Raw genomic sequence first — 144179 nt, 5'->3', positions numbered from 1 at the left:
GGATGCCACACAGTGGTAAAAATGGCCTTGTCCCAACTTTTTTGGGATTTGTTGACGCCATGAAATTTTGAAACAACATATTTTTCCCTTAAAATGTTACATTTACTCAGATTAAACTTTTGATCTGTCATCTATGTTCTATTACGAATAAAATATTGACATTTGCCATCTCCACATCACTGCATTCAGTTTTTATTCACAATTTGTTTAGTGTCCCAACTTTTTTGGAATCCGGTTTGTACTTTGCATGGATGTTTATTAATTAGCCCATGTCAGGATTATATTTCCATCATCTGGATTATAACAGCCTTCACTACAGGGTACTTTTAACATTTTTCCTGACCTCCACTTATTTAATATTCGAAATATAGTCAAAATGTATTTTCCCATGATTGTTTCCCCACCTCTCATTAGGAATAAACAGGTTGTTTCTGTCACTGCATTTTCAAAAGCTGTATATGATAAATGAGCTTTGTTCTGATTGGCTGATTATTTTCTACATGCATTACTTTTTTAACATGCAGTGGAGAAAGGCAGTGACTGAATATAAAGTTTGTTAGTGTAAATGTAAGGGGTGGCTCTAGGGCAAGGCCTCCTCCTGCCACCAGGGGGAGGCCCCGAGTCACCCCAGCCAGTAATCGAGCCCAATTCCCTACACCTGGGCAGTAGGCTATATAGGCACACAGATCCAGTTGCCCCACTGCTGGATCTTTTGACTCTGGTAGTCTGTGTGCCTGTATTTTCTCGAGTGGAAGGCTGAGTGTGTGTCACTCTCCTTCGTGTGTGTCCCTCCCGAGTCTGTCTCCCGGTGTCTGTGTGTGTGTGCGTGTAGCACACATACACTCGTGTACCAGAGGAAGGCAGGAGTGTCTGTCTTCCCTGGTGTGTGTGTCTCTGTGTGTGTGTGTGTGTGTGTGTTTGCACACATACACTCGTGTTACAGAGGAAGGCAGGTGTCTGTCTTCCCTGTAACTTTTCAGTTTTCTTGTTTCTTTTGGGAGATCCTTTTTGCCCTTAAGTTGTTTTTCCCTCTAGAGTTAAAGAGGTAGCCAGTTCTCCCCTGGCGTCCTTTGTTATTAAACCCATCCTTTTTAAAGTTTCTTTTGTTAGCCGCTTCGATAACTGCCGCTTTGGTGAAGCGGCAGAGCGTCAGTCTTGTGACGCGGCGGCCTGGGTTCGAGTCCCGAGAGGCTTTGTTTTTCATTTCCATTTTACCTGCTCTAAGATTGAAAGACTCTGCACTTGGGCCCGTTGGTCACGTGATAGTGGTAGCTCACTCAGTAGCGCGCCGGCCCGCCAACACGGCGGCCTGGGTTCAAACCCCGCTGTAAGTGAGCACCCCATTACAGAAAGATCCAGCCAAGACATGGACCCAGCAGAGACATTCGATCTAGAGCAGGTAAAAGTCGCTCTAGCAAGTCAGGGGGGGACTGTGGGGAGACATGAGCAGGCCCTGCAGCAGATTCTTTCTCAGCTGCAGGGTCTGACAAATCTAGTGACTCAACACACTAGCCAGCACACTCCTGTCTTTCCCCAGGAGGAGGCTACCGCTGCCCAAGCAGCTGTGGTTTCTAGTGCTGAGCCCCCTCTTCCAGCCCCAGAGCGCTATGCTGGTGGACCAGGAGGATGTAGAGGGTTCCTCCTTCAATGTTCACTGGCTTTTGAGCTGCAACCATCCCACTTTCCATCCGAGCGTGCTAAGGTGGCATACATCATCTCTCTCCTCACCGGTAGGGCATTAGCCTGGGCCACCCCGGTGTGGGAGTATCAACCCCATGTATGTGCCTCTGTGGCCCGCTTTGCGGCTGCGCTGTCGCAAACTTTCGACCTTCCGCTCCGTGCAGAAGAGGCAGGGTCCCGCCTCCTGCACCTACGTCAGGGAGAAAGGTCGGTGGCTGATTATGCCATTGAATTCCGCACGCTATCGGCGGAAAGTGGATGGAATGCCAGTGAGCTCGTTTCAGCCTTCCTACATGGTCTCAGTGAGGAGCTCAAGGATGAGCTGGCCTACCGTGACCCCCCCACCTCCCTTGATCGGCTCATTGAGCTGGCCCAAAAAATAGATAACCGCCTCAAGGAGAGGCGTAGGGCGCGGGGTGCCAGAGCCCCCCGAGCTCCTTAGGGCCCACCTGCTGTCTTAGGCTCTCTTCGGGGGCCCCCCAGCAGTAGGGCCCTATCCATGCGGCTGGGACACACTCGTCTGCCACGGCAGGAGCGTGAGGCGCGCATGCGCGAAGGCAGGTGCCTCTACTGCGGGATCTCTGGGCACCTCCGTGCTGCTTGCCCAGAACTCTTGGGGAAATGCCAACGTCCGTCAGGTGAGGGGAGACCACTGACGGACTTGCCGATTCTCCCTCGGGCCCAGGGGGTGTTCCTCAATGCCACGCTAGTGTCAGGGTTGGTTGAGGTCCGCCTACCTGCCTTTTTGGATTCGGGAGCGGCAGGGAACTTTCTAGATGCCGGCCTCGCCAGAAAGTTGGCCCTGCCACTGGTCCCCTTGAGGGAGCCCATGCCCATAGCGGCCATAGACGGTCGGTCACTGGAGCCTGGGGTGGTGTCCCACCAAACCCACCCTCTCACGCTGCGAGTTGGTCCTCATACCGAGCAGATAGTGTTCTTCATTATCAGCGCTCCTGACTTGCAGTTGGTGCTGGGTTTCCCTTGGCTCCAGCGTCATAACCCCCACGTGGACTGGCTGTCCCGGTCTGTCTTGGCATGGGGGCCAGTTTGTCGGTCCTCATGCCTCAAGACCCCTAGGGTTACTGTGGGTACTGACACCAATCCCGAAGGTTTCGACCCCTCACGAGTCCCAAAGGAGTACTGGGACCTTCGGGAGGTGTTTAGTAAACGGCAGGCCCAGCTGCTGCCCCCCCACAGACCCTTTGACATCGCCATCGACCTCCTACCCGGCACTGCCCCCCCTAGGGGTAGGCTGTTTTCTTTGTCAGCACCAGAGCGACAGGCAATGGAGGACTACGTCCAGGAGGCCTTGGCCTTAGGGTTTATCCGGCCATCCACTTCCCCGGCTGGGGCCGGCTTCTTCTTCGTGGGGAAGAAGGATGGGGGCTTGAGGCCCTGTATAGACTACAGAGGCCTCAATAAAATAACAATAAAAGACCGGTACCCATTACCCCTCATGACCTCAGCCTTTGAGGCACTGCAGCAGGCCTCCATCTTCACCAAGCTGGACCTGCGCAGTGCCTACAACCTGGTCAGGGTCAAAGAGGGTGATGAGTGGAAGACGGCGTTCATCACCCCGTCTGGGCATTACGAGAACCTCGTCATGCCATTCGGTTTGATGAATGCGCCCGCCGTCTTCCAACGGTATATTAACGAGGTCCTCCGGGAGGCTTTGGACAGGTACGTGTTCGTCTATTTGGATGACATTCTCATCTATAGTAAGACCGTAGACGAACACGTCGCCCACGTCCGGCGGGTTCTCCAGTTGCTCCTGGAGAACCACCTGTTCATCAAACTGGAGAAATCACAGTTCCATGCGCAGTCGATCTCCTTTTTGGGCTTTGTGGTGTCCCACAACACCCTGCGCATGGACCCGGCCAAAATCAAGGCCGTGGAAAACTGGCCCAGGCCAACCTCTTTGCGCCTTGTCCAGCGCTTTCTGGGTTTTGCCAACTTCTTCCGAAGGTTTGTGAGGAATTTTGGCTCCGTGGCAACCCCTCTGACCGCTTTGACGAGGAAGACGTCAGGGAGGTTTGTTTGGACCACGGAGGCCCAGGAAGCGTTTGACACTCTAAGGCGCCTGTTGACCACGGCCCCTGTTCTCCAGTTGCCCGACCCGGAACTTCCGTTCATCGTGGAGGTGGACGCCTCTGAGGTAGGCGTGGGTGCAGTACTCTCCCAGCGGTCTGGTCCAGGCCAAAAGCTGCACCCCTGCGCCTACTTCTCCCACCGCCTTTCCCCGGCTGAACGGAATTATGATGTGGGTGACCGCGAATTATTGGCGGTCAAGCTTGCATTAGAGGAGTGGAGACACTGGCTTGAGGGAGCAAAACATCCCTTTCTGGTCTGGACGGATCACAAGAATTTGGCCTACATCCAACAGGCCAAACGTCTTAATCCGCGCCAGGCCAGGTGGGGATTGTTCTTCACTCGGTTCGATTTTGTGTTATCGTTCCGACCGGGCTCGAAGAACACCAAGCCCGATGCTCTCTCTCGCCAGTGGGAGCCCCCTCCTCTATCAAGCACACCCACGACTATAGTCCCCGAAGACCGGATTGTGGCGCCCATCCGATGGGGACTAGAGGACGCGGTCAAACAGGCCCACCTCACTGAACCTGATCCGGGTGGTGGCCCCCCGGATCGACTTTATGTACCCAGGCCTGTAAGGGAACGGGTGCTTCAGTGGGGCCATGCGTCCTCCCAGGCAGCACACCCAGGGACTACACGCACGCTCGAGCTTCTGCGCCGGCGATTCTGGTGGCCCGGCATGGAAGGAGACGTGCGTGCTCATGTAGCTTCCTGTTTGGTGTGCTCTCAGTGCAAAGATCCCAGAACCAGGCCAACTGGTCTGCTGCTCCCTCTGGCTGTCCCCACGCGTCCTTGGTCCCACCTGGCCCTTGACTTTATCACAGGGTTGCCCCGATCACGAGGCAACACTGTGATTCTAGTCATTGTGGACAGATTCTCCAAGGCTGGCTGCTTTGTGGCGCTTCCAAAGCTGCCATCAGCTAAGGAGACAGCGGATCTAGTACTCAACCAGGTGGTTCGGGTTCACGGACTCCCCTCTGACATTGTGTCAGACCGTGGGCCCCAATTCACCAGCCGGTTCTGGGGTGCATTTTGCCGACTGTTGGGGGCGGAGGCCAGCCTCACATCTGGCTTCCACCCCCAGTCTAACGGCCAGACAGAGAGGGTCAATCAAGACCTAGAGCGCACCCTCCGCTGTCTGGCCTCCTCCTCACCTTCTACCTGGTCTGACCAACTGATTTGGGCGGAGTACGCACACAACACCCTCTGGCACTCGTCTCTGGGAATGTCACCCTTTGAGTGCCAATACGGGTACGCTCCGCCCATGTTCCCAGGACAGGAGGCAGGAACTGGGGTCCAGTCGGCGGAACAGATGGTCAGGCGCTGTCGGAGAACCTGGCAGAAAGCCCGCAGGTCCCTCCTGTCTGCAGTAGCTGCTCAGAAGCGCTATGCGGACAGGAGGCGAAGACCAGCTCCGACCTATCGTCCTGGGCAACGGGTTTGGCTTTCGGCTAAGGATCTGCCCTTGCGTGGTGCTCCCCGCAAGTTGACGCCTCGGTACGTCGGACCGTTCAAGATCCTTCGCCGGGTCAACCCCGTTGCCTACCGCCTTGCCCTTCCCCCTTCGATGCGTGTGAACCCCACCTTCCACGTGTCCCGCCTCAAGCCAGTCTTGTGTTCCGTGGGGCCCGCCGATCCGCCGGGCCCGCGTACGGTTGGCGGTGCGCCGGCCTACACTGTCAGGCGTCTTCTGGATGTCCGTCGGATCCGCGGCGGCCTCCAGTATCTAGTGGACTGGGAGGGTTATGGCCCGGAGGAGCGGTCCTGGGTGCCCTCCCGCCACATTCTGGACCCCGAGCTCATCCGGGCGTTTCGTCGGGACCGTGCTGCTGGGTTGGGGACGTCGGGTGCCGCCCCTCGGGGGGGGGTCCTGTAAGGGGTGGCTCTAGGGCAAGGCCTCCTCCTGCCACCAGGGGGAGGCCCCGAGTCACCCCAGCCAGTAATCGAGCCCAATTCCCTACACCTGGGCAGTAGGCTATATAGGCACACAGATCCAGTTGCCCCACTGCTGGATCTTTTGACTCTGGTAGTCTGTGTGCCTGTATTTTCTCGAGTGGAAGGCTGAGTGTGTGTCACTCTCCTTCGTGTGTGTCCCTCCCGAGTCTGTCTCCCGGTGTCTGTGTGTGTGTGCGTGTAGCACACATACACTCGTGTACCAGAGGAAGGCAGGAGTGTCTGTCTTCCCTGGTGTGTGTGTCTCTGTGTGTGTGTGTGTGTGTGTGTTTGCACACATACACTCGTGTTACAGAGGAAGGCAGGTGTCTGTCTTCCCTGTAACTTTTCAGTTTTCTTGTTTCTTTTGGGAGATCCTTTTTGCCCTTAAGTTGTTTTTCCCTCTAGAGTTAAAGAGGTAGCCAGTTCTCCCCTGGCGTCCTTTGTTATTAAACCCATCCTTTTTAAAGTTTCTTTTGTTAGCCGCTTCGATAACTGCCGCTTTGGTGAAGCGGCAGAGCGTCAGTCTTGTGACGCGGCGGCCTGGGTTCGAGTCCCGAGAGGCTTTGTTTTTCATTTCCATTTTACCTGCTCTAAGATTGAAAGACTCTGCACTTGGGCCCGTTGGTCACGTGATAGTGGTAGCTCACTCAGTAGCGCGCCGGCCCGCCAACACGGCGGCCTGGGTTCAAACCCCGCTGTAAGTGAGCACCCCATTACAGTAAACCTGTGTTTTAGCTTGGGTTTGTGGCATAGATTCCAGTCTCTTGTTCTGAGGGGTGGAAAACAGCCACAATAGTGAGCTCTCTCTCTATCTCTCACTCTCTTTAATGTTCCTGTCACGTCTGTGTCGCCACGCCCGCCCCGGGGCAGGAATGGTCTTGTGCCATGGCACACAGGAGTTCATGAGACTTCAAGTCTATCAGTCACGGTCATGTCATGTTTTACTACGGACTTTTAGGTTAAAATGACTCTTATGTTGAAGTCTACGTTCATGTTATGTTCACGATTCACGGTTGGGTTGGTGTGTTTATGTTCACACTTTGTTAATACGTTCCACCTGTGGCTGATGTATTTAAGGAGGGCTAGCGCCAGCAGCCAGTGCCGAGACTTAACTCTATTTAACTCAGGTTGACTCAGTGTTGGATCTTGTGTGCCATAGTTCAAACTGGATCCGTTGGGCTCATCAACGGCCTTTGGGAATAGAGGCCAACCTCCTTAGCCTAGGGAATCCTGTGTATCTGCCGAACCGTTCGGACTCTCTTATCTAAGGACGGAGTGTACTGTAAAGGATCTGTAGGGGCTTGTTCATGTGCGTGAGCTTAACTCACTTAGCTTCGTGCTCGAAGCTTTAGTTACGGTTGTTAGCACAAGTACGGGCTCAAGGTATCGCCTGTATTTAGGGAAGATAGCCCTATTGTAGTATTGGTTCTAGTGTTTTGGTGCTTTATCTTGTGTTCTGCCCTGTTTTTTGTTTAATAAACTGATCCATCCCCTGCGAGTGTTCACCCTCATTGACGTCAGTCCCAGCAGATCATGACAGTTCCCTTAACTAGTTCCCCCTGGTAATTCAACACCTATGAATTAAAATATTAGGGGTGCATTGCTAAACTACTTAGGGATAGCTTAATAAATTCTCTAAGAGTGTAAACCCTCTCACCCACATTATACTGAATGAACAAATCACCAACAATAAATACATTTTTGTTAGTCAAATTCAATCTTTTACACTCTTCACATAGGTTTAGAACAGCACAAAACAAAGAAAAAGTTTTGTTTTGAATAGAAATAATTTGATCTCCTTACACAGTCACACACACTCAATCTGACTTTCACACAATTCTTTCCAATACTGAATATTTTTTCTTTTCAGCTTATGATATTGTTTTCAATGGCATTTTCAGGGCAGACAAGCTAATGTTCTGTAAAATGAACCCAACTGAGTTGTTTTAAAACAGCACTACACTCAATGGTGAGAATTATTAAGTGCTTTGGTCCGATTTCAGATGAGTGCTAGATGATTTTATATGGTTACCCCTCCACAACACTTTCTAACGTTGTTCCAGGTCAGGGTGATGTTTTCTTTTAAAAACAAAGAGTTCAAAAAAATATAAACCAATTAAATTTCACACATAAATATCATATATATATATATATATTTAGCAAACAAAATGTCTGCATTGGTCTCATTTGAAACACACTGCATATCAGTATTCTTTCTATTATGTTCACCACTCTTTTTATGTTAATTAATAAATATAGTTGTTATAGTTGTTAAGATTTTTTTTTTGTAATTTATATTTTAACGTAGAAATTGTGCCTGTTGTAAAACAGGATACAAAACCAAAAATAGTTCCAAAATACAAACAGTTTAATCCGATTTTCTTAATTTAAAATTGTGATATCCTTAAAGGCAACATAATATATTTATTTAGCTTGGCATTTATTATACCCATAATGAGTCAGTGCACTTACCAGAGTCAATGAAACCACAGGTTTTCAGCTGCTTGATCTTTTATAGTAATATATACAGTACCTTTTTAAAAGGCAATCTTTAAAAGAGGTACAGAAGCATTATGACCAGAACATGCCGATTCCAAGACAGCTTCTTCACCCAGGCCATCAGATTGCTGAACAGACAGTATGTGTATCAGTCCAAAGCCCATCTCACACATATCTCACCTCAATCGGCACCACTTTGGATGTTATTTTGAACAAACTACACACACGTTCACCCACAAAAACACACTCACCTTTGTCAAACCAAAATGTCTAAACATAGAAAAAAAACATGTGAAAATGTGAAAGTGAAAAATAAACAGTACTCTAAACATTACAACTAAACAAGACACGATTCATTAAAATAATGAAAGCCTTCATTTAAAAAGAAAAGTAGAAAGAAAGTACCAATGTATGCAACAGTAAACTGTGTCATCTCTGATTACAAATAAAAGTTCAACTTAATCCATATCTTCATATCTCATGTACAGTGGAGTTTTTAACATCAGTTCATCATCATCTTGCTAGGTCACATTAGACAATAGACTTACACATTAGACTGCAGTTGTTCTACATATGTGATATCATTGTTGAGCAACAGAAGCAGAGAATTGTAGGTCAGTCCTGATATCAGAGGTCAATCCAAGTTGTTGTCAACAAGCCAATACAAGCTACCACCTGATAAAACACAAAGTACACAAAGTCAGACACAATAATGCTTTGTGCACTATATTTTCCTAAATCATTGTAAAGGAGAATCTCCTGTTTGAAGCAATTCATATTTTTTTATTAGTTTCCTATAAGCAAGTGTTTCTGTAACTTCCATTCAATAAAGTTTTGATTATATAGCAATTTTCACAGTGGGTGTTGTCACAAAGAAACTTTGCAAAGATTTGAGTCTGAGCTTCTTTTGAGCGAGCCAAAAGTGGAAGAAAAAAAAAACCTTGGTGGGAAGCAAGACTCAAAAGGGGACGCCATCCTCTTCTGGTCGACACTTGGTGGCAATAAAGGAAATAAGTGAAAGTAAGTCTAGTTACATTAAATAAATTACATGTAAGATAAAATAATAGTCAGAGAAAGTAAAATAAAGGAGAATCATGAATAATGTGAGAACAAGGTATGAGTTATGGGATTGGAGTTAGTGCAGGCCACATGCACCCCAGGTTTCAGTATTATTGTAGAAGAAGAAGGGATGAAAGTGGCGTAGCATTCATGCAGTCACACACACTATGACTGCTCACTTACAGTAACAGCTCTTTAAATGGCTTTATCGGCCAGGATTTACTTTTCATTGTGATCTAAAGTTGTGGTGGGACATTTACAAACATTCAACAGGAACGAATGAAGTTGAATAAAAAAGTGTTGCACCAATTAAAATTTTCAAAATCATGCATACATCAGATCTAAAATGTGGATAACATCTCTTAACAAGTTGTACCTTGACCAGATGCTTTTGATAAATATCAACAAGGTTCTCGTAGAATTCTGGTTGGAAATTTGACTCTCAGAGGTTGCAAGTAGAGGTGAGACTTAAGACTTTTTACTTCTACTCCCTACATTTCACAAGAAAAAACTGTACTTTTGGGCAGCTAATATGATGAACCACACCGGCTGATAACCTCTACCTAACACACTTTAAGCATCCTCAGCCCCCAGCCCTTAAATTAATTCTTTTGGCACCATATGTTTAAGTCTTATGAGAGTAAGTCTTATGAGAAAGCACCTAACACATTTGGCTGTATGATGACGTGTTTTCTTATTCTTCTACCGTTATGTAGCCCAGATTATTGGCCAAATATGTATATATATATATATATATATATATATATATATATATATATATATATATATATATATATATAGCTCTGGATAAGAGCATCTGCTGAATGCCTTAAAATGTAAATGTAAATATCCATTGAATATGTAAGGACTAAAAAAAGAGGTAATGCTCTACCTTTTCCTGTCCACTATAACCACTCACATGCATGCAAGTTTTGCATATTTTCATTATGAAAGGTTTAAAAAAGTGTGCAAAGGAAAAAAAAACGGTATTACACATAAGCTGAGAAATATTTTTTATATACACTATGTGGACAAAAGTGTTGGGACACCTGCTCATTCACTGTTTCTTCTGAAATCAAGTTTATTAAAAATCCTGATCCTGCTTCTGTTGGAGTTACTGTCTCTACTGTCCAGAGAAGAAGACTTTCTACTAGATTTTGAAGGAGCACTGCTGTGAGGATTTAATTGATTGAATTCAGACAAGTGAGGTCAGTATGTTGGATGATCACCACCCCACCTTATCTCCAATTTCTCAACCCATCCCAAAAGTATCGTCTGGAGCTTCCTCCATCATTCCAGAAAACACAGTTCTTTCACTGCTCCACAGCCCAAATGCTGGGGGGCTTTATACCCTTGTAGCTCACGCGTGGCAGTGCGTCTCTACTGGAACTAGACAAGCCGTGTGTGTTTGCTTTTCTACAAACATTTGGATATATAGTTTTTTTTCCAGCACTTAAATGACCATTTGCTATTAGCTATGTCTGATTTTTATTGTTGTATTTTGTGTTATTATGTGGTGTTGAGGAGGCGACCAAATGTGCATGTGCCCTGGGGCCTCATTTACAGGCGACACCTGGCTTTCCATTTGTAATCTTATGCTCAAATATGTTTGTAAGTGCCAAAAAACAGAGGTGTTGAGCAAATGGCGGGAAATATATTCAACTGTAAGGACACGTTATACTGATGTCAGTATCCTTGGAGCTGATTCAGATTTTTCAGGGCTTTACAACCTTATCAGTTCTCTTTTTCATACTCTTTGTATTTTTGTCTTAGCCCAGAGGGCATCGGGATAACAAATATCAGTAGAAGCAGGGTTTCTCATAATAGACAGGCTACACTACATTTTACATTTACAGTATTTATATTAGTGCTGTCAGCATTATTAATCTGATAACTTTATTGTTTATTAAATTACATTAATTATTTTAAATGCAAATTAATCATTTTATTTTTCTGTTGTACTCTTTACCCACCAATTTTTCATGAGCAGCGTAATCACCACAACTCCAGTTATTCCAACCATACACCAGTCTGCAAAGCAAGGTTATGTTATTGTTTGACTGTATAGATAAAATATAATGTTACAACTAGTTCACATGTACTGACACTTACACGAAATGTTCTGATCCACAGAGTTTAGCAGTTTGCTTTGTCTCAGGGTTGGTTTAGGGTTTTGTCTGGACTCTTTCTCTGTAAGACACACACGTGCACACACACACACTGAACCTTCATTTTAAACTCACAACTAGAAAAGGCTAAATAATGCTGCTTTATCCAATTTAATGATTATTCAAAAAATAATTTTATGAAGTATAATGTAAGAACATATGCTCACTGTAGGAATAAAACCTCACATTACCAAAATTATAAAAATTGACAAACATTTAATTTTGGACAGTGAGGATATGTGAAGTAGGGATGAAATATGAAAATAGGCTGTCTGACCTTTCACTGACAGACACACTACTTGATGTGGCTTCCAGGTTTTGCCATTGGTGGTTTCTAGTCGATAACACTTTTCATCATCTTTATTGATGTCGTGCAGGGTCAGGGAGCAGGACTCTTTTGGAACAAACACTCGACCCTTGTATGGTGACATCACCTCCTCGTTCCCATTTTCATTTCGCTCAAATATTACCCCTTTGCGCTCACTCCACTTAAAGTGTGTCAGATCATGTCTGGAATACTGCAAGGTGCAAGGAAGTTCTGCATCGTCTCCCACAAACGCAACAATGGTCTGAGATTCGCCCGAAAAAAAAACCTGCAGAGAAGTTAGAATTAAAAAGGCCAACATCTACATCGTCTCATCACACACTTTAGCCTGCAACACTGACACTGAGTACAGTTACAAACATGTACATACCAATGTGTACAAAAGACAACAGCACAAGAAGACAGGATATCCTGTTCAGACATTACAGAGGAAAAGAGAAAAATAGTCATTAAATGATTAACAATAATGCTAATCAACTAAATATTAAAGCATAAAAGGGTACCCACACCATCTAACGTGTGTTACATAAAGGTTTCGTCTTAATACCAGAAATGTGATGAAAATAATAACATATTGTACAATATTAATATCATCCTGCTGAAAAACAATACAAAGGTTCATTAAGTAAAACTACAATGTAAAACTACACTAAGTAATAGACCGTAATGAGATTTGGCTTAATTGTTTGCATTTGATATTTCCCTTCAGATTCCAGGAGTATTCCAGTAGTTTAAATTATGTTTCTTCTAATGGTTTCCATTTTTTTATCAGCTTTTAGTGCTTCCTACTGGTTTATAATGGTGTCTGTTTACAACAGTTCCCATTAGACAGATTTTCATTTTGAATTTACTTAAAATAAAAATGTCTATGTCGATTTGTAATGGTTCACCAATGATGGAATGTTGTTAATAAATATTAATCATTCTTAAATCAAAGATTGGTGTGGTGCAACAATAAGAGTCCTTTGGCAAGACTCCTAACACTACACTGGCCCACCTCTGGATAAGAGCGTCAACTAAATGTAATTTAGGAAACTATGGCATAGCACATATATTTAACTGTTGATTACAAATAAAACATATTTTGATTAACAATGTCTTTAAAATACATTAATCTACAACAAATGCTACATTTATTTAACTTTAATTGAATAATAATTAAACAAGCTGCAATTTATTATATGACAAAAGCTAAATTACTGCATTAAAATATATTTGTTCTATTCATTAAGACTTGTTTGGCAATCAATTGTGGAAGTTATTCTTCATTTGAATTGAAATGTATACTTTCATTTTATACATTCTATCATTGTTTACTCTTATAGGCTATTTTAAAGTAATACTACACAGACTAGTTTCTTTGAAAAAGCAACACAAGTAAAGGTTAAAGTAAACATATTAACTCATTGGCATCTTTTAACAGAGTAAGGAATCATTTATATAAACTCCTTTAAATCCAGTATCCCTGATAGTAAGAGGATGTCAACTAATGACCAACTAATGGCAAAGCTGGCGGTCCACTGCATTTCACTCTGAGTGCACTCAAGTGCGCACCGCCTGAGCAGGTGAGGTGGGTCTCGGTTCGTTCTAAACGGTATCTGGTTCTGGTTTGAAGTATGAACACAATACAAACCAAAGCATCTAAATAAACCAAGTATCAACCGCAGATACATCAACGCCATGCTGTCCACATATGCCCGCTTCACTGCGAGGGACTCTCCGCGGAGACCTGCCCACGCTCCTTCTGCCTGGCGCTTTCGTTTAGCGGGGCTGTGTCTCAAACCACACACTACCACACTACCACACTACCACACAGTGTTTCACCACTAGCCCCCATCAGAACGGTATTCATCAGTAAAGTGAAGGCGTGTGTGAGTTGGGGCGCATCGCAAGTTTTCCAGCTTTAGCAAACGGCCATGAGCAACTTTAGTAACGAGCAACGAGTTTAATACTAAAACCAATATCATCTGATTTTATAAGATCCAGCAGTTAATTTGAGAGAAGCCGCCCGTTCACTTCCATTCATTGCAGGTGTATCCAAACCAATAATAAAGGCATCCGAGCCACTTCATGGGTTTTGGGGATCAGTTATTGCCTGGATTACGCCGGACCCGCGACCCGATTGCAAAAGCTGTCAGTATGAACGCAAAGTAAACCAGGACTAAAATGTAATAATGTGTCATTTCCTGCTTGGAGCGGACCAAGAGAACCAAACTACAAGTACAAACACACCCTAGGAACAGTCTAAAGTACAATCCTAATACCTAACACACAATAGTCTAAAGTTCTAACACATAAAGTTAGAAATGTGTGGTCATACAATGCTCACATTTTAGATTTAAGCCTTTTAATCTCGACGAGCTCCATCCACAGATCTCAATATCCAATACATTTACTTTCAGTTTACTTTCAGGGCCTGATTCTAAATCACTGTAGCTCCCTTCCTCCCTACTTCGTTCACCTTCTCCACCTGACTGCATGTAACTGTACTGAGAGAACAATATATTTACTGGTGATTTTTTTGTTACACTGGAACTTTCTATTTAATAACATAAGAATAATAAAAGAAACCATTCTAATATAAATTATGAATTATTGTCCTCCAATGGCATTCTCCTTATACTATATGACAGCAGCAAATGTCAGCCACACAATCCATTTTATTTATGACTTGCTTCATCAACAGCTCTTTTAAATCAATACACACTAAAAGGAAAAACAACACAACAATAAACAAATGACCTTTTGAGCTTTGGCTTTGTAGGACAACATCAATGTGTTTAATCTGATGTTCTGCTACAGAAAGCCAGTGAAAAAAGCGCAGTGGAGGAGTTACATGGCTAAACTTAGGAACATTGAAGTTCTGGGACAGCGGAAGGTCTGATCTACAGAGCCCCCAAAATGAAGTGGCATTTTGTTTTGTTTTTTTTTTTTTTTTTTTTTTTTTTTGTAATGGCTAAAAAACTCCTGCTTGTGAAATGACTTTTTAATAAGTATATTTAGATCATTAATTTAAGAATGAAAGAATCAGATAACCTGGAGTTTGAAACACTGTCCTTCTAAAAGGTCATACTCTCTAAATGGTCAATCTTGTACAAATATGTTGTGAAGGGTAGAATTCTGATAAGCCCATATCCAGAACCGGGTCACTGCACTGCACTACAGCACTAGTAATGACGGGGGAAACAGACAGGTGAACAAAAATAATATTGTTGGCACATTGTGGAATGAAGCCTTAGATAGGAAGGCAGTATGTTATTATTACCTGTACATTCAAATGTGTTTCCTATTGTAATCCCTGTTTTTTGAATGAGCAACAAATGAATATAGGATATACACCAATCAGCCTTTAAACTATCTGCCAAATATTGTGCAGGTCCCCTCGTGCCAAAGTGTCAGAGTGTCTCAGATTCTTACGCTTGTCCATTTTTCCTGCTTCAACCCCTTCAAAAACTGATTGTTTACTTGCTGCCTAATATATCCACCCCATGACGTGATGATTTAATACACATACAAATAACAACAAATACGAGAACTGGGTTGGCCCACCTATTCACATGTTTCTCTGGTATCCACATGTTTCATAAATGGTAATGTTATGATAATGGTTATTCAGTGTATGATCTTTGTCTGGGTTCATTTAGCGTTTGCCACAGTTCATGTTGTGTTGTGCAAAACAATTAAGTTCAGGGGTTTAGATCTCTAAAGTCTCTAAAATCCTCTGGCAGGACATAATCTTCTCACAGCAGCTCTTTTCTATGAGTGGTAGAGCATTTAGTGCTGTGGCTTCTCTTAATGTAGTCATTTTTTAAAATAATTGTTTGTAAAGCTGCCTCTTGTATGAGAAAGCAGCTATATAAGAGGAATGGATGAATAGATGTTTTTTATGCAGATGTTAAGATTGCTGTTCTCTGAATCATTGTACTTGATGGACATCAAAGCACCCTGAGAATGTTTATAAAGGTTGCAGATAAAGTGCATCCTGTGTCTTTCTGCTTTCTGGTTCTGCACCTAGACTCAAACCACATCCTGCTCAGTCTGAGACAGACAACAGCTATGTGTGACGTACATATGTGACGTACGTATGACTTTCATATAAAATGGCCTTGTTTTTTTAAATGAATAAAGGAAATCTAATCTTAGTGTTATCATAAACAATAACATTTCATTTAAATAAATAATTAAATCTGGGTCTAGTACTCAATTCTGAAATTCAGGCTGTAGATAATAGAAGATTATAAGAACAAGATAAAAGAAACATCAACAAAAACATCCCCAAAGTTCTCCTCATGGATCAGATGTCAGATGAGCTGTTGCTGCTGCTGTTGAGGATGGAGTTGAACACATCCTCCACGCTGTGCTGGCTGGACTGGGGGGCGTCCAGGAGAAACCTGGAGGAACCAAGCTCTGTTTTTCAGATTAGCTCACCGACAAGATCTCACTACTTTCTTCAGAAGGAAAAACTCTTGTTCCTTTTTACTGGATTCATGTTTATTTGCATCTGTTCTGATGAGATCTGGAGTTTCAACAGTATAAAGTCCTATTGCTGAGAGACGTGGTTTATTGGATTTATAGGAGTAATAGGATTAGAGGCCTAAAATGTTTTTGTACATAACTGTATGTATACACACTAGTATTATATTATGAAATCATGAAGAAAATAATCTTTTAACACAATATTCTAATTTTGTCACTGCATTAGTATATGTGAAATACTCAAATGAAAAATATTTCATTGCCCATTTCAGTGTTATAGCCTTCCACCTGCCAGGTGGCAGCATTGTCTGCCTCTCCGAGGTGCAGGTATTTAGCAGCTCAGCATAGAGTAGAGGCTGGAAGTCTTACAAGGAAGACTCGAAAATGTGAGTATTTTATCATCAGCTTATTTAGCGTGTAAAGACACTGTACACTTTTTGGTGCTTTTTTAGTTTTTTGATGCAATTAGTCGACATAGAAACATGCAGTGCAGACTGCAGTCATGTAAACTGTCCCTGAACCCTAGCAAATTCCAAACAAATCATCTCACACAAACAGCAGTGTTTTGCCAGAGCCTTATATCTTATTGTCAGGAGGACACTAATTATTTAGGAAGAAACACACAAGTACACACACAATAAAACCACAACTTTGTTACAGTGTAAGCACTAAAAGTCTTACCGGACAGAAACAAAACTGAAAGTGGATACAGGAACACAGAAACACACACAGGACAAATGTGTCTATAATAATATACACACGTGGACAGAATTGTTGGTACCCCTCGGTTAATGAAAGAAAAACCCACAATGGTCACAGAAATAACTTGAATCTGAAAAAAGTAATAATAAATAGAAATTCTATGAAAATGAACAAATGAAAATCTAATATTGATTTTGAACCATGCTTCAACAGAATTATTTTTTAAAAAATAAACTCATCAAATAGGCCTGGACAAAAAAATATGGTGCCCTTAACTTAATATTTTTTTGCACAACCTTTTAAGGCAGTTGCTGCAATCAAACAATTCCTGTAACTGTCAGTGAGATTTCTGCACCTCTCAGCAGGTATTTTGACTTGCTTTCTGACACTGGGCAACACATTTCTCTCTAGAATTATTTGATAGTCTTGAGATTTCATTGTAACCTGCACAGATTCAAGACACCCTGTGCCAAAAGCAGCAAAGCAGCCCCAGAACATAACAGAGCCTCCTCCAAGTTTGACAGTAAGGACATTGTTCTTTTCTTGATATGCTTCATTTTTCTGTCTGTGAACATAGAGCTGATGTGCCTTGGCAAATAAGTTCCATCTGTCCATAAGACATTCTCCCAGAAGCTTTGGGGCTTGTTAACATGTGTTTGGCAAATTTCAGTCTGGCTTTTTTATGATTTGTTTTCAACAATGGTGTCCTCCTTGGTCGTCTCCCATGAAGTCCACTTTGGCTCAAATTATTTTCAGGGGTTTTAATGAGTTTATTTTATAAATAGTTCTGTTGAAGCATGGTTCAAAATCAAAATGTAAGATTTTCATTTGATTTTCATAGAATTTTTATTTACTATTACTTTTGTCAGATTTAATTTATTTCTGTGACCATTGTGGGTTTTTCTTTCATTAACCGAGGGGTACCAACAATTTTGTCCACGTGTGTATTCATTGTAAAACCTGGACATTTTGACCAAGTAAAAAAACTTAAAACATTTGCATAACATGGTATGTTGTTAACAGAGCCGTTTAGCATAAAACATAACAACAATACTACTACTATTACTACTACTACTACTACTAATAATAATAATAATAATATACATTATTACAAAATATTATTCTTTTACATTATTTACTAGTATAGCTGGTAGTTACAGTTGGGAGCAGGCAGCATTTCAGCCACCTGATCCAAACCACAACATCCACCATTGACATCTACCATAAACCAGTGACCGCATGTGACCCACTTTTGAGCCATCAGTCTATGCAGGCCCAGGTTCAGGTCATATTATTGTTGCTACCAGTTTTTAATTGATGTTACAGTGTTAAGTAACATTTGCATTTAATGATGGTAACATTATCATAATTGCTTCTAATGCTTCACAGCATTCTCTGCCACCCCCCCCCCTTAAAAAGTGAATTAAATGAGAAGCACAAACCCCATCAAGACAGCTAATCAGTTTTATAGTTTTGACAGGCTTTATGATAAGTAGTGTTAGTATTATTATTAGTGGCATTATTATTTTTATTATTGTTTTATCTGTAGTGTAGATTGTGGAGGTCCAAATAACACAGTACTGTCCTTAACACAGTACTGTCCTTAACACAGTACTGTACACAGTACCAATAACTTGTACTGTCTTTCCCTCTAAGTGAGAGTCACAGAAGACAAATGTACATGCAAATGGATTGTAAGGAAGTCCAGCAGAATTTTCTCTCAATGCACAATGAACACACTTCCTGGTTCCTTTAACTTCCTGTGTGGCAGCAACACAACCTGTATGCTAACTAGACTAAAGGTAAATACCAAAATATAGACTGAATAGAAATATAGACTGAGACCGTATACATGCATGTATGTTCTTATTTATTTATAGCCAATTATTAAAATACATATTACTCCACAAAATCCCACATCTGAACACAGCTTAAAATGAAAGTTTTAAGTTATGTCAAAGAAACATTTTTACAAAGTGGTTGGTATTTGAGGAAAAACTTCAGAGCACGCTTTTCAAGGATTTAATCATCTGTATAGTTCCCTTTTCACATGTCAGTTTGGTGTTAGATTAACCTTTACTTTTCTTACCCCTAAGGCCTTCAAGGACAAGTGCTTTGCTGCTCATTGTCTTGTTTGCTCATACTGGTGAGGTTGTTTTTTACCCAATAGAATAAAACAATAAAACAAAAATAAAATACATTATCAGACCCCTTTACTTGTTGCACACTTTATTGTGTTGTGAATTTAATTCTGAACATATAGGGTTGGTTTTAGAGGCAGGGATACCATTCAAAATGTTGTGTTGTCCATCACTGACCCACATAGATTCTGGTGTTATCCATTAGTCTGCACTAATACCCATAACACTCATAACAAGAAAAGTTTTACATAGTTTTGAAATGTATCTTTTATTCACAAGTAATAGAATGCATTGCTGTGGCACACCAAACTGTGAAACATGCTTACAAAGTTGAGTTCCACCTGGTTTTAGTTAATTAGACAAAATTTGGAAAGTGTCCTCTAGGGCCACAGTGCCCTCAATCATTTTGAAGTAGAATATGCTTGGCTTAACGTTCCTAGAATTACCCATCTGGCTAAACTGGGCAAGGGGGCAAGAAATGTGATTTGAAATGGGCTGTGCTGCAAGCTACCCCTCAACATCACAGAGCTGAAAGATTTCTGCATAGAGGAGTGGGGAAAAATGTTCTCCCTGTTGATGTGAGAAAGGGTAGACAGTTGTAGCAAATGTGTAATTGAGAATTTCTTTTTTTTGTTAAAAAATGTTTGCAAAGGAGATGCAATTACACCATCAATACCTATACCATACAGACTATCTAATATAGATATAGTTGAAAGCAGAAGTTTGCATACATTGTATAAAAAGATTTTTTTCTATGAGGTCACAAATTTACATACATTTCCTTAGGATTTGGTAGCATTAGCGTTAAACTGTATGACTTTGGTCAAGTGTTTCCATAAACATCTCACGATATTTTGCTGGAATGCTGGCCCATTCCTCTTTTGACAAAATTGGTGTGACTGAGTCAGGTTTGTAGGCCACCTTGCGCACACACGCCTTTTCTTTTAATTTAAAATTTTCTATGGGATTGAGATCAGGGCTTTGTGATAGCCATTCTAAAACATTGACTTAGTTGTATTTAAGCTACTTTTGACTTGTGGCAGCATGCTTAGGGTATTGAGATGTTGCTTCAATATTTCAATATAAACTATTTTGTGAATAGCCCCAGTACCTAATATATCCCCACAATATGATGCTGCCACCCCCATGTCCTTCACAGTTGGGGTGGTGTTCCTAGGCTTGCAAGCAATGCAATAACAATAGTCATTATAGCCAAACAGTTCAATTTTAGTTTAATCAGACCACAGGACATGTATACAAAAATTAATGTATTTGCTACCATATGCATTTGCAAACTTTAATCTGTCTTTTTTATGTTGCTTTTGAAGTAATGTATCTTTCCTTGCTGGCCTTTCAGTCCATATATAATTGTTTTAACTGTTTGAATTGTTTTGGAAATTGTACCTGAGGATTCACCAGACTTATGGAGGTCTACAATTGTGTTTTGAGTTGTGCCTTAAAAATCCAAAAACATCCACAGGTGTTCCTCCAAATAACTCTAACTATAACTCTTAACCTATCAGAAGTTTTCAAAGCCATGACACCATTATTTGTTCTTATCTCTAAAAAATCTCATGATTCTGGCATCTAGCAAATGTAAATACCTTTGGTAATCCTAACTGATTAAAACCTGAAAGGTTTAGTCTGATTTAAAATCAGAAAGTGAGAAAATGAAAGGTTATGTGTCTTTACATAAAGTGTATGTAAACTTCTGGTTTGTCCTGTACACATTTTACCTAATACAAAGTCAGGAATGTAATTGGGATGTCTTTGACTGTATATGTAAGAAAGAAACATCGTTTAGACTAAATAATCTTGTAAAATTTGATTTGATTAATATCTTTTCAAAGTGATGAACACTCACAGAGATGGCAAGTTTATTGAACCCAACAGACTATTAAACAAGGTGCTATGAAAAAGAAAAGTGCAGCAACTATGGGCCAGAATGAGGAACAAAACAGAACGTGACAAACAAGATGGCAAAAACAACAAACCTGGGACTGGGAGGAGCAGAGAGCAACAGGTGATGAGCGGGATATAAGTAGAAGGTAAACTAAGGAGGGGGACAACGGAACTCCACAAGCCTAGCTTGGGATACAGGGGAACTAGAAACTAGATCCAGGGCCACACTCTGTGAACACACAGGGGTAGCTGGAGACCAGCTGCCTGACTAGATAACGAGGCAAGACAAACCTGAGTGTGTTGTGACTGCCTTGAGCTGGGGTCACCTAGGAGCATGAGCAGGAAGCAAATGTAACACACTTGCCTCGAATCAAAAAATTATATATCTCGACTAAGAACAGATCACTTGCCAACCTGAACACATGTACACATGTATTGTTAATATTCAGTAATGGTGGTAGAAAATAATAATTGGCCACAGGCAAGAAGACCATGCACTCATCTGATCTCAAAATCATTGCCCAGAGACTGATAAAAGCTTGACTGACGATAATGCTGATAATAAGACAGGGTCTGGGGAGCTAAGGGCCAGAGTCCTGCACTGTGTTATGATTTCCCTGCTCTAACAGGGAAGCAGGTCTGCTTGATCAGGAAAACCACAAAACTGCAGAGTTCCCCACCCGAGTAATGAGACAAATCTCACACCCTTAATTTGCAGCCTCATAACTGGAGCGAAATACAACCATGCTACTGTTTACTTTATATTCCTGGATTTTAGGTTCTGTGAAGAAATGTGTGGAACTAATGTAAGGAAGAGGAATCAATGCCAAACCGGATTATAAAATAAGATTTCCTTTACAGAATAAAAAAAGCTTAAATAACTTTTTAATTATTATCCTTTTACTACACCCACTAATTAACAGAAAACATCCAATAAAAGCACAGTGTCAATCTATGTCACGCAGCAAGAAAAACGTCTCAAAGAAAAATGTCTCAAGAGAATGACACAAGTTAACTGAGTTAAGCAAACTGGAGTTGTTATGAAGCAGATTTACAGGAATCAGTAAGATGAGAAGACATCAATAAAACATAAAAACCTAAACCCCCCTCATGGGCAGCGGCCTCCAGTTCACTAATATTCTTGTGTTTGCTGCTGCAACCACCTTCTTCAAGGATTTTCTGTGGGGTTTAAGTCAGGCAACTGTAACAACCACTTCAGAATCTTTCAGGACTTATTCTGACCTTAGTGGACCTTGAGATATGCTTGGGATCACTGTCTTTTAGAAGGTCCAATAATGCCCAAGCTTCAGCTTCCTCACAGAAGGCACGTTTTTTTCCTGATACTTAATTGAGCTCCACCATCCACAAACGTGAGTGATCGCGCGCAAGCAGCGAGACGACAGCTCCAGCTTCTCAGTGTGCTACAATTCCCTGTGTCCGCGAACCCCTGGACCTGCAACCTTTTTCTAAGGGGAAACATTCATTACCAAAAGCTAAACTAAACAAATGAGTTTCAGCCTAGATTTAAAAATTAAGACTGTACCTGAGTCCTTAACATTGTCTAGAAGGTTTTTCCATAGTACATCCAGGTAGTGTAGCCAGTGTTCCTCCAACTCTGAACTTGTGACTCTGTTCAGATAGTTGAATAATTCTGAAACTGCAGTCGTCATTAAGAGTGGCATTTTGTGTTAGTTGTCTTGAGATATTTAAATTATTATGGTTTGATTGGTTTATTGCAAACACTTTGGGTATTGAATCATTTTGATTGCAACTACACATGCATCACAGTGTGCTAGTTCTCATGAAGAGTTTTCAGTATTCAGTTCAGTGGAAGGGAGGAACCTTTTCAAGGCTGCAGTGGTCAGGGTCTGCAACTACAGTAATGTTTCAGTTTCCACTGATCACACAGACTGGACATGTTCATACTTCTCCTTCTGATGTTTTATGAACACGCAGCAACATATTTTGCGAAAACTTAAACTTTGTTTCTTTACCGTGGTGCAAATTCTTTCAAGGCTAATCCACTATTTGCAACACATTTACAATAATTCTAGGTAATATTTTACTTAAATTATTACATTTTTGACCCCTTTCTTTTAGACACACCTGCACCAACTTTAGATTTGTCATCCTCCCAGACACTGGGTATTCAACTGAATGACAGTATCACTATGAGCTGCAACATCACTGGAAAGTACAAGGTGGCCTGGTATCGTCTGAACTCTAGACTAGAGGAACTAACCCTGCTGATATTAGCTGAGAAAACTCGAACCCGAAAAAGCCTTCCTTATTCCTACAATAAAGATGAACGTCGTTTGGTCCTGACGGCAGACAGTAAGATTACCATGGTCAGGCTGACAGTCAAGGAGGTAGGAATGGATGACCTGGGACTTTATTTCTGTGGGACTAAAGCTGAATGGTCTCAGCTGCACTTTGCAAGACCGATCAGACTGCAGCTGCGAGGTTTGTGGTATTTCTTTATTTGTAGTTTGCCATTATTTAACTGTGGCCTTACAAACAAAGACAACACTTTGTTTGTAAGGCCACAGTTAAATAATGGCAGTTGGCCAGGGAAAATAACTGTAATATATTTTAAAGATAATCAATAAACCAATAAACAGTTCATTTACTACTTTATATCTCAACAACTGAAAAGTATTACAAAGCTTATTGATCAACAGCAGCAAGTATTTAGAAACGCATTGCTAGTTAGTCCAAGTCTCACTACCAGGAAGTTAAATGTCTTCACTGGTCAAACACGTCATTTTCACCACATTAATAAATTGTTGTGTATGGTATTGGTGTATTTCATTAAGTTAAAGATTCAACAATAAATAAAGCCATCCACATTTAGGGATTCTTTATCAGATGATGAACTTAATAAAGATTATTCATGAATAGTTTAAAGAAAAATGGAAAGTTTTCAAGTCATTTCAGTAATGAGGTTGAGGTTGAGGTCTAGACAGAACTTCCTGTTGAAATGTTTTCATTTCCCTCATAGAGAATGAAAAATGCTGTTATATTTTTGTACAGCCCCTGATGTTTGAGCCAGTAGTTAACCACAAGTTTGATCGGGGCTTATTAACTTATTGATTATTAATTTCATATGCAGATGCACAAGACCAAAAGTCACCAAAAGAAAAAGTGGAGAATGCAGGTAAGACATGTCAAAAGCAAGGCTGTTCACTTTGACTGAGCTTTACTCCTATGTAACAGATGAGAATAAAGGGATTTTTTATTATTTTTATTTCACACCAAATCCTTACCTAATTTTAACTGTTATTTTATTGAGCATTATTTGATGTATTAGAGCCTTTAATCTTGGAAATGAATTTGACAGATGTACATGAATTAGACAGATGTACATGAATGGATATATTCTTATTGTATGCAGTTGCAAATTCACCAAAGAAGTGAAAAATTCCGATAAGGCATGTCAAAAGCAGGGCTGTTCACGTCAACTGATGTTTAGTCCTATGTAACAGATGAGAATAAAGAGACTAATTGATTATTATTTTCATTTCACTTAAAATACTTCATAAATTTTCATTGTTATTTTAGCAAGTATTATTTGATGTATTTATTTTATGTATATGAAGAGGATCTTGGGATGCAAGAGGTGTCAAGTCAACTAACATTGAAACACCTCCTGCTAATGCACACATTGTCTTGAGTCCTGAACACAATGTCTTGTGTTATTGTTCAGTGAATAAATGGGAAAAACAACATGCTTATTTATGGCTTCAGTCACTTCATCACACCAACCTGTTCAACAGTTTCTCTCACTCTGTGTTTCTAGATGGTGTAAGTATGGTTGAAAGAGTGCTGATGTTGATTGGGGTTGGTGCCGTTGCTCTGGTCTTTCTCCTGGCTTCAATCACTGCTGGCAAGGTGATCCACCAACGAGCCTGGCAGTCTGGCTTGACAGCTGGAATAAAATCAGCCCAATGTCACTCTCTTAAAAAGTGAAGAACTGCTTCATGTGAGACACATCTCCTGCAGTATATTAAATGTTTTGGATTTCTTTGACAAAAGTACAAATTATAACTGGAGAGAAAAATCTTAAAGTTTAAGCTTTGTTTATATAATCAGTGATACATACTCAATAATAGATTGCTAATGATGATAACGATAATATAAAAGAAATTACACACCAAAATAAAAATGATATTTTTAAAGATTGTCTTTAAATGTTTGGTAAAAGCTAGATTACAAGAGTTTATTTTTGTTTGCAGTCAACAGGTTTTTCCTTTTCAGTGCTGATTTGAGATGTTGCAGATTAGCTACAGTGCTAATAAAGTCAACATATAATTGTACTGCTTTTATCTTCTGCCTGTAAGTTTTTTTGTCACCTTAATAAAACAGCACTGAAAGCTTGCTTAGATTTGTGTAATGTCTATTATAATAAGATTATGTTTATAATAATGCCATAACAGCCTAAAGTCACCATTGTTTTGCCTTGCCTTGCTTTGGAGTAGACATCTTTTAAAAATTTCCTGTATGCTAAAACAAACTAAACAATTGAATCTTAATGCTCACTTGTGAATCATGTTACACAGGTAAGAGAATGTGGATGTTGGGAGTCTTACCCAATAACTCTTATTCGTGTGGAGTGGTGTACTTACCTGGCAGGGGAATCGAACCCTAGTCTGTTATTGCCTACTATACAACACCAACCAAATCATCACAAGTTTTGTATTTTGAGCACACAGATACAGTAGTCAAATCATTTGTAACAAAATATCTGAGCTAGAAGTTTTTTTTATGGCCTGTACATGTAAGATGTTCCCCCGAAATTGTAGGAGTAGACCCAATTACAGTGTTCTACTGAATATTCATTCATTTTGAACATAAGCGCATAAAATGTTACATTAACAACTAAATAACTAAATAACTTCCAATCCTAAGATGGGCCTGGAGCACAACATGCTGGCTGGCCAGGGCCTCAAAAGATTAAGACTCAACATGACCCACTTTGCAGACATGGTGAGCACACACACACACACATTAGATACATATTACTTGTGGTTTCTATAGTGTAGTGGGTAAACGTACAACATCCCCTAACACAAACTAGGGTTCAGTTACCACATCACATCACACCATGCTAAACCAATAAGACTCTTAATTCTACATTATCCTGCCTATGTAACATGAACATCAGTTAAAGGCTGTGAATGTAAATGATTGAAAGGGCAGTTTATTGCCTGGGTAAATGCTTTTTCTCTATGATTATGATGATGAACCTCTTTTAGATTGTTCTTTAAAGAACCTTTATACTCTTAAACTTATTTGAACCACCCATGCTTCCTGCCCCCCCCCCCCCCCCCCACACACACACACACACACACACACACACACACCCCACTGTTATGACTTAGAAACAACTCAGACAGTTTGCACTGGCTTGCATGTAGGTAATGATGAGTGATACTTAGCGTGTAATAAAAGTAGTAAATGGCCTCACAAGCCTCCAACATTTCCCCTTCATCTGAGCCTCATAACCAAGCCATTTCTTTGGTTAAGTATTTTGTGGAAAGAGCTAAAAAATTATTAGACATTTACATTTAAGGCATTTGGCCGACAGAGTGACTTACAAAAGTGATAAACTTAGGAGGATTAAAGAAAAACTGTGCTGGTGTATTCTGGTTCAATTACAGGGGCCTGATGGTGGGTAAAGGAAGACCAGCCAGAAGGAAGTTGCAGTAGTCAGGTCTTTAAGTGACAAGAGACTTAACAAGCACCTGTGTTTTAGAAAGGAAGGGTAGAATTCTCCAGATGTTGAAAAGGAGAAATCTGCATGACTGAGCCAGATTTGCAACATGAGTTAATGATAACTGACCATCCATGACTACACAAAGGCTTCATATTTCTGAAGATGGAGTGACCAGTAAGTTTTCAAAGTGTGGGAAAGTCTGGGAAAACAAGTCAGACGCTTAAATACTTTAATAAAAGGAGCTAGAGAGAGTCTGAGGACCGATATGACACTCCAAGGTACAACCATCAAAGCGAGTAGGGCAGATAAGGAATAGACAAAACCATAACCGTAGACACAATTTAGGGTCAGAACCAGAAGGGCAAAAAAAACATTAAACAGGCAGGAGTCAGTACACGGACAGATAATCCATAACAACAAACGCTCAGCTGGCAACGATAAGATGGAGTTTGAGCATGTATATGTAAGGGATAGCTCTAGGGCAAGGCCTCCTCCTGCCACCAGGGGGAGGCCCCGAGTCACCCCAGCTAGTGATTGAGCCCAATTCCCTACACCTGGGCAGTAGGCTATATAGGCACACAGATCCAGTTGCCCCACTGCTGGATCTTTTGACTCTGGTGGTGTGTGTATCTGTGTGCCTGTGTAGATCTCGAGTGGAAGGCTGAGTGTGTGTCACTCCCCTTCATGTGTCTCTCCCGAGTCTGTCTCCCGGTGTCTGTGCAGTGTGTGTGTCTGTGTGTGTGTGTGTGTGTGTGTGTGTGTGCGCGTAGCACACATACACTAGTTTTACAAAGAAAGGCAGGAGTGTCTGCCTTCCCTGTAACTTTTCAGTTTTCTGGTTTCTTTTGGGAGATTTTCTTTTTGCCCTTAGTTGTATTTCCCTCTAGAGTTAAAGAGGTAGCCAGCTCTCCCCTGGCGTCCTTTGTTTGTTTATTAAACCCATCCTTTTTAAGTTTCATTTGTTGGCCGCTTTCATAACTGGCGCTTTGGTGAAGCGGCAGAGCGTCAGTCTCGCGACGCGGCGGCCGAGAGGCTTTATTTTTCATTTCCGTTTTACCTGCTCTAAGATTGAAAGACTCTGCACTTGGGCCAATTGGTCACGTGATCGTGGTAGCTCACTCAGTAGCGTGCTGGCCCGCCAACACGGCGGTCTGGGTTCAAACCCCGCTGTAAGTGAGCACCACATTACAGAAAGATCCAGCCAAGACATGGACCCAGCAGAGACGTTCGATCTAGAGCAGGTGAAAGTCGCTCTATCAAGTCAGGGGGGGACTGTGGGGAGGCATGAGCAGGCCCTGCAGCAGATCCTTTCTCAGCTGCAGGGTCTGACAAATCTAGTAGCCCAGCACACTCCTGAACCTCTCCAGGAGGAGGCTGCCCCTGCCCAAAAGGTAAAGGTAAGGGTGCACGTGTTTGTCACTGTACACTGTACAGCGAAATGTGTCCTCCGCATTTAACCCATCTGGTCCTGAACACACACTCACACACACACACACACACACACGTGTTAGGGGCAGTGAGTATACACACACAGGTGGGCAGCCAACTCCAGCGCCCGGGGAGCAGAGAGGGTAAAGGGCCTTGCTCAAGGGCCCAACAGTGGCAGCTTGCCGAGCCCGGGAATCGAACCCACAACCCTGTTATCGATATCCTGGCGCTGTAACCGCTGAGCCACCACTGCCCCTGCCCCAAGCAGCCGTGATTCTTTATGCTGAGCCCCCTCTACCAGCCCCAGAGCGCTATGCTGGTGAACCAGGAGGATGTAGAGGGTTCCTCCTTCAGTGTTCACTGGCTTTCGAGCTGCAACCATCCCACTTTTCGTCTAAGGTGGCATACATCATCTCTCTCCTCACCGGTAGGGCATTAGCCTGGGCCACCCCGGTGTGGGAGCACCAACCCTACGTATGTGCCTCCACGGCCCGGTTTGCGGCTGCGCTGTCGCAGGCTTCCGCTTTCGGGGTCCCGCCTCCTGCACCTGCGTCAGGGAAAAAGGTCAGTGGCTGAGTATGCCATTGAATTCCGCACGCTATCGACGGAGAGCGGATGGAATGCCAGCGCTCTCACCTCGGCTTTCCACCATGGTCTCGGTGAAGAGCTCAAGGATGAGCTGGCCTACCGTGACCCTCCCACCTCCCTCGATCGACTCATTGAGCTGGCCCAATGGGTTGATAACCATTTCGAGGAGAGGCGAAGGGCGTGAAGTGCCAAAGCCCCTCGAGCTTCTCATGGCCCACCGGCTGTCTCTGGCTCTTTTAGGGGGTTAGAGGAGCCTCCCGATGGTGGTGTCCAGCCCATGCAGTTGGGGCACACTCGCCTGCCACGGCAGGAGCGTGAAGCCCGCATGCGTGAGGGCAGGTGCCTCTACTGTGGGGTCTCTGGGCACCTCCGTTCTGCTTGCCCCGAGCTCTCTGGAAAAGCCAAACGTCCGTCAGGGGAGGGGAGACCACTGACTGACCTGACGCTGCTCCCTCTGGCCCAGGGGGTATTCCTCAATGCCACACTAGCGTCAGGGTTGTTTGAGGTCCACTTGCCTGCCTTCTTTGCTTCTTTAGCAAAGCTGGCCCTGCCGCTGGTCCCCTTTAAGGGAGCCTATGCCCATAGCAGCTATAGATGGCCGGTCACTGGAGCCCGGGGTGGTGTCCCACCAAACCCACCCTCTTACGCTGCGAGTCGGTCCTCACACCGAGCGGATAGTGTTTTTCATCATCAGTGCTCCCGACTTGCAGTTGGTTCTGGGTTTCCCCTGGCTCCAGCAGCATAACCCCCATGTGGACTGGCTATCTCGGTCTGTCTTGGCATGGGGGCCAGCTTGTCAGTCCTCCTGCCTCAAGGCCCCAGGGGCTACTGTGGCTACCGACACCGTTCCTGAAGGTTTTGACCCCTTGCAAGTGCCAAAAGAGTACTGGGACCTTCGGGAGGTGTTCAGCAAACTACAGGCCCAATTGCTGCACCCCCACAGACCTTTTGACATTGCCATCAACCTCCTCCCTGGCACTACCCCCCCCCTAGGTGTAGGCTGTTCTCGTTGTCGGCACCAGAACGCCAGGCAATGGAGAACTACGTCCAGGAGGCCCTGGCCCTGGGGTTCATTCGGCCGTCCACTTCCCCAGCTGGAGCCGGCTTCTTCTTTGTGGGGAAGAAGGATGGGGGTTTGAGACCCTGTATTGACTACAGGGGTCTCAACAAAATAACCACCAAGGAACGCTACCCATTGCCCCTCATGACCTCAGCCTTTGAGGCACTGCAGCAGGCCTCCATCTTCACAAAGCTGGACCTGCTCAGTGCCTACAACTTGGTTAGGGTCAAAGAGGGTGATGAGTGGAAGACAGCGTTTATCACTCCGTCTGGGCACTACGAGTACCTCGTCATGCCATTCGAATTGATGAACGCACCCGCCGTCTTCCAGCGCTACATCAACAAGGTCCTCAGGGAGGCATTGGACAGGTACGTGTTCGTATACTTAGATGATATCCTCATCTATAGTAGGTCTGTAGACGAACACATCACCCACGTCCGCCGGGTTCTCCAATTGCTCCTGGAGAACCACCTGTTTGTGAAATTAGAGAAATCCCATTTCCATGCGCAGACAATCTCCTTTCTGGGCTTTGTTGTGTCCCACAATACCCTGCGCATGGACCCGGCCAAAATCAAGGCCGTGGAAAACTGGCCACGTCCAACCTCTTTGCGCCTAGTCCAACGCTTCCTGGGGTTCGCCAATTTCTTCCGGAGGTTTGTGAGGAATTTTGGCTCCGTGGCAGCCCCTTTGACCGCCTTAACAAGAAAAACATCAGGGAGGTTCGTCTGGTCTACGGAAGCCCAGGAGGCGTTCGACACGCTAAGGCGCCTGTTGACCACGGCCCCAGTTCTCCAATTGCCTGACCCAGAACTCCCGTTCCTTGTAGAGGTGGATGCCTCTGAAGTAGGCGTGGGGGCTGTCCTCTCCCAGCGGTCTGGTCCTGGCCAGAAGCTGCACCCCTGTGCCTACTTCTCTCACCGCCTCACCCCTGCGGAACGGAACTATGATGTGGGTGACCGTGAACTGCTTGCAGTAAAGCTGGCGCTGGAGGAGTGGAGACACTGGCTTGAGGGAGCAAAACATCCCTTTCTGGTCTGGACGGACCACAAGAATTTGGCCTACATCCAGCAGGCCAAACGTCTTAATCCGCGCCAGGCCAGGTGGGGATTGTTCTTCACTCGGTTTGATTTCATACTGTCATTCCGACCGGACTCGAAGAACACCAAGCCCAATGCTCTCTCTCGCCAGTGGGATCCCCCTCCTCAATCAAACACACCCACGACTATAGTCCCCAAAACCCGGATCGTGGCGCCCGTCCGATCGGCTTTACGTACCCGGGCCTGTAAGGGAACGGGTGCTTCAGTGGGGCCATGCGTCCTCCCAGGCAGCACAGGACCAGAGCTTCTGCGGCGGCGGTTTTGGTGGCCCCGCATGGAACGAGACGTACGAGCTCATGTAGCCTCATGTTTGGTGTGCTCCCAATGTAAAGACCCCAGAACCAGGCCCACTGGTCTACTACTTCCGTTGGCCGTCCCCTCATGTCCTTGGTCCCACCTGTCCCTTGACTTTATCACTGGGTTGCCCCGGTCACATGGCAACACGGTGATTCTAGTCATTGTGGACCGGTTCTTCAAGGCTGGCTGCTTTGTGGCTCTCCCAAAGCTGCCAACCGCTAAGGAGACGGCCGAGCTGGTGCTCAACCAGGTGGTCCGGGTTCACGGACTCCCCTCCGACATTGTGTCAGACCGTGGGCCTCAATTTACCAGCCGGTTCTGGGGGGCCTTTTGTCGACTGTTGGGTGCAGAGGCCAGCCTCTCGTCTGGTATTCACCCCCAGTCTAATGGCCAGACAGAGAGGGTCAATCAAGACCTGGAGCGCACCCTCCGCTGTCTGGCCTCCTCCTCCCCGTCTACCTGGTCTGATCAACTCATTTGGGCGGAGTATGCACATAACACCCTCTGGCACTCATCCCTGGGAATGTCCCCCTTTGAGTGCCAGTATGGATATGCTCCGCCCATGTTCGTTCAGCAGAACTGCTAGTCAGGCGCTGCCGTAAGACCTGGCAGAAGGCCCGCAAGTCCCTTCTGTATGCGGCAGCTGCTCAGAAAGCTACGCTGACAGGAGGCAGTTGCCGGCTCCCACTTATCGCCCTGGGCAACGGGTTTGGCTTTCAGCCAAGGATCTGCCCTTACGTGGTGCCCCCCGCAAGCTGGCTCCTCGTTACATCGGGCCATTCAAGATCCTTCGGCGGGTCAATCCTGTTGCCTACCGCCTTGCCCTTCCCCCTTCGATGCGCGTTAACTCCACCTTCCACGTGTCCTGCCTCAAGCCGGGCCTTGTGTTCCGTGGGTTCCACCGATCCGCCGGGCCCGTGTACAGTTGGCGGTGCGCCAGCATACACTGTCAAGCGCCTTCTGGACGTCCGGCGGGTCCGAGGCGGGCTCCAGTACCTAGTGGACTGGGAGGGTTATGGCCCGGAGGAGCGGTCCTGGGTGCCCTCCCGCCACATTCTGGATCCTGGGCTTGTCCGGGCATTTCGTCGGGACCGTGCTGCTGGGTTGGGGACGTCGGGTGCCGCCCCTCCGGGGGGGGGGGGGTCCTGTAAGGGGTAGATCTAGGGCAAGGCCTCCTCCTGCCACCAGGGGGAGGCCCCGAGTCACCCCAGCTAGTGATTGAGCCCAATTCCCTACACCTGGGCAGTAGGCTATAGGCACACAGATCCAGTTGCCCCACTGCTGGATCTTTTGATTCTGGTGGTGTGTGTGTCTGTGTGCCTGTGTAGATCTCGAGGTGAAGGCTGAGTGTGTGTCACTCCCCTTCATGTGTCTCTCCCCAGTCTGTCTCCCGAGTCTCTCTCCCGGTGTCAGTGCAGTGTGTGTGTCTGTGCAGTGTGTGTGTGTCTGTGTGTGTGTGCGTGTAGCACTCATACACTCGTGTACCAGAGGAAGGCAGGAGTGTCTGTCTTCCCTGGTGTGTGTGCCCGTGTGTGTGTGTGTGTGTGTGTGTGTGTGTGCGCGTGTTTGCACACATACACTAGTTTTACAGAGGAAGGCAGGAGTGTCTGCCTTCCCTGTAACTTCTCAGTTTTCTGGTTTCTTTTGGGAGATCCTTTTGCCCTTAGTTGTATTTCCCTCTAGTGTTAAAGAGGTAGCCAGTTCTCCCCTGGCGTCCTTTGTTTGTTTATTAAACCCATCCCTTTTTAAGTTTCATTTATTGGCTGTTTTCAGTCTTGCGACGTGGCAGCCTGGGTTCGAGTCCGAGAGGCTTTGTTTTTCATTTCCGTTTTACCTGCTCTAAGATTAAAGACTCTGCACTTGGGCCTGTTGGTCACGTGATCGTGGTAGCTCACTCAGTAGCGTGCCGGCCCGCCAACACGGCGGCCTGGGTTCAAACCCCGCTGTAAGTGAGCGCCATGTTACAGTATATATGCAAACAGAATAACTGTGAACAGGTGCAGCAGATCAGTATTCCAGTGATTTTGAGCGGGGAAACAGTCTCTGATTGGTTGTGGTGGATGATGAGGTAGTGATGTCACAAGGTAAGGGATTCTGGGACTTGGAGTCCAGGCAATCAAGGGGTACAGAGGGAGACGTGACACACAGGAGACGTTTGTGGGGATGTTATAGATTTAGCGCCCTCAACCACAGACACAGGTGCTCTTCTTCTTTGGATGTGGTGATCTTTTTGTCGTTTTCGAAAGCTAGTTCTGGATTAGTTCTATGCCTCTGTACCTCCTGTTGCTGGCCAGCTGTGAGAATAGGCAATGGCCTGGGTGGGCGGAGTCGTTATAGGTACAAATTACATTTGTTTGTATGTTAGTGCCTTGAAGTTCTGTACTACTGCTACTTCTTACTATGTTTACTGTAAATTATAGAGAGAGAGTTGGGAACCTGAGAGTTGATCATAGCAAAGCACTTTTTTCTGAAATGTCTCTAATGTCTCAAATGTCTATGTTTGACCAGTTAATAATAAGATCTCATGGTGTAACCTTTTACAATGGCTTCGTTGTCTGCATCTGTAAGCATTTCCTGTAGGTAACTGCAGGAACATTTGTGCACACATGAAGCCGTGCTTGATCACATGTGTATAGTCCCTTTTTGTTTGTGTATGCAGGCCCAAACCACATCCTGCTTAATCGAAGACCTTTTGTTTTTTAGCTGATCATCACATCCTTTCTTTAGATCTACTTAGTGCACAGGAACCCATTAGCTAGTGAGTGAATATTTGTGAAACATGCAAAGGAAAGTCTGTTTAAATGCACTGTTGACATTCAGTAATAGTAGTAGGGGAAAAATCATTAAACAGCAGCCACCGAAGTACACTCTGAGTGGGGAAAAAAGCTCTGCAAAACAAAACCACAGATGTCAAAATGTGTCTCTTTGGTTCTCAAGAAAAAATGTTTCCTGGAAGGCAGGAACCTTTTACGTTCTGCAGGGTCTGCGATGACAGTAACGTTTTAGTTTGCTCTGAACACACACAATGGACATGTTTTTACTCTTCCTTCTCATGTTTTATGAACATGCAGCTTCTGCTGGTATGTCTATTTTACATTTTTTTCTGATTTTATTAACTTTGACTATGATGATTAGAGCTATCAACAAATACATTTAGCTCAGTATATATCTTATATCAATATCTTAATATCATATGAATCAAGCAATTCGATAACAAATAATACATTATCAATTAACACTGAATTGTTAAAAAGTAATTCTTTACATAAATTATTACATTATTGACCCCTTTCTTTTAGACACATCAAATTTAGATTTGGCATCCTCCCAGACAAAGACTGTTCGACTGTATGACAATATCACTATGAGCTGCAACATCACTGGAAAGTACGAGGTGGCCTGGTATCGTCTGAACTCTAGGCTAGGGGAACTAACCCTGCTGATATTAGCTGAGAAAACTCGAACCCAAAAAAGCCTTCCTTATTCCTACAACAAAGATGAACATCGTTTGGTCCTGACGGCAGACAGTAAGATTACCATGGCCAGTCTGACAGTCAAGGAGGTAGGAATGGATGACCTGGGACTTTATTTCTGTGGGACTAAAGCTGAATGGTCTCAGCTGCGCTTTGCAAGACCGATCAGACTGCAGCTGCGAGGTTTGTGGTATTTCTTTATTTTGGTAGTTTGGTAGTTTATGTAAATAAATAGTTTGCTACCCAGAACTTTGCAAGTGCTAAAGATAACCAATAAACCAATAAACTGTTAATTTGAGATGGTTTTTAATGGAAAACCATCTCAAAATATTTTAAATAAATGAATAAGCTCAATTAGCTCAACCTGTAGCATTTATAAGTCTCACTACCATATAGTTAAATGTCTTTTCTGGTCAAATACCACATTTTGACCACATCAGTTACTTGAATGATAATTTTAAAGATGTACATGGTATTGGTATATTTAAATAAGTTAAACCAACAATAAATAAAGCCATCCACACAGCGATTTACACATCAGCTGATGAACTTTCATCAGCTTTCATATTTTTTATTGATAGTTTAGAGAAAGATGAAAGGTTTTCATTTCAGTAATGAGGTTGATGTCTAGACTAAACTTCCTGTTGAAAGGTTTGCATTTACCTTGTAGAGAAGGACAAATTCTGTGTTGCATTTTGTTCAGCCCCTGGTGTTTAACCCAGTTGTTCACCACATGTTTGATTATTACATAGTAACTTATTAATTATAAATGATTAATTAATAATTTTATATTCAGGTGCACAAGACCAAAAGTCACAAAAGGAAGAAGCAGAAAATGCAGGTAAGACCTGTCAAAAGCAAGGCTGTTTACTTTGACACTTAATTAAATTAAAGCACCTGCTAATGCTCACATACTCCTGGCTTGTGTTATTGTTTAGTGAATACATGGAAAAAGTATTTAATGTACTGATTAAACTGAATAAATTATTATTATTTAAAGCTTTGACCCAGCAATGGTCCTGGGTATTTAAGGTTTAAGTGTGGTGGGGTGGGTGGGTTAGATATGGGATGGAACTGAACTCTGAAGGATGAGTAGATCTCCAAGAGCAGGGCTGGGAACCTCTGCCATACAAAGGCATTTTAGGACTCTAGTGGCTGTACCAGGAATAACAGGTATTGTAACAGGTAATTTTTTTTGTGGCTTCAGTCACTTCATCACACCAACCTGTTCAACAGTTTTTCTCACTCTGTGTTTCTAGATGGTGTAAGTATGGTTGAAAGAGCGCTGATGTTGATTGGGGTTGGTGCCGTTGCTCTGGTCTTTCTCCTGGCTTCAATAGTTGTTGGCAAGGTGATCCACCAACGAGCCTGGCGGTCTGGCTGGGCAGCCGGAATACAATCTGCCCAACGTCGCTCTTTTAAGAGATGAAAAACTGCACTGTGGTCTCACATTATTCAAGGGCAAATCAAAGATTTGGGGATCTGATGAGAATCTGTATGAGAATATACTTACTTTTTAACCTCTTCAATGAAATCATGGCGTTGTATACACTTGTTTATTAGATCTTGTAAGACCTTTTGTAAATATGTGAATGGATTATTGTTATATACAGATGTAAAGGAGTTTTGTGTGTAATCTGATTGGCTTTGCACTCAAAAGGTCCTGATTTGAGCTTCTGCAGATAAGCTACAGGGCTAATATAGTCATTATATAGTTGTACTGCTTTTAACTTCTTTCTGAAATGGTGAATGGTAGCTGTGTTACTTTTGTTGCATTAATAAAACAACACTGGAAGCTTGACTTGGGTTGTGTAATGTCTCTTTGTGATGAACTCACTACCACACTGTCAGTTGTAGTGATATTTATAATAATGCCAACAACCCAATTTCACCATTGGTAAGGCCTTGCTTTGATACGTGTTTGATGTCTAGAGAAATATGTCATAAAAACCTCCATTCTTGCCTCGGAATGGACAACTTTTGAATTCCTGTGTGTCGAAACCAACCAAAGTCAACAATAAATCTAAAATCAGCCTAGTGTAAATGCACAGCACCATGATGACTTACAGACCACTGAAATGGTTGTTTTCCTGTTTAAATTGTAATTGAATTGTAATTTTCTCTGCTGTTGTCCTGCTCTGATTTGCAGGTTTCTTAGAGTATCTTTTATTTTGTGTTGTTTTATCTATTTATCTTATAGATGTACAAAACACAAACTCACACAGAAACACACACACACACACGGAAACAGACAGTAAGACTGACAAACTGGTTTTGTTTTTGTATTTTAGTTTTTCTTTTGTAAAGGACTGGAATCAGCAGTGATCGACTGTAGAACTTGTAGGAATACCCTAACACCACACACACACACACACACACACACACACACACACACACACACACATACACACACGGAAACATACCTGAGACAGACATACTGGTTTTGCTTATGTATTTTTTTTAGTGTAAAACCTTTGTAAAGTAATGTGATCATCAGTGGGGAGGAGGCACTGCAGAACTTGTACAAAGGTAACAAAGCAAATCTGTTATTCGGTTTACCTGTCTGACTCCCACACACACACTCCAACACACACACAGAGCTTTCTTCTAACTCTGCAGAATGAGGGTTATGGTCACTGTGGCTACTCTGGTGGCCGTGGCTGCTGCAGCCAGTGTCTCTCTGGAGGATCTGGAGTTTCAGGAATGGAAGCTAAAGTTTGGTGAGAACCTTCTTTAACTTTTCCACACTTTAATAAATATACTGTTCTACCTAAACCCTGACTTCACATGGAGGAAAGTGGTTTAATTGGTTTCATTCCAGTCAAATATATAAAACCAGATACAGTAAAATAACTGCGATAAAGGAAAGTGATGTTTATCTAAATCTAAATCTGTGAGTATATTATATATAAATCCTTTATTAATAATTTATATGTTATTGTTGGTGGTTCGTTTATTCAGTATAGTGTATCTGTGGGGGCAAAATAAATTTATGAAACTATCTGTACATAGTTTAGTGTTCCTATGTATTTACCGGGGAGAACTAGTTAATGGGGCACTAGAAAGAGAGAGAGAGAGAGAGAGAGAGAGAGAGAGAGAAATCAGGTGTGTTGTCTTCTTCAAAGCTGTGTGGTGGGGAAAAAGAGAAGCTGAACCTCTTCTAACCTGACTCATTATCCACCCCTCTGAAGAAGAGATTTGAATCTACAAAGCTGATATCCCCAAAATTATGATCCCACCATAATGGTGATACCACCAAATTTCTATGTTGGCCGAAGAAAGTCCATTTCTTTTTGTTTCAGTAATATTTTGCGTCACTCCGAGATGAATGTCCTGACTGCCTGCAGAGTGCAGAGTGTACAAACCTGAAACCTACAGTATTGTTAATATAGAGTCCATGTGTAGCCAATCACAACTGCAATTAATTACAGTTGTTTTATTCACATGTTCACATATTTATAAAAAAAACAACATAACATAGATACATAATGCAGACATTGCACAGACAATGCAGTCCTTGAGCCAGTTTACTGGATAGTCCTACATTGTACAATTGTCCTACTCACTCATAAAAACAGGTTGTTCAGGCATTCTTCAGTAAAGGTAGTGGTTCTACACAGATATGCTGTTCTTGTTTTGCACTGTGACTGTACTGCCTGCTCTCTGAGAGAGACCAACTCATCTCACTCATCTAAGTTTCTGTAAAATTCTCCCCCAAAAATACAATTATTCCCAGTCGTGGTTTGTTGTCAGTTCAGCCATGAAAAAAACCCAGACAATTTAAAAGTGTGTGATAACATGATCTAAGCTGGCTGGATATGGTCCACATGTCACTTTGCTCAGTAGGGTGAGGGAGTGTCAGGTTACATACTTATTTTTTTAAATCCAACTACTTTTACTTTCATTTCATTTTCAGGATTTTCAGGCTCATAAATCCTCATGACAACTGATAATAAAAATAATTGTACAAAAATATTTAATCACCTTTCATGACCTGTCCTGGCTATCTGGCTACATTAGAATCCAAGAAGGCAGAAAAAATAGTCATTATTCCAAATGACTAATGATTATAATTTATAGTATGAATTTAATGCTGTTATCAATGTCTTACCTTGACTTACAATGTCTCATGTTACACAGGTAGGAGAATGTAGAGTCTTACCCAAGAACTCTTAATTATGTGGAGTGATGTGCTTGCCTGGGAGGGGAATCGAACCCTAGTCTGTTGTTGCCCACTATGCTACACCGGCAACATAATTAAAAGTTGTAAATTGAGCCCACAGATACAGTCAAATCATTTATAGTATCTGAGCTAGAAGCTTTTTATGGCCTTTACATGTAATATTTTCCCAGGATCTCAGTGTTCTATTGAACATTAACTCATTTTGAACATCTCTTCAGCCAAATATTGAACCAACTGTGTTTTTTAGGTAAGATCTATTCCTCAGAGGAAGAAGAGTCTCAGAGGAAGATGATCTGGCTGACCAATCGTAAGCTGGTCCTGGAACACAACATGCTGGCTGACCAGGGCCTCAAAAGTTTCAGACTGGACATGACCCACTTTGCAGACATGGTAAGAGCATACACACACACACACACACACACACACACATAGACACACACACACACACACACACACACACACACATACACACTAACACATTTAAATCCACACTAACTCACTTACTCTGCACCTGACCGGTAAAACCAATCAAAATTAAAAACTTATATTCATTGTTTTTCAAGCTAAACTCCTAACATTTCAAACTGACCGATTTTATTCATGTTTTAAAGGTTTTAAATAAAAAAAAAGGTTGTAAATAAATAATATTACCAGTGAGGTTGGTATAGTGTAGTGGGTAACAACACTGCCTTTCTTAGCACAGACTAGGATTCAGTTACCTGACTGGGTAACCACACCACACTACATCAATATTAGTCCGTGGATAAGACTTCTAACTCTACATTCTCCTACCTGTGTAACATGATTCACTTGCATCAGCATCAGATAAATGCTGTAATTGTAAATGATGTTCATTTGCCTGGTTAAATGGTTCTTCTCCTTAATGCAGAACCTCTCTTAGATGGAGCATAAGGGAGCACCAAGTGTTCCACTACTATTACAAAAGTTAGCCTCCCTTGGATATATTATACATGCTTTATATATGTGTATAGATTATGTAATTATTGAGTTAGTATAGATTATTTAAGCTGCTCAAAGAATGACTATTGCTTAGTGTAAACACAACACGATTGTTTTTTTTTATGGCTTCCCAGGTCTAATTAATACATACATTAATACATACACATAATACATACATAATACATACATACAATCTAATTAAACACACACAACACCCAAGCATAGAACCCACTGTGGGCAGAGCATGGTGAAGTCTAAACCTTTACTGTTGTCCTTCAGAGAGAAAAGAAAAACTAAATTTGTAACAAAATGATGGGGAGCTGCAATAGTTTGGTTATAAAGCACATCTTAAAAATAATCTCAGGCTTGAAAATAAAAAGATTTTATTGTGTTAAGGCCATGCACTAAAGGTGATGATAGATGTTTTATCTTTAGCCCATATCCAGGTCACACCATTTCTATTCTTAGAAATGTGCCATGAAAATTCCACAAAAACATATTAAGGATATCTGTCTCTTTCTCTTTCCAACAGAACGACCAGGAGCACAAACAGATGTTCAAGAGCAGCGTTAGAACCTTCAACAGGAGCAGGACCCACAGGGGATCTTCATTCCTCCGACAGAAAGAAGGTGTTGGTCTACCCAGCTCTGTGGACTGGGTGGCTGCAGGCTACGTGACCCCAGTTAAAAACCAAAGTCATTGTAGCTCCAGCTGGGCCTTCAGTGCGGTGAGTTACAGCAGAACAGACAAAGAGGGAGAAAAGGATGGAAGGATAACCTGAGAAAACTCAGTTTAGAGGCTTGATGTGTAAATTTAATTCGATTTAATTGATTTTAAATGATTTGACTTTGATTTGAGTCAATAAAAGCGTTATATAATCTGTAAATATAAAGTAAAGAAATATTTAGAAAATTCTGTGTTCTCCTTTGTTTTCCATCATCCGTTGCTGTCAGACGGGGGCTCTAGAAGGTCAGATGTTCAGAAAGACAAGGAAGCTTGTACCTCTGAGTGAACAACAGCTGATTGACTGCTCTTGGCTTCAAGGAAATGAAGGCTGTAGTGATGGTTCAGTGGAAATGGCCTTCCAGTATGTCAATTCCAATGGTGGCCTGCAGACAGGGGACTCCTATCCATACACAGGCAGGGTGAGCCCACTCTACTGATTATTGCTATCATCACACAATGCTGCCAGCGCTGGTAGGGCGAAGACTATACACACACAAACACTACCACCCAGAAATTGTAAAATGAAACAGGACATATTTCCTATGTTTTATGTTACAATGGTTTTGAAAAAAAAATCCTGCTATCGTTTAGCCTATCATGGTTGTTCCTGTCTCTCTTCAGGAGGGGATGTGCATGTTTAACCCACAGTATCATTCGGCTACCTGCCGTGGCTTTCAATACTTGCCCAATGAGGATGAGGGTGTTCTGCAGAAAGCTGTTACTGCAATTGGACCCATCTCTGCAGTCATAGATGCCTCCAAAAAGACCTTCCTGCTCTATCAGTCAGGTGATCATTCAAACACACTGAATTAAACTCCTTGCTCTTGGTTAGGGTGGTGGGGTTTGCTGTTGTCTGATGTGTTAGCCTTTTTGATTCAACACATATCTATGATTTAGTTTTTTATTGTTATTATTTCTCACCTCTATCGAATGTGCAGATTGAATCAAGAGTGTGTTTGCAAGTAGAAGAGATGTTAAAGTGAGAGTCCAAGCACCAAGGGATTTGTGGTCTATTACAGCAACCATACAGCCTGTGACTTGTTCCAGTTGTTTTGCGTTTTTAACTAAATTAGAAATATTATTATACTAAAGTATTAATATGCACTGAAGGTGAAAGTGAAAAATACTGCAGCAAAAGGACAGTAACAACTTCTAAGCGTTCATAAGATTTAATTGTTGATAAACTGCCTGATTGCAGGTATTTACAATGAGCCCAACTGTAGCAGCTACGACGTGAATCTCTCTGTGCTGGTTATTGGTTACGGCTCTGACAGTGCCGGCCGGGACTACTGGCTGGTCAAGAACAGGTAAACAAAATTGCTAATTAAACACAATTAAAAAATGTAACATAGACTCTGACTGGAATGATAATAGGATGAGTAAAGCTTATAAATAAAACATAAAATGTGGCATAATAACATAATTTTATATAGATGTTTTATTTTTTCCCAAAATGTTAAATTCAGTAAATAAAGAGTAAGTGTGCAGAAGTGTGTCTTTGTAGAGGCTGTGACTTATTTAACTCATGAAGGATAAGTGCACTACACATCCCACTAACATTCATTTATTCTGCAGCTGGGGTGTTCAGTGGGGTGTAGGAGGCTACATTAAGATGTCCAGGAACAAGGACAACCAGTGTGGTATTGCCACAAGAGCCAGCTTTCCTTTTGTTTAAAGGTATACATAATTACGGCAGACTTACATTACCTTCTACCTTCTACTACTTTATAGATGCTCCAGGAGAACCACAATTTAAGGTTTTCAGTTTTGAGTTCAGATGACGTTTGAAAATTACAATGGTCAGCTGTGATGAAGTTGCTACTATGCCAAAGTGGTGTAGTGACCTATGCACATATAATAAGCAAAGAAATATACATATATATACTCACATACACACAAATACTAGGATAAGTAGCGGTAGCTTGCAGGGTAGTGCAGAGTTTGCAAGGAATTGTACAACTATACAAACTGCATAATAATTGAGGTTATTACTAAAAACATTGAAGAGACATTTTCATGTTGAGCTGTAGCTTGAGTACTGAAGTTTACAGTAATTCAGAACACTGAAAACTATGCGTTCCCACGAGTGTAATCACACAATATTTTGCTACTTTAGAGGCACTTTCTTGGCTAGCCTAAAGGCAGTAGACCTTAAAAAGTTTTTTCCTGTTTTTTTTTACTTTGAAACAGGTCAACATAACTGAAGGGTTAAATGTTCAGGCTTTGATCAAGCACTTCACATAAACTACTGCTTTTATTTCCCTAATTTATACAGTATTCTACTATTATAGTGATCTGTAATCCTATTATGAGGCTGTTAGGTGATTTAATATCAGCTTTTATGACATAGGGTGGACTATCCCTTTTCCTCATAAGAAAATTGCATTTCTATTAAATACATTTTATGAATGATGTTGGTTTAGTTGTATTTAAACATTAGTTTATATGTTTAGTTATTGTTTTGATATTTTACAATTATTTTTGAAAAATATCAATTTTTGATATTGATCAAATGAAGATCAAAAAGATCTGCAAGGTGTCTTCATTTTCAATTTGTTGCATGTCTGAACAAGATTAGGAGTGCTGTTGTAATCAGTCAGAAATATTTTCATTTTCATTTTTAGATGGGAGAGATCCAAACTGCTGATGAATCTCTGGGAGGAGGCTTTAGTCTAAACACTGGCATGCTCAACTTGATCATCTACATTAAACAGGTTTACCTCCCCCCGCAGTTCTGTGAAAAGCTGCTGTAAAGAGATTATATTTTTTATCTTTTTTTCCATTTTGTATTTCTACAGCTACTGCTTTTCCATGCCTTAGGAATTGAGTTTTAAAAAGGTTTAGAATAGTGGTGGTGCATTTGCCACAGTGTACAGTGCACACTTCTGCACAGCATGAAAGCATGTAACCTCATTCATGATACTCTGCAATACTGCTACAAAACACAATAAAAAGCAGCATTTAAAAATGTGTATTGGCTTTGGTAATGGCTGTAGTTTAAATTCACCAATATTCAGTTTTTTGTTCCCCCAGTAAACTAACTGTAAATGTCACAACTAATTCCCCTTACTATTTTGAAATAATAGAAATTTAAATGAACTAAAAGAAACACTGTTAAAGGTTTAATACACGTCTAATACATATCCCCGCCTATTTAGTCTATCATAGTTTATCTCCGCCCACTCATACCACAGTTCTCAGGAGTACTTTTTGAATCAGGTACAGTAAAGGGCAGCCAATAAAAACAAAATTCAATTATTATTTATCATGTCTTAGAGGTGCAGTGGCAGAAACAAACTGTTTAATTCTAATACATAAAGAGAGGTTGGAAATCGGTTGTGTAAAAATTATACTATATATAGAACATATATATAAACCACACAAATAGTGGAGCTCAAGAAAAATGCAAGACAAGGTTATTTTTAGTTGATAGAAAAGCTTCTGATTAGCACAATGTAGGTAGGAAATATGGACTTTTATGTCTTGTTAGTTTTAAAGGTGTCTCTAGGTGGTCCTATTCATGGAAACTGCATTAACCTTAACCCAGTACTTCAGTAGTCCTGTGAGGGGATTCTTTAGGATTTAACATGATGAATAATTATCTTTGTAGAAAACAGAATAACAATATTTTGTTAAGTAGATCAAATATATATAAATATAACAATAAACAATAAAACATATTATTTTTTTAAGTTATTATAAGTTTAGTTACACTGGTTATCAAGGCCAATACAGCAAACACTGCATATTTTAGTGCCCTTGGTGTATCACACTTGTCTAAGTTGATGAAGTTATAGTAATAAGCAACAATAAAGATAGAAGGCAGACCTCCCATCTCTCTACAAATACATAAAAATAAACAGGCCTGAGTCGTCCTCTTTCTCCCAGAATAGAGCAGCACTTTCACCAGATGTTCAGCTTCATTCAGCCAAACTCACTCAAGCACAACACACACAGCACTGCACTGAATCTGCAGCTAAACACACTCTCTACCAACACTGATAATGAGCATTCATTCCAATAAAAGAACACACAGTGTCCAAAATGAAGCTTTATTTCAGCAGAGCAAAAGCACAGGTACAGCAACAGGACACTGACCAGAGGAAAGACTCAAATATCAGCACTGTGTAGAATTTACACTCTATTGGAGATGCATGTGAAAGCAGCTCTATGATCAATTCTAGCTTGGAGCTGCTAGCCTTCACACATGCTCTTCCTGAAGCTGACTGGCTGAACAACATTTTTGTGGTAGACTCTGCAGAAAAACACCTCCCCAGAATGCTTTGCTGAGGGTCACTGGATATACTGTATTTAAATAATTATAACTATAATAATAATAACTTTTTTATTTAATTAAATAATCAATATTTTGGTAGAAAAACCAACTGTATTTAAACATACTTATTTGTTACAGATAAAATGTTAATCATATTACATATACAGTTTCTATTTATTTTCTTGATCTTATTATAAACTGAAATCAATATTGATCACATGATCATTATTTTACCTTTATCCCAATATTATTTGAATACATATTGTCTTTGGAAACGAATTACCAGTTATCTCCCGTTTTAATGTAAGCCTCAGTGTACTGTAATGTATTCTGTAATTATTATGAATTTTCCAGTGGAAGATCCAGTGGTCAGTTGACTGTGAGTCAGACCCCTGAAGTGAAAATTGTTTCTCTAGTGAGTCAAAGGGCGTTTTTACACTGGGAGTGATTGCTCTGAAAGTTTGGTATTTTTGGTCATGTGTGAGAGCTATTTTTGAGCCGGGAATGGCCTAGAGAACCTAGAGCTCCTGAAATCTGTTGTTCCATCTATGATGGCAAGCTGTCTTGGCCCGGATGCAGCAAAACAGGCCCAAACCCCGATACTACCACCACTGTGTTGGAAATAAGGTTTTTTATGCTGGAATGCAGCGTTTTTCTTTCTCCAAACATAACACTAATTTAAACCACAGAGATCTATTTTAGTCTCATCCATCCACAAAACATTGTTTCAGAAGCCTTATGGCTTGTCCATGTAATCTTTACCTAACTGCAGACGGGCAGCAATGGTCTTTTTGGAGAGCAAGCCTTGCAAGCCATTTCTCTTTGCAAGCACCATTATTGTTCAGTGTTCTCATGATGGTGGAATCATGAACATTAATATTGGTCTATGTGAGAAGGCTTTAATTGCATCAAACTTACTTCGGGTTTCTTTGTGACCTTACAGACTATTCCATGCCTTGGTGTGATCTTTGTTGTTCGACCACTCCTGAGGAGTGTCATAATGGTCTAGGATTTCCTCCATTTGTACACTATGGTTTTATAACCATTTCCAACCTAATGAGCATCAACTTATTTGAGGGTTTTTTTTATTAAACAGGGTGCCCACAAACAACTGATTGTCATACCATTGATTGAAATCACCTGATTCTGATTTCATCTTTAAATCCTAAAGATTCACACACTTGTGCCATTCACAGATATGTTGGATCATTTTACTCAATACATTGCCAGGTCTAATATGTTTGTCACATTGGTTAATTTGGATTATCTTTATCTACTTTTAGAACTTCTGAACATTTTGGCCAAATATATGCAAACATTTAGAAAATTCTGACATGTTCACAAACTTTGCTGTGCAGTATTAACATACAAAGAGCATTAACGTAATCTGCACTATGCATTACTGCACCAGCAGCAATACATGTAAAAATGTATGTGTGCATGTAGTTGAGTATAGTCTAATAATAATAACCCAGCACCACATCAGCATAACCCAACCTATAGCAGCAGACCAGAAATTAGATTTACAGCAAGGAAACCATTTTTTGCCGGCATCTGCTAAAAGAAAAATCTAACCAGCTGTTAGATGTTATCACTGTTAACACTAAGATATAAACAAATAAACATAATGAATATCACATTTGAAATGTTGAAAACTGATAAAATATGTTAACATAACATTTTATGAAATAATATTAATTTTAAATAAGAACCAGTGAGGTTTTAGTCAGAGTGAATCTGATGATCAGGCGCTACACTGCAAACCTTTTAGATATAATAAATGTTTTTTCAGAGAGGCGTAGAAGAAACTCTCCTATTTGATCTTCTGTTTCCAACTGCTGTAGAGCCTCTTATGTTTGTTGCTATGGTAACGTGAACCACTTCTCAACCGGCCAGTCAGCAGACTGCTCACTCCAACTTTAAGCCATGTGCAGCACATTAAAGGCATTAAAGCCAGCGACACTGATCATGTGGTTGCAGTGTGAGTAGTCCTGCAGTCCAGGTGGGGGCGCTAGGTCTACAACAATAGTTGTTCTGCAAACACAATGAAGCAGTGAGGAAGACCGCAGTGGTCTTATGGAGGACTGGGAGCTGCTCTGCTGAAGGTAAACAGCTCTTTACACACTGTTTACTAGTCACTCTTACAAAAATAGGTGAAGAAATGCCTTTTAAAAACAAGTTTGGGTGGGGAGGGGGTGAGAATTGAGTTTTTGTAAGATTCACAACGGATAAACACACCTAATATTAATTACAACTACTACTAAACCTAGTAATATACCTAGTATTAATCTTTACAGTAATAGTAAGTCGTTGTTACAAATGTTGTTACATTTATTTTAATGGCAAGAAAACATTTTATGTATTATTAAAATAATGATGCATTCTAACATAAAATGTTACTTTACCAAGAACACAGCTGGCATAAAGGTTTGTGAGCTTGTACTTATTAATGCTATTGGATTTATTTATCTATTGCATTAATGCTAAATGTTTACATTGACTACATGTGTTGATGTTTCTTCCTCTTTCTCACACTATTTTCTCTCAAAATATCTTTAAAATCAGTGACCTAATCTTAGCTAAATTCAGTCTCTCTCTCTCAGTGCTTCTCTGAAAAGCATGTGCAATTGTGCATGAGGAATTTTCTATATCATAAATGATTGTACACTAGATAAATAAACATGGTGTCCACATTTTTCTGGGATGGAAGCAAAATCTAAAACAGACTGGCAAAAATAAAGCCAATAAATATTGGCTGTCATTAGTATACCTGGTCAGAATGCCCAAATAAAGCATATGTGTGGGGAAACACAGGAGTAGTCTAACATCACCTTTCTCTTAAAGGTGTCTTAAAATGTCGAGCTGTGTTTGCCTTCGCACAGTTGGATACATTGAGTTGGTACATTGAAGGAACAAAACTTCAAACCTCAAACACTGTGTTTTCTTTCAAAAGGAAATGTGCAAATACAAATTAAATAGGAAATGTTGCGGTAAGATTTTTGCCTTGTAATGATGACTTTCTGTGGGTTTTATATTGAAGTTTACTTTTTTTTTTTCCTTCAGAATGGAATGACATGACATCTTCACCAAGTCTTCTGCTGCTTCTCGTGTCCATCTCATAAATTTACTTCCACAAACACCTAGGAAACACCACCAAGAGGGATAGCTGACAATGTTGTCATCAAAGGAGATCAAATGTGAGGATGGAGTTTCCAAAAAATCTTTTTATTGTTATTCCTCACCACAAGAACAAACCCAAGAGAATACAAGAAAAGGGACATCTCACTGCTGCTTAGACTGCGGGAAGAGTTTTATGAAACAGAGTTTTCTTCAAAGACACCAGCGCATTCACACAGGAGAGAAACCGTTTCACTGCTCAGACTGTGGGAAGAGTTTTAATCAACAGACTCACCTTCAAACGCACCAGCGTATTCACACAGGAGAGAAACCGTATCACTGCTCAGAGTGTGGAAAGAGTTTTAATCAACAGACTTATCTCCGATCGCATCAGCGCATTCACACAGGAGAAAAACCGTATCACTGCTCAGAGTGTGGGATGACTTTTAGAGAAAGTGGTAAACTTAAAACACACCAGCGCATTCACACTGGAGAGAAACCGTATCACTGCTCAGAGTGTGGGATGAGTTTTAGAGAAAGTGGTAAACTTAAAACACACCAGCGCATTCACACTGGAGAGAAACCGTATCACTGCTCAGAGTGTGGGATGAGTTTTAGAGAAAGTGGTAAACTCAAAATACACCAGCGTATTCACACTGGAGAGAAACCGTATCACTGCTCAGATTGTGGGATGAGTTTTAGAAACAGTGGCAACCTCAAAAAACACCAGCGTATTCACACTGGAGAGAAACCGTATCTCTGCTCAGAGTGTGGGATGAGTTTTAATCAGCAGAGTATTCTTCAAACACACCAGCGCATTCACACAGGAGAGAAACCGTATCACTGCTCAGACTGTGGGATGAGCTTTAGAGAGAGTAGTAAGCTCAAAACACACCAGCGCATTCACACTGGAGAGAAACCGTATTACTGCTCAGACTGTGGGAAGAGTTTTAATCAACAAGGTACTCTTCAATCACACCAGCGCATTCACACAGGCGAAAAACCATATCACTGCTCAGACTGTGGGATGAGTTTTAGAAACAGTGGTAACCTCAAAAAACATCAGCGAATTCACACAGGAGAGAAAATATATTATGGTTAGGAGTACGGAAAGAGCTTTTGAAACAGTGTTGCCCTTAAAAACATTAGCACTTTCAGACAAGACAGAACCATATTACTGCTTAGATTGTGGAATGAACTTTAGTGGTTACAGTGGTTACTTTAAAACACATCATCGTGTTCGAAAAAGGGAAGAAACCCCCATCACTTAAAGTGTGGGAGGGACTTCTGACATTGAAGTTTTAAGACACTCAAATGTGTTAATAACAAATTATGATGGTTAATCCAGAAATGTGAACATGGCACTGTATTCTGCACTATCTGGGGGGGAAAATATATATAATATATATGTGGACATTTTGCTGTGTGCTTTTTTACATGATGCAGTGTTAATACCTTTTAAATACAATGATGCGCCATGTGATGAACTGCTTGTACATACAGAAGGAACCAGCAAATGCATAACATTCTGTATGTTCTTTGGTCAAATAAATAATATGTACAGAATGAGCTGCCTCTAGCTGTAAACCTGATGCTTCTCGTGTCCATCTCTTAAAATGACTTCCACAAACACTTAGGAAAAACCACCAAGAGGGATAGCTGACAATGTTGTCATCAAAGGAGATCAAATGTGAGGATGGAGTTTCCAAAAAATCTTTTTATTGTTATTCCTTACTGCAAGAACAAACCCAAGGGAATACAGGAAAAGGGACATCTCACTGCTGCTTAGACTGCGGGAAGAGTTTTAGAAACAGTGGTAACCTGGACACAGGAGTGCTGTTCTAGGGAGTGCTATAAATGATTTCTTTAAAGTGTCAGATTCATATAATTAAATACTATTTATTTGTAACTGATGGGATCAAACAGAATCAGGTGTTTTCTGAGAGGAATAGATTCCACTTTCCCCGCTGAGCTGAACTGGGACCTTCCTGATAGATATTTTGTTTCTAACTTCTGTAGATCATTTCATGCTGGTTACTACCGAAACGTGAACGACTTCTCAACCGGAAAGTCACGGGCTGAGAATTTGAATACCTACCCTGTTGCTCGCAGGGGGCGGGGCTTACCGGAATGCGGGTGTGATTAAACAGTGTGAGCCCTCCTCCAGGTGGGGGCGCTAGTTTTAGCGTTCTGTACTGTAGTTCTCTAAAGACAATAAAGCAGAGAAGAAGACCCCAGTCCACTGTTCTTGTTTCTTGTTTTTAGGGAGAAAAATAAACTGCTTTGTTGAAGGTAAGGAACTCATTTACACACTGTGTTTACAACTTACTCTTACAGAAATGGATGGAGAAATGCTCTCTGGTTTTGGTAAAAAGGGTTTTAGAATTATTTTTTCCTGATATTTAGAATGGATAACCACACCATTAATACACTACTGCAGTACTGATGTTCACAGTAATATAAGTCATTTTTATTAGATGTAATGAGAAACATAGCCTATTAAGATAGTAAGGTATTTCAGCACGAAATTTACAAAACCATACCAAAAACAGTGCAGTAGCTAGCAAAACGGTTTGTGAGCAGAAATATGTATGTCTAAGTTACTGATGTGATCATTGGGCTTATGCATTTGTTTATTGCATTTAATGCTAAATGCTATCATTGACTACTAGTATTGTGTGTTTTGTCCTATTCCTTATGTAATATTCTCTTAAATATTTTTGGAATACTAATGTTTACTACTAATACTAATGTAGATACCTGTTAAATTACAGTCTTGGCTTCTTTTATTTTTATTTTAAAAATTGTTTGTTTTTTTTTCTCCAGAATATAATGTCATTTTCTCACAAGTCTTCTGCTGCTCCTCGTGTTTCCATTTTCTTTTATCTCTTAAAGTTGACTTCCACAAAGACCTGAAGAAACACAGAGACCTCACAATGTTGTCATCAGAAGATATAAAATGTGAAAATGTAGTTTCTACAAGCTCCACTACAAACACCAAATCTTTTTATTGTTATTCCACTTCACAACAAGCCCAAAACAATACAGGGAAGGGGACATCTCACCACTGCTCAGACTGTGAGAAGAGTTTTATGAAACGGATTGCTCTTCAAACACACCAGCGCATTCACACCGGAGAGAAACCATATCACTGCTCAGACTGTGAGAAGAGTTTTATGAAACGGATTGCTCTTCAAACACACCAGCGCATTCACACCGGAGAGAAACCATATCACTGCTCAGACTGTGGGAAGAGTTTTAGAGAGAGTGCTAAACTCAAAACACACCAGCGTATTCACACTGGAGAGAAACCGTATCACTGCTCAGACTGTGGGAAGAGTTTTAACCAACAGAGTACTCTTCAAACACACCAGCGCATTCACACTGGAGAGAAACCTTTTTACTGCTCAGAGTGTGGAAAGAGCTTTAGAAAGAGTGGTGCCCTCAAAACACACCAGCGTGTCCATACAGGAGAGAAACCGTATCACTGCTCAGACTGTGGGATCAGTTTTAGAGACAGTGGTGACCTCAGAAAACACCAACGCATTCACACAGGAGAGAAACCGTATCACTGTTCAGACTGTGGAAAGAGCTTTAGAAACAGTGTTGCCCTTAAAAAACACCAGCGTATTCACACAGGAGAAAAACCATATCACTGCTCAGACTGTGGAAAGAGCTTTAATCAACAGAGTACTCTTCAAACACACCGGCGCATTCACACGGGAGAAAAACCATATTACTGTTCAGATTGTGGAAAGAACTTTAGAAATAGTGGTACCCTCCAAACACACCGGCGCATTCACACAGGAGAAAAACCGTATTACTGTTCAGAGTGTGGAAAGAATTTTAGAAAGAATGGTACGCTAAGAAAACACCAGCGCATTCACTCAAGAGAAACCATGTCACTGAAAACGTAGTAGGAACTTCCAACATTCAAAATTGAAGACACACTAATGCATTAAGAGGGGGTGTTCAGAGCACTATCTGTTGGCATCAAGGCACCATTACCAGACATCATTGCCAGGCGACAGAAGGTACTGTAAGCTTACGGTCAGACTGGATTATAAGATATTAAGCACAATATAAAACTTTTAAAAAGTTACTACTAAACTAAATACATTTGTCCAGAATGTCTAATTATAGAAACTGTTAAATACTAAAATAAGGTGATTTTACTTCACTGTTAATTAGCAGTACATCCTTTCTGAAATATGTGGTGGTATTATTTATACAAAAACAAAGATCTGATTGAGACATCCTGCCTTTACATTTTTTACTTTTGTGCATACCCATTTTTTTGTATGATAAAATGTCCTGTTTTTGTTGTTGTTTTTTTTAGTGATTTTATATAAGAAGTTATCTTTTAAGATTTGTCATTGGTGAAACATGATTGGAAGAAATTTAGCAGGTGAACACAGGCAGAGCGTTTTTTTTCAAGGTATATAAAGTAAGTGAAATTTAAATGAAATTCATTTTCTACATTTTGTAAAGTAGAACATTTTTGCATTTTTAAACAAAATAAAAAAAAAAGCATCACAGATCTTCCATTCCAGGTCATTAACACAAGCAAAGTCTAATCATGCTCCTCTGATACTCTATATTTTGTTTCTGGTATAGTGGTGACATTTGGCATGAGTTCAGCATTGTACTGTAATGCAAACACTTCATGTCCAAAGTGGCAATTTTTACAGTAGAAGGGGAATAAAATTGATGTTCAATGTTACGTCAAGACCACGTCTCTTCTTGCAGTCCAGGAGGGGCGCTAATTCTACAATAGTAGTTCTGTAAACACGATAAAGAGGAGAAGAAGATCTGAGTCCGCTTTCTTCTCATGGAGAATCAGGAGCTGCTCTGCTGAAGGTAAACAGCTCTTCTGCACCTTTACACACCGTGTACACTGTTTACAACCATCTCTTACATACAATGGTTGAGAAGCTCTTTCTTCGAGGACAGGTTTGGGTGGTCAAGCACAGCAATGCTAACACATACCTGTGGTGTTGTGCATCCCATCTTTTCACAATATCAGAAAGAATTGGTGTAGGTGGGGCAGAACGAGGAAAGGTGCTCTAGTAAATCGACTGTGCTGCCTTCTTTTATGGATTTGAAGAATACCACTACTACTGTTTTTGTGTCCCTAGCCTGTACACATATATTGCGCCTAAAAAGCATGTTAGGGTTACAATTTGTTTATATTCCAAGCACCAAGCAAGTGCTTCTACTTACAGTGTGATGGGTGAGTGCCATATTTTAATGTTATGCAGTTTTTAGGTTTTATTGTCTCTGATCTAACCTTTCTTATGGGCAACACCCATTATATATGCATATAAACCTTTTATATGAGTTCTTTTGCATGAAAAAGTTTCCAGATACTGAACTTTTCTTTGAGTGCAGCTGAGAACCAATGACTTTACAGACATGGAAAATTAAATTGAATACATTTACTGTAGTAAACTAAAAATAGTAACATATTGCTTAACAGAATAGTAGGAAAGTATATAGTATAGTATAGTATATGCAGAGTAGTGGAAAAGTGCAGTTTGGTGTACTTTGTTGGACAGTCCTAGTTGTTTTTAATTAAGTTGTGTTTTAACTTTCATTAAGTGTTAATAATAGTCTATAATAATAGTAATTGATTTTTTTTGCCGAATGTTACAATTTAAAAAAGATTTTAGATCTTTTGTATGTCACTGGTGTGCTATTGTTACTGTGGGCTTTTTTTGTCACGTTAAATAAATTGCACATTTGACATAACACTTTCATATTACTTTTTATATTACATGAGACAGTCTTACAAGTTTAAATGTAGGGGAAAATAGAAGACATCTTGCCATTCACAAAGTGGACATTTCTGTAAAATGTCCCACCTACTCTTAAGGGAGCTTTAGAATGTCAAACTATATGTACCTTGGCATAGTTGAATAACAAGATTTCAGTTCATAGAAGTGACAAATTGTGAACCTTAGATACTGGTGTGCTCTCTTTCAAAAATCTAAATGCACCCAAATAAAATGGGTGTAAAATTGGTCAATTCAGGACCCCCAAAACTGTTAAGCAATAGCCTTGGCTCCTTTGTTTGAATTTAAAATTGTTTAATGTAATGAGACAGCAGATGTCTTAATTAATTGGGAAAACTAAAAAATGTCAAATGATGTTGACCAGTGTGTTTTTGTGCATTTTGATATTATTCATACTGAATTTTACTTGTTTTCCTCTCTAGAATGGAATGATGTCTTCTCGCAAGTTTTCTGCTCCTCCTAGTGTCCATTTTGTTATTACTTAAAATTTCCATCTGCAAACACTTTAAGGAACATTACGAAGAGAGGTCTCTCACAATGTTGTCATCAGAAGAGATAAAATCTGAAAATGTAGTTTCTGAAATCTCCACAAAAACATTTTGTGGTTATTATGCTCCACAAGTACAAACCTTAAAGAATACAGAAGCGGTGGCGTCTCATCACTGCTCAGACTGTGGAAAGAGTTTTATGAAACAACGTGCCCTCCAGACACACCAGCGCATTCACACTGAAGAAAAACCGTATCCCTGCTCAGACTGTGGAAAGAGTTTTATGAAACAACGTGCCCTCCGGACACACCAGCGCCTTCACACGGGAGAAAAAACATATCACTGCTCAGACTGTGGGAAGAGTTTTATGAAACAACGTGCCCTCCGAACACACCAGCGCATTCACACTGGAGAAAAACCATATCACTGCTCAGACTGTGGGAAGAGTTTCAATCAACAGACTCACCTCAGAACACACCAGCGCATTCACACAGGAGAGAAACCGTATTGCTGCTCAGAGTGTGGAATGAGTTTTAGAGAGAGTGGTAACCTTAGAAAACACCAACATATTCACACTGGAGAGAAACCGTATCACTGCTCAGAGTGTGGGATGAGTTTTAGAAACAGTGGTAACCTAAAAAAACACCAACATATTCACACTGGAGAGAAACCATATCGCTGCTCAGAGTGTGGAAAGAGCTTTAATCAACAGAGTGCTCTTCAAAAACACCAGCGCATTCACACTGGAGAGAAACCATATCGCTGCTCAGACTGTGGAAAGAGCTTTAATCAGCAGAGTATTCTTCAAACACATCAGCGCATTCACACTGGAGAAAAACCGTATTATTGCTCAGACTGTGGGATGAGTTTTAGAGAGAGTGGTACCCTCAGAAAGCACCAGCGCATTCACACAGGAGAGAAGCCGTATCACTGCTCAGAGTGTGGAAAGAGTTTTAACCAACAGGGTACTCTTCAAATACACCAGCGCATTCACACTGGAGAGAAACCGTATCACTGCTCAGAGTGTGGGATGAACTTTACAGAGAGTGGTAACCTTAAAACACACCAGCGCATTCACACAGGAGAGAAACCGTATTACTGCTCAGACTGTGGGAAGAGTTTTAAAGAGAGTGCCAAACTCCGAAAACACCAGCTTATTCACACAGGAGAGAAACCGTATCACTGCTCAGAGTGTGGGAAAAGTTTTAGAGAGAGTGCCAAACTCAGAAAACACCAACTCATTCACACAGGACAGAAATAGTATTGCTGCTCAGACTGTGGAAAGAGTCTTACCTTGACAACACACCGAAGAAAATTGAAAATATGGGAGGACTTTTGACATTTAGAACTGAAAACTCACAAATGCATTAAAAGTGGGTTAAAAAATTCTGGCAGTTAAACCAGAGGCGTGAACAATGCAATGTATATCACAATGTCTATAAAAATGTAAAGTAAATGTATGGTCACACTGAAGGTTGTTTTTCCACGTGATACAGTGTTAGTATTGATTTTTTTAAAAATAATGTTTCATGTGGGCTGTTGGGTCAGTGGTCAACTTGTTACTTGTAAGTATCTCTTACCTTTGAGTTAGATGAAAGGTGGTTGATCATAAACTGCTTAGAACACTATTAGGACATTATTGAAAATACCAGCAAGTGCATGGAACTCATATTCTTTGTCTAAACAGCCAGCTGTAAACCGCACTCTGAATGGCAAGAATGCAGCGTCAACTGTAAGGGATCTACAGTGGGTTAAAAAACAAGAAATGCAGTCAGAAATATGTAGAAAAAAAAAACGAAGATAAACATGTTCTCCATTTGAAGATAATTAGAGAACTGTTCTGTGGCCGCCTGTACAGACAAACGGCAAGAGAGATGAGAATGGTACATAATCCATTAGTTCAATGACTTATTCCTTTCTTCCTCATCAGGGTTGCTATTGGTCCAAAGCCTACCCATATTTTTGTACGTAAGGCCATCCCTGTTGTACATAATCTTCTGAGGATATTAGAAATTGTGGAATTTATTTGGGACTAATTTATGTTTTATTTGTGCCCTTATATTGGCTTTTAGAGACTGGGTTAAAAAAAGTTTGCACGGATTGTACAATTGTTGCGGTGGGAAAACAGCATGTGAAGAGGGTGTGTCAACCTGGCTCCTTAACAGCATGCTGAAGTATTGATGGAAACATGCATAACCTGGAAAAACAATGTATACATTTTTCCACAGTATTTATTTATTTATTTGCATACCACATTTATTCAATTTTCAAGTTATTGGGTTATGTATAAGTTGTTTTTTTTGCTGATTTGTAAATTTCAGATATTCTGACATATAATCTAATAATTCAATAGTTAAGGATAACACTAACAATTAAAATATACCTCCTAAGCTTTTTTAAGCGGATCATTTAAATGAAGCACAGGCAAGTGGTGTGTTTGTGACTGGGTAGTTTCCATTACCATCTGATACTAGCACCAAATTATCTTGTATGCCTATAGTAAGCTATAGTAATAGTCAGTGTATGCCTATAGTAAGCTGCTTGTACTCGAGGAGTGGAGTTCAACTGGATTGCTGAAGCTCCAAATGGGTATACAATGTAAGTTTTGAATTCAACAATGCATAAAGCAATGATGTACACAATGCAGGAGCCAAAACAATCAGATGTTACATTTTGCAGTAGGAAGCAAATTAAAATGTAGCTCACGGTGCGATGCAAACAGTGGTGGTATTAATCTTGAGTTCTTTTCTTGTTCAGCATTAACTATTTGTTACCTGTTTTCTTGGCTTTATATTTATCTAGAAATAGTACTTCATGCTCTTATCAATAGATTGGCTTTGGGCTAATGCTAGTTCTGACTGCAGGAGCATGTAGACATCCATACAGCAGATTACTGCATTCACTGAGATAGTTCATTTGCATTTTCACAACACACCAGGGCGTTCACACAGGAGAAAACTGAAAGTGTGAAAGGACCTTAAAATTGAAAACTCACAAATGCATTAAAAGTGGGTTAAAAAGTTCTGACGGTTAAAGCAGAAGTGTTTAATTTCAATTCATATTCATTTATATCCCAATGTCTGAAAACGTAAACTAAATGTATGGACACACTGACGGTTGTTTTTCATGTGATACAGTGAAAATAATGTGCCATGTGGGCTGTTGGGTCAGTGGTCAACTCTTGTAAGCCTCTCTTACCTTTGAGTTTAGAGTTTTTTTTCTTGTTCGGCATTACCATTTTTGATTTCTGTCCAGTTGAAACACAAATTGTCTTTCTAAAATAAATAAATGCTTTATTGCTACTTCTTGTCCTTTATATTTTTATTGTTATATGTTATAGGTCATATGTTATTATTAATAACACATGACAGGAATCATGAATTGTAATTAAGTTCAACTCAAGTCGTCTTCAGCTTTAACCAAATTTAGACATAGAAGAACATATTTTCTATGTCTTTTAAGCATTCACTTGATGAAGATGCATTTTCAACTTTTAACCAAACTGGGATGTAGTTTCAGCGAACAGCGTGGATGGTTCTTTAACAAATCTTTAACAATATATTTCTGGGTGGGAATGTAGTGGGATTAAAGTATGTCACATTTGTGTAATTAAATACTATTTCAGGTGTAACTGATGGGTTTTATCAGAAACATTGGTATAGGAGTAGAGTGTAAAAGTATCTTGCTGATCTGAACTGGGAGAGATTTAACGCCGACAGAGCCACAGTGATCAGATGGTTCCAGTGCAGTCCAGGTGGGTTGCAGTCCAGGTGGGTTGCAGTCCAGGTGGGGTCGCTAGTTCTTTAACGGTGGCGGTAAAACTCTCCAAAGACAAAGCGGAGAAGAAGAAGATCCCAGTTTTCTTGTGAAGCCGGAGCTGCTAAAGGTAAACAACTCTTTTACACTTTCACACACTGTCTTCACTGACTTACAACTTACTCTTACAAAAATGGGGGGGGATTTTCTCTTTGAAGGCAGGTTTGGTTGAGGAGGGGTCCGATTATTGTTCTGAGATTCAGAATGGACATGCAGCACTGCGCTAATCTTTACAGTAGTGTCATAAAACTAATGTAATATCTTATTAAAATAACGACCTACCAAATTGTACCAAGAGGACTGTTAACTTAAGACTGTATTCTCTTAAAATATTCGTAATACTTATATCTGTTGAGTAAATGCATGAAAAATCAACCTTCTAACCTAAGATGGAGTCAGTGTCCCTCTCACAGTGCTTGTCAGTAGATTTTCACAATATCAGAAAGAATTGGTGTAGGTGGGGTACAACGAGGACATGTGCTCTAATAAATTGACTGGGATGTCTTCTTAAAAAAGAAGCCAAAAATGGTTGCTTGCACACCTTCCACTACTACTGAAACGCCTGTTTTTGTGTCCTTGATTTTCACACATATATTGCACTTAAAATGCATGTTAGGGTTACAATTTATTTATTTTCTCAATAAAAAATGATGTTTGGCAATTATATTTAATATTTATATAGAATTATATTTGTATACTTTTTGAGCTGCAGATGTATCATAACTTGTTTTTTTTTAATTAATTATATAGCATTCCAAGCACCAAGCAAATGCTTGTGTTTACAGTGTGAAGGATATATTTAGCCATATTTTGATGTTTTACAGTTCTAACTGCAAAAATCTATACATTATTATGAAATGTATTATTTATATTACTTAAAACAAAGGCCAAATATAATAATATAATGATTGCAATGGTCTTAGAAGTCATGTCAAAAAACAACATTACCTTCTTTATTCTTAGAATAAGAGAATTAGAGAATACTTCAAACACGCGCCAAATCAAGAAGTCCTAGCAGCACACTATCCCTTCCTATCACTCTGGCTGAATTCTGGCCAATAAACACATCATAATTCACCTATATGGACAAACTACATTTATTTCATTTATTGCTGCTATCATACTGCTGTTTGCAGTAATGTACAGTGCATTTCATGACCTTGCTTTTGCATGATACCTACAGCAAGGTTAACAGCACTAAGCTACCTATTTACATTACTTTTTACATGATGTTTAAGCAATGCCTTTAGTTTAATTGTTTGTATAATATTTTACTTATGTGGTCTGGTTTTTACTTTTCTTATTAGTTTTATTGTGTGTAGAGGATTAGCAAAGTAATTGATTGTACATTGTAAGTGCCTGTTTTCTGTACACATGGCAATAAAACTCTTAAATTTTTATTAGTAACTTTAAGATTTGTCTATTACAAATTAGAAATCCGTTCGTCAACAGATATTTACCTCATTCATTTATATAAAGATGACTGAAAATGAGCTTCTCCATTTCACTATTTTTCAGTATGTCAGTATATTGATTTTTTTTTTTCTTCTTCTTCTCCAGAATGGAATGACCTCTTTCCACATAATTTCACCTCAAGAAACACCACTAAGAGGAATATCTCACAATGTTGTCATCAGAAGAGATTAAATGTGAGGATGCAGTTTCCAAATGCTCCACTACGGATAAAAAATATTTTCACCATCACTCTTCACCAGAACAAACCCAAAAGAATACAGGAAAATGGACACCTCACCACTGCTCAGACTGTGAGAAGAGTTTTAATCAACTGAGTAATCTCAAAAACCACCAGGGTATTCACACTGAAGAGAAGCTGCATCACTGCTCATATTGTGGGAAAAGCTTTGATCAACAGAGTGCTCTTCAAACAGACCAGCGCATTCACACAGGAGAGAAAACGTATCACTGTTCAGAGTGTGGGATGAGTTTTAGAGAGAGTGGTACATTTAGAAAACACCAGCGCATTCACACTGGAGAAAAGCCCTATCACTGCTCAGAGTGTGAGATGAGTTTTAGAGACAGTGGTAAACTCAGAAAACACCAGCGCATTCACACTGGAGAGAAACCATATCACTGCTCAGAGTGTGGGAAGAGCTTTAGAAGTAGTAGTAACCTCAAAGTACATCAGCACATTCACACAGGAAAGAAACCGTATCATTGCTCAGACTGTGGGAAGAGTTTTAGAGATATTAGTACCTTCAAAACACATCAACGCATTCACACTGGAGATAAACCGTATTACTGCTCAGTGTGTGGGAGGAATTTTAGAGGTAGTAGTGGCCTCAGAACACACCAGCGCATTCACACAGGAAAGAAACCGTATCATTGCTCAGACTGTGGGAAGAGTTTTAGAGATTTTAGTACCTTCAAAACACATCAACGCATTCACACTGGAGAGAAACCGTATTATTGCTCAGTGTGTGGGAGCAATTTTAGAAGTAGTAGTTCCCTCAAAACACATCAACGCATTCACACTGGAGAGAAACCGTATAACTGCTCAGTGTGTGGGAGGAATTTTAGAACTAATAGTGCCCTCAAAACACATCAACGCATTCACACTGAAAGAAGCTAATGCTGAAAGTGTGAGAGGAACGTAAGACATTTAAATCTGAAGCGACACAAAAGCATTGAGAGTGTGGAAAAATATATTTTCATTTTGTTGTAGTGTTGTCTTTTATTTAGCAGTTTATCAATCTCTGTTCACGTGCTTAAAAATATAGCATGGTGCCTGTACACCTCCCTTTCCTGAGGAGAAAAAACAACTAGGTTTTATAAGGGCACTGATTTCAGACGGACAGAAGTGTGCTACCTGCAGAATGAATGTGAGCTGAGATGGTTTGGCTCAGACTGACGATTAACTATAACCTGAGCGCATAAATAGTAGTTCTTCTGTATCCCAAGTTTCCTGATGCTCTCTTTTTCTGGAAGAAGAATTTTACAAAGTTCAGTATCTGGTAACATGATGCAAATCTATGGACACATTGATGTCTTTATTTGTTTTTTTTTTTACTGCATGATGCAGTGTTAATATTGTTTAAACAAAAAATGTGCCATGTAGACTATTATTGTGAGGCCAACGTGTTTAAAAAATGATTTGACATAAACTGATTTAAACAGTAAGATAAGAGTAAGATAGAGTTGGATTACCACTTTCCCGGTCAATGCATGAGAAGCCGGTTGGGAAGTGACATGATAACTGGGTCCATTATATGTATATGTGTGTATATATATATATATATATATATATATATATATATATATATATATATATGTATATGTGTGTATATATATATATATATATATATATATATATATATATATATATATATATACATACTGTCAGTGGGCAAAACTTTTATTATAGGATTATCGTATCAATGATAAGGGGAATAGCTATATGCAAGGTCTGTAGATCATATATCAGTGACACGACCACCTCAACCAATCCAATGTTGTCTATCACCATGTTAGTTTGATAAAACAACATTGGACTTCAGTATGTGAAATGTCAAATTCCATAAAATTGTGGGCTTCTGACATGCTGTTAATATTTTAATCAATTTCTAGCTTTACTACCTGCAGTTCCAGGGTAAAAAAAAACTAAATAAAAAAAACCCCACTATATATATATAAAACTGTGACACAATTGATGGATGAGACCAAAGTAAAAATATGTACATTAGGCTCTACATTTAATTCTTGAACCATGACTTTATGAACTGCAGGAATGCTGTAGACATTTGTACTTAAATTAACATTTTGATCCATTCTGCTACTTCCGTTGTCTGTCATAGAGACATCATAAAGAGGCCAGTTGAGTAGTGATAAGTCTGCAACAGTGGAGTGGTTGATTTCTAATTGTTAATTTTAAATTCCTTCCCTCATCTGCATCTACAACCTTCTTTCTAAATGCCTCAGAGAGGTCTTCATTACCAGTGTCTTTGTTTGAGATGTAAATATGAACAAAATGTAATATTTCAGTCGGGTATTTACTAAGCACCTGCAAAATGTTTGGAATGTTTTCATTTGTTTTTGTGTGGCTGTTTTGTTTCTAAATTGTCCTGATTTATTTTGAGTTCTGAATTTTGTTTTTGAGTTTATTTCAGATTTTTCTCTAATCTGTGGTTTTTGTATTATACCTTCCCTTCTTAAATAAATGTTCTTATTGGTATTGTTTTTTGTTTTGTTTTGTTTGTTCTTTGTTTTTTTTAAATTAGTAATGTATTTCTACTTGAATGTTTTAATAATTGAATAATCAACCGTAGATAAAACATTTGTGTGTCTGTAGTTAAATCTCAGGAAGAACTTAAATGCTGTAGAATCCCCTGTAGGATTGGGAAGAATACAGGGAGGAAAGGTGACATTGAAACTCCCAGAGGAAATGTTGTTCAAAACAGAACTAATGGACAGAAATCAGTGTTGTGAATTAGCTGGCAAGTTCAAGTTAACAATATTTTTATATAAATTTTCATAAATCAGAATATTTCCATTAATTGCCACCTGACAATGGCACCTTCACTTACAGCTCTGTGGTGGAAACTTATGGAAACCAAATTAAAACAAGATCATGAGGAGTTCAGTGCCAGTGTTCATTTCAATATGTATTTAGATGTCCTATTTTACACAGTTGTCACTTTCTGTCTTTCTTCTCATGCTAATCAACAGACTTCAATCAACAGATACAACAGAGCCTTTACAATTATATAATTTTGCAGTATAATTATAATAATGCAAAAAACATGCTTATAAACATACCAGCATAACACAATTTAGACCAGCAGACAGTGTGGAAACCAGTTTTCAGTGGCATTTTGTAAAAATAAATAACTTTTTTGTTATTTGTGGTTTTCTAACAAACAGATGTAATAAAACATGAAATATTGCTTTTTCAACCTAAATTAATAATTCATTAACTCTTTACTCGTTACATCTGTTTTTAACAGCTGTAGATCATCTAATACTGGTTGCTACGGTAATGTGAACAACCCAACCGCGCAGCGCAGGAGGCGGGTTTTTCTGGAATACGGGCGGGATTAAACTCAGCCTGAACCACGCTGATCAGGTGGTCCCAGTGTAAAGCCTCCAGCAGTCCAGGTAGGGGTACTAGTTCTACGATTCTGGGGATGAAGAATATCCCAGTCTGCGTTCTTCTGTGTTCTTTTATAGAAACAGGAACTGCTCTACACCTTTAGACACTTTTTGTTTACACTTTTTTTACTACTCACTCTTACAAAAATGGAGAAATGCTTGTGTGGGGAGGGGGTCAGAATTTAGTTTTTGTTTAGAACGGATAACCCCACCACAAATAGACCTAGTAGTGCTACTTAATAATGCTACTTTTAAGTGTTTATCATGTTATATGGTTAAAAATAAATGCAATGACAAGTATAGTTTATTAACATACAGTGGGACAAAAAAGTATTTAGTCAGCCACTGATGTGTGCAAGTTCTCCTACACTTAGAAAGTGTACCTATGATGAAAATTACAGACCTCTCTCATCTTTCTAAGTGGGAGAACCTGCACAATCGGTGGCTGACTAAATGCCCCACTGTAATTATGTATTTTAACTTAAAACCTATCTAACTGTATCAGGAACAGAGCACAAAGGTTTATGCATTTATTTATTGCATTTCATTATAAATGCTAATATTGACTACATGGTGGTGTTCTTCCTTTTATGATAAAATAAAAGAAGATGAAGAAATGGGTCGCCTGAGACACTTTAGTAGTTGGGTGAATTACCCTTGTAAGAAGAACAATACAAAGATGATTATTTCAAAATCAATATTGGATTTTTTTAGTATGTTAACATGTTGGTGTATTTTAAAATGTAATTTATTTCATCCCCAAGTGACCTCTTTCTTCCCCAATAACCTCTTGCAAGTCTTGTGCTGCTCCTAGTGTCTTTCATCTATCTATCATTTATCTATCATCTTAAAATTCACTTGCAAGAAAAACCCAAAGATATATATATATATATATATATATATATATATATATATATATATATATATATAATCATAATGTTGACATCAGAAAATATACACACGTGTACACAAATGTTGGTACCCCTCGGTTAATTAAAGAAAACCCCACAATGGTCACAGAAATAACTTGAATCTGACAAAAGTAATAATAAAAAATGAATGAAAATGAACAAATAAAAATCGACATTGATTCAACAGAATTATTTTTAAAAATAAACTCACAAAACAGACCTGAACAAAAATAACGGTAATCAAGACCTGCGACTGAGACCAAGCTTTCTGACACTGGGCAGCACATTTCTCTCTAGAATCCCATGATGGTCTTGAGATTTCATTGTACCCTGCACAGATTCATTTGTTTTCAACAACATTGTCTTCCTTGGTCGTCTCCCATGAAGTCCACTTTGGCTCAAACAATGGATGGTGTGATCTGACACTGATGTTCCTTGATCTTAAAGATCACCTTTAATCTCTTTAGAAGTGTTTCTGGGCTCTTTTGTTACCATTCGTATTATCTGTCTCTTTGATTTGTCAACACGTCCAGGGATGTTGGCTACAGTCCCATGGATCTTAAATTTCTGAATAATATGTGCAACTGTAGTCACAGGAACATCAAACTGCTTGGAGATGGTCTTATAACAGACTTATCTCCGAACACACCAGCGCAAGAAACAATTCATCATAATTAATTGTTTCTTTTGTAGGGGACTAGTGTGGATTTAGTGAGGTGACTGATAGAATGGTTTTATTAATATTCATAAACAACGTTTTTTTCTGTTCTCTTTAAAAAAATCTGTTATCTTAAAAATCTAATAAAAAACAGCTCTATTGGAACTGTGTCAATACTGCATTCGTGGTTGCAATAGCGTGAGAATAAACGCCCCAGCTCTTCAGGTGGGGGCGCTAGTTCTTCAACACAATAAAGCGAAGAAGAAGAGTCGCCCTGCAGTGTTCTTATAGAAATAGGAGCTGATCTGAAGGTAAACAACTCTACACCTTTACACACTGTTTACACTCTTCACTGCTTACTCTTAAAGAAATCGGCGGAGAGGTGCTCTGTTTTTGAAGACCGGTTCAGGTGGGTGGAGGGTGTCAGTGTTTTGTTTTTCTCAGATTGAGAAGACGTAAACACACCTATAATATATTACAGCACTGTTAATCTGTACTGTAATGTACAGGTGCATCTAAGAGAATTATAGACAATCGTGAAAAGCTCATTTTTGTTCATAGTTTATTGGAAAAAGATCAACTTTCATCTTATATATTAATTACATGTATTTCAAGCCTTTAAAGCTGTGATGTTTAGACTGTTTCAATAGAGATTTAGTCAAATGTGCAATTGAATATTCTAATAATTTGAGATACTGGGTTGTGTTTTTCGTGAGCAGTTCGTCATACGCCTCCAAATACATTGTACTTACATACTATAGTTTGAACTGATGATCTTGGAATCTGTATTGTTTAAAATGCTTCCAAAAGACATTCCTGACTTGTATAAATCTGTGATCACCCTTCTCAGATCTGACAGTTTAACAATTTAAAAAGTTGAAATCACTCAAAGCAGCATTTTTTACCACTGAACTGTTACCTTTAACCAGTTTCACAGGCTAACAGTTTGAAAAGCTCATCTCAAAAGAAATATCTGAAATATAAATGAGTACATGGTGAAATTGTCACACATGCACTGTGGAGCCTCTACTATAACCAGACCCCTTTCCACTTGTATGCAGAGGTGTAAATATCCAGTGGTCCAACACCTCAATGTTATGTAGTAGCATTTGAGACAGTTTGAGTTTCCCACTTTATTAATTTTCACTGTTTTTAGTATGTTATTGTTTGTGCATTTTATATTGAATTATACCTTTTTTCTTTATCCAGAATGGAATGAGCTCTCTTTGCAAGTCATCTGCAGCTCTCATCTCCCAGAATTTACTTCCACAAACGACTCAAGAAACACCACAAAGAGTGATATCTCACAATGTTGTCCTCAGAAGAGATCAAATGTGAGGATGGAGTTTCTAAAATCTCCACTACTAAGGAAAAATCTTTTTATTGTAATTCCTCACCTCAAGAAGAAGCCCAAAACAAAGCAGGAAAAGGCACATCTCACCACATCTCAGACTACGGGAAGAGTTTTGTGAAAGAGAGTGCTCTTCAAACCCAGCAGCGCATTCACACTGGAGAGAAACCTTATCAGTGCTCAGAATGTGGAAAGAGTTTTAATCAACAGAGTGACCTTCGAAGACACCAGCACATTCACACTGGTGAAAAACTGTATCATTGCTATGAGTGTGGGATGAGTTTTAGAGGGAGTGGCACCCTCAAAACCCACCAGCGCATTCACACAGGAGAGAAACCGTATCACTGCTCAGAGTGTGGAAAGAGGTTTAATCAACAGAGTGCTTTTCGAACACACCAGCGGGTTCACACAGGGGAGAAACCATATCACTGCTCTGAGTGTGGGAAAAATTTCAATCAACAGACTCACCTTCGAACACACCAACGCATTCACACAGGAGAGAAACCGTATCACTGCTCTGAGTGTGGGATGAGTTTTAATCAACATAGTGGTCTACAAACACACCATCGCATTCACACAGGAGAAAAGCCGCATTACTGCGCTGAGTGTGGAAAAAGTTTTAGAAAGAGTAGTACCCTCAAAAAGCACCAGCGTATTCACACTGGGGAGAAACCATATCCCTGCTCAGACTGTGGGATGAGTTTTAGAGAGAGTGATCAACTCAGAAAACACCAGCGCATTCACACTGGAGAGAAACCTTATCACTGCTCAGACTGTGGAATGAGTTTTAGAGAGAGTGGTACCCTAAAAAAACACCAGCGCATTCACACTGGAGAGAAACCATATCACTGTTCAGACTGTGGAAAGAGTTTTAATCAACAGAGTGCTCTCAAAAGACACCAGCGCATTCACACTGGAGAGAAACCGTATTACTGCTAATAGTGTGGGAGGAACTTCAGATATTTGAATGTGAAGACACACAAATGCATTAAGAGGCAGATAGAAACTTAACATCTGAATTGTTTAGAGTTGTGATGGTTAAATCCTAAATGTGAACGATGCATATCACAATATCTGAAAACATGAAAGTAGATGTATGGACATATTGATATGCTTTGTTAATATTGGGTAATACTGCTGGGTGAGTGACCTTCACTGATGTGAACAACTTATGATCGCTTACCTTGGAATGATGCTGATCCATGTAGAGTTGGTTGAGTGTAAAGTATTCATAGCAAAAAAAAAATGCATGGAATTATTTGGAAATATTTCACACAATATTTGGCACTTCAGTTGTAAAATATATGCATCAGTAGGTTTTTGTTTTTTTTTTTAACTTAGAAATTGGTTTTTAACTTTTCTTCCATACCACCTACTAATATGGGAACAGAGAGAGTTGTGGATAATCAATAGTCATTTTGAAACTGTAACTGTTTCATGCTACTGATTCCTTTGTATATTGTCATTTTGTGGGGCTAAGCAAACCCTATAGTACTCAAGTCCTTCATTGTATGCATAATAAAATTAAAACACTTTCATATTCTTTGTCCTCTTCTTCAAGCTCAAAGTGGTTCTGGTGCTTACCTGGAATCATTGGGTCTACGGAAGGAATATTCCCATGGACAGGTTGTCAGAAACTGTATGGATATGGGTAGAACACACCAAATGTAAATGGAGTGGAGACTAAACCCACAATCCTTTGATTTTTGGATGACTGGGACTTGGATCTTGAAATACTTAGATATAAAGTCCCAGTCATGAAAATGGAAATAAATAAATATACTGTTTTTATGGAACAAGTGGCCTCCCAACTGTAAATAAAATGTAAAGTTTGCATAAGCAGAAAGCGGTGTAAACAGCACAGGGTAACAACGTAAAAGTTGTAGAACCGCATTAAGTGATGTTTGTTAGCTGGAGAGTGGTGAAGGATGATGAGAAGAATAAGCATGTTTTACATGCTGGAGAGTGTAAGAGAGGCGAAGGAAGAGGAGAATAATCGTTACATAGTATACAGGCTTTTAGAGACAATGTGTTTCTAAATTGTAAAATCTGTTGCAACAGCAACACAGCATGTGTAGGAGATGTCTCAACGTAGTTCATCAACTGCATGCTAAAGCAAATGTACTTGCATCACATTATTCATTTTGCTTACTTTGGCACTTAACATTAGTTAACATTGCCAACAGAGCAGCTTCTGTGTCCAGATCTGCAAGCCGTGGTATGATAAATGATAACCTCCTGAGACCGAGACTTTTGCTTGGTGTTTAATTTCTCCTAGCTGTTTGGGAAATATAAAAACTAAATTTAGTCTATGAACATGTAGGCGCTTTTGCAAAAACACGTCTTCATATGAGGACCATATAACTTATATATAATATCTTACTGTGTAATAAAATAAAATTAAAAATTGTCTAACAAAGTACAAAACTGTTTATTTCGAACAGTAAACATGAGGATACAAAACCAAAAGTTAAAACATAGTAAGCTGTTTATTTCAAAGCTCTGCTGTTAGATCATTTGTTTCTAACCGCTGTTGGGTCTCTGATGCTGGTTGCTACAGTAACGTAAACCGGCAAATCAGCGGACTGCTCACTCCAGCCTCTACCCACGTGCAGTACAGGATGCAGGTTTTCCTGAAAACGGGTGGGATCAAACGCTCCCTGAGCCACAGTGATCACGTGGTCCCAGTGTGAGTCCCCCAGTAGTCCAGGTGGGGGCGCTAGTTTCACAACTATGGTTCTCCAAAGACAATGAAGCAGAGAAGAAGACCGCAGTCCGCAGTGTTGTTACAGAGGAACAGGAGCTGATCTGCTGAAGGTAAACAACTCCTCTACACCTTAACACACTATTTACAACTCACTCTTACATTAATGGGTGAAGAGAAATGCTCTTTTGAAGAAAGGGTTGGGTCAAAAGGGGTCAGAATATTGTTGTAGTATTTATTTGAGAGATTTCTAAAAACGTCCTTTTCCTTATTATCTGAATATATTTTAAAACTCATATCTGCTGAGTAAATGCATCTCTCCCAGCGCTTGTCTGGAAAGCATGTGCAATTGTTAGTAGATAGATGTAGTTTCTATTGATGCCCTGAAATTCCCACCATAGAAAATAAAGCTGATAGAATGGCCCAGCCAATCACCTGACCTGAATCCAGTTGAAAACCCATGGAACTAAAGCTTAGAGTTCATAGAAGGAACCAAAGGAAACCTTCAGGATTTGAAGTGTTTGTGTGAAGAACGGACCAAAATCACACCTGAGCAATGCACCCCACTAGTTTCTCCATACAGGAGGCGTCCTCAAGCCAACAAAGTTTAAAGTATTAAATACATTTCAGTAAGCGTGTTAAATACTTTTTCCCTGTGCCCTTTCTCATTATTACACATAACTTAATTTGTGGACATCTATGGTTTGGTATGGTGGATTGAATGGGCTGTTACCAACATCTGGTGAGATGCTCTAAAGAGCACCTTTAGAAATATATCTACTTAGAAAATTGGCGATATGTTCAATACGTATTTCATTGGTTGTATGTGCCGTTTATTACACTCTTAAATTGAGTAACAATAAACTACAATAATGTAATGACATTATTCAACATATAATGTAATAAAACTCTAAGTGGACTGTTTGTTTTATAAGTTAATTTAAAGACATTGTATACAGCGATCAGCCATACATTTAATACCTCATCCTTGTATCTACACCCATTAGCCATCATATCACTTACTATATAGATGTGGAGTTCTGTAATTCCAGACTGTAGTCCACCTGTTTTCCTGTGCAATTTGTTGGCCTCCTTTCACACTGTTCTTCAATGCTCAGGCCCCCACAGGACTGACCACCACAGAGCAGGTAGTATTTGGGTGGTGGGTCATTCTTAGCACTGCAGTTACACTGACTGACATGGTGGTGGTGCGTCGCACCAGTGCGAGTGGATCAGGCTGGACTGAGAATAGTCCGTCAACCAGAAATATCAGCCAACAGTGTCGTGTGGGCGCTGATGAAGGACTAGAGGATGACCCACACAAACTGTGCAGCATCAGATTAGCTTCTGTCTCTGACTTTACATCTACAAGATGGACCAACCAGGTAGGAGTGTCTAATAGAGTGGACCGTAAGTGGACACTGCTGTGTCTGATCCACTCGTACCACCAGCACAAAACACGCTACAGTATGATTTATGCTTCTGTGTTCAATCAACACAGAGTCTGCAATGTAGCCTGCACAAGTGGCCTACGCTGTTATGAGTGTTTATACTTGTGCAGTGATGTATCTGTGTCATTTTGCAGCCATTCTGACTGATCGGTATATTTAGTGGTCCATTGTTGTAACTATTTAACTATGAACACCTTAATGACATGGATAGGTATATTTTTTTGTTTAGTTCTCAGTATTTAGTTATTTTTCCTCTGTTTATATTGTTCACTAGGCTTTTGTTAAATTGAAGTGGGAAATTCTGGTCCTGGAGGGCCAGATTCCTGCTCAGTTTTGTGCTTTTTCTGCTTAAGCACACCTGATTTTAGTCACCTGTTAATTGCCAGGTTTCCCTGTTAAAGCTGTTCTAGAATCTGGTTCCTGTTGCCCACCCCTGTATTAGAAAAGAACCTCTTAGGCTGGGCGAGCTGATATACAGTCATGGCCAAAGACCAAAAAATATTGGTACCCCCCTGCTTTCAGAAAAGGCACTATTTCTCCTAACAATGTATTGCAGAACAAGAACTGTGGAATATTATAGACAAATAATGGACATATAAATAGTTTTTGTCTTGTAGAAATAATTGGGAACAAAGGATTTTTTTGTGGATATTGGCCAGACAGTTTGTTTATGTTGGTGCATTTAATATTGTATTTGACATTTATATTGCATTTTTTTTGTTTTCCAGAATGGAATGACCTTGCAAGTCCTCTGCTGCTCTGTCTTAAAACGTACTTTCACAAACATCAAAGAATATCTCACAATGTTGTCATCAGAAGAGATCAATTGTGATAATGTTTCTGAAAGCTCCACTACTACGGAAAAAACGTATGGTTACTATTCTCCACAAGAACAACCCCAATACAGTACAGGAAAAGGGACATCTCACTACTGCTCAGACTGCGGGAAGAGTTTTAATCAACAGCGTGCCCTTCAGTCACACCAGCGCATTCACAGAGGAAAGAAACGGCATAAGTGCTTAGAGTGTGGAAGGGGTTTTATGATACAGCGTGACCTCCGAACACACCAGCGCATTCATACTGGAGAAAAACCGTATCACTGCTCAGACTGTGGAAAGAGTTTTAATCAACAGAGTCACCTCCGAACACACCAGCGCATTCACACTGGAGAGAAACCATATCACTGCTCAGTTTGTGGGAAGAGTTTTAGAGAGAGTGGTACTCTCAAAAAACACCAGCGCATTCACACAGAAGAGAAGCCGTATCACTGCTCGGAGTGTGGGATGAGATTTAGGAACAGTGGTAACCTCAGACAACACCAGCGCATTCACACAGGAGAAAAACCGTATTATTGCTCAGACTGTGGGATGAGTTTTAGAGAGAGTGGTACCCTCAAAAAACACCAGCGCATTCACACAGGAGAAAAACCGTATCACTGCTCAGAGTGTGGAAAGAGTTTTAATCAACAGAGTGCTCTTCAAACACACCAGCGCATTCACACTGGAGAGAAACCGTATCACTGCTCAGAGTGTGGGATGAGCTTTACAGAGAGTGGTAACCTCAAAACACACCAGCGCATTCACACAGGAGAGAAACCGTATTACTGCTCAGAGTGTGGGATGAACTTCCGACATTCAATTTTGAAGACTCACAAATGTGTTGAGAGGGAGGGTAAAACTTATGAGGGTTAAATGAGAACTGTGAACTGGTGAATGGGCGACACTTTTAACCAACACGTTTCAAGGTGGTTAAGCATAAAGTGTTTATTTAAATTTATGACATTTAGCCAACAGTCTTATCCAGAGCAACTTACAAGATAACTTGTATTACAGAGGTGGGCCAATGCAGTGTTAAGAGTCCAGTGACTCTGGTAAGTGGCCTCCAGCTATAAACCAGAGCTCATTTCTTTCACTTCTTATTGTATACTACATTTTATTTGTTTCAGGTTATTGGTGTTTGTAATTTTAATCAGTTGTTTTGAAAATGTCAAATTGCTAACATGTAATAATTTAATTGGATAATACTTACAATAAAAACATCAATAGAAATAAAAATCACAAAATGCTTAAATCTGGAAATAAGATAGTTTGGTACTAACTAAAACACTGAAACCAAAACGCAAAAAAATGCTTGCACCTTTTAAGCTTTCTTACTGGTGAAACAAGGGTAGTAAAACTTAAGTCTGGCTGGGAAGTAAGTTTTTTTTTTTTGTTTTTTTTGTTTTTTTTTGGGGGGGGGGGGGAATGAAGTGGAAAATAAAGGGAGAAAACGGTAATGAAATACATTATTGTTTCTGTGAAAGTAAGGTATATTCTCAGAATTCTTTTGAGTAGATGTAGTTTAAATTGAAAAGAAATCAGACATTCTATGTAGTGTTTTAAACATAGAGCTGACATACATAGCTGTGCTATTCTTATTCTTAAATGTTATTATTCCAGTCACATATTTACCTCAGCAGTGCTATTCTAGTCATGAATTTATCTCAGCACTGCAATTAATTATACATTTACATCAGAAGTGTTATTCTAATCATACATTTATCTCAGTAGTGCTAATCTAGTCATACTCTACTGAAAAAGTGCCATTCTAGTCATGAATTTACCTCAGCACTTGTATCATTATTTTTCATTTTTCTCAGCAGTGCTATTCCAGTCATAATTTACCACAGAAGAGCTGTCATAAATTTACCTCAGTAGTGCTATTATAATCATACATTTACCTCAGCACTGCTATTCTAGTCATACATTTACCTCAGTAGTGCTGTTCTAGTCATGAATTTACCTCAGCACTGCTATTACAATCATACATTTACCTTAGTAGTGCTATTCTAGTCATGAATTTACCTCAGTAGTGCTATTCTAGTCATACATTTACCTCAGCATTACTATTATAATCATACATTTACCTCAATAGTGCTATTCTAGTCATGCATTTACCTCAGTAGTGCTATTCTAGTCATACATTTACCTCAGCATTACTATTATAATCATACATTTACCTCAATTGTGCTATTCTAGTCATACATTTACCTTAGTAGTGCTATTCTAGTCATACATTTACCTCAGTAGTGCTATTCTATTCATTAATTTACCTCACTAGTGCTATTCTAGTCAAGAATTTACCTCAGCATTACTATTATAATCATACATTTACCTCAGTAGTGCTATTCTAGTCATGAATTTACCTCAGCACTGCTATTACAATCATACATTTATCTTAGTAGTGCTATTCTAGTCATGAATTTACCTCAGTAGTGCTATTCTATTCATTAATTTACCTCACTAGTGCTATTCTAGTCAAGAATTTACCTCAGCATTACTATTATAATCATACATTTACCTCAGTAGTGCTATTCTAGTCATGAATTTACCTCAGCACTGCTATTACAATCATACATTTACCTTAGTAGTGCTATTCTAGTCATGAATTTACCTCAGTAGTGCTATTATAATCATACATTTACCTCAATAGTGCTATTCTAGTCATACATTTACCTCAGTAGTGCTATTCTAGTCATGAATTTACCTCAGCATTACTATTATAATCATACATTTACCTCAATAGTGCTATTCTAGTCATACATTTACCTCAGTAGTGCTATTCTAGTCATGAATTTACCTCAGCACTGCTATCACAATCATACATTTACCTTAGTAGTGCTATTCTAGTCATGAATTTACCTCAGTAGTGCTATTCTAGTCATACATTTACCTTAGTAGTGCTATTCTAGTCATGAATTTACCTCATTAGTGCTATTCTAGTCATGAATTTACCTCAGCATTACTATTATAATCATACATTTACCTCAGTAGTGCTATTCTAGTCATGAATTTACCTCAGCAGTGCTATTAGTCATACATTTACCTCAGTAGTGCTATTCTAGTCATGAATTTACCTCATTAGTGCTATTCTAGTCAAGAACTTACCTCAGCATTACTATTATAATCATACATTTACCTCAATTGTGCTATTCTAGTCATACATTTACCTCAGTAGTGCTGTTCTAGTCATGAATTTACCTCAGCACTGCTATTACAATCATACATTTATCTTAGTAGTGCTATTCTAGTCATGAATTTACCTCAGTAGTGCTATTATAATCATACATTTACCTCAGTAGTGCTGTTCTAGTCATGAATTTACCTCAGCACTGCTATTACAATCATACATTTATCTTAGTAGTGCTATTCTATTCATTAATTTACCTCACTAGTGCTATTCTAGTCAAGAATTTACCTCAGCATTACTATTATAATCATACATTTACCTCAGTAGTGCTATTCTAGTCATGAATTTACCTCAGCACTGCTATTACAATCATACATTTACCTTATTAGTGCTATTCTAGTCATGAATTTACCTCAGTAGTGCTATTCTGGTCAAGAATTTACCTCAGCATTACTATTATAATCATACATTTACCTCAATAGTGCTATTCTAGTCATACATTTACCTCAGTAGTGTTATTCTAGTCATGAATTTACCTCAGCACTGCTATCACAATCATACATTTACCTTAGTAGTGCTATTCTAGTCATGAATTTACCTTAGCATTACTATTATAATCATACATTTACCTCAATAGTGCTATTAGTCATACATTTACCTCAGTAGTGCTATTAGTCATACATTTACCTCAGTAGTGCTATTCTAGTCATACATTTACTTCAGAATTACTATTATAATCATACATTTACCTCAGTAGTGCTATTCTAGTCATGAATTTACCTTAGTAGTGCTATTAGTCATACATTTACCTCAGTAGCGCTATTCTAGTCATACATTTACTTCAGCATTACTATTATAATCATACATTTACCTCAGTAGTGCTATTAGTCATACATTTACCTCAGTAGTGCTATTAGTCATACATTAACCTTAGTAGTGCTATTCTAGTCAGACATTTACCCCAGTAGTGCTGTTCTAGTCATTAATTTACCTCAGTAGTGCTATTCTAGTCAAGAATTTACCACAGCATTACTATTATAATCATACATTTACCTCAGTAGTGCTATTCTAGTCATGAATTTACCTCAGCAGTGCTATTAGTCATACATTTACCTCAGTAGTGCTATTCTATTCATTAATTTACCTCAGTAGTGCTATTCTAGTCAAGAATTTACCTCAGCATTACTATTATAATCATACATTTACCTCAGTAGTGCTATTCTAGTCATACATTTACCTCAGTAGTGCTATTCTATTCATGAATCTACCTTGGTAGTGCTATTCTAGTCATACATTTACCTCAGTAGTGTTATTCTAGTCATGAATTTACCTCAGCACTGCTATTACAATCATACATTTACCTCAGTAGTGCTATTCTAGTCATGAATTTACCTCAGTAGTGCTATTAGTCATACATTTACCTTAGTAGTGCTATTCTAGTCATGAATTTACCTCAGTAGTGCTATTAGTCATACATTTACCTTAGTAGTGCTATTCTAGTCAAGAATTTACCTCAGCATTACTATTATAATCATACATTTACCTCAGTAGTGCTATTCTAGTCAAGAATTTACCTCAGCATTACTATTATAATCATACATTTACCTCAGTAGTGCTATTATAATCATACATTTACCTCAATATTGCTATTCTAGTCATACATTTACCTCAGTAGTGCTATTCTAGTCATGAATTTACCTCAGCATTACTATTACAATCATACATTTACGTTAGTAGTGCTATTCTAGTCATGAATTTACCTCAGTAGTGCTATTAGTCATACATTAGTCATGGGGCAGTGGTGGCTCAGCGGTTAGAGCGCCGGGTTATCGATAACAGGGTTGTGGGTTCGATTCGGCAAGCTGCCACTGTTGGGCCCTTGAGCAAGGCCCTTTACCCTCTCTGCTCCCCGGGCACTGGAGTTGGCTGCCCACTGCTCTGGGTGTGTGTGTGTGTGTGTGTGTGTGTGTGTGTGTGTGTGTGTGTGTGTGTGTGTACTCACTGCCCCTAACACATGTGTGTGTGTGAGTGTGTGTTCACTACCAGATGGATTAAATGCGGAGGACACATTTCGCTGTACACTGTCCAGTGACAAATACGTGCACCTTTACCTTTTTTACCTTTACATTTTCCTCAGTAGTGCTATTCTAGTCATACATTTTCCTCAGTAGTGCTATTCTAGTCATACATTTATCTCAGTAGTGCTATTCTAGTCATGAATTTACCTCAGCACTGCTATTATTATCATACATTTACCTCAGTAGTGTTATTCTAGTCATGAATTTACCTCAGCACTGCTATTACAATCATACATTTACCTCAGCAGTGTTATTCTAGTCATGAATTTACCTCAGTAGTGCTTTTAGTCAAGAATTGACCTCAGTAGTGCTATTCTAGTCATGAATTTACTTCAGTAGTGCTATTCTAGTCATGAATTTACTTCAGTAGTGCTATTCTAGTCATGAATTTACTTCAGTAGTGCTATTCTAGTCAAGAATTTACCTTAGCATCACTATTATAATAATACATTTACCTCAATAGTGGTATTCTATTCATTAATTTACCTCAGTAGTGCTATTCTAGTCAAGAAGTTACCACAGCACTGCGATCACAATCATACATTTACCTTAGTAGTGCTATTCTAGTCATGAATTTACCTCAGTAGTGCTATTAGTCATACATTTACCTCAGTAGTGCTATTCTAGTCATGAAGTTACCTCAGCATTACTATTATAATCATACATTTACCTCAGTAGTGCTATTCTAGTCATGAAGTTACCTCAGCACTGCTATTACAATCATACATTTACCTTAGTAGTGCTATTCTAGTCATGAATTTACCTCAGCACTGCTATTACAATCATACATTTACCTTAGTAGTGCTATTCTAGTCATGAATTTACCTCAGTAGTGCTATTATAATCATACATTTACCTCAGCATTACTATTATAATCATACATTTACCTCAATAGTGCTATTCTAGTCAAGAATTTACCTTAGCATTACTATTATAATCATACATTTACCTCAATAGTGCTATTCTAGTCATACATTTACCTTAGTAGTGCTATTCTAGTCATGAATTTACCTCAGTAGTGCTATTAGTCATACATTTTCCTCAGTAGTGCTATTCTAGTCATGAATTTACCTCAGTAGTGCTATTCTAGTCATAATTTACCTCAACACTTTCATTATAATCATACATTTACATCAGTAGTGCTATTCTAATCATGATTTTACCTCAGCACTGCTATAATAATAATACATTTACCTCAGAAGTGCTATTCTAGTCATACATTTACCTCATTAGTGCTATTCTACTCATGGATTTAATTCAGTAGTGCTATTGTAGTCATGAATGTACCTCAGCACTGCTATTACAAACATACATGTACCTCAGTAGTGCTATTCTAGTCATGATTTTACCTCAGTAGTGCTATTCTAGTCATGATTTTACCTCAGCATCACTATTATAATCATACATTTACCTCAGTAGTGGTATTCTAGTCATGGATTTACCTCAGTAGTGCTATTCTAGTCATGAATTTACCTCAGCACTGCTATTATAATCACACATTTATCTCAGTAGTGCTATTCTAGTCATGATTTTACCTCAGCATCACTATTATAATCATACATTTACCTCAGCATCACTATTATAATCATACATGTACCTCAGTAGTGCTATTCTAGTCATACATTTACCTCAGCACTGCTATTACAATCATACATTTACCTTAGTAGTGCTATTCTAGTCATGATTTTACCTCAGTAGTGCTATTCTAGTCATGATTTTACCTCAGCATCACTATTATAATCATACATTTACCTCAGTAGTGGTATTCTAGTCATGGATTTACCTCAGTAGTGCTATTCTAGTCATGAATTTACCTCAGCACTGCTATTATAATCACACATTTATCTCAGTAGTGCTATTCTAATCATGATTTTACCTCAGCATCACTATTATAATCATACATTTACCTCAGCATCACTATTATAATCATACATTTACCTCAGTAGTGCTATTCTAGTCATGATTTTACCTCAGCATCACTATTATAATCATACATTTACCTCAGCATCACTATTATAATCATACATTTACCTCAGTAGTGCTATTCTAGTCATACATTTACCTCAGTAGTGCTATTCTAGTCATGATTTTACCTCAGCATCACTATTATAATCATACATTTACCTCAGTAGTGCTATTCTAGTCATGATTTTACCTCAGCATCACTATTATAATCATACATTTACCTCAGCATCACTATTATAATCATACATTTACCTCAGTAGTGCTATTCTAGTCATGAATTTACCTCAGCACTGCTATTATAATCACACATTTACCTCAGTAGTGCTATTCTAGTCATGATTTTACCTCAGCATCACTATTATAATCATACATTTACCTCAGTAGTGCTATTCTAGTCATACATTTACCTCAGTAGTGCTATTCTAGTCATGAATTTACCTCAGCATTACTATTATAATCACACATTTACATCAGCACTGCTATTATAATCACACATTTACCTCAGTAGTGCTATTCTAGTCATGATTTTACCTCAGCATCACTATTATAATCATACATTTACCTCAGTAGTGCTATTCTAGTCATACATTTACCTCAGTAGTGCTATTCTAGTCATGAATTTACCTCAGCATTACTATTATAATCACACATTTACATCAGCAGTGTTATTCTAATCATACATTTACATCAGCAGTGTTATTCTAATCATACATTTATCTCAGCAGTGTTATTCTAATCATACATTTATCTCAGTAGTGCTATTCTAGTCATGAATTTACCTCAGCATTACTATTATAATCACACATTTACATCAGCAGTGTTATTCTAATCATACATTTATCTCAGTAGTGCTATTCTAGTCATGAATGTACTTCTGCGGACTGCTTACTCCAACTTACCCATGTGCAGCGGAGGCGACGGGGTTTGTCGTAAAACGGGTGTAATTAAAGGCCCTGCAGCTACAGTGATCTCTTGGTCCCAGTGTAAGTCTTCCTGCAGTCCATGTGGGGGCGCTAGTTCTACAACTGTAGTTCTCCAAAGACAACAATGCGAAGAAGAAGATCCTGGTCCGCAGTGTTGTAGAGGAACAGGAGCTGCTCTGCTGGAGGTAAACAGCTCTTCTACACTTTTACACTCTGATTACAACTAACTCTCACAGAAGTGGGTGGGGAAATTATTTAAAGACACATTTGGGTGGGGACAGATTCTGAATGTTGTTTTTCTGCGATTAAAAACGGATAAACCTGATACACTACTGCACCACTAGTCTTTACAGTAACATATAGCTAGCTAATTCAAATACTAGAATTACAAGATCGTAAAAAAGTATTTTTTTTCATTTCTGATTTTCATAAGCAGTAAATTATTCTGAAGTAAAGTAAAACAACATTTCAAATGTTACTGTACATGTTATCTACATCTTTAAACGAAATCCCTCATGAATGGATATTTCCCTGATATGCACTCGTTTTGTGTAATTATAAATGTAATGAATGGTGTATTATAAGTTAAAATAAACGGAAACACAGTTACCTTTAAGGTGCATGTAATGCATGAAACGTGTGCATGTAATTATTGAGGGTTATTTATTTATTGCCTATCACACTAAATTCTAACATTTGGCTACCTGTGGTGGTGTGTGTTCATTCCTCTTCCTCCACCAGATTCTTTTAAAATATTTTTAAGTACTTATGTTTACTGAGGAACTTCGTGAAAAGTCAGTAGTTTGACCTTACTTGAGTACAGTCTTTCACAGTGCTTCTCTGGAGAGCATGTGCGATTGTCAGTAGACTGTGAAATAAGTCACAGGGCATAATGGGTTAAGCTGACTGGGGAATGGTTGTCCAGAGGCGAAAATACCTCAAAGAGGTATTAAATCACAGGTTCCACATTGCATTACTGTAACTACACTGATGCCGGATATTGTGTTGTACTTGAGAAGCAAACAGAAAGATTATCTTGGAGCGCTAATAGTGCAGTTTAAAGATGAAAGATGTCCATAAATATTTTGGACATGTAGTTTATGTGATGTTAAGTAATTTCAATAATGCATTAATTAAATAAATTATGACATTTCTGTTTTGTATTACTTTAGTTGTTTCACATTTTAAGTATTACACAATCTTTATCTCTTAGAAATTAAGTCCCCCATTAGATAATATTTTCCTCATTTATCTATATAAAGATCACTGATCACTATTTCACTATTTGTCAGCTTGACACTATGTTGTTGAATTTTATATTGATTTGTTTTTCCTTTTCCAGAATGGAATGACCGTTGCAATCTCTCTTCTGTGGCTTCTAGTGTCCTTTTTTTCTCGCATCTTTTAAAATTGACCTTAAGAAACATCACAAAGAGGGATATCTCACAATGTTGTCACCAGAAGAGATCAAATGTGAGGAGGAAGTTTCCAAAACCCCTGCTACTGAGAAAAAGACTGTTTTGTCCTCTCCACAAGAACAAACGCGAACCAATACCAGAAAAGGGACACCTCACCACTGCTCAGACTGTGGAAAGAGTTTTATGAAACTGAGTGTTTTTCAAACACACCAGCGCATTCACACAGGAGAGAAACCCTATCACTGCTCAGAGTGTGGGAAGAGTTTTAATCAACAGAGTAATCTCAATAAACACCAGCTCATTCACACAGGAGAGAAACCGTATTACTGCTCACAGTGTGGGAAGAGTTTTAATCAACAGAGTAATCTCAAAAAACACCAGCGCGTTCACACTGGAGAGAAACCGTACCAGTGCTCAGACTGTGGAAAGAACTTTTATCAACAGAGTGCTCTTCAAACACACCAGCGCATTCATACGGGAGAGAAACCGTATTACTGTTCAGAATGTGGGATGAGTTTTAGAGAGAGTAGTACCCTGAAAAAACACCAGCGTATTCACACAGGAGAGAAACCATATCACTGCTCAGAGTGTGGGAAGAGCTTTTATCAACAGAGTGCTCTTCAAACACACCAGCGCGTTCATACGGGAGAGAAACCGTATCACTGCTCAGAATGTGGGATGAGTTTTATCGAGAATGTTAAACTCCGAAAACACCAGCGCATTCACACAGGAGAGAGACCGTATCACTGCTTGGAGTGTGGAAAGAGCTTTTATCAACAGAGAGCTCTTCAAACACACCAGTGGATTCACTCAGGAGAAAAACCATATCACTGCTCAGATTGTGGGAAGAATTTTAGAGACAGTTGTAACTTCAAAAAACACCAGCGCATTCACACAGGAGAAAAACCATATCACTGCTCAGAGTGTGGAATGAATTTTAGAAATAGTGGTACCCTCAAAACACATCTGCGCATTCACACTGGAGAGAAACCGTATTACTGCTCAGAATGTGGGAGGAATTTTAGAAATTGTAGTGCTCTGAAAGCACATCAGCGCAGTCACACAGGAAAGAAACCGCATCACTGAAAATGTTGGAGGAACTCCCAACATTCAATTTTGAAGACACAGATGCACAGATGGAGATAAAACAACAAATAACGGTGGTTAAACGAGAGTGATGTATAATAAAAATACTATGAAGGCATATCTGAAAGTGTAAAGTAAATGTTTAAAGCACTGTTAATATTTTTTTTTTTAATAATGTGTTATGTGAACTGCTGGACTGCTGGATGAGTGTACAACACGTGTGAGCCTGTCTTACCTTAGAGTTTAAAGGTGGTTGAGCAGAAACTGCTTATAACACTAAAAAACAAGCAAATGTAGAGAGATTTGTATGTTTTTTTTTTTATATTATGAAGGACCTAAATATGGTCAAAAAACAATAAATGCAGAGGTAAAACTATGTAGAAGTGTTCATTTGGAAAATAGTTCTGCATTGAATTTTATATATTAGTCTAGTGGGCTAGTTGGAAGATGTTAAATCAGACATCAAAGTGCAACTTGGAATGATGTACTTCAGCTGGATAATTGTTCTGGAGGTCTGAAAGGTTGAGAAAGTGGAAAATGGTATGTAATCATCTGTGGACTTTTGTTCTTTTAAACCATAAAAGCTGCAAAATCTAAACAATACATTGAATAGAATAGAACACTAAACCTATCAGGTTGTCACCTTTTAAGCTTTGTCCTTCGGGAAACGTGGCTGGAAAAACGTTACCAGGTGAACACAGGCAGTGAATTAAGTGAGGAAAATGGAAATAAAATCCATTTTCTTCTGAGTGCAAGTAAGGTAGACTTTTTAAATATAAGTAGAGTAGGTCTAATTTTTTGTAAGAAATTCACACTATCTGTGCATTATTTTAAATACAGATCTGTGACTTACATATTTGCATTATTCATACTGTTAAATGTTATTAATAAAGGTGCATTGGTTAAGGTTCAAGAAACACAGCAGTTGAACAGAACAGATTCGTTTTCTGTTTCTATCGATAAACACAAAGTTCGACTCTATGCCCTTTCATATTAGAGTCTAATCATGCCTGGTTTTCCCACATACTCTACTTCTTTTTGATATTGTGGTGGCATTTTCCCCAAGAAGGCATTAAACTGTGGTGTTAATATTGTACCCTAATATAATGTTGTTGTTTTTTTCTTATATAGCGCTTTACATAAACCCACTTACGAACCATGGGTTATACAAATATTTTCGTGCAGATTACAAAATATAATAAGGAACACAGGTACACAGTCTGGAGGTTGGATTAGATGGTAAATATCTCTGCTGCTGGGGTTTCTATTAGTTATCATTGTACATTAGTTGGTTTGTGAAACTGCTGAACCAAAACAGAGGGATGTTTACACCTCTGATTTCCAGCCTCACTTTCAGTGGATCCCATGTCATGAGGAAATGTAAAAACAGGCACTAGGTATTTTACATTGTATTAGGCTAAACAGAGTCTGAGGAGTCAGTTGAAGCTGCGCATGGTGCATTAAGAATGGGTGGGATCACGAGGATTAAAAAATTATGATGTAAAAACAAGAAGATGTGATAAAATGGGCAAGGGGAGGTCAGGGGAGAACTCCTTCTGTACCCTCCTTACCCCAAAGTGTATAAATGAAAAAAAAAAAAACTTTTGTGACTTAAGTGTGTTGATTTGATTGTTTATGTTGGTTCATGCCCAGATGCATCTTTAATCAAATATTTGCCTGTTATTCAGGTCAGCTGTTTTCTCTATTTTAGGATTGGACAGCCTGTCAATTTGTCCATGACAAATGGATGATAAACTGTTTATAGAATGTGGAAATAGATTTACCTGTTTTGCTCTGTTCCTTCCCCACAAACCTTAGTCCCCATGTCATACACTGCTATTGCGATTGCAGGTTCTTCTTTAATAGAGCACCTGAGTGCAACAAAACACTGGTGAGATCATACATAATAGATAAATAATTAGATCATTCTGAGAACCACAACCTTTACAAAACCTATTATTTTAATGCTGTAGAACCCACCCTCAGCCATCATTTGACTTTTAAACTATATAATTTAATTATGAATACCTAAGTATATTCACACTCCTCATTATGAACCAGCCAGATTAGAGGTACTAGACTTACTTTTAAAAGATATGTGCTGTCCATGTCATTGACATTTTACCTTCAGCTGCTGCTATGTGTAAATTCATTCATGTTGCTTATGATGCCATGTTTTTAACTAAACAATAGATGAAGTTATTAAAATACAGAACATAAACAAGCTTTAGTCAGAGTGAATTTGATCACACTCCACAATCCAAACCTTTTTCGGTAACTGATGGATTTGAACAGAAACAGGTGTATTTCTGAGAGGCACTGAGTGTAAATGTGTCAAGCTGAGCTGAACTGGGATTAAACTCTCCTGTTAGATCTTCTGTTAGACATTCTCAACCAGCCAATCAGCGGACCGGCCATTTCAACCTATACCGCAATACGAGAGAGCTTAAACGCCCCTGAGCCGCAGTGATTAGCTACGTGGTCCAGTGTGAATTCTCCTGCAGTCCAGGCGAGGCGCTAATTCTACAACTGTGGTTCTCCAAAGACAACAAAGCGGAGAAGAAGAAAATCAGAGAGAAAATTATAGAGGAACAGGAGCTGATCTGCTGGAGGTAAACAACTCCTCTACACCTTTACACACTGTTTACAATATATATATATATAAAAGCTTGGGTGGGGATGATGTGGTCAGAGATTTGTTTGTCAGGTTCAGAATAAACATCTCTAATACACTAGCTACTGCACTGTTAATCTTTACAGGAATGTACTAGTTTATCTAAGAGCAGAATATCATGGGAAAAAGTCATATTTAAAAGGGTAAACTCATGATATATTTATTACATGTTTTACAAGTTGTGATGTTGAGACTGAATAGTAATTGCTCCAACTCAGAATATGATTTTTTAATCATTTGAGATACTGGATGTTTTGTGGAAAAATAAGCCATACCTATCAAAAGTAAAACAAAGGTTTGGAATATGTAATGTAATGAAATATAAAATATGATACTTTACCCCTTTAAATGAAATTATGAATGTATTCATGTTGCTTATGATGCCATGTTTTTAACTAAACAATAGATGAAGTTATTAAAATACAGAACATAAACAAGCTTTAGTCGGAGTGAATTTGATCACACTCCACAATCCAAACCTTTTTCGGTAACTGATGGATTTGAACAGAAACAGGTGTATTTCTGAGAGGCACTGAGTGTAAATGTGTCAAGCTGAGCTGAACTGGGATTAAACTCTCCTGTTAGATCTTCTGTTAGACATTCTCAACCAGCCAATCAGCGGACCGGCCATTTCAACCTATACCGCAATACGAGAGAGCATAACATATATGAATAGTAATTGCTCCAACTCAGAATATGATTTTTTTAATCATTTGAGATACTGGATTTTTTGTGGAAAAATAAGCCATACCTATCAAAAGTAAAACAAAGGTTTGGAATATGTAATGTAATGAAATATAAAATATGATAGTTTACCCCTTTAAATGAAATTATGATAATGAATGAACTTTTTTCCACAATATTTCCTGAGAGGCACTAGTATTGTTAAATATTAATGTAACAACTTATATGCAAAACATATTTTATTATAAGAACGATTTAATGTATTTTTTTCCCTGTAATTACCAAGAATCTAATTAGCATAAGGTGAGCCAAAACATGTAATTATTGAGGCTTGTGCATTTATTTATTGAATAAAATCAGAGGTCTAACCTTAGCTGAAGTCTGTCTCTTTCTCAGTGCTTCTCTAAAGCATTTGTGCATTACAATATATTGTTTTCACAATCTCAGAATGGTCCAATATGGAGAGTAGAGTAAGAGAAGATTGTCCACATATTTGAATGAGAGTGCAGTACATATATGAAACAAAGCATGACCCTCAAACACTGTTGTGTTCTCTTTTTGAAAAGCAAATCCCATGTAAACAAGAAAAATAGGCAAGCCTAGTTTTGCCATTCCGCCATTAGCAATGGGGAGTTTGGGACCGAAATATCTGGTCTTTATGGTGAAAATGGTTCTGGGGCATAAAGGACTCAAGCCTTGCTCTCAGAGCCTTAAGCTATAGACCACAAATTTACTAGTTTTTAGATGCGAAGGGCCCAGGACCTCATGAACATGGCTTGTGAAAGGCTGCATTAGCAATGCTGATGATGCCAATGTTGCAATACCAATACTGCAGTTAGCACCTTGGAGCTCCTCAAAATTTTCAATTGTTTGTTGGTCAGTCCTAGGAATACTGATTAAATCTAAGTGGTCACATGTTTGTATGTATAATTCTGACCATGTGTTTATTTCAGAAACACTTTTCCCCAGCAAATGCTACCATTACCCTAACCTTCCTGTCTAAACAGTATGAAAACGTCCCACCAGGCAAATGTGTATATATAGTCTCAATGCTAGGGTTAGGAGTCTTGTCCAAGGACTCTTATTGGTGTAGTGCAGCAAAGTCATCCAGACTGGTAAATCGAACCCCAGTCTCCCACATGGTGTGGTAGCTCACTGGCAGGTAGCGGTGTGATCTGTTGCACCACACCAACCACAGATGCCAAGTCCATGCTGAGGAAAAGCATCCTCACAACATGATGCTGCCAATACTGAACTTTTTAAACATGTGTACATTTGGAACACCACCTAGACAGCCTTGGTTTCTCAGCTTCCAAAAAAACTGGCAACAGCTCTGGTTAGGTTCCAAAAAGGGTTTTTGCTAGTGTGCTGGCTGTATGTAAATCTTTGCGGCATAACGAAAATGAGCCTGTTGCATGGTTTTGTAATTGGCCCATTTTATAGCTGTTTTACGGATGTGGATTTTGCTTTTAAAGAAAGACACAGCACTATTTGAGGTTTATGGTTTGTCATGTCCATGAACTAGATTTATTTGTTTTTTAATTATGGCCTAGGTGAATTGACATTCAAGGGCACCTTTAAAGTTGAATGGAACATTCCAGAAAGATGCAGAACATAAATGAGCCAACTTCTTTCTGTGACAGGTACTACTGTGAACACTCCATATGTACACTATATGGACAAAAGTATAAAGATGACTTACCAGACAGTTTCAAAATTTCACCATTTCACTTGTGCAGTGTCACAATGTTGTGATCAGTAAATTGTATCCTAATTTCTTTTTCCCTTCATTTCTGCAGAATGAAATGACCTCTCGTCACAAGTCGTCTGCTGCTCCTTACACCTTACATCAAATTTACCTCAAGAAACATCACAAAGAGGAAAAACTTGTTGAAAACAATGTTGTCAGCAGAAAAGATAAAATCTGAGGATGAAGTTTCCCAAATCTCTGCTACTCAAAAACCTATTAATTGTCACAGTTTTTCACAAGAACAAACCCAAAACAATACAGAAAAAGGAAAACCTCACCACTGCTCAGACTGCGGGAAGAGTTTTATGAAACGAAGTGCTCTTCAAACACACCAGCGCATTCACACAGGAGAGAAACCATATCACTGCTCAGACTGTGGGAAAACTTTTAATCAACAGAGTAGTCTCACAAAACACCAGCTCATTCACACAGGAGAGAAGCCGTATTACTGCTCAGAGTGTGGAAAGAGTTTTAATCAACAGAGTAATCTCAAAAAACACCAGCGCATTCACACAGGAGAGAAGCCGTACGAGTGCTCAGATTGTGGGAAGAGTTTTCATCAAAAGAGCGCTCTTCAAACACACCAGTGGATTCACACTGGAGAAAAAATTTATAATTGCTCAGAGTGTGGGATGAGTTTTAGAGAGAGTGGTAAACTCAGAAAGCATCAGCTTATTCACACTGGAGAGAAACCGTATCACTGCTCAGAGTGTGGGATGAGGTTTAGAGAGAATGGTAAACTCAGAAGACACCAACGCATTCACACTGGAGAGAAACCGTATCCCTGCTCTGAGTGTGGGATGAGTTTTAGAGAGAGTGGTAAACTCAGAAAACACCAGCACATTCACACAGGTGAAAAACCATATCACTGCACAGACTGTGGGATACGTTTTAGGGACCGTTGTAATTTAAAAAAACATCAGCGCATTCACACAGGAGAGAAACCGTATCACTGCTCAGATTGTGGAATTAATTTTAGAAATAGTAGTACTCTCAAAACACATGAGCGCATTCACAGTGGAGAGAGACCGTATTACTGCTCAGAGTGTGGGAGGAATTTTAGAAGTAGTAGTGCCCTTAAAAGACATCAACGTATTCACACAGAAATGAAACTGTAACACTAGGAGGAACTGTTGACGTTCAAAACGTAAGACACACAAATGCAGTGAGACTGTGAAATCCGAAGTGTAAACATGCAATGTATATTGCAAAATATCTGAAAATGTAAATGTATGGACACAGTGATGTGATCTTTTTAAAATGTCTAATTTATTTTGTAAAAAGAATATTAGGTGCCATCTGGACGTCTGTGGACAACTCTTGTGAGCCTCTTATACCTTAAGTATAAAAAATAAACAGAATTATGTATGTTCTTTGGCAAAACAGTTTGAAAATACATTTACATCAGTTGAAAAATGTTTAATTAGACATCAAAGTCAAACTGGGAAACTGAATGACCATTAGCTGTAGATGTGAAAGAGGATGGGAAGAATGAGAGAAAAAAATTGTGTAATTATTAAACTGAGAACATTTTTGGAATTGAAAGCATTGAAAACAAATATACATTACTGAATCCTTCAAGTTGTCTTTTAAGCTTTCTCATTAATGAATGCAGGCAAAGTGAATAAAATGAGCTTGGTAGAATGTGGAAATAAAATTCATTATCTTTTGTATAAAAGTAAGGCAGAAAACAGGACATTTTTCTTTTTTAGACTTGAAACTTCTGAATGGATTTTTAGAATAGACTATTTTGAAATGAACTCACACTATGTAGTGTTATTATTAAATGTGTGTTGGTTAAGATTCAAGAAACACAATGTGAGTATTCCAGGAAATGGGTTAGGCAACTAAACCAGGTATGTTAACATGGGATGTCTATCCTTTGGGAACCGGAAAACTTTGATGCTCAAATTGTTTACAGGGCTCTTAGTCAGGAACATGTTTATTAGATATCCTGTCATGATAAATTGATAAATATCGCAGTCAGTTATCTACATAAATAACAATCTTAGGCGCACATTTCAAACACTGTGAGTCAACCCTCACTTTTCAGCAGATTTTATGAATCACACTCGCTTTTTGCCACTGGACGTCTGTCTTCTGTACAACATAGAAGACTCTGAACAGATCAGATAGGTGACTGTTGAATTAAAATTCTTTTATGGCATTAGCAAGCATAGATATCAAAGTGAAATTCCACAGAATCTCAGGTTTATTAACCAATAATAAAAAGGTGAACAGGTGTAAATATAATTGGGAAGCAATAGATAAATTATTCTACACTTTCATGACTTTTTAATCTTTCAGGACTTCCACGGATCATTGGCTGCATGGATGGAACCCACATACCTATTACAGCACCTTCAGGAAAGGGAATTATGTGTACATAAAATCCCTCTAATGCATTAATGTAGACCATTGCAACCTTTTGTCAAACTTATCAACTTAACACATTTACTGCAACTTAGGTTCTCCTGCTGAATTTCTTCCATTGTCTTTGATTTTTTGGAGCTTGACATGTCACACTGTTTAATTTGTACCTCCAGTTGGACCTTGTTTAACTTTACAATCAGCTTGAAAGAAAGAGAAAATAATAGCATGTTATAACCAAATAAATAGCACTACGGGTTCTAAATATTTCAGGTATTTGCTGGAACACATGATCATGTTCTTACTGTTCCTAGCTGGGCTCAGGACATGGGCGGTCCCTCATTTGCTTGGAATTGCCAGTCACATTCTGTTACAGGATAGTCTCACACATACATAAATGGCAGATCAAATGTAATGGCATGCTCTGTAGGCCTCCTAGTACCAGCCTGTTCTGAGGCAGCTGAGATGGTTTCTTCATCATCCTGTAACACTGTTTTACTAAAATCTCTTTTCAGATAAATTTTCAGTTCTTTTTTTATTAGTAATAACAAAAAAGTTTAAAGCATGTATGAAGCAAGTTTTAAGCACTGTATGAATAATAATACGTATGAATAATAACATAATATTCATTTTTAAGCACTACAGTAGAAATTAAGTATTACTAACAGTGTAGTGCTTTGTAAACATAATATTTAGAGGATTTTTTTCCCAATTCATTTTTCCTACCATAGGATTAAGTAGAAGTGTGTGAAATTTAAGATAATTCTTTATTAATCCCACATCAATAAATGTAATATTGTTTAAGGAATATACAGACAACATAAATGTTTAAACTTTTATGTTTGCAAGAAACAAAATATGGAATAGATTTCCATAAACCATCTGTTGTTCTCTGTAACATGTGAATTGTCCCCACTGTAGGAGCTTGGGATTTGTTTTGTGAAATTTTCCCACAGTTTTCCTGTGTGTGCACCAAAGACCCTTAGTCAGAGAGAAGTCGTAATTTTTTTTGGTTTAACGTTTGGGTTTGAGAAAAGTAAGGCGCGCGTTTCCATCAAACTGCTGCCCCTTTCTGAAAAAAGTGACAAAACATAAAACGTAAATGGTCGGGGGTGACATTAGGGGTGGAAAGAAAATAGCGGTACAGAACTGCTTTTAAAAACATACCTCTGACCATAGGTCTTCCACACATTACCAGCGAAAAAGCGGGACCCCAAACCCACACACACACAGTTTGAGGAAACTCAGTATGGATTCCAGACAACTTCCCAAAGAGGATCTTGAATTGATCGGACTACTTTCACCAAGGAAACGTATGAAGAATGCGTTCGGGAAAATCTGCATTTGTACAACGTACAATATAGTATAGTTTCCCTGTGGCCTAAAAAGTTGCGGGAGCAAATGGGCGTGGAGGATTTTGCGCCTACGGTCAAAGATGTTGCAACGGCTAAAATATTTCTCCGCAACATTCCAGAGGAAATCGTGTCTAAAAATGTCGTTTTGAGGGTGAAACCTCTGGGGGATACTCGTGAAGACCGAGCGACTTTGATTTTCGGTACTCTGATAGACTGTTCAAAAGACTTTGAGGCGAAATGATCTCTAGTACACCTTTTCTGAGAAGAAAAAGAACTGTAACCTGACCAATGTGACGCTGACTGAGAGAGAGCTGCACATGCTCAATCAAACCATCCCGAAAACAAAACAGGTGGGTGAAATCCATTCTATGCAGGTTCAGACACGAAACACGAGACCCACCGTCCACGATTCGGGCTTCTGATGAGCGGAGGACTGATGAGCGTTAAGGTGAGATCCGCCTTTCAACAACGACGCATAACTCTGATCATCTCAGGCTATACGGAGCACAGCAACGCCTACAGAGTTCAGCTGGAGGTGCGAACGGCTGAGGTCCTACGTCAAGAAAGCCTGTGTGAAAATGACGAGGAGCAATGATTCACTTTTCCGCTCCACTCGAAAATGAGACCGAGGAGATCATTGAAGGTTCGCTGCTGGAATCTGAACTTTTAGACATCTTAGACCCGTCACTTTTTTTATAGTTCATGTGTAAGAGATGCCTTATGTTTGAGATTCATATCACAGTAATCACGTGCGATCCTTTCAACACTTTTCTTTCTCTGTCACCAGCGAGCGACAAGTGCACCTGCATCGACTGCGACGTACCTGGGTCAGAGCACTGCTGACTAGTCACAATGACCAGGACGACGATGAATTTGAAAACAACAAACGGGGGAGGTTGTCCTCACCTTCACTAAGCGAGAAGCAAAACCGCATTGAAAGTCGGGTCGGATCACCTCTTACAGACGAGGAAAGTTCCGAAGACGATGGGATATACGTAAAGATGACAAACCTGACATCGGTGGTTGATGATGATGAGGTGAAGAATGAGGAGATTGGTCGACGTGAAGAAGAAGAGTTTCTGAAACGTGTCTGGAGAGTGAAACGGGGAAACAAGAAATTATAAAATGACAGAAATGTCAAAGCTTTTGGAAACGATCTGCGCACGAGCTCTTAATGATATGATCAGAGAAAGGAATGAGCAACAGTGTGAGGGGTGTAAAATTGACCATCCATCACAAAATCAACACACCTGCGTGGAAGGTGTGCCGGTGCGTTTCATAGATGTGTTAATATAGAAGTGGTTCAGCGATCTGGATGAATGTGAGACCATGCTTCACAAGTGTCTGGAGTTTGGAGTTACTGACAATCTTCGTCTGACTATCTTTCCAAAAATCTCTTTGAGGCGTTGATTCGTTATTTCCACTCCACTGAGGAGTTTAGTGATCAGTGTGAAGAGGCTGCTGCATCCCTGTATAACATTCTAATGAAGCCTGATGTTGGTGAAAAATAAAAAATGCTGCTGCTACTGTTACCGCTTTGTTTTTCTGCACGCTGTCATTTCTTTTAATAAACATGTTCATCAACTCGTCTGTAAGAGGTGATCCGACCCGACTTTCAATGCGGTTTTGCTTCTCGCTTAGTGAAGGTGAGGACAACCTCCCCCATTTGTTGTTTTCAAATTCATCGTCGTCCTGGTCGTTGTGACTAGTCAGCAGTGCTCTGACCCAGGTACGTCGCAGTCGATGCAGGTGCACTTGTCGCTCGCTGGTGACAGAGAAAGAAAAGTGTTGAAAGGATCGCACGTGATTACTGTGATATGAATCTCAAACATAAGGCATCTCTTACACATGAACTATAAAACATAAAAAACCCGTTCACATTCCCATGTGTAAATCTTTTTGGCATTAAGTGGTACTTATTACTACTTGCGTCACACTTCATCCTAATTCACATGTAATAGTTTACTTAGCAGCACAGTATGACCCTCCCCCCCCCCCCCCCCCCCCCCCACACACACACACACACATACTTTTTAAAACTAGAGCTGCACAATGTGGAAAAACAAGCATAAAAAGAGTAAGTGTGAATAATAATAATAATAATAATAATAATATAGTGCATTTCAAATACTAATACAAATACTAAATACAAAAACTAAATACAAATACACTATTTTGGAATAACAATATATTGCTTTTTCAAGCAATAAAATCATATGCATAGGAAATAACAATATGGTAATTCTCAAGCACTACAATAAAAGAAAAAAGGAACAACAATAGGGGTTTTCGAACAGTACTATAAGTATTAAGAATAGTAAATAGGTGTTTTTAAGCACTATAAGTATATAAGTATGAGAAATATGTTTTCAAGTTATTTTCAGGTACTGTGACAATATATAATGTGAAGACTATTCAAACATTTTTTGTTTTTCAAACACTATAATAAGTATGAGGTATAACAAAATAGTGCTTTTCATTATTTTGTCCCGAAGTGCGATTCTTATCACGTGCTTAACTCAGCAGTGCTAGTCACACATTTACCTGAGCGGTGCTAAATACTTATACTCATCAGGTATAAGTACCTCATTAGGTATATTAGGTAACAATCTTAAGTCAGAGATCTGATAAACACACTCTACAATCCAAACCTTTTATGTGTGACTGGTGGGTTTGGACAGAAACAGGTATGTTCCTTGGAGGAGTAGAGTGTAAAGGTCTCTTGCTGAGCTGAACTGTGATAAAACCTCCTGTTAGATATTTTACTTCTAAACCACTGTAGAGCTTCTGATGCTTGTTGCCATGGTAACGTGAACGACTTCTCAACTGGCCAATCAGCGGACTGCTCACTTTAACATGACTGCTGGAGCCTACAGGGTCCACGTGGTTCCAGTGTAAGTACCTCCCTGTAGTCCATGAGGTGGCGCTAGTTGTGTAACAGTGGTTCTCCAAAAACATTAAACCGAAGATAAGGAAGAAGGTCCCGGTCCGCAGTGTTCTGACGGAGAAACGAGAAGGTGCTCTGCTCCAGGTAAACTTCAGCACTTCTACGCACCGTCTGCACTGTGTTTACAGCCCACTCTTACAGAAACGAATAAAGAAATGCTCTCTTTTTAAAAACGAATGTGTTACATATTTAACCTGGAAGACCTGAGGAAGCTGATGCTAGCGCTTAGCCATTAGCATTTAGTCATTGCGGTGCCATTAGCTAACCAGTGACTCTCCACTGGACCCCCTAAACTGACAACACCCCTGTGCTCCCAGTATTTATTATCTGTAGACTATGTAAATAAATATACTTGCTGTTAGGCTAAGCAGGACAACGAGACAACAAATGTGTATGGATTGGAGTCAAAGCAACATGCACTGCATGTACAAATGTTTGTGTAAACATGTCTCTACACATTTCTGCACTTTGATGTTTATGTTTGATCGACTGTGAACGGAAATAGCCACAAATTCACTCACTTCTACAGAAGGTCTAAAAGACTGTATCCACATTACAAACATAATTTTGAGAGCATAGTTAATAAAGCTACAGGTAAAATATGGTACAGATGCCAGCCCTGTATTTTCAGACAGAATAGAAAAGTAGCATGAGTTTTAAACCCCTTATTTACCATTTAATGTCACTATACATTATCCTTAACTCTAACTTTCATGCTGCATTTGTTTGTTTCTATCAGTGTTAATACAGAAGCCAACATTTCCTTTATTACATATTTAAAATGAACCTGCTAATCAAAGTTTAGGTCAACAGGACTGATCTCTCTTACCTCAAATATTAAAAATGTCAAAAAAGAGGTAGAAGCCTTAGAGGTAGCCTTGAGCCCATAGCCAGTTAGGTTTGTGAGGTGAAGTAAATACATAACGTACATAAAATTAAATGTACTTTTTACCAGGTCAAGCCAAGAGGCTTTTATTGTCATTCCATCTGCTTACAAGGAGACAATGGAGCAAAATTGAGTTCCTCCAAGTGTAACAAAGACAGAGACAATACAGTACAGATACATACATGTGCAAACATTTAAAATGGAAAAAAAACAACAATGAAAAATACAACAGATAAACAAAACAAACGGTAAACAAACAGGACAGCAACAGCTTTCAGTTACAGGCAGATAAGTAACCTGCCTGCTATCAAAACTACTGTACAGCCTACAGCAGAAAGCTTACATCTCAAATGAGATCCCTGAAAATTAGATTAACTAAACTAACATCAGATCAGTCTCCACCACTTCTTTAGGTTTTTGGTCTTCAACATCTTGCTTCTTGCTCATACTTTTTTTCACAATATCAACACCCCACATATATATTTGAGTACTTTTATTTTAGATAATACTGTGTTGTTACTATTGTGGTGTATTTGATGATTTTTATGTTTTTTTCTCCTCCAGAATTGAATGACTTCCCATTGTAAGTCTTCTCCTGCTTCTAGTGTTCACTTTCCTTTGCAGTCCAAATTTACTTACACAAACACCTTAAAAAACATCAACAAGAAGGATACCTCACAATGTTATCATCAGAAGAGACACAATGTGAGAGTGTTGTTTCCAGAAGCTCCAGTTCTCAGGACACACCCTCTGTTACTCGTGGTGATAGGTCTTGCAGACAAACACAAAACAATACAGGAAATAGGAGAATTCATCTCTGCTCAGATTGTGGAAAGACTTTTACTTCTCCGAGTCTTCTCCAGAGACACCAGCGCATTCACACAGGAGAGAAACCATATCAATGCTCAGACTGTGACATGTGCTTTAATCGACTGGGTACTCTCAAAAAACACCAGCTACTCCACACAGGGGAAAAGCCCTATCACTGCTCAGATTGTGGGAAGAGCTTTAGACAGAGTGGTGCCCTTAAAACACATCAGCGCACTCACACAGGAGAGAAACCGTATCACTGCTTAGATTGTGGAAAGAGCTTTAGAAAGTGTGATACATTAACAACACACCAGCGCATTCACACTGGGGAGAAACCGTATAACTGCTCAGAATGCGGGATGAGTTTCAATCGACATAGTACTCTCAAAAGACACCAGCTCATTCACACAGGAGAGAAACCGTATTACTGCTCAGAGTGTGGAAAGCGATTTCGAGAGAATGGTGCTCTGAAAACACACCAGCTCATTCACACAGGAGAGAAACCATATCAGTGCTTGGAGTGTGGGAAGAGTTTTAGGGAGAGTGGTGCCCTGAAAACACACCAGCGCAGTCACACGGGAGAGAAACCATATCGGTGCTTAGTGTGTGGAAAAAGTTTCACTGCACCGAGTCTTCTCCAGAGACACCTGCGTATTCACACAGGTGAGAAGCCGTATCAGTGCTCAGACTGTGGGAAAAGTTTTAACCAACAAGGTCATCTACAGCTCCACCAGCACGTTCACACAGGGGAGAAACCATATCACTGCTCAGTGTGTTGGAAGGGTTTTGTTCGGCAAAATGATCTTCAACTTCATCAGCGCGTTCACACAGGAGAAAGGCCATATCATTGCTCAGAGTGTGGAAAGAGTTTTATTCGGCGGAATGATCTCCAACTTCACCAGCGTGTTCACACAGGAGAGAAACCATATTACTGTTCAGAGTGTGGGAAGAGTTTTACTGCATCAAGTATTTTCCAGAGACACTTGCGCAGTCACACAGGAGAGAAACCTTATCACTGTCCCGAGTGTGGGAAGAACTTTCGGCTTTCAAATTTCAAGACACACAAATGCATTAAAAAGGAGATAAAGCCTTAGAATGTAAGAACGGTTAAGCAATATGATCCGTATCATTTAATTTATATATAATATAAAAAAATATTTTTAAAAAAATGTATGATTTTTTTTTTTTTGTGTTGATTTTGATGTATTTATTTTGTCCATGATGTAATATAAATAATGTAAAATGAGAAAATTCCTTGTGGTATTGTGGTTAAACAAAAAATGTAAATGATGTAAAACAAAATGTCCACATGATGCTTTGGGACATTTAAAGAAAAGTGATTTGTGAAAGTAATGCCATGTGAACTGTTGGGTAAGTGATCTTGATGGATATAGACAGTTTCCATGGTGGTTTTGTCCTGCAATGTGACCAATACAATTAGAGGTGGTTAAGTGTAAACACTTTTGATATTATTGAGATGCACAGTATTTCATATCCTTGGGCCAACTTTATTCAGTGGCTTTTGTGTCAGATTAACGAACATCAGGTATGTTACATTATATAATGAACTAGATTATACAAACAGCTAAAAGTTAAAAGATGTACAATTTTTAAAAATACACAGTCATGCAGTAGAAAAAATATAAACAACTTTGAAACAAAAAAACATTAACATTAAACTTGTGGAATATTAAACTTTTAAATTTGCCATCGTTCAAGTGTTGTCATTGGTCAAACATAGATAGAGGAACATTCATTTCTCATAAGTAATTATGCCCTGAGATTTTTAATGAAGTACAGCTAAATCAGTAATCTGTACTAATACATTAGTAAAACTACAAGCTGTGTAATTTATTTCATTTCCATAAAATGTTTAAATACATGTTTGAGCACTCCTGATCAGTTGACATTTAAACTGTGTAGATATGCACAGTGCTATGGGCTTTGGTAACAAGTGGGATTAGAACATAAAACATTTTTTGGGAGAAAAAGCATGCCCTAAACTCCTGTTTCTCAACCCAATATATATCCTTCACTTGTCAATTCACATTTTTGACAAAAACGTTCACATGTGGAGAAATGTCCTCGCCTGCTTTGCATCAGGTGGACTCAACTCCGACCTCAAGATGAGTTATTTTCTTCCACCTCTGGTGCATCTTACCCTTGTTCAGGTCAATAGGCTTTTATTGTAATGCCATCTGAGTACAAGCATTTGTGTATAGCATCTTAACAAAGTGCAATTATTTTATTCCCAATTGGCCACATTCTAGGCTAAAAACAGAATCACTGCAGCACAAGCACAACATCAGCGATACCCACAATCGAGCAACTGACCTTTAGATATTCCCCTTTACGCCCTCTTAACTGAGCTATTTTGACACAGGGGGAAGCTCTGAGTCAAACCTCTCTTTAAGGAAGTCATTCTTTTAGACAGTTTGGGCAACTTGGGCCTTAAAAGCAACTCCGCCTATAATGTACAGAAAGACAGGTTCCACCAAGAACGAAAGTTCAGAATATTAACCATTACACCATGGAACCTCAAGGGCCAGCTCACTTTCCCCGCATGTCTGTGGCAGCCTGACCACACTAGGACCCACTAAAACTAAACACAACAAATATGAAATGCCCTTATGCTCCCTGCCGAAACCCAGGACCAAACCAGGGACCTGTAGATCTTCAGTCTTTCTGCCTGGTTTGGAACCAGGGACCTTTCGCGCATATTGCAAATGTGATAACCACTACAATACAGAAACCACAAAACCTTCTGCACCGTGCATGCCTCCTGAAATCTTCACGAGAGGCTTGGCTCGTCTGTCCTGGTCTAAACTTTGACCCAAGGCCTGTAAACCCAATGCTGCAGCAGCGTTGGTGGTATAGTGGTGAGCATAGCTGCCTTCCAAGCAGTTGACCCGGGTTCGATTCCCGGCCCACGCAGCCCTTTTAACGGGACTTCTTCCAGATGAGAGGGCTAAGGAATCTTCGCAAGGGGCATCCTTCAAGATCTCGCAAGCCATCTTTTTTCACCCTGTATTAGAAATGTCCAAAATGGAAAGACAACTTGACTCATTTCTCAACTGCTCCACCTTCATGGAGAAAGCAGTGCTTTCCTTTCAGAAGCCAAGCAGTTTCTATAACAGACACAACAGGTCAGGATGCTGTCTACCATGCTTCTGTAAAAGCAGGGCTGTATGGGTTCATATATAATAACCCCCTTCTCAGGTGGGAGGGACCTGTCCTCATCTGAAGCTAAAAGATACCTGCTTTCTTGGTGACATTGGCAGGGAGGTTGTTGCGTTTCTTTTGCCTGAAAAGCAGCTGTTTGAGCATTGTTGATGATGAGCTCAGCAACCTTTCTATCTTCTGAAAACTCTCTTTAAGGGAGTCATTCTTTCAGACAGTTTGGGCAACATATTCCTTAAAAGCAACTCTTGCCTTTTCTGCACTGAAAGACAGGTTCCACCAAGATCTGAACTCAGATCCCTGGATTCAAAGTCCAGAATACTAACCATTACACCATGGAACCTGTAAGGGTGACTCACTTTCCCCGCATGTCTGTGGCAGCGTGACCACACTAGGACCCACTAAAACTAAACACAACAAAGATGAAAAGCCCTTATGCTTCCTGCCGAAACCCGGGATCAAACCAGGGACCTTTAGATCTTCGGTCTAACCCTTCTCCCAACTGAGCTGTTTCAGCTCAGGGTAAAGGAGCTCCCCCATCCAACTGGCTTGTGCAACAACATTTTTGTGCTTGAAAGTTGGCAGCAAGTACGCCCCATATTCTTAATATTGCTGTATTTTGTGGACAGGGAGCATTAGCACTCTTTCACCAGGTAAACGGGTATGCTCTTGCCATGAGATGTTACAGCAGCTGCTCTGTCAAGGGGAGTTAGCTCAAATAGTAGTGCGCTTGCTTAGCATGCGAGAGGTAGCGGGATCGATGCCCGCATTCTCCATCCTGCCTTTTTACACTGTCAATGAATTTTGAAAAAATGAAGGAAAGTGCATATTTTCTGTGTATTTCTTAAATGGACTTTATTCAAAACAACATTCTATTGCCAGCTCTCAATGAAAGATGGTCGGAGCGGGTGTTGGGGCACCATTCCCAAGCGTTGGCGGCCCCCCACTGAGATTGTTCTGTATTGCGGCCTTTCGTTTGTGTACGACATCCTGCCAAAGAGCAATTGTTTTATTCCCAACTTGCCACATTCTAGGCCCAGAACAGAAAAGAGAATCACTGCAGCACAAGCACAAAATGGGCGACAGTGGATTGGATCTTCCAAACACCAGCGTCTTCATGTCTTGATGCAGGACGGATAGATAGATCTGATCTGTTGCATTATGACGCTTTGCTCCCACGTGACAGCAACTAAACCAAAGAAATGTATGTTTCTGCCTGGTTTGGAACCAGGGACCTTTCGCGCATAATGCAAATGTGATAACCACTACAATACAGAAACCACAAAACCTTCTGCACCGTGCATGCCTCCTGAAATCTTCACGAGAGGCTTGGCTCGCCCGTCCTGGTCTAAACTTTGACTCAAGGCCTGTAAGCCCAAAGCTGCAGCAGCGTTGGTGGTATAGTGGTGAGCATAGCTGCCTTCCAAGCAGTTGACCCGGGTTCGATTCCCGACCAACGCAGCCCTTTTAATGTGACTTCTTCCAGATGAGAGGGCTAAGGAATCTTCGCAAGGGGCATCCTTCAAGATCTCGCAAGCCATCTTTTTTCACCCTGTATTAGAAATGTCCAAAATGGAAAGACAACTTGACTCATTTCTCAACTGCTCCACCTTCATGGAGAAAGCAGTGCTTTCCTGTCAGAAGCCAAGCAGTTTCTATAACAGACAGTGACACAACAGGTCAGGATGCTGTCTACCATGCTTCTGTAAAAGCAGGGCTGTATGGGTTCATGTATAATAACCCCCTTCTCAGGTGGGAGGGACCTGTCCTCATCTGAAGCTAAAAGATACCTGCTTTCTTGGTGACATTGGCAGGGAGGTTGTTGCGTTTCTTTTGCCTGAAAAGCAGCTGTCTGAGCATTGTTGATGATGAGCCCAGCAACCTTTCTATCTTCTGAAAACTCTCTTTAAGGGAGTCATTCTTTCAGACAGTTTGGGCAACATATTCCTTAAAAGCAACTCTTGCCTTTTCTGCACAGAAAGACAGGTTCCACCAAGATCTGAACTCAGATCCCTGGATTCAAAGTCCAGAATACTAACCATTACACCATGGAACCTGTAAGGGTGACTCACTTTCCCCGCATGTCTGTGGCAGCGTGACCACACTAGGACCCACTAAAACTAAACACAACAAAGATGAAAAGCCCTTATGCTCCCTGCCGAAACCCAGGATCAAACCAGGGACCTTTAGATCTTCGGTCTAACCCTCTCCCAACTGAGCTGTTTCAGCTCAGGGTAAAGGAGCTCCCCCATCCAACTGGCTTGTGCAACAACATTTTTGTGCTTGAAAGTTGGCAGCAAGTACGCCCCATATTCTTAATATTGCTGTATTTTGTGGACAGGGAGCATTAGCACTCTTTCACCAGGTAAACGGGTATGCTCTTGCCATGAGATGTTACAACAGCTGCTCTGTCAAGGGGAATTAGCTCAAATAGTAGTGCGCTCGCTTAGCATGCGAGAGGTAGCTGGATCGATGCCCGCGTTCTCCATCCTGCCTTTTTACACTGTCAATGAATTTTGAAAAAATGAAGGAAAGTGCATATTTTCTGTGTATTTCTTAAATGGACTTTATTCAAAACAACATTCTATTGCCAGCTCTCAATGAAAGATGGTCGGAGCGGGTGTTGGGGCACCATTCCCAAGCGTTGGCGGCCCCCCACTGAGATTGTTCTGTATTGCGGCCTTTCGTTTGTGTACGACATCCTGCCAAAGAGCAATTGTTTTATTCCCAACTTGCCACATTCTAGGCCCAGAACAGAAAAGAGAATCACTGCAGCACAAGCACAAAATGGGCGACAGTGGATTGGATCTTCCAAACACCAGCGTCTTCATGTCTTGATGCAGGACGGATAGATAGATCTCATCTGTTGCATTATGACGCTTTGCTCCCACGTGACAGCAACTAAACCAAAGAAATGTATGTTTCTGCCTGGTTTGGAACCAGGGACCTTTCGCGCATAATGCAAATGTGATAACCACTACAATACAGAAACCACAAAACCTTCTGCACCGTGCATGCCTCCTGAAATCTTCACGAGAGGCTTGGCTCGCCCGTCCTGGTCTAAACTTTGACTCAAGGCCTGTAAACCCAAAGCTGCAGCAGCGTTGGTGGTATAGTGGTGAGCATAGCTGCCTTCCAAGCAGTTGACCCGGGTTCGATTCCTGGCCAACGCAGCCCTTTTAATGTGACTTCTTCCAGATGAGAGGGCTAAGGAATCTTCGCAAGGGGCATCCTTCAAGATCTCGCAAGCCGTCTTTTTTCACCCTGTATTAGAAATGTCCAAAATGGAAAGACAACTTGACTCATTTCTCAACTGCTCCGCCTTCATGGAGAAAGCAGTGCTTTCCTTTCAGAAGCCAAGCAGTTTCTATAACAGACACAACAGGTCAGGATGCTGTCTACCATGCTTCTGTAAAAGCAGGGCTGTATGGGTTCATATATAATAACCCCCTTCTCAGGTGGGAGGGACCTGTCCTCATCTGAAGCTAAAAGATACCTGCTTTCTTGGTGACATTGGCAGGGAGGTTGTTGCGTTTCTTTTGCCTGAAAAGCAGCTGTCTGAGCATTGTTGATGATGAGCCCAGCAACCTTTCTATCTTCTGAAAACTCTCTTTAAGGGAGTCATTCTTTCAGACAGTTTGGGCAACATATTCCTTAAAAGCAACTCTTGCCTTTTCTGCACTGAAAGACAGGTTCCACCAAGATCTGAACTCAGATCACTGGATTCAAAGTCCAGAATACTAACCATTACACCATGGAACCTGTAAGGGTGACTCACTTTCCCCGCATGTCTGTGGCAGCGTGACCACACTAGGACCCACTAAAACTAAACACAACAAAGATGAAAAGCCCTTATGCTTCCTGCCGAAACCCGGGATCAAACCAGGGACCTTTAGATCTTCGGTCTAACCCTCTCCCAACTGAGCTGTTTCGGCTGAGGGTAAAGGAGCTCCCCCATCCAACTGGCTTGTGCAACAACATTTTTGTGCTTGAAAGTTGGCAGCAAGTACGCCCCATATTCTTAATATTGCTGTATTTTGTGGACAGGGAGCATTAGCACTCTTTCACCAGGTAAACGGGTATGCTCTTGCCATGAGATGTTACAGCAGCTGCTCTGTCAAGGGGAGTTAGCTCAAATAGTAGTGCGCTCGCTTAGCATGCGAGAGGTAGCTGGATCGATGCCCGCATTCTCCATCCTGCCTTTTTACACTGTCAATGAATTTTGAAAAAATGAAGGAAAGTGCATATTTTCTGTGTATTTCTTAAATGGACTTTATTCAAAACAACATTCTATTGCCAGCTCTCAATGAAAGATGGTCGGAGCGGGTGTTGGGGCACCATTCCCAAGCGTTGGCGGCCCCCCACTGAGATTGTTCTGTATTGCGGCCTTTCGTTTGTGTACGACATCCTGCCAAAGAGCAATTGTTTTATTCCCAACTTGCCACATTCTAGGCCCAGAACAGAAAAGAGAATCACTGCAGCACAAGCACAAAATGGGCGACAGTGGATTGGATCTTCCAAACACCAGCGTCTTCATGTCTTGATGCAGGACGGATAGATAGATCTCATCTGTTGCATTATGACGCTTTGCTCCCTTGTGACAGCAACTAAACCAAAGAAATGTATGTTTCTGCCTGGTTTGGAACCAGGGACCTTTCGCGCATAATGCAAATGTGATAACCACTACAATACAGAAACCACAAAACCTTCTGCACCGTGCATGCCTCCTGAAATCTTCACGAGAGGCTTGGCTCGCCCGTCCTGGTCTAAACTTTGACTCAAGGCCTGTAAGCCCAAAGCTGCAGCAGCGTTGGTGGTATAGTGGTGAGCATAGCTGCCTTCCAAGCAGTTGACCCGGGTTCGATTCCCGGCCAACGCAGTCCTTTTAACGGGACTTCTTCCAGATGAGAGGGGTGAGCAATCTTCGCAAGGGGCATCCTTCAAGATCTCGCAAGCCGTCTTTTTTCACCCTGTATTAGAAATGTCCAAAATGGCAAGACAACTTGACTCATTTCTCAACTGCTCCACCTTCATGGAGAAAGCAGTTCTTTCCTGTCAGAAGCCAAGCAGTTTCTATAACAGACAGTGACACAACAGGTCAGGATGCTGTCTACCATGCTTCTGTAAAAGCAGGGCTGTATGGGTTCATGTATAATAACCCCCTTCTCAGGTGGGAGGGACCTGTCCTCATCTGAAGCTAAAAGATACCTGCTTTCTTGGTGACATTGGCAGGGAGGTTGTTGCGTTTCTTTTGCCTGAAAAGCAGCTGTCTGAGCATTGTTGATGATGAGCCCAGCAACCTTTCTATCTTCTGAAAACTCTCTTTAAGGGAGTCATTCTTTCAGACAGTTTGGGCAACATATTCCTTAAAAGCAACTCTTGCCTTTTCTGCACAGAAAGACAGGTTCCACCAAGATCTGAACTCAGATCACTGGATTCAAAGTCCAGAATACTAACCATTACACCATGGAACCTGTAAGGGTGACTCACTTTCCCCGCATGTCTGTGGCAGCGTGACCACACTAGGACCCACTAAAACTAAACACAACAAAGATGAAAAGCCCTTATGCTTCCTGCCGAAACCCGGGATCAAACCAGGGACCTTTAGATCTTCGGTCTAACCCTCTTCCAACTGAGCTGTTTCGGCTCAGGGTAAAGGAGCTCCCCCATCCAACTGGCTTGTGCAACAACATTTTTGTGCTTGAAAGTTGGCAGCAAGTACGCCCCATATTCTTAATATTGCTGTATTTTGTGGACAGGGAGCATTAGCACTCTTTCACCAGGTAAACGGGTATGCTCTTGCCATGAGATGTTACCGCAGCTGCTCTGTCAAGGGGAATTAGCTCAAATAGTAGTGCGCTCGCTTAGCATGCGAGAGGTAGCTGGATCAATGCCCGCATTCTACATCCTGCCTTTTTACACTGTCAATGAATTTTTAAAAAATGAAGGAAAGTGCATATTTTCTGTGTATTTCTTAAATGGACTTTATTCAAAACAACATTCTATTGCCAGCTCTCAATGAAAGATGGTCGGAGCGGGTGTTGGGGCACCATTCCCAAGCGTTGGCGGCCCCCCACTGAGATTGTTCTGTATTGCGGCCTTTCGTTTGTGTACGACATCCTGCCAAAGAGCAATTGTTTTATTCCCAACTTGCCACATTCTAGGCCCAAAACAGAATAGAGAATCACTGCAGAACAAGCACAAAATGGGCGACAGTGGATTGGATCTTCCAAACACCAGCGTCTTCATGTCTTGATGCAGGACGGATAGATAGATCTCATCTGTTGCATTATGACGCTTTGCTCCCTTGTGACAGCAACTAAACCAAAGAAATGTATGTTTCTGCCTGGTTTGGAACCAGGGACCTTTCGCGCATAATGCAAATGTGATAACCACTACAATACAGAAACCACAAAACCTTCTGCACCGTGCATGCCTCCTGAAATCTTCACGAGAGGCTTGGCTCGCCCGTCCTGGTCTAAACTTTGACTCAAGGCCTGTAAACCCAAAGCTGCAGCAGCGTTGGTGGTATAGTGGTGAGCATAGCTGCCTTCCAAGCAGTTGACCCGGGTTCGATTCCCGGCCAACGCAGCCCTTTTAATGGGACTTCTTCCAGATGAGAGGGCTAAGGAATCTTCGCAAGGGGCATCCTTCAGGATCTCGCAAGCCGTCTTTTTTCACCCTGTATTAGAAATGTCCAAAATGGCAAGACAACTTGACTCATTTCTCAACTGCTCCGCCTTCATGGAGAAAGCAGTGCTTTCCTGTCAGAAGCCAAGCAGTTTCTATAACAGACAGTGACACAACAGGTCAGGATGCTGTCTACCATGCTTCTGTAAAAGCAGGGCTGTATGGGTTCATGTATAATAACCCCCTTTTCTGTAAACCTTGTTTGTTTTGTATTGCAGATTTTCATTTGTGTATGAATTCCTGACCTATTTTACAATTATTGTTCTTTGTTTGCACAATGCGTAAGATGTTCGCAGCATTTTCTTCATATTATCTCATTTTCAGAACCCTTGCAGTTGTGGCCCTTGCTCACGTATAAATTATTTGATCAGTAAATGTATGTTCTTATACTTATAACTCATTTTTTCTACAATAATGTTTTTTATAACAGCACATACATATCAGCATTAGATGCAGCATATTGTACTATTTGAATTTCTTGCAGAGAAGTGTCCAGCTCAGATCAAGAGTATTTTCTACTGAAATGTACTTTCACAGCATAGTTTGCAGTAATGAACCTTGCATGTGCATGTGATAAAAGGGTCATCAACCTGAGAATAGAGAGGAGATTAAGGAACAGCTCCAATCCTCACCTAAAGCAGCTGAAAGAAAATCATCATGAGGACTGGTTGATTCAACTAGCCAGATATGCTGAGGAGTGTAATTTGTTTGTGGAGCATTCACAGCCTTTTTCTTGAGGTCATATAAGAGCCCCCAGAGCCTGTTGCTGTCCCCACAGACAAATGCCTTCTTACAGTCTATGGAAAGAACATAATGAGTGGAGTCAACCTCATCGTGGCTTCCATTACATCCATGATTGGCTCCATCATTTCTGTGTAACATTAAGAGTTGCTCTTCTATTCTACAGAAACTTACAGAATTGCAGTGAGCATTCAGATCGGACAATTTATTAGCTCAAAAATATATAACTATCATCAATGTTACATATTACATGTGTAGGTTCATAATAAATGCCTATCACTTCTTGATTGACATCACCATCTCTGCTTCCTTTCTCCACTGCTGTAAAGAAATTGGTAAGAGTCTGTGGGCCTTATTTTATTGAACTTTAGGCGAGCCGTCAACATGCAATAAACTAATCAGCGTGTTGGCAGGTTGCTATTTCTATGTCAGTGGTGTTGGGCACATGCCTGTGTTGACACTGCCAAGATAGAAATGAACGGCTGACTGTTGACGTCTGCCTAGGCTGGTTTCAGTCAGCGGCGCATCTGTGTTTTCCGCTTCCACATTAGAAATCTGGCAAAAATGGACTTGATCACATTTCCTTTTGAGACCACCACACCCATCTGTGCAGAATTATTTTCAAAGACCATTGCTATTTAAGCGACACAGACGAAAGGCGTGAAAATAGACTGTTGGCGGAGTGTAAGCTAGCAATGAGCATCGTGATGCGCCTTGCACAGGGTGTAAGATAGGGTCCTGTAAGTTTTCCTACAATTAACCATTTCACATCAGATCAGAATAAATAACGGACATCTCAACTGCTGAATTATGTTGGAAAGTTTGTGGAATTCTCATTTAACAATGACATTGTTAATAATGCAATATAATCTTATGAACAAATGCGTTTTGTTCAATGTATAGATCACAAAGAGGCCTGCTGGTGTAGCATAGTGGACAGCACACGGTCTGGCAACAACAAGAAAGATCAAATTCTGATTTGTGCAAGATGGGCCATCTCCCACCAAAGCTCCTGTATGTGTTGATTGTCTAATGACTGCATGGTGACAGTGGGTTAATTTTTCATATTAAATAATTTGCTGTTGTCTTGTAAATGAACATAGCTCAAACACACACTCTCCCATTTCGGTGGGGGGAGGGGGAGTATACATGTTTTGAAAAATATATCATATAGAAATATATAATCTATAAATAGAAACTGTCAATCATCAATTAAGTTCACAACCCTGTGACTTTTATGACTGTTTTAGCTCACATTTCTTCAGTAGTGAGTTGGAAACAGTGCAGACAAATTCTTTACCTTCAACAGAGCAGAACATGCTCGTTTATCACCCTCCAGAATTCAGTCAGAGGTCCTTTTTGTTTTTTGTTTTTTTCTTAGCTGGAAAGTATTACTTCCTGGGACTTGGCTATTAAACCAGTTTGGAGGTGAAAAGTCACTGCAGGGTCATGGAAAAGCACTAGAACTGACACATAAAGATCCCTCTACCTCCGAAACTGACAAATAAATAAAAACGGATGATCACAGAATTGCTACTGTGATAGACACATACTGAGCAAGAAGCACGAGGGCAGAAATACACACACCCCTCAGTCATTCCTTTTCAAGGAACTGTTGATGTAATCAGACTAAAATGAGCTGCAACCGGTTTCCTTCTTGTCTTTCAGGTTCAGCTGTTCTATCATTCAGGCTTAACTCAGACAGAGTGTGTTCAGGTGTGTAGTGCACTACAATAACTCAGTGGGAGAAGATGTACTACAAATGGAAATTGTGTGTGTGTGTTCAGTGGTGTTTATCCTGCTCCTGTGCTGTACGTGAACATTAACAAAGACCAAGTTGGACTTTCTTACTGAAGACTTCTAGACAAACCGCAGAAAAGGTAGCAGTGCTCTCAGTTTCTCTCAGATTTGACTGTAGAGTCTTGATTTTCTGTCAGTAAATTTGATTAGTGCTTTGATTATGAAACAGCAGTGTCAAAAAATGAGTCAAAAATGAGTAAAAAACATAAAATGCAGTTTCTCAATCTTACTTGGAGAAAGGTGAGAGTCTAATGGTGCTGACACCTTTACCTGAATATGCACTCTCCTGATTTCCAGAATATCTAAAACAATGCAATCCCCATTATCACTCTGTTTTTGACTGTAATGCTGTTCACTGACTGAAGTGTTTGTTTAGATGGAGAATTGTTGAATTTATTGGCTGTTTCTGACTGTTTTCTCTCTTTGTGGATAAAATGATCACTATGAAAATTACATAGGATCATGGAAGAACATCCTGTATTCAGCAATGGAGAAGGAGAACCCAATTGTTTGTCTATGAAGAGTGATTTGTTCATACCCGAGCCTCCTGAAATCAGCTGTGAAGGAGAAGAACCCAGCTTTGCGTTTATGAAGAGTGGTCGGCCTATGGTGAACCCTCCTGGTTTCAGCAGTGAAGCAAAGGAACCCAGCTGTGTGTCTATGAAGGCTGACCAGACCATGGAAATATTTCCTGGATTCAACAGTGAAGCTGTCTCCTCTGATGAAAGGTAAGTTGTTGTGCTTCAGTGTAAACCACATAGAAATGTAAAGCTACACAGGCTTGCTGGCCATTTTTATCAAAAACATTCTATATGTCTGCACTTTGTATGTCTACAGTTCCAGACTGTATCCTGTCTACTGCAACACAGTTTTTCAAGTCAAGTCAAGTGGGTTTTTATTGTCATTTCAGCTACATACAGAGTACACAGTGAAACAAAACAAAATTCCTCCAGGACCATGGTGCAACATAGAAACAGTGCATACAGAACACAAGTGCAACACAATACAAGTGCAGACAGACAACACAACACAATACAGACAAAGAATAATAGGGGTATTAGGGGTAGTGTGCCTTCTTCATGAGTGGAGATAAAAAAAAAACAAACATCGGTCTCGCTTTTACATGTGTGGTGGGCCATTCTGAGAACATCAGTGACAGACACAGTAATGGGGCTGACCTGGGGCCGGATAAAAAATAAAAAATAAACTGAACTAAAATAACTCCTAAGGATCTTAGGATGTTTCCTAAATGCTGTTCTCTCACATATTGTAAGATGTTCTCAGATATTCTCTTAAGAAAGCTTTAATTACTTCCATAAGATCTTTAATTGTTGTTGTTTTTTATTTAGGCCAGTTGTAACATAGACTGCAGTGCTGTATTTCACAGCCTATCATAAACAATGCCAAATAACATTTTTAATTTCTCAGTATTCGATATAAACACATGTATGGGAGAGCAAATGTAGGAAAATTAGAATCAAACAAAACATTTGAACATTTTTGTCATGGCGTGCAAGGCCAGACCAAGATGGAATGAACACTCGCAGAGATTAGGATCTAAGCAAGAAGGTTTATTAAAAAAACGAACACAAACACCAAGAGTATGAAACACATGAGCAGCAATAAGAGGGCAAAAACATGAACACAACCAAAACGTGACAACACAAATGGTGAGCAGCGCTCAATACCTAGACAAGGAGAGCTGGGGAACCAGCAGCTAGACAAAGGGGCAAGGCCGACCTAACCTGAAACGGCAGCGTGCTGCTGCGAGCGTGGGTCGCCTTGCTGGGACGTGGGTAGCCAGTGAATCCTAACAGTGAGCAAGCCTGATAACGTGGTTAGCAGGGTGACTTGCTCCTGAACACAGATACTGAGCCGAAGCTGACCGTAACACACCTCTAGTTGTACAGGTAACCTCTCGAGCGACCTCAGGGTTCCAAACAATACAATTCTCGGTATTAAACCATGGAGTTGAGGCTCCTTAAGTACCCCCAGTCCCAGGTGAAACACATGAACCAAACTCATGAACGAAAACAAGGCGGAAGTCTTTATTTGGGCCTGTGGGTGGCGGCTCAGAATCGCCCCAGGGGAGGGCGAAAACCAAGGGGGTTTTCAGCAAACAAAAGTTAAACATTAATTTGCCTTATGTACAAATCTTGTTAAATTATTATTAGTTAAATTAATAATTAAATATGTTACATTAATAATTCTAGTAATTGAATTATTTAAAATCATCACTTTGAAGCTTACCTATTGAACTAGTACAATCTAAGACAAGTGTGAGGCCATCTTAAGGTTAAGAAAGTATTTTTGAAAGATACTAACAGTTCAAGAATATCAATTTCTATTAATTTTTCCTTAAGCATAAAGATAAGTACAAAAGCACTTAGAAGAATCAAAGAGAATTTCTTTATTAATTTTTTTATCCAGCTACAGGGCCACAAGCATACAAAAATGCATACTGTGTTACTGATCACAGGGTTGTAGGTTTGATACCCAGGTCTTCTCAGTTGCCACTGTCAAATGGCGTGAGGCGGTCAACCCTGTCTGCTCAGAGCATGGCTGACCTTCACTTTGTGGCAGTGGTGGCTCAGTGGTTGAGCCCTTGAGCAAGGCTGCTAACCTCTCCGCTCCACGGGTGCTGTAGCATGGCTGACCCTGTGTTCTAAGCTTCCTAGGCTGGGATATGAGAGAGAATCTCACTGTAGTGTACAAGTGCACATTACAATAAAGAAACATTACTATAAGTGAGTGAAGTAGGTTCTATAGCAACATACATTTATTTAGTATAATTCTTTGGGTGCCCCTTTTCCTAGAAGGTCAAGATGGGGGGTGGACTGATGCATTATGCAGCAACAGATGGGCTACAATCTGCAACTGTACATTTACCAACTGCACCTATATTGTAGATTGCTTCTGGAAGCATATTTAATATACTGTATGTCCAAATGTTGTGCACACCGCTTCACCCCTGAATGGATGCATTCAGCTACTTAAAATTGCACCCTTTGCTGACACAGATGTGCAAATGCACACACACAGCTTATCTAGTCAATAGAATAGGACTCTCTGGAGCAGATAAACATGAACTATTGGCACCATGCTGCCTAATGCCAGGCTAGTACAAGGGTATAAAGCCCCCCAGCATTAAGCTGTGGAGCAGTGGAAGAGCTGTGTTCTCTGGAATAATGGTGGTGGAGCTCCATCCAGTACTTTTTGGATTAGTTGGGGAGTTGAGGACAATAGAGACAGTTATTTTAACAGAAGCAGGATAAGCATTTTTAATATCCTTGATTTGAGAAGTAAAAATTAATAAGCAGGTGTCCCAATATTTTGGTCCATATAGTGCTTAATGCAATCCAGAGCCTTTTGATAAGTTTCATTTTCAGCAGTATATTACAGACAGATATGTGCTGCTAATATCTATGTACTGTGTTCGATCCCTATCAGGCAGTGCTCCACAGAGATGAACACTCTGTTGGAAGGGAATAAAGATCAATTGCAGGATTTCTACCAACCAGAAGATGATGTTCTATACAGAATCTTAGAGAGACACAAAGCCAGCATGAAGAACAAGTGTGAGGGCTTTTTTGAACACATTAAAACTCAAACCCTCCTAAACATGATTCACACACAGCTGTACATCACTGAGGGCAGGGATGAAGATGTGAATGAAGAGCATGAGATTTTACAGATGGGGAAGACACTCAGTAAATATGTACAAAGCACTCAAATGGACTGCATAGATATCTTCAGACAGGAGCAAGATCCTAAAGCAGAAACTGAAGAGGACGTTAAGGAGCAAAGAAAGAGGAGATTAAAGATTAAAGAGAACATGAGAGCTGTGTTCAGACTGAAAGAAAGACACAAAGACAGAAAAGAAGACAAAAAACCAAAACTGCCAAAGCTCAGAACAGTGCTGACTAAAGGCATTGCTGGAATTGGAAAAACTGTCTCTGTGCAGAAGTTCATTCTGGACTGGGCTGAAGAAAAAGCCAATCAGGATGTAGAGCTGATGTTTGTTCTTCCATTCCGGGAGCTGAACCTGATTAAAGATGATCAGTACAGTCTTCATCAACTTATGTGTGTCTTCCATCCTGAGCTCAAAGATCTGGACCCAAAGATCTATGATGTGTTCAAATCTGTGTTCATATTTGATGGTCTGGATGAAAGCAGAATTCCTCTGAACTTTTCACAGTGTGAGAAAGTATCTGACATCACCATGACATCATCAGTAGATGTGATAATGACCAACCTCATTAAAGGAGACCTGCTTCCTTCTGCTCTAATCTGGATCACCTCCCGACCAGCAGCAGCCAATCAGATACCTTCACAGTACATCAATAGTCTGACAGAAATTAAGGGGTTCAGTGACCCACAGAAGGAGGAGTACTTCAGGAAGAGGATCAGTGACCAAGACCAAGCCCAGAAGATCATCTCCCACATTAAGACAGCGAGAAGCCTCCACATCATGTCCCACATTCCCATCTTCTGCTGGATCTCAGCTACTGTTCTTCAGAGAATCATGGATCAAGACAGTGATACAGAAATCCCTAAAACCCTGACTGAGATGTACCTGCACTTCCTGATCACTCAGACCAGCATGAAGAAGGAAAAGCATGAGGAGAAAGAGGAGAGAGACCCACAGAAACTGCTGGAGTCCAACAGAACCCAGCTTCTGAAACTGGCTGAACTGGCTTTCAAACAGCTGATGAAGGGCAAAGCGATGTTCTATGAAGAGGACCTGAGAGAGAGCAGCATTGATGTCACTGAGGCCTCGGTGTACTCTGGGATTTTCTGGAAGATCTTCAGGGAGGACTGTGTGCTTTACCAGAGGAAGGTCTACTGCTTTGTTCATCTGAGCGTTCAGGAGTTCCTGGCTGCTGCTTATGTGTTTCACTGCTACGAGAACAAGAACATGACATCACTGCAACTTTTCCTTGATGAATATGACAGTCTAGACAGTAAAAATTCTGAAAAGGATGAGCATAGCGATGAGTCAGTGAACATCCCATTGGATGAGCTCCTGAAAAGAGCAGTGCAGAAAGCTGTAGAAAGTCAGAACGGACACCTAGACCTTTTCCTCAGTTTCCTGCTGGGCATCTCACTAGATTCCAATCAGAGACTCCTTCAAGGCCTACTGACACCCACACACAGCAGTTCAGAGGAAACCATAAAATACATAAAGAAACAAATCAAAGAGGATGCTAATCATTCTCTCTCTGCAGAGAAATCCATCAGTCTTTTCTTCTGTCTGTCTGAAATGAATGACCAGTCTCTCTTCAGAGAGCTTCAGGAGTATCTGAAATCAGAGAACATCTCAGAAGAGAAGCTCTCTCCTGGACAGTGTTCAGCACTAGCCTATACGCTCCTGATTTCAGGGGAGGTCCTGGATGAGCTGGACCTGAAGAAATACAACACGTCAGAGGAAGGTTACAGGAGACTGATGCCAGCTGTGACTGTCTGTAGAAAAGCTATGTGAGTGTCTACATTAAATCAGCACCTATAATGTATGTATAATATGTTTTTGAATATCAGTGCACATTACAGCTACTAATTGCCAGTGAGTGTGAGTATAAGGTAAGGGGTTTCAAATGAAGTGACCAGTGAGATTACGTATAAGGCAGGAGTTTCTACTACAGTGGAAATTTAGTGGCACTTGTCATCACACTACTAAAGCCGGGGTTACACTACGCAATTTTAGGCGATTTTAGGCCCGACTGTCAGTCTGGCCGACTCTAGGCAAGTCAAGTGAAGTCAAGTGGACCTTTATTGTCATTTCAACTACATACAGAGTACACAGTGAAACGAAACAACGTTCCTCCAGGACCATGGTGCAACATAGACAGTGCATACAAAACACAAGTGCAACACAGTACAAGTGCGGACAGACAACACAACACAGTACAGACAGAGAATAATGAATCATTGGCGGTAGTGTGCAAAATATGCAGTGTGCAATAAATATTGAGTCCAGTGAGGTAGTAAAGTTATTTGTGCAAAATGCTTCCCATATTGTCTGGATTCAGTCTCTGGAGTTGAGAAGTCTGATGGCTTGGGGGAAGAAGCTATTGCAGAGTCTGGTCGTGTTGGACCGGATGCTGCGGTACCTTCTTCCTGATGGCAGGAGGGAGAACAGTCTGTGTGAAGGGTGGGTGGAGTCATCCACAATGCTGGTTGCTTTGCGGATGCAGCGGGCAGTGTAGATGTCCATGACGGAGGGGAGAGACTCCGATGATCCTGTCAGTGGCCTCTAGTTGACTGTAGTCTGTATATTTCTTTGTCAGTCTGAGTCGACAGTGTATAAGGGGCACAGAGAGACAGGAGTGTTTTTTTTACCCGACTTTGAGTGTAGTCTAGTAGTATATACTAGAATATAGGTGAATCTGAATGGTGTCCTGTCTACAGCCAATGAAAACTGAGCATGGAAAGTGCAGTTTTCATTTTATGTTCCACCTTATATGATGCAGCAGCTACAGTCTGGCGCTAGTAGATGTCTGCCTCGAATGTAAGGTAGCCTATAAGCTGTGCTGTGCTACTCACCTCCAGCTCCCTCTGCAGTCTGCACAGACCATGCTGACTAAAACATTGGGATGCTAACGGCTGAAACCTGGCCCAGCTATAAGGGGTATAGGCTTTCAAACATGATAATGCATGATGTTATTCCTGTTTTCACCTTCCTGCTCTCAAATATGTGAATTTGTGATGTTATGTGGTGAACCATCTGAATGTGAAACACATGTAAAGATGAACTAGCCTGAACTTTTGGGACTGTGCAGTGTAAAACTGCAGAAGACATTTTTTATTTATTTCTGTTTTACAGACTAGGTATCTGTTATCTCACCAATGACTCCTGGAAAACCCTCTGCTCTGTTCTACAATCAGCAAACTCCTCCCTGAAAGAGCTGGACCTCGGTAACAATGACCTGCAGGACTCAGAAGTGGAGCTGCTCTTTGCTGAACTGAAGAGTTCACACTGTAAACTGGAAACACTCAGGTATATATATATATATATATATGGTAGTATATTATATAAACAACACTGATTACATTTGATATACTCTTTTTCAATTCAGAAACTATTCTCTAAGTATATTAAGCATATTGAGATGTCTGGTATAATTTCGTGGCAGACTTGCTCTCTGTAAACTTGGAGAAAAAGCTTGTGAACATTTGGGATCACTCCTACAGTCAGTTAACTCTCCCCTGAAAGAACTGGACCTCAGTAATAATGACATACAGGATGCAGGAGTGGAGCTGCTCTGTGCTGGTCTGAGGGGTTCATGCTGTAAACTGGAGACACTCAGGTGAGGTATTGTGTAAAATCGTTGCATTAGAATTACATTTTTGTACATTTTTACTCAGTAGTATACAAATCATATTATTCTATTCAGAATCCCTTCTCTGAGTATATTGTAATGTCTGTTGTATTTCACTTGAAGACTAGCTCTCTGTAATCTTGGGGGGAAAGCTTGTAAAAGTCTGGGATCAGCTCTACAATCAGGATGCTCCTCTCTGAAGAAGCTGGACCTTAGTAACAATGACCTGAAGGATTCAGGAGTGGAGCTGCTCTCTGCTGGTCTGAAAAGTTCATGCTGTAAACTGGAGACACTCAGGTAAATTTAAATTTACCTGAGTAAAGATTTAAAGATTTAAATGTGTTATTTCTAATATTACTGTTACTACAACCGTAGTTCATCTCTCAGTAATAATCATCAAGGTCTGGACAACATTCCAACTCCTGCACTGTGATGTGATATAGAGCTGGGCAATGTGACAATATTTTGTTATTGTGATACACAATATGCTTTTCTAAGCATATGAAGGAAATTGTTATTGCTTAATAAACACTGATTAACTGCAGCTTCCATTAGAAACAGTGTAATTACACTGGGTTAATTAGATGAAGAGCAGCAGATGTTGAATATAAATCACTGTATTCAGTAGAGGAGAGGATCTGAATAATCTGTCACTACTGATTGACTGTTTTTAGTCTGTGGTCACATGTATTGTGATAAATATTGCAAAAAAATGTATTCTTACCATATCCCAGCCCTAATGTATCTTTCTTTGAGTGTCCAAGATCTTTCTCTCTGCAGACTGGATTTCTGTAATCTTGGGGACAAAGCTTGTGATATTCTGACATCAGCTTTGCAATCAGTAAACTGTAACCTAAAAGAGCTGGACCTCAGTAACAATGACCTGCAAGATTCAGGAGTGGAGCTGCTCTCTGCTGGACTGAAGAGTCCACACTTTAAACTGGAGACACTTAGGTAACCTTTCTGTTAATTATATCTTAAATGATACACGTTGAGCTCTAAAAGTCAGTGATATTCAAAGAGAACACTCATACATGAATCTTTAACAAGATTTGCAATTTTAATGATAAATTTGGCTGCTTCTCCTAAGGGACTGTCAACAAATTACAAGTGGTGTTGATCGATGTTCAGGCACAGTTAGAAGATTTAAGTTCCAGTCTAGAATATTTTAGTAAATGTAAGGTTATGGGGAGTTTAGAAATGTTGACGAGGGGTCTTCCAACTTTCATTCAGACTGACCAGTTTTACATTATTGTGTTAAACAGCCATCACCCTCTGCCAGTATTGCAATCATTTAGAAGAAAATAGTTGCAAAAAACATCCTGTCCCTCTTTTTCCTCCTTTTCTGCAGACTGTCTGGTTGTATGGTCACATATGAAGGCTGTTCTGCTTTAGCTTCAGCTCTGAAATCAAACTCTTCCTACCTGAGAGAACTGGATCTGACATATAATCACCCAGGAGAGTCTGGAGTGAGGCTGCTCTCTGATCTGCTGGAGGATCCGCACTGTAAACTGGAAAAGCTGCAGTGAGTTCCTGAGTTAAGCTGTCAGAAATCTTTTATTGTCTTTTGTTCAGAGATCTCCCCTTACTGTGATATGTGCTAATCCTTGTGCCATTTATTCTGAGATTTTCCCCAACAGCAACTGGTCCAAGACTGGTGTCAAGTCAGGTCAAGTCAAGTCAAGTGGCTTTTATTGTCATTTCAGCGCTGTACAAGTACACAGTGAAATGAAATTATGTTTTTCTAGAACAAGGGTGCCACATGGAACAAAATACAATACAGTACAGACAAAAAGTATAAAGTCTACTAAAGGATTTACTCTCTCAGTAAATACAAGTATTGGAGAAATGACAGCAACCTAATGTGTAACTGTACATGTGTTTGTCCTTATGGTGAAGTCAACAGTCAACAGATAACAGAGGGAGCGTAACCTGCCTCTGATGTAGAGAGAGAGGATTTTCTCCCAGTGTGTGATCATTAAACCCAGGAACGTAGCTGCATTGAAAACTCAAAAAATAACCTAACCCCAGGATGTGTTGAGACAGAAAACAACTCCAGACACACAGTGACACCATATATCATATATACAGATGCTTAGAGCAATGATTCCCACCCTGGACATGGAGGACCTTTCGTCCTACACATTTTGGTGGTTTTCTGCTCTAACACACCACTTTTAACTCAAGCAGCTAGATCCGGTGTGTTAGAAGCAGGGTAAACACTATGATTTGCAGAGCAGTCCTCCGGGATCAGTGTTGGGAACCACTGTCTTAGCTGAAACCCAGGTCATTTCAGGGCTGTATTACAGAGTTCCCCAAGACCAGACACATGTGCTTTTTCTCTAGGGTGGAGCATGGAGGAAGGATCAGGATAAAACCTGGACTAAAGAAATGTAAGGCTCACACACATTAATAACATTAATATACACCCACAGTTTCAGTGCCCTCCTCCAACCTGTGTTTTCTGTGTCTGTAGATGGCTGTAAGCTCACCCTGGACCCAAACACAGCACACACTCGTCTCTCTCTGTCTGATGAGAACCGAAAGGTGCAGCGTGTGGAAGAGCAGATCTTTTATTTGGATCATTCGAAGAGATTTAAACACTGGGAACAAGTTCTGAGTGTGGAGAGCCTGACTGGACGCTGCTACTGGGAGGCTGAGTGGAGTGAAAGTGGAGTGTATGTAGCCGTCTCCTACAGAGGGATCAGCAGGGAAGAAGACAGTGGTGTCAGTGGGTTTGGACTCAATAATCAGTCATGGAGTCTGTACTGCTCTGATAAGAGGTTCACCTTCAGACACGATGAAAAGGAAACTGTCGTGTTGCCCTCCCGGTCTCGCTCCCGCTGCCGCAGAGTAGGAGTGTATCTGGACTGGCCAGCTGGAGCGCTGTCCTTTTATAGCATCTCACCCAACACACACACAGTGACCCACTTGCACACATTCTACGCCATGTTCACTGAGCCTCTCCACGCTGGTTTTAGGGTTGATTATGGCTCCTCGGTGTGGATGTGTGACACTGAATAGCCTCTATGTAAGGTTTGGGGTCTGGACTCATAACTGAGGCCCTAATGTATGTATGTGTGCAATCACAGTGGAAAATGTGCTTTAAAGTGGACTTCAGACTCAAATTAATGGGAGCAACTGCATTGAGGGCGGGGAAGTCCTTACCACCCCTCTGAAGCTAAAAGGGGGGAATGCCCCTGTAATCATAGTAGCAAATAGTAGTAAACCTGCATGGTTGCTTAATTTGTTCAGCATGGGCATTTTACTCACTGGTTCTCAGTGGAGTCATGGTTTGCCCTCTAAATAGGGTCAGTCCCTGACAGAAGTGCAGGCTTTCTAAATCAACCATTGCCTTTAAATAAAATATCCTAACAGAAGTCCCGACCATAAGAGCATTCATTGGAATATTCAATATTCATTAGTAGTTTGAGCTGCTAAAATATGTATTTTGTTTATTATTAAGAAAGCTTATTAAAAGATGAATTAGTGAGTTTTTACACAAGTACATCTAGTGGGCACATTGTAAGCCTGACGTGAAAAAGGAAAACAAAAAAAATAACATCATAACTAATAATCTAGTTAGTCTAATTTTGTGTTTTCATTGTGCTTTAAATATAATTATTTATTTTAACTTTTATTTTGAATAACTGAACTGAACACTGAAACTGAATTATTTGCGGACTGTTTTCCAAAGTCATGTGGCTAATTTAATGGCTTTCCCCCTTTTCCCTTTTGTATAATTTGCTCATCATATTAAAGACAACAGCAGTGCAAACCCATCATGTTAAATCTTTTTCTTGTGGTTAATTGGACTAAATGTAACTAATCTTAAACAGTGCTGTTGATCAGATTATTAAATTCATTTCACTTTGTTCCTCCAACAAAAGTGACAAAACTGGTTTCCTGGGTGTACAAAAACCTGCTGCAGAACTATACTGTGAACGAGTCTTCATGATAGCACACAAGGAAGTGTGCTGCTTCCTTGTCTGATTTAATGATTACTAAACTCTTTAATATACTTATTTAAACTCAACTTAGACTGCAACAAAACAGCGTGTTTTTATTATCAGTATTCATCATCATTCATTTACTTATTATTCATTCATCAGGCCAGTGAAGCAGTAGAAAACCTGACATTTTTGGCAGTACTGTTGACATCAAGCAGGATGGTTATATGGAGTTCTGTAAGTTTGCATCAAGTTGGTTTTTCCTCAGTCAGCATCAGCAACCTCAAATTATTGACCAAGCAACCTTTTTCCACTCTGGAATTATCCAGCTGTGATCTCAGTGTTTTCTGCCCAATAGAGACATGGAGCTGCGATTTCTTGTTCTTTACAGACAAACCTGGCCCACCTGGACATCAGCTGTTACAACCCATTCAAGACAAAGTCCAGTAAACCTTGTGCACCAAGATTATTTCCATTACTCAGTTTGCACATTCCTCTTGACTGAACACTAACTGATGCTGGAATGTCTTTTAACTCAACAATGTCAGGTGGCAGGCATTTTCACAATCTTTTTTGTACACTTGTGTTTCTTTGTAGTACGTCTACATTTAAAGTTCTTCCCACATTCAGAGCAGTGGTATGTACTCTCTCCAGTGTGGATGAGTTTGTGTGATTGGAGATGACTTTTTACAGTAAAACTCTTCCCACAGTCTGAGCAGTGATATGGCTTCTCTCCTGTGTGAATGCGCTGATGTCGCAGGAGATTACTCTTTTGATTAAACCTCCGCCCACACTGTGAGCACTGATATGGCTTTTCTCCTGTGTGAATGAGCTTGTGTGTTTGGAGACTACTCTGTACTGTAAAACTCTTTCCACACTCTGAGCACTCATACGGCTTATCTCCAGTGTGAGTACGCTGATGTTCCTGAAGACGACTTTGAAAACTGAAACTTTTCTCACACACTGAGCACTGAAATGGCTTCTCTCCGGTGTGGCTGCGCTGGTGAATTGAGAGATAAAGTTGAAGACCAAACTTCTTCCCACACTCGGAGCACTCGTACAGCTTCTCTCCAGTGTGCACGTGCTGGTGAAGTTGGAGATGACTACTTCGATTAAAACTCTTCCCACAGTCTGAGCAGTGATACGGCCTCTCTCCTGTGTGAAGGCGCTGGTGTATTTTGAGATTACTCTGTAGATTAAAACTCCTTCCACAGTCTAAGCAGTGATATGGTCTCTCTCCTGTGTGAAGACGTTGGTGTATTCTGAGATTACTGCGTAGATTAAAACCTTTTCCACATTCTGAACAACGATACAGCCCATCTCCTGTGTGAAGGCGTTGGTGTTTCTTTAGGTAACCCAGTTGTGTAAAGGTTTTCCCACACTCTAAACAGCGATGGGGCTTCTCTCCTTTGTGAACACGCTTGTGTTTTGTTAGATAACTAACTTGAGTAAAGGTTTTCCCACATTCAGTGCATTTATGTGGCCTCTCTCCTGTGTGGAGGCGCTGGTGTATTTTGAGATAACTATGTTGCGTAAATGTTTTTCCACACTCGGAGCAGTGAGCTGGCTTCTCTCTGTTGTGAGTCTTGACATCGCTGTCAACAACAACACCTTTCTCACAGTCTGATGACATCCCACGCTGTAGACACTGGCGAGCTGACTCCTTTCTAAATATATATTTCTCTTGTTTTGGGGATTTATTTGCACAGAGAGCACCAGGTGATCTTTGGTGAGCACTTGCACATATTGGCAGCATCACATCCTCACATTTAATTTCTTCTGGATTCAGAACTGGCAGCCCAACACCCTCACTTTTCATCTCTTCTTTTTTTAGCACTGGCAGTGCCATATCCTCATATTTCATCTCTTCTGGCGTTAGCACTGGTAGTGCCACATCCTCACATTTCACCTCTTCTAGTTTCTGCATTGTGAAATGTACCTCTTCGAAGGAACTCGTGTTTACAGTGGTAATTTTAACCAGGAGAGTGGCACACAGACAAGGAGTTGCCTTGCAACAACATGTCAGTCATTTCTATAAGAGAAAAAGAACATGAGAACTCAACGTGAAGCTCAAAACAGTATGACAAAATTGTCTGACACTGAACATGATGTAAAACTATTCAATTTATCCCAGAAGTTAATGAATATTTCTATATCTGCGAGTTTCAGATCTGCTAGAGGATGCTTCTGGCTTCTCCCATAGACGTCTTACAACATTATGTACATATAGAGGAGATACAGAATAAAATAATACTGAATTTAAAAAAACAAAAAAACATCTGCAGGCTAGGGCAGCTCTTCTTATTTCAGTGTGGACTGGGATGTGACAGGGTTCTTTACAAAGGAGGTCCACAAATAACCTTCTAGTGGAACCATTTGGTTTAACGCCCACATGTATTTACACTTATTTAGATTTATATATGATACATAGCTACACTGCACCTGCACTGACTAGTATAAGTAGACAGCTTAGCTTAAGAGATAACAATTTAAAATAGATCATTTAAAAACAATGGTCTTTTTAGGCCTATGTCAGTACAGTGTGTCTGCATCTGAACATGTGTCTATGTCAGTAATACCTGCAGAACTGCCTCTGAGCAAGCAGCTTCAGCACAAGCTCCAGGGCTCCAGGGCTCCAGGGCTGGCCAACAGTAACCACACACTCCTGTCTCTCATCAGTTTTGAGTTTAAATCGGACAGTTAAACTATTATACGTTTACTTTCATAGACATCAACCATTTTAAACAGCACAAGAGCTACTGGACATCTAAAGAATAGCGCCCATACCTCAAAACCAGCTCCAGTGTGGAGTTCTTGCTGAAGTGAAACCAACAGCTGTTTCTCTCCGGCCGCAGGAGTCCTACTGCGCATGTGCAGAATGTCACTCTAGCCTGTTTCTCATTGGAGGAACGGAGAATGATGTAACGATGACGCTACACAGAATATGAAAGGGTTATTCATTTTAATTGTATTTTTTCTGCAAAACTTTGATTACATGTATTAAAATGTTTCACTATAACAAGAGTAATTAGTCTACAAAAATTCACAGTGTTGGAATATAATGATTAATGAATTCCACTTTATTATTATTATTATTATTATTATTATTAGTTGATGATATATGATCCTTGTATGATCAAGGTGGCTGACCAGCATGACCAGCACTGCAGCGCTAGCCTACCAGTCTGACCAGCCTGACCAAACTGGACCAGATTTCCTCTAGACCAACACATGGGATCTATTCATTTGAGTCTGATGGTTTAGCTGGTCTACCACTTAGTCAACTAGTATGACCAAGCTTGCTGACCAGCATGACCAGAGTAACCACGCTGATGTACCAGTATAACCAGCTTGAACTCTTTTTACATGCTGAGTTAAAACTATAAATATCAGCAGTGCTATCAGTATATAATAGCACTGATAACATAATTTAAAAAGATAAATATTTAATACAAAAATAACACTGGCAGAAATTAAGCAAATGTATGATGACATTATACTAGTGTATAATTCTGTGTTGCTTGACCCAAATGTTCTTTCCAACCTACATGCACAAAAATGTCCTACAAAACTGGCTGAAGGTAAAAGTTGTATAAACTGCTCTGTGTGAAGTATCTGGGGGTGCTTTTGAATTTAGCCCCTATTATGCATGTAATGGATATAGCCACTAGATGGCACTGTGTGCACAACAATCAGTGATGGATGTGCCATGAGACTAGATGTTTATGAAAATCAATGAATAATTAGATGAAAAACACACCCAAAGAAGCCCAGTTCACAAAAACATAGATACATTATCCTTCTGAAATCTGGAAGATTATGCTCTGGACAAATGAACTCTGAAAAGTGAGCTTTATGCCCAACATTGGCCCTGTCTGGAGGAGGGTTTGAGGACGCTTTGTAATACCAGGACTTCAGGCTTCCTACTACTGCTACTGAGGAAACAACAACATCTGCTCTGTATTAGAGAATTATTTCAAGGAATGTAAGAATGACAATGCACACAAGCAAGCCTACCTCACAGTGGTTCCATGAATAAGAAATGTAAACTTTTATTAGGACATAAATAAAGTCACAATTTACATCATATTTTTGTTACAGAAGCTAAAACATGCAGTTCATGTTTGAAGGCCTACCAATGTTGAAGCAGTTTTATGAGGAGTTTATTTTTTTTTTTAAATAAGTACATAATGTGCACTGTAAGTACACAGTGTTCAAAAACCTAATTTTATAAAAACGTATGTAGGTAATGTACACATTCCGCAAAATGTAAAAACACAAGGCAACATTCAATATACAGTTAAAAAAAGACACCAAATGTAAATCTGAATCCAAATGTGATACCAAACATCAAACATCTGCAAGCATGGAAAGAACACACTAACAGCAACCAGAGTGAGATCTGAACCCAACTCCAGCTGTGCAGCACACACACAACATGCAACGTCACTGTGCCGGCCCTTAGGCCAAGGAAGATGTTTGTTTTTTGGCAGTTTTTAAGGTGGCACCTTAAGATGTTTGAGCAGGCATCAGACGTAGAATTTAGCAAACAAAAAAATGATTAAAAAACAGGTCTGCGGTATATATATATATATATATATATATATATATATATATATATCCACCTATACACTGCGTAATTGTTTTTGTCAAAACATGGAGCACATCACAGAAATACATTTCATTACCTTCTTAAATCATGAATTACAATCATATAAAGACACAGGACAGATAACAATCACATAATTTCCATATTCATAATACAATCAAATAAACATAAAAATCACCCAATAACGTCTATCTCATGCTCAAGATGGTTGAGACCCAAGAACTAAGAAGATCACTGAAGCAGCAAAATCTTACAAAACAAAAACATGAATTCACTCCATGGATTCATATTACTTATCATATTATATATCCAAGCATATGACCAAGCAGCTTTTTTTCCACACTCCTAAATGGTCTAGCTCTGGGATTCATGTGCACAAATTCTTGGCACCCTCGTTGGCATCAATTGCTGTAGCCTTTTCAAGTCCAAGTCCAGTAAAGTCTTGGATTAATTCTGGCCATAAGTGACACCAAGTCTTATTGCAGCCCTCAGCTGAACAGTAACCAATGGTAGAAATGTGCATTGTGGAAATTAGAGGTTCCTATTGTCCACCAACTCTGTGTAAAGTGCTGAAATACAAATCACATTGTTTGTGTTAACATTTAAGAACGCGTATGTCTGTAGATTTATCAAAGTTATGTGTCATGGGTTTCCACTCTTCCCCGAAAGCATCTGTTTTTTTTTACAATACATGAATAGCTCCTCACACATTCAGGGCAGTAATATGGCTTCTCTCCTGTGTGAATGCGCTGGTGTGTTCGGAAAATAAAAGTATTCACATAGTCTGAGCAGCGATGTGGTTTCTGTCCTGTGTGAATGCGCTGGTGGAGTTGAGATTACTCTATCGATTGAAGCTCTTCTCACAGTCTGAGCACTGATACAGCTTCTCACCCATGTGGATCTCTTCACTGGCTAACTGTAGCTGCCCGCATCAGATTCAGGCTCTGGCCTCCATACTTGAGGGCATTGGTCAAAAGCCGTTCTGCACCACAAGGCCTTCGAGCTTCAATTACGGCTCGGCTTGACCCGCCATCCATTAACATACAAAGAAAAAGCGCCCCGGCTTTTTTCTGTCCTGGCCCGAAGTGGTGGAACAAACTTCCCCTGGGTGTCCGAACGGGAGAGTTGCTTTCCATGTTGACTTGTGTTTAGTAGTATCTAAGCTTAGAGGTATCTGAATTGCAGTCTATTCAAACTAGCTAAGGTTATATATATATATATTTTTTACTGCTATGTTTCTCTAGGGTTATAGACCCTAACCCTGCCTTTTTCCCCCCTCTGGGATCAAGAGAGATCTACTGCATAATCTAACCTCCATTTCGCTTAATAATATTATCTTGATACATATTTGAAAATGTTTAAGCAGTTAAAACGAGAAAGCTCAAACTTCTTCAACCACTGTTTATTTTTACTGCTATTTGTCTTTTATTTTATTAATATATCTACTTTTCCAGTTTCCTGTATTCTCTTCTGCAATATAATATTCCCCTGCTGAAAACCTGTGTATGCCAGCATAAATCCCAAGATGCGTGATCATCATACCAGTGTTCAAAACACAGCATATGCTGGTTTATGCTTGTCTGGGCCCATTTGTGTGCGTCTTCACAAAAAACAGTGTAGTAAACTAGTGAACTACAAAGATACCATTACATTCTCCAGCGAGAGCAAGAGGAATCCCTGCCTTCCGTTACTTCTGATCAAGCACCCAATCTGGAAAATGTGGAAAACTGGCACAAAGGGGCAAATCAGAGATAATCTCATGATTGTATGTATTTTCATTTTGCTTTCCAGAAGCTCTTCTGATGAAATGCTGATCCATCGGTCATGAAGCAATGAGTCTGTGTTCACGTTTGTCACATAACATTTCTATTAGCTAACAAGTTACCTTAGTGATGTTGCTGAGGACTTAAAAATGAACAGTTTGTTGGTTAATAAGTTATGCATCATGTTGAACATGAATTAACATGAACTCCTGCTCACCATTTGACAATATGACCTCATTGCTAGACATTTGCACTTGTGTTTCCTTTAAGGATAAATATAATGGCCCCAATGTGGCCAATGCAACTTTACCATAGGTGCCAATAGGCACTCTGAAATAATGACTCAAGACTGTTGCGTACCAGATTTGTAGGTTTTAAAATTGGCCCATTTTACAGCTCTGTTTTGGTTATGCAGGAAGTTGTTTGGTGGAGAAACAGCAGCATTTGAGGTTCACAGTTTCTCACATATGTATACTGTACTCTCATTATTTAACTATGACAAGGTAAATACAACATTGCAGAACACCTTTTAAAGTCAAGCAGCCTTTAAGGTGAGCTATTCGGGTGATTCTCGGGATTTGGAGCCCTTTAAAAGATATGGTCAATATCAATTAGGAAAATCACTAAAATGTTACTCACATTACATAGCAGCTACAGTATATGCATACAGTATTGGTTATAACATGTCTTGTTTTGTAAGTGTAAGTTTTTTTTCTGAAATCTGGAGGCAGTGACCTCACCTCTATATTTTACACATTATGGCAAAACTTCCTTTTTCAAAATTGTCTGGTGAGCAAATAAATTCACAGCCCAAATAAAACAAACCTGCATGTTTGGAAACATATATTACAACTACATTCCCAGCATTTTATACATAGGCACAGCTCTGGATGGGACAGGTCTGCCAGCACAAACCCAGCAGTAGTAACTTTGGTCAAACATGTACAGCTTCAGACACAAAACACTCCACTGTCCTGATCTCATCGATTTCCTTGGTACAGTTACTGCACGATACTAAGATCGTAAAAACAACAAGTACATTGAGAAAACATCAGGGAATGAATCTGGTAGATGAGGACATTAGTGAGAGGCCGAAGAGAGTGATGACTGAAAAACTACACAAAACAGAAAAATGGACACTTGAGACCTGCAGATAGGGAATTACAAAAGAGGAAGGATATGAACAGCAGTGTCAGTTACGAAATGAAAACAGTGAAGCACAATAGGGGCAAATCCAGGTCCAGACATTCACCCCATAATATAGTTTCAACTGCCTGCTTTGTGGACCTGGATTTGCCACCTCTAGTGAAACGTTCACAAGAAAACCTGCCTGTTTTCAGCAATCAGTGGAATGTTCAGACTCTTTAATCTAGACAGATCATGGCTACATTTGCATCAGCAGTTCCTGGTGTATATTTTGAGAGGTTTTGATGGGTCAGTAACTTCAAGAATGAATAACAGGAAATGTTAATGTCAGCCATGTCCAAGCAGGACTTTTTCTACCCCTCGGACTCTAAAAAAACAAAGTAAAGAAAGACAGTTCAACTCAGTGTACTGTACTGCAGCTAAATGAAGCTCCAAGTGCAAACTAGCATACTGCTGCAAACTCTGGCAGTTTGACAATTTTCCTACGACTAGTGTTGAGCTCTGTGCTCCCACTAGTACAAAATCACCTGATATAACCATGCGTAGTTGAGCGTTTTTGCAATTGGAAAGTTAGGTAAATGGTAGCATGCTGACTGCACCATGATGGAGGACTTTTTTGTGGCCAGTCTTCCAGTCTACTTGTGGTCATGCTTATGAACAACTGAGCACTATCTAGATCCGACTATCTATACCAGAGCATTTGCTGCTAAACACCGCCCTTAAGCTTTCTCATTTTCCTTAAACACCACCCTGCTAGCTATGTAGTGCACTAGGGCTACACAATGTATTCTTTCAGCATGGTCATCATGATGTGCACAACAGTCACATTACAGGATGTGCAAGGTCAGGTACGGCAAATTCAAACAAGTCATGCTTCAACTTTTTTGCTGTTTGATACAAAAGGAAATTTCCCTCAGTTCTCATTTTCCAGGACAAATCTACCAGATGCAGATTATATCTGGCCAATAAAATTCATTTTACTCCAATCTGGCATACATGGAGTGGGCTGTGATATCTTAATGATGAAATCTGGCAAGAATTCCTATATATTTTTTTTAACATCTATAGAGGAGAACAAAAAATAATAATACAAAGGCAGTTGTCCCTCAGTGTTGTGCAGCCCTATCATTTACCCTAACAGAGCATCATAGATCTAAAAAAATAGAGCAGTTTGGAAGGCCATGTGCACAAACCTCTACTGGACATATGATGCCCTTTTAGGGTATAGAATTCCTGACTCACAGAGAGCACTGGGGAGCAGGGATTAGGCCTTATTTTGATGCACATGATGACTGTAGTTCATTTATAGTACAGATACACTGCAAACAGACGTGGACAGGGTAAAAAAAAAAATTGGAATTGAGTAATGATGCTTATAATGCGATCATCATCTAAACGTGCTGATCTCAGATCAGAACAAAGAGAATATGTTTTTTTTTTCTTTTTTTTTTTTTTTTAAGAGTCTGCAAGGCATTCTGCTCTTTAAAGTAGTGCACACCAACAATTAACCAAAACAACCAGCATCTACTGTCCTGAACAGGACAATACTCAGGAAATTGTTGTAAAAAAGCATTTTTAATTTGACATTTCGATATGATTAATTTTATGCAAAGTAATCAATTAAGCAAGAGCAGACCTCCATAAACATGTGCGCGTCTCGGCTAACAGTAATTCAGTCCCATTTCTAGGACGTTTCTGGAACTTTATTTGAACAACTAACCCACAAGCCCCACTCTGCTGGTCCCTGGAGATGCTGAGTGGCAGAGTGCAGAGTCTTTGGATCCTTTAGTGCAGTTCTCTTTCAAAGGCCCCCCCAATAATAACTCCTCTCACTCATTCACTCAACAACAGCTGTCAATAAAAACATTTACGCATCACTCTTCTGTACTTTATATCCCCTGAGTCTCTGAAAAATCAAATAGCCAAACACCCCTCCTTCAGCTCTCTCTGGATGACCTCCCTCTGCTTCGTTCTGTCCCCTGCTATTCATCTGTCCGACCTCTGGCCGGCCTCACTCGTACTCTGCGATCAGCACCATCATCCCGACTCCGAACAGCAGAGCGATGATCTCCATCAACGACTGGCCCACACTGGAGCGGCCCACCAGCAGCTCCGGGAGGACGGTGACGGTGGCGATGTAGACAAAGCCACCAGCTGTGAAGGGGAGGATCCAGGCCGTGGCGGCTGCACCCACGCCCTCAGCCAACAGGGAGCAGGCTGTGCCGGCTAATGCACCGATAGCAGTGAGAAGCTGAAGACACATGGCCTAAACAGAGGAAAGCAGAAGGAAAACATTACAGTAAACTAAAACAATATTATATCTTTAATGATTACTGACAAACTGCTTACTCATCTAAAAATGAATCTATATTTACTATGAACTGTTTGTGATCCACTACAAATTATTCACCATTTACTTTAAATTAATCATCATCTATTATTACCTGTTCGGTATCCACCAGCCAGTTGATGGTGGATTAACTTTTATTCAGGTGTTATTCAGTATCTAATATTTATTATTCAGTATCCACTATGAACTGTTGGTATCCAGTATAGATTGTACCAATCAATTATTCAGTGCCTACTATGAAATATTCAGTAACCACTAAGAAAATGGTCACTACCTGCTATGAAATGATCAGTATCTCATATCAATTACTCTGTAACTACCATAAATGATTCAGTATCTAATTTCAAGTATTAATTATTCACTATGAACTCTTTAGTATCCACTATGAATTGACAGGTGTTGAATATTTACTCTTCATACCAGCTAAACAAATTAATTTGCTAATTAAAACTGTCCAGAAAAAAAAACTGGAATTAAGTGGAATTCGGGTTTGTGAAAGCACAGCAGGCAGTTCTGTGTTCAGAGTCAATCTGCACAAGGCATCACATTTACCTTCCTCTTGGTACACCCTGATTGGACAAGGATAGCAAAGTCTCCAATCTCGTGTGGCACCTCGTGCAGGAGGATGGTGATGGTGGTTACAATGCCAACTGTTGGACCAACCAGGAAGGAGGCGCCGATAGCCAGACCGTCCGTGAAGTTATGAGTGAAATCAGCTGCCAGGTTCAGGTAGCCGGAAACTTTAATATCTAAAAAAAAGGAGAGAAAAATAAAAACACTCAATGAACACTTTACCATTAAAAGAGAATTAAAGAGATTTCTTAACTTAATGCATGCAATTAGCAATATGCTAACTCTTGAGGCATGGACTACCATTACGTGTTAGGTAAATTAGCCTTAGTGTAAATTAGCTCTAGTGTAAAAGGAAAGAAGCAAACTTCAGACAATGAACGTCCCAGCTAAGCAACTACATCTGAGACAACACGAGAACTTTCTCCTGTGTTATAAAGCAACAATTATGGTCTTCATATTGACTTGTGTTTAGTAGTGTCCAAGCTTAGAGGTATCTTTGAATTTTTAGTCTATTCAAACTAGCTGAGGTTATTCTTGGGTAAATAGTAAAGCACTTTAGTAAGTCACTCTGAATAAGAACGTCTGCTAAATGCTGTAAATGTACGCAAACACTGGAAATAAGAAAGCTAAGAAAGATTGACTGGTTCTCCTTGAGCAGCTTTAAAAGATGATTTTAATATAATGTGCATCAGCTCATAATTACTAACTATCTTACCTGAATTCTCCTCCTTTGCCTTCTTTGGTTTCTTGTCTTTTTTGTCCTTTTCTCCTTTTTTCACGTCGTCCTTTTTCTCTTCGCCATCACTATCTTTCGCTTTCGGGGGAGCTGAGATCATGAGAATATTGGAGCATTTTACAATGTAAACCAGTTCCTAGTCACCACTTGTATACAAAATACTGTGACTATTCCAGTTATAGCCAGGACTTTGAATTCTGCCACAGTGAGAATTACTTATAGCAGTTTGAGTGTAGCACATCATGACTCCCTGCTACTGTATGCAGAATGACCTCATTAAATTACCAAGGAACATGGAGGGGGTCACATCTTCATGTAGACTCTCCGCAGGCGTCCCACAAGGCTCTGTGCTGGGTCCTCCTCTGTTGCCCCTGTTCACTCGCTCTCTTGGTGCAGCGATATCCTTTCATGGGTTCTTCTAACACTTAGGGCATCCTTTCTTTCCCCATAACTTCATCTAGTCATTGGAAGGCTCATCACCTGAATCTCACCCTCAGCTGTACATCCCTGAAACTACAATTCCTTTGAGAAACTTCATCTGAAGAATCTGAAGCCTTGGTGTAGTTGCGGATGACCAGTCATCCAATCATGCAGATTTCTCCTCTACAACATCTGGAGAATTCAACCTTAACCTTCCCGGCTGCTCGTCCTCTGGGCACAGTCAGGCACTTAAACTGATCCGGATTTCAATCTTCAAAAGTTAAGCCCCTACCTGATAATAGTCTAAATAGTCAAAAACTGAACCAAGAGTGGTTTAAGCTTCAAGCATAGCTTGGCTTGACCGACCATAGCATTACATTATTTATGGATGACAAGCATCTAGGCTTTTCTCTATCCTGGAGAGCGAAAAACGTCTCCTGGTGTCCCCACGGCCCACTGAAGACCATCTCTTTCAAAAGCATGCAAATCAGCAGTTATTAAAGACTTGTGATCACACTTAAACCTCAAACTTGACATTCAGGTGTAGTGTATGTACCTGTTTATATCTGCTGAGCTGCGTATCTTAGATACTGCCCATTACTAAAATCAGACTGAAACCCAGATATCTAAGTTTAGAGGATCTTTGGACTTAGGAATATGTTCTGGGTGGACGGTGAAGAACTTCTATAAGTCACTCAGGATATCAGTAATGTTCACTATATGGCTTCTATTTAAATGAATACAGGGCAGTTTGGGATGTGCGATGGACAATAACAGGTTTTACCGTGAGAGTGCGAATGAGAGTGTCCTCCCTTCAGCAGACGCACAAACTTCTCCACCACCAGAAACGCAACAATGCCTCCCAGCACCCACAGGCCCACTGACATCATGTGACCATGAGCTGCACCTGGAGAGAAAACAGAGCACTGTTAATACAAACACAAAGCGTCTTAAAAAACTTAAACCCATTTTAATTGCGCTCCTGTATTTATCAAAGTCTTTTACAGTAGAAACAGAACAAAATGCAGTATTTCTGAAGTTATACAACATCGCCGTCAAACACAAACCTCTCCATTTTTACTGTTTTTCACTTTGACATGATGTGAATCAGACTGCTGTTCTTTACATTGTGTTTCACCATGAATGGACCAATAGAAATGCTCCAAAATTTGACTTGAATAAAAAACATAATAATGAATAAAATCTGTTTACACTGATTTCCATTGAAAGTTAGTTTTTTTTTGCCATCTTGGAGATACAAGGTCTTTGCACGGCAAGGCCGATCTGCTGCTTTCTTGCTTAATGTACAGTCTAGGCCAATCAACAACTCAAACAAACAGCTACACTGGAGCTGAAAGTAAGCATTAATTTATATTCCATTTACCACCTGATATTGTAAACACAACAGCTACACTATACGGACAAAAGTATTGGGACATCTGCTTCTTCTGAAATCAACTCAATCGAGGGAACTAAAAAGACTTTCTCCTGTTTTTTGTTGGAGTAACTGTCTCCACTGTCCAGAGAAGAATGCTTTCTAGACTTTGGAGAAGCATAGCTGTGAGGATTTGATTGCATTTAATGACAAGAGCGTTTCTGAGGTCAGGTGGTTGGATGATCGCCACCCCACCTCATCATCCCCAACTCATTCCAAAAGTACTGGATAGGCTTAACTTTTCTGACACTTATTATTCACTCTACTACCATACAGGAGGAAACACACAGCAAACACCACCAAATCACACAGTGTGTGTGTGCTGATTTATAAGGATGTAAGAAAATACTGATTATACTGAGATATCGGATTATGGTTTTAATACAGTATCATTTAGTGTTGTGTTTAAATCCCTACCACTAGATACCAGTGTTGTTCCCAGTGTTCTGATTGGATGGAGGTTTTATGAATATGATGGTTTTTATAGTTTCTCTAAACACTGAAGTAAAATAAACACAATATTGCCTTGCTTACAGTATCAGATTCATTCACCCATCCATACCAACAATCGTGCATACCCATTAACTCTCTAAGCTTCTCCAAGCCAATGACATACCATGAGAGTGGCCATGTGACTCCTCGCTGGCATGCGAGTGGCCGTGGTCTTCACTTCCATGGTGAGCGTGTGGTTCTGTAAGGGAGGAAAGATGAAGAGAACTCAGAATTACTGCTTCTACCCCAGGGGAAACCTTGACCATTAGGAACCTGAGTGCACTGTAACACAGTAACAGTTACACTTATTTGTATGATTATACTGAAACACCTTCTAAGCTTGTATATATTCCCTTATTTGTAATTTACACAAACTCCGCCCACTACAGAAAGCCTTCCTATGCTAAACAACGGCAACTTCCGGAGAATATAGAAGCGAGGGTAAAAAGACAAAGCTAAAACTAATGACTGACTGAAAGCCAAACCTGACAGCCTACCCTAAAAAGCAACATGTTTAAACCTGAGCTAAAATAACAGGGTGGTAAATAGGCTTGTTAGTACCTGAATATGTCCCATGTTCCACACACTTCCTATTTATACATCAAACAACTCAAGAAAATGGGCTAAAATTTAATGACGCTTATAGACTGCATACAACAAATACAGCATAAACTTTCCATTCTGTCAAGTTACAATAAATGTATTTTCAGAGATGCAGAAGAGGTGTGTGTGTAAGTGTTTGTTTGTGTGTGTGTGTGTGTGTGTGTGTGTGTGTGTGTGTGTGTGTGTATACCAACCCAGAGCATGTGGAATGAGGTGGAGGAAGGCATCCCCCAGCAGGCCTCCAGAGGCAAAGCTGAGCAGAACCTTCAGCAGGCTCTGGTGCTGATCCGTGTTTGATTGAACAGGGATAAGAAAGAGGATGAGGAAGGGCGCAGCGCTGATCAGCAGAGTGGCTCCAACCGCCTGAAAAAAATATATATATAAAATCAGTGCTGATGTACACTATACGTCCAAATGTTTGTGGACAGTCCTTCAACAAAAATGCATTCAACTACTTTAAATGGAAACCATTGCTGATACAGATGTATGCAATCAAATGCTCAGTAATCCGCAGTACAGACAGTTATTCCAATAAAAGCTGGAAAAGCATTTTAATACCCTTAATTTCAGCAGAAAAAATGAATGAGCAGGTGTCCCAATACTTTTATCCATACAGTGCATCTCCCATTACTTATGTTTGCATAAAAAGTTAATGTACCATGAGGGCACTTCACAGCATATCATTCAGTACTGCTCTCTCTGCAGTATAAAACAGCTCCAAATCTACACGGTGATAATTTATTATTATTATTATTATTATTAATACTGACTGCTGAACTGCATTACAGCAACATGTGCCTTGCTACAGATCAAAGGGGTGGACTGAAGGCTCTGGAATGAGCTCGTAAAATTAAAATGTTTTTCAAAGTGGCAGACATTTCTGTGGAGTTTGAGGGATAATGTAATGCTGACCTTCAATGTCTGTGGTTTAAAGTGCTGGATAAGCTCAGGCTGGGAGTCATAAAGCCAATTTTTCCCTCAACACTGATCGCTGGCCAAGTGTTTGCCACATTACCCGCCTGGGAAAATGAGCATACATATACTCCTCCTGTTTATGTCTACCCTTCTTCTATTTTGGATTTTAGTATTATTATTTTATGTATTCAATAATCACTCTTTGGGTGTAACTGAGACCTTAAGATCTCAATTTCGTTTTATTTTCGTTTTAGCAAATGAAAAAGTCTCCTTGAATCCACAACAACGAAACGAGAACCAACTTAACATGAAAAATCGAACCACCAAAGTTCCTGAGAAAGAACAGAACAGAGACTGTGTTGTTCCACTGAAACCAATCCTGAATGTTCTCAATTAAGCCAGAATAACGAGAAGCATATTTATTAACTGCACATTTAAAAGAACAGCATGTTTCAGTCAGAGAGCTTCAGCACGCCAGCTCAGCCGAGACACGGCAACTCAACAAACAAGAGGAAACGTTTCTACAGCCTTTAAACATAAACCACGTCTGATCTGCCCTCCGAACAGAACCGAGAGAACGCAGAAGATAAACAAGAGTGACAAACTGGAGTGAATTCAGTAGTGCTGCAATGTTGCAGCATCCAGCCTGATGAAGACCCTAGAGCAGAGCTGGGCGATATGTGACAAAAATTAGATCACAATATTTAAAAACTTTTTTTTTACAATATTCGACATTTATCACAATATTTTGTCATGTAGACAAAAATGCAAACCGCGTATATGTTATTTTAAAACTGACATCAAATACTGAGTAATACCATACTGAGTACTGTGATTTTTACTTAAAATATGCTGCATTCCGTTAAATTAAAAAAGCCTGATTACACTCTTTGTAATAAAACATGTTAATCAGGTAATCAGAGCGCTTTGAGCATAGACGATATCCACGATACACTCACGATATACCATATCAAAATTAACATATGATAAAATAGTCATATTGCCCAGCTCCACCCTAGAGGTCAAAAGACTGCAACAGTAATAGAATAAGGCAGGTCTTTATTAAACAATGTGTGGACACTTTATGGTGTGTGTGTGTGTCCTGCACCAGTGATTCAGCACAGGTGGATGTTCACGCTCTTAGACTTTTCTTATACTTGTTTAATAATCCAAGAAGACTAGAGGTGGACGAGGGGAGGAGTACTGCTCATATCTCTACACAGATACAAAATATTTTACTCCGTCCATTCATACAAATGATGTCCAGTATGAGATTTCCCTGGGTGTATTGTTTGTACCCATCGCCTGAAACGACTATATTTACGAAACAAATCCAGACCAAATTAAACCACAGTATAAACTGCATTCTGTTTCTCTATAAAGCACCAGAATGATGGCAAGGATTAAAACGCAGAGAGCTTATATGGCACTACTATTATTCAGTATCTTATGAACTGCTGAGAATCAGCATCTCTGTATTTTGTATATGTTACACATACAAGGAATTCTATCTGGTGAGAGCAACACAAGTATGACATGTAAACCCAGGGGAGAAAAATACACTAACCAATGAATATCCAATGAATACCTTTAGTACTTCTTACCTTTTTAATTTATCCCCTACCCTATTTATTGTTTAGTGTCATTTTCCTTTAGTTTAAGACTGTGTTCTGTGTTTTTTGTTACTTGTCATACGTGTTGCTCTCACCAAGACAAATTCCTTGTATGTGTAACATACTTGGTGAAATAAAGAGATTCTGATTCTGAATAGAATAAAGAATAATACATTTAAAAGCAAGTAATAAAGAGCTGAGGGAGCCAAGAGATACCTACTTTTACAGGTATGAATACTACATGTCCATTTGTAGCCGCAGTAGATATATAACTGTTGACTGTAATTATGAGAGTAAGGGACTGATATGTGGACCCAAGGTAGGTGATTTTTTTGGTTTAAGAGTTTAAGGAATGATCAGTATTTATATACATATTTATTTATTTTACCTGCATCCACAGCTCCAGTGTGTCCCGTCCCTCTGCCTCCAGCTCTCGCTTCACCCTCTCTCCACCTGTGCCATGGCTGTGTGTGTGTCCATGATCATGTGAGTGACTGTGATCATGGGCGTGTCCATGGTCATGGGCGTGCCCGTGGTCGTGTCCATGGTCATGGTCATGGGCGTGCCCGTGGTCGTGTCCATGGTCATGGCCATGGTCGTGCTCGTGGTCATGACCATGGTGCCCGTGGGAGTGGTCATGGTGAAGCTCCTCCTCCTCTTGAAGCTGCAGGTTTGCCTCCGCGCTCCACTTACTTGCTCCATGGTGCATCTTCACTCCACCATGGGAGTGTCCATGGCAGCCACCCTCACCGTGAGCGTGCCCGTGGTGGTGTCCATGGCAACCACCCTCGCCGTGAGCGTGCCCGTGGTGGTGTCCATGATGGTCGTGACCGTGGCCATGGGAGTGAGAGTGGGCGTGTGTTAGCACCGCTAACCCAAACACCAGCAGCAGCACGGCCAGGGGAAGAGCCCTCATCTCACCTGCAGAGGAAGGAGACAAAGCTCTTAATGTACAGTGCCCCAGCGGGAGGAGCTGAACTGATGCCAGGCACGTCCCAGCAGACAAACACTGCCACGTCGAAGTGGGTGAGGCCAGCTTCTGTAAACTGGCCACCCAGGTGCAGCGACTACAGACTGGGACCAGCGGAACAACAATACTGTTGACGAAAGACAACAGTACTACTGTAACAATATATATAATATATGTGTGTGTGTGTGTATGTATATATATATATATATATATATATATATATATATATATATATATATACATACACACACACACACACACACAAACACACGTGTGTGTTCGCTAATTCTGTGATTGTTCTCTAATTCTGTGTGTTTTCTAATTCTTTCAACACAAAATACTTACTGAATTTTTTACTGAATATAAAGATCCTAAGGCTTATTTTTTAATTCAATCTCTTTCTTTAATCAATACAGAACTCTTCATAAGTCAAGAACATCCTCATCCTGGTGCTAGGTTTTAAACAAAGGACTAAACGTACTGAAACAGTACAAAACTACCAAATATCAGAAGTTATTTAAGTTACTTACAGACATTCATTTAATTACAGAATATAACACATTTATTAGTTATAAAGGTAAAAAAGGTGCACGTATTTGTCACTGTACAGTGAAATGTGTCCTCTGCATTTAACCCATCTGGTAGTGAACACACACTCACACACACACATGTGTTAGGGGCAGTGAGTACACACACACACCCAGAGCGGTGGGCAGCCAACTCCAGCGCCCGGGGAGCAGAGAGGGTAAAGGGCCCTTGCTCAAGGGCCCAACAGTGGCAGCTTGCCGAGCCCGGGAATCGAACCCACAACCCTGTTATCGATATCCCGGCGCTCTAACCGCTGAGCCACCACTGCCCCTATATATTATATAGTTATACTATTATTTATACTAATATAACACTCATGTATTCTTTTCTGGAGACCTGTGTTACAGCTCCTACTTTCCATGCACCTCTTAGCTGATTATGTTATTTTAATATTGATGTTTTATTTAAGAATCTAAAAATGCCAATTTCCCACTGATCTAATCCACACAGTCAAATTCAGGTTAACTAAACGGCTAATCAATATCAGACATCTGAGGACATTAGTACAGAGCGTAAAAAGAAAATCATGATAAGCACAGAGAACTAATTTTAGGATGAATATTAACACATTGTTTTCTAATAATATGCTTTAATGGTTTCCAGTACTGTGGCAGTTTCCTGCAAAAATAGCGTCAGATCTATACAAATAAAAATATCAAGAGTGTTTATAAACATTAGAAAAAACTCCAAATATTCCTACTAACCACTGGACAACTGTAATGCATTCGATGGGATAAATTTTATTGGGATAATAACTGCATTTCGAATAAGAATATGTTTTTATAGAATAGTCTACCCTTTACAGGGTTCTCCAACTCTGACCCTGGAGAGCTGATGACCTTTAGTGATGTCCCATCTCAAACACACCTGATTCAAGGTTTAATGCTGGATTGATCAATGAAAAGATTTTATTTAAACACCAGATTACAAAATTTGTCCTTATCCTTTCATCACCTCTATGGAGATGGAGAGCTACACAACATTGTGAACAGAGGTTCTCCTCTGAGAAGGGAAATGCAGGACAAATTGAATGAGTTTTAATTAAATCTATAGTTGATCAGTGTTGAAAATGATATTTTGCAGTTTATTACAATGCAATTAAGCACCGTCATACCGGGAACCTTTATTACCAACCACTGGACACCTTTAATGGGTCCCATGTTATTTTCCACTGGGGCCATCACAGGAGCTGTTGGCTTTATTATATCCCTACCTAGGGTATATTAGATATTATAAATGGCACTATAAAGAGCAATATGATACAAATGCACATTTTAGTGTATTAAAACATCAGAATATAGAAGATATCTTCATATTTCCTTTAGAAAATAGAGGAGCTGCACAGTACTATGAATGGAGGGTCTCCATTGAAAGGAACTGCAGCCCAGGACTAGGCTTAAACCCAGTCCCTTTATTAGATTCAAACAGGCAGTAAAAGCTGTCCACAGCGGCTGGAACCGAGCAGTGGTCTCTTTACGACCACCCTGGACCTCGGTTCTGATCAGGGCATCTCTCTAAAGCCAGTATCTGGAGATTTAATAAACCAGAGCCAGACTGGAGAGGAGATCCGGCTGCTGGGCTGATCATAACACACCTGCTCGCAATGGCCTCCAACTGCCTCCAGCTGCCGAGCTACTGCAGGACAGCTCAGCCAATACGCCTCTATTCTCACATTGCATTGACATAAACTCACCTGTCTGCTGACCGAGCTCGGGTCTGTGAAGCTGTGCGTCTAGAATATTTGGTAAAAGCTGTAGTTCGGGCTCAGAAAGCGCTGCAGTGCTGATGCTCCTCTCCCTGAAAACCGACGTGGCGTTTAGTCAAGCTGCGCAGGTATCGCGAGATCTTCCCAGGCCTGGCACTTACTGGGTTCTTCTCAGATCTCGCGATGTTTCGGTGTTACGTAGTGATCGCAAGTTCCTGAATTTAAAAAAATATATATTGTTTATTTATTTTTATTTTATTTTTATTTTCTGTTTTATTGAGTGAAAATATAATAACGAGAACGAGAGAAATAATATTTTATTGTTTTAATTATATTTGAGGAAATAAAATAAATATATATTTAAATAATTAATACAATTAATATGAATATAACTTTACATTAGTTTAATGTAAATAGGAAAACTTTATAATTCAGTGTTTAAGATTAAGATTAATTGTAGAAAAAGTCGTAATGAACACAAATATAGCCATGTGTCCAAGTCTTATATTCAGGCTGTGATCCAAACCTACACTTGTCCACTGAGTTTTATATGAAATGTTGATGCTGGTAAAATAGTGAAAATATAATCAGATAAAATAGACTGTGTTTCTTTGAGGGCTACCTTTTGGCCCCACTACACCCAACTTATAACCTTTCAATATTTTAATATGATATTCTGATATGCGCTGTTAAAAACAATGTTTTACGCCCAAATCTTCTCAAAATGACGATGCCAAGAGTATCATGCAGTGCATTTATGTTTGGTGTAAAAATTGTTCCAAAAATACTCTCCAAAAACTCAATTAAAAAAACACACAAAAAATGTTATGTGTATTTTCTAAAAACACTTTCATTTTCCTGTACATGCCCTCAGAAACCTTGAATATGTCATTATTGTTGTTATTTATTATTATGTTATTATTTATTTCTCTATATTATTATTTTTATGGTTAATTATGTTATTATTATGTTATTTATTAGTTGTTATTGTTATGTTATTATTATGTTTTTCTTTGAGGTTATTGTTATGTTGTTGTGTTAAATACACTTTCATTTTCCTGTACATGTCCTCAGAAACCTTAAATTTGTTGTTATTCTTTACTCTGAATCGGGAGAAATCTGCACTAACTGAAGGAATATATGATGCTCCTTTATTATACCACACCATTTACCCCAACCCTAAATACTGTTTTTCTTATAAATACCTTGTTTTTCTGAGTAATTGCCATTTTCATTAAATAGGGAGTCTGTATAGTTTATGTATGGCTGATATACAACAGCAACCAATAGCAACACCCTAGAAGCCACTTGAAATGCACAATGCACAATATAAACTGAACATAATATAGCAGTACCCACACCCTATGGTCTTCCTTACACATTTAGGATAGACTTTAAGCTAAAGATGTGCTTGGTGTTAGATGACCACTGTAAGACCCTGAAGGAGTTCATCAATCAACTCATATTTGAACATGCTGGCAGTTTTGGGTTCAGTTGTACTTGTTAGTAATGAATGAATTAATGTTTATAAACCAAGAAACATCAAACCAGACTGTAGAACCTTCACCTATAATAGAAAACCCAATGCTGGTTTGGGAGCAGAGCTTTAGGCCATAGATATCCGAGGTCTCACATTCAGAGTCAGATGGAGCTCATAAACAACCTTTTTACAGTCTTTCAGTTTTATCTAGGACAGCGTTAACTCTAGAGGGCTCTAAACTGCCCTCACTAATGATGCTAGGAAGGGTTAGGTGAGCGATGCCACAGAAGAACCATTTTTGTAGAAGTGTGAAGTGTGTGAAGAACTTTCTAAAGGGTAAAGATGTCACTGTGAAGGTGGAGCACCATTACTGTTAACTGTCTACTCACTTAATAATAAAGGTTCTTTGCTCAACATTCTCTGCCCTCCATAAAATCCTCTCAGAACTAACTCTCGCTCTTTTTACCTTCTCAGAGTAAACGGCCACGTGCTGGAAGACTGCCCGCTGAGGTCCCCTCTACCAGTCCGACCAGCAGGCCCCATCCCCACCACCCATAGCAGACCAGCAGCTCACCCTCCTACCACTGCTACCTGTTTAATGACCATGTTAAACCCTAAATGGACTCGTAACTATCTGCACTATTGATATCACCACTATTAACTATCTGTTATACCTGGTTTAGTAATTTTAATCAATAATTTATCAATAGTTCTGATCAGAGGAGGACGGGTCGAGTCTTGGTTCCTCCCAAGGTTTCTTCCTCCAGCTCTGAGGGAGTTTTTCCTTGCCACTGTGGCCGTTGGCTGCTCACTGGGGGTCTTTGATCCTTCATGGACGTTATTTCTTCTTTCTTCTTTGTCTTTGTCTTTTGTTAATTACTAATTATGTAAAGCTGCTTTGTGACGACAACAGTTGTAAAAAACGCTACACAAATAAATTTGACTTGACTTTAAATGATTCTCGGACTGGGCGAGACGTTTTTGGAACATTAATTAAAGACCCTAATTTGAGGCTTGTTAGTGGCCCAAAAATAGTCTGCAGCTACCCGCAGCACTGATTATCTAATAGTCTGCATATCTGCATTTCATCTATCTGGAGGATTAAAGAATTAAAGGATCTCATCCACTAGGTGGCAGACCAGAGCTGAAACATCCCCTACCAGCATGAGAAGGACTTCCTCATTACCACCCCCACATCTGATCTAGAACAATACTGCTGTTTCATCAGAGGGGGGCAGTACAGGGCTGCTCTCCAAGATTTGTTAAGACTCCTGATGTCTGGGGTGACCAGTAGTCTTCTTCTCTTTCCGGGATATGTCCTCTTTTTTTAGACGAGACAAGTCAAGACAACCACATTCACCATTAGTGTGAATTTGGCCTTTAACCCATCCTTGCAGTGAACACACACACACACACACATACACACTAGTGATACAGAGAGCACACATGCCCAGAGCAGTTTAAGGGCCTTGCTCAAGGGCCCAACAGTGGCAGCTGGCTGAGCCTGGGTATCGAACCCTGAACTGAACCCAGGATTCGATCTAATAAACGTGTTTGTCCAGGATTTCACATGATTTCACGCCAGCGTTTCCTTCTACAGACGTCACACACTCTGTGTAGGATTTCTACTGCCTTTAACACGCCTCTTTAAGCCCCGCCTTCTCCCCAACACACCTGGTCTATATGTATTTCCAACTACACGCATTCCAGAGAGAGACAGGGCAAGAGAGAGAAACTGTGGTAGTCTAACAATGTCTCAAATAAACATAAATCAGTTCTAGATAATTAGTTCTATGGTTTTGTCTCGGTGGAACCAAGTAGAACTACATAATCTAAAAAATCAATAATCAAATCAATCACACAGTTATAGGCTGTCAAACACTCCAGGAGGACTGAACAAGGTCCAGTTAAATAGTGAATATTTAATTTTGTTTAATTTGTATATTTATATATTTTAGATTTAATTATATTTATTATATTTTATATTATATTATATATAGATTTTATTATTATTTTTGTTTTATTTTGGTATTAAACTAAAATAATGTTCCTGAAAAGATGATTACTGTCAGAGCATCACTCAGTTAGTCACACAAATAAAGAACTCAAGACCAGACATGGGGAGAAGACTAACCACAACATCATGCATATTGCAGACCAACATCCTGCCTTACATATATTAGCGCTGGTAAGCGCCACCCTAGAAATCACCTGGGATAACATTGGGAACAGCTTAGGAACACCATAGAAACCAATTACAGTACTGCAGGGTCTATCCCACCTCCACTTTGCAACCATCTGGGAATTTATAAACCCCACAGATCTAAAATTTAAGTACTGAAGTACATTAGAAAGCAGGTTCTTTACTGGGATGCTTTCCAATAAATGCTTTTAGCTACATTAAGGTGCACACACAGCTTGTCTAGTCCCTGTAGAGAAATACTGCCAATAGAATAGGACTTTCTGGAGCAGATCAACATCATGACCCTATTGGCACCATGCTGCCTAATAATGCCAGGTGTGGGCTAGAGGGGTATAAAGCCCCCCTGCATTGAGGAGCTGTGGAGCAGTGGAAGAACTGTGTTCTCTGGAATGATGGTGGTGGAGCTCCATCCAGTACTTTTAGGATGAGTCTGGGAATTGGGGATGGTGAGGTGGGGTGGTGATCATCATCCAACATCCTGACCTCAGTGATGCTCTTAGTCATTGAATGCAAATCAATGCAGATGTCACAGCAATGCTCCTCAGAAATCTAGTAGAAAGCCTTATTCTCTGGACAGTAGAGACACTCTGGACAGACTCCAACAAAAGCAGGATGGGCTTTTTAATTATAGAAGAAAGATCTATTCAATCTGTCTACCCATCTGTCTGTCTTCTCCAACTAAAACTCACTGTTACTGTTACTCAGTATCACCAAAGCTGGATTTGATGGGGTCAAAGAGACAGTTGCTCCAACAAAAGCAGGTTAATTCTTTTTAATACCCTTGATCTCAGAAGAAATAATCGATGGACAGGTGTCCCAAAACTTTTGTCATATAGTGTATCGCAAAATGCTTCAAATACTGAACTTGAATACACGGTACAGAACTACCCACTGCACACGCCTGTCTGTTATAGCTGTATTGTGTAGGACATGTAACCCATTGGCTGGGTGTTGACGACTGGATTGCTAGATGTCTAAGAATATACAACGCAGTTCAGAAACACAGCCTGAGGCGGCCTTTCCCAGTTATAAACGCTACACCTGCCCACACCGTCCAGTATGACTGCTGCTTACGTCCAGATATCGACAGTAATCCCATTTGTACACATTCATGCGCTCTGATCAGAGGCTGTCTGTGTACGTTCTATTACAAACATAATAAACCCAATCCGATCGCGGCTGTAATCTGACATAATCCCATCTGCAGTGTCCACTGTGGCTGTTGCTGACCCCCCGTCTCTCTCGCTCCCTCTCTCAGACTCCCCTCTTCAAGTTCAGCCCACCTCCCATGACCCCTGAGCCGCAGGCGGGAAAGAGAGGCCTTTGTCCCGATGCTAATCGCTCGGCCAATTCAATATCACTCGATTCCATTACAGACAGCTGCATATTGGGCATCTGCTCCCAAATCTATCCGACACAGCCGTCTGCCCCCCAACACCCTCCTCAGACGGCCCCCGGTGACCCCAGAGCCGCCCTCAGCCCGGCACCACCACCATCCCCCTCACCCATGGCCCTCAGTGGAGCCGGGCATCATGCATTTCATTTCATATGCAGCTCTAAAGAGGAACTGTTCTCAGACTGGATAAATTCTCTCCAGAATTAAACCAGTAGGTGCAGCAAGATTAGTGTGAAATGCTCAGAGCTGGAGTTCTATAGTGGAGGTTCTAGATAAGCTCCCCCAGTCAGAGCTGGAGTTCTACAGTGGAGGTTCTAGATAAGCTCCCCCAGTCAGAGCTGTGGTTCTACAGTGGAGGTGAAGGGAAGCAGACGTCTGAAGCTCTACTAAAAGCTCCTCACAGAAAGTTCTTCACCTAATGGTGATGAAGAC

At 40.1% G+C, this 144179-nt stretch overlaps 6 protein-coding genes, 2 long non-coding RNA genes and 5 other non-coding genes across 13 annotated transcripts; 10 read left to right on the top strand and 3 right to left on the bottom strand.

Annotated features, from left to right (window-relative positions):
* Positions 1–8274: 8274 nt before the first annotated feature.
* Positions 8275–12640, bottom strand: LOC140549591 (uncharacterized). Its single transcript, XR_011979008.1, has 5 exons — positions 12125–12640; positions 11707–12022; positions 11374–11451; positions 11235–11292; positions 8275–8877 (listed from the first exon to the last, which is right to left on the bottom strand). It is a non-coding gene; the product is annotated as an uncharacterized lncRNA (long non-coding RNA).
* Positions 12641–34121: 21481 nt separating this feature from the next.
* Positions 34122–36435, top strand: LOC140549587 (uncharacterized). The gene is made up of 4 exons (XR_011979004.1): positions 34122–34241; positions 34461–34817; positions 35431–35475; positions 35894–36435. It is a non-coding gene; the product is annotated as an uncharacterized lncRNA (long non-coding RNA).
* Positions 36436–37052: 617 nt separating this feature from the next.
* Positions 37053–43452, top strand: LOC140549569 (cathepsin L-like peptidase). Its single transcript, XM_072673315.1, has 8 exons — positions 37053–37354; positions 39065–39207; positions 40310–40504; positions 40731–40922; positions 41125–41290; positions 41702–41810; positions 42079–42180; positions 43128–43452. Exons 1-7 carry the CDS (start codon positions 37255–37257, stop codon positions 42176–42178), a joined length of 1005 nt encoding a protein of 334 aa, XP_072529416.1. The 5' UTR covers positions 37053–37254; the 3' UTR covers positions 42179–42180; positions 43128–43452.
* A 3381-nt stretch (positions 43453–46833) lies between these two features.
* LOC140549748 (uncharacterized) lies at positions 46834–67534 on the top strand. The gene is given in 7 exon segments (XM_072673494.1): positions 46834–46884; positions 47843–48993; positions 50108–50188; positions 50723–51758; positions 54807–55393; positions 60032–60580; positions 65891–67534. Coding segments are annotated over 6 exon segments (4437 nt in total). The 5' UTR covers positions 46834–46884; positions 47843–47951; the 3' UTR covers positions 67033–67534.
* A 1245-nt stretch (positions 67535–68779) lies between these two features.
* Positions 68780–96778, top strand: LOC140549747 (uncharacterized). Its single transcript, XM_072673493.1, has 6 exons — positions 68780–68838; positions 70905–71790; positions 80675–81517; positions 86991–87816; positions 91215–91489; positions 94885–96778. The coding sequence occupies exons 2-6, from the start codon at positions 70911–70913 to the stop codon at positions 96162–96164; spliced, it is 4104 nt and encodes a 1367-aa protein (XP_072529594.1). The 5' UTR covers positions 68780–68838; positions 70905–70910; the 3' UTR covers positions 96165–96778.
* A 1154-nt stretch (positions 96779–97932) lies between these two features.
* On the top strand, positions 97933–98004 carry trnag-ucc (transfer RNA glycine (anticodon UCC)). The gene has a single exon. It is a non-coding gene; the product is annotated as a tRNA-Gly (tRNA).
* Positions 98005–99639: 1635 nt separating this feature from the next.
* trnag-ucc (transfer RNA glycine (anticodon UCC)) lies at positions 99640–99711 on the top strand. Its single transcript has one exon. It is a non-coding gene; the product is annotated as a tRNA-Gly (tRNA).
* Positions 99712–101351: 1640 nt separating this feature from the next.
* On the top strand, positions 101352–101423 carry trnag-ucc (transfer RNA glycine (anticodon UCC)). The gene has a single exon. It is a non-coding gene; the product is annotated as a tRNA-Gly (tRNA).
* A 1634-nt stretch (positions 101424–103057) lies between these two features.
* On the top strand, positions 103058–103129 carry trnag-ucc (transfer RNA glycine (anticodon UCC)). The gene has a single exon. It is a non-coding gene; the product is annotated as a tRNA-Gly (tRNA).
* A 1640-nt stretch (positions 103130–104769) lies between these two features.
* Positions 104770–104841, top strand: trnag-ucc (transfer RNA glycine (anticodon UCC)). The gene has a single exon. It is a non-coding gene; the product is annotated as a tRNA-Gly (tRNA).
* Positions 104842–107943: 3102 nt separating this feature from the next.
* On the top strand, positions 107944–117824 carry LOC140549554 (uncharacterized). The gene is made up of 9 exons (XM_072673291.1): positions 107944–108209; positions 110932–112959; positions 114305–114478; positions 114615–114788; positions 114924–115097; positions 115581–115754; positions 116152–116325; positions 117147–117193; positions 117277–117824. The coding sequence occupies exons 1-9, from the start codon at positions 107944–107946 to the stop codon at positions 117822–117824; spliced, it is 3759 nt and encodes a 1252-aa protein (XP_072529392.1).
* Positions 117825–118885: 1061 nt separating this feature from the next.
* Positions 118886–121613, bottom strand: LOC140549562 (uncharacterized). The gene is made up of 2 exons (XM_072673303.1): positions 121538–121613; positions 118886–120782 (listed from the first exon to the last, which is right to left on the bottom strand). The coding sequence occupies exon 2, from the start codon at positions 120675–120677 to the stop codon at positions 119295–119297; it is 1383 nt and encodes a 460-aa protein (XP_072529404.1). The 5' UTR covers positions 120678–120782; positions 121538–121613; the 3' UTR covers positions 118886–119294.
* Positions 121614–127824: 6211 nt separating this feature from the next.
* On the bottom strand, positions 127825–138784 carry slc39a7 (solute carrier family 39 member 7). The gene is made up of 8 exons (XM_072673302.1): positions 138657–138784; positions 135794–136326; positions 133072–133240; positions 132399–132473; positions 131132–131254; positions 129907–130017; positions 129171–129367; positions 127825–128534 (listed from the first exon to the last, which is right to left on the bottom strand). Exons 2-8 carry the CDS (start codon positions 136319–136321, stop codon positions 128280–128282), a joined length of 1458 nt encoding a protein of 485 aa, XP_072529403.1. The 5' UTR covers positions 136322–136326; positions 138657–138784; the 3' UTR covers positions 127825–128279.
* Between the last annotated feature and the right edge of the window lie 5395 nt (positions 138785–144179).

The sequence above is a fragment of the Salminus brasiliensis genome, chromosome 2, assembly GCF_030463535.1.
Source record: "Salminus brasiliensis chromosome 2, fSalBra1.hap2, whole genome shotgun sequence".
Lineage (NCBI taxonomy): Eukaryota > Metazoa > Chordata > Actinopteri > Characiformes > Bryconidae > Salminus > Salminus brasiliensis.
The sequence above is the reverse complement of the archived record's forward strand: the minus strand, read 5'-3'. Positions and strand labels throughout refer to the sequence as shown.

What these genes read in the sequence shown, in the direction of transcription:
- LOC140549569 (XM_072673315.1), top strand. Translation starts at nt 37,255, where the DNA reads ATGAGGGTTATGGTCACTGTGGCTACTCTGGTGGCCGTGGCTGCTGCA. An exon ending in CCTATCCATACACAGGCAGG is followed by an intron (nt 40,923 to 41,124) that starts GTGAGCCCACTC and finishes GTCTCTCTTCAG; the next exon opens with GAGGGGATGTGCATGTTTAA. An exon ending in CTTCCTGCTCTATCAGTCAG is followed by an intron (nt 41,291 to 41,701) that starts GTGATCATTCAA and finishes GCCTGATTGCAG; the next exon opens with GTATTTACAATGAGCCCAAC.
- LOC140549747 (XM_072673493.1), top strand. Translation starts at nt 70,911, where the DNA reads ATGACCTTGCAAGTCCTCTGCTGCTCTGTCTTAAAACGTACTTTCACA. An exon ending in ACCGTATTACTGCTCAGAAT is followed by an intron (nt 81,518 to 86,990) that starts GTGGGAGGAATT and finishes ACCACTGCTCAG; the next exon opens with ACTGCGGGAAGAGTTTTATG. An exon ending in ATTCACACAGAAATGAAACT is followed by an intron (nt 87,817 to 91,214) that starts GTAACACTAGGA and finishes CTCTGTCACCAG; the next exon opens with CGAGCGACAAGTGCACCTGC.
- LOC140549554 (XM_072673291.1), top strand. Translation starts at nt 107,944, where the DNA reads ATGGAAGAACATCCTGTATTCAGCAATGGAGAAGGAGAACCCAATTGT. An exon ending in GCTGTCTCCTCTGATGAAAG is followed by an intron (nt 108,210 to 110,931) that starts GTAAGTTGTTGT and finishes GATCCCTATCAG; the next exon opens with GCAGTGCTCCACAGAGATGA. An exon ending in TGTAAACTGGAAACACTCAG is followed by an intron (nt 114,479 to 114,614) that starts GTATATATATAT and finishes ATTTCGTGGCAG; the next exon opens with ACTTGCTCTCTGTAAACTTG.
- LOC140549562 (XM_072673303.1), bottom strand. Translation starts at nt 120,677, where the DNA reads ATGCAGAAACTAGAAGAGGTGAAATGTGAGGATGTGGCACTACCAGTG.
- slc39a7 (XM_072673302.1), bottom strand. Translation starts at nt 136,321, where the DNA reads ATGAGGGCTCTTCCCCTGGCCGTGCTGCTGCTGGTGTTTGGGTTAGCG. An exon ending in CTCTCATTCGCACTCTCACG is followed by an intron (nt 130,018 to 131,131) that starts GTAAAACCTGTT and finishes TCATGATCTCAG; the next exon opens with CTCCCCCGAAAGCGAAAGAT. An exon ending in CAGGGTGTACCAAGAGGAAG is followed by an intron (nt 128,535 to 129,170) that starts GTAAATGTGATG and finishes TCCTCTGTTTAG; the next exon opens with GCCATGTGTCTTCAGCTTCT.